General features: G+C 50.6%; 2 protein-coding genes across 10 annotated transcripts in view; both read right to left on the minus strand.

Annotated features, from left to right (window-relative positions):
• Window positions 1-10,631: 10,631 nt before the first annotated feature.
• IL11RA (interleukin 11 receptor subunit alpha) lies at window positions 10,632-111,254 on the minus strand. Of its 6 annotated transcripts, XR_014174439.1 has the most exons (15): window positions 111,139-111,254; window positions 67,169-67,272; window positions 25,594-25,693; window positions 24,976-25,036; window positions 20,106-20,272; window positions 19,434-19,548; window positions 17,953-17,985; window positions 16,596-16,762; window positions 15,347-15,510; window positions 15,041-15,182; window positions 13,445-13,540; window positions 12,687-12,789; window positions 12,321-12,403; window positions 10,873-11,215; window positions 10,632-10,842 (listed from the first exon to the last, which is right to left on the minus strand). XR_014174439.1 is itself a non-coding variant. In XM_081942081.1 (14 exons), exons 2-14 carry the CDS (start codon window positions 67,169-67,171, stop codon window positions 11,199-11,201), a joined length of 1,248 nt encoding a protein of 415 aa, XP_081798207.1. In that variant the 5' UTR covers window positions 67,172-67,272; window positions 111,139-111,254; the 3' UTR covers window positions 10,632-11,198. The 6 variants fall into 6 exon arrangements, 5 of the variants coding, with proteins under 5 accessions (XP_081798207.1, XP_081798203.1, XP_081798205.1 ...); XM_081942081.1 differs by having other exon boundaries at window positions 10,632-11,212; XM_081942077.1 differs by having other exon boundaries at window positions 10,632-11,215.
• A 29,332-nt stretch (window positions 111,255-140,586) lies between these two features.
• The window catches only part of CNTFR (ciliary neurotrophic factor receptor), a 320,677-nt gene continuing 318,870 nt past the window's right edge, over window positions 140,587-142,393 (minus strand). For 3 of the 4 annotated variants that reach the window (XM_081942084.1, XM_081942086.1, XM_081942087.1), the window contains exon 9: window positions 140,587-142,214. In XM_081942084.1, coding sequence (XP_081798210.1) covers window position 142,214 — 1 coding nt within the window. In that variant the 3' untranslated portion in view covers window positions 140,587-142,213. The remainder of the gene's footprint in view (window positions 142,215-142,393) is intronic. The other variant, XM_081942085.1, reaches the window with a different exon arrangement.

Genomic DNA, 142,393 nt, shown 5'->3' on the forward strand with positions numbered 1-142,393 from the left:
AAAAGCTTTGCCATCCCTGCCCTACGGCAACCAGGCCAGGCTGGGCCCCCTGCTTTGCTTCGCCTGAAGACGATGATGGCACCGTTTCCTTTTTAGCAGCAATCATCTCCCCTTGGCCCCAAATCCCATTAAATGTAAACCTGCTTTGAAATAGATCTACAGGTACAGTAGTCCTCGACTTACGGCCCTTTGTATAGAGGCCCTTCGAAGTTACGACGGCTGTGAAAAAACTGACTGAAGACTAGTCCTCCTACTTATTTGTTTAGCGAGAATTCAGAGTTGCAATGGCTCTGAAACCTGTCCTTGACTTAGGACAGGACCTCGCACTTATGGCTGCTGCGGCATCCCCACAATTAAATGATCAAAATTTGGGCCCAGATTTGATGCCTCTCTGGCCCCCTCCCCACCTCAGCTCTGGCCCTGCGCAGGATGGCCGAGTCCTACAGCCGTGGGGGCCTTGGAGGGGCCCAGCTGGCAGGGACCCGGGCTGTGGGTGCGAGATCCCACTTCCTGGGGGGTGCCAACCCCGGTCCCACTGCTTTTTGCTGCCCCCCCAGGTTCTCTCTGCTCCCCCCAAGTGCAATGGAGCCCCTGCTGACTGAGCTGTACAGCCTGAAGAGCCCCCAGAGCCCCCCCGCCCAGGCCATCTCCGGGAAGAGAGAGGCGGTGCCCAGGCTGCCCTGGGAGAGGAGGGGGGACAGTGTGCGGGCAGAAGGCCCCTACCAGGTCAGTGTTTCCTTGGTGGCCCTTCCCCTGTCCCTGCTTTCCCCACTCAGATCAGACGCTGAGACCAGACCTTTGTCCCCTTCCTCGGTTATCCGTCCAGCCATCTTGGCAAAGGGCAGGGAGGGGGCTGGACCCGAAGACCCCCCTTGACCAATCTGGACCCCAGCAGGACACTTTGTCTCTTGGATGTGCCGCTCTCCTTGGGCACAGCAGCCACCGGAACCGGCTAGCCAGAGTGAGAAATCGCTAGGACCCCCCAAGTGTGTGTGTGTGTGGGGGGGGGATTCAGTTTCCTCCTCTTCCCGGTTGCAGGCTGGCACCTCCACCTCTAGCACGCCCCCCCCCCCCAGCCCTTAAGCGCCCCCTGAAGAACCTGCTGCCCTCCCCGGCCAAGCAGACCAATCCGTTCATCGGCGGGGAGACCCCTTCCCAGCCGGTGGGAGCGCTTCTTCCATCCTGCCGGCAGAATCCCCCGATTTTGGGGGAGAAGCTCGGGCGGGAGGGGTGGGCGGGTTCTGCAGAAGACCCCCTGCTCGTTATCCCCTCCCTTTTCACCTCTCCAGTCCTGCGGGGGGAGGGGGAGGCCCGGTCTCACGCCCCCTCCCTGTTCCCCTTCCTCCCCCGATCTGCACCCCAGAAGCCGAGCGAGCGGCTGGAGCAGCGTCGGCGGGAGCCGCGGGGCTGCGAGAAGCCGCCGGTCGCAGGAGCGGAGCGTCCCAGGCAGGTAGAGCGGGCGGGGCGGCCGTGAGTCCGATTCCAGATTAACAGGTTGGAAGGGACCTTGGAGGTCATCTAGTCCAGCCCCCTGCCCAAGCAGACCCCCTGCCTACACCATTCTAAACAGAGGGAAGTCGGGCGGGGCGCCTCCTCCGGGCTCCGACCTCTCCTTCCTTTGATCGCAGAGCGACCGGGGCGATCGAGAGGCGCCTCCGCAGCCCCCCGAAGGGCGGGAGCAGCAGTGCCGCCTCCGGGTAAGTGGGACCACCCACCCCGGGCAGGAGCCCCCCCTCTCCCGCAAGCGGCCCTCCAAGGGGGATTTCAACGGCCCCTCCCGGGAAGAACCGCCCGAGGGCTGGGACAAGGGATGCTGCGACCCCCGACCCAATTTGGCGACGAGAAAAGGGGCAGCCTGGGGGGGGGGGCAAAGGGGTGAGACGGGGCAGACTCAGCCACGGTCCTTGCCAAGGCAGGTCTGATGGGGGCAGTGGGGGCCCCGGGAGGGGGTGGGACATGCCCCCTCCCCCAAACCGCCCAGAAATGCCTTTCCTCTTCTGCAGGAGGGGCTGGCGCACCGGGAGCCGTTGCAGCCGGGCAGCTGGACGCTGGACTTTGAATCGGAGTCAGCCCAGGAGGAGTGAGTACCACCCCTCTCCCCCAGGACCCTCTGGGTTCCCCATTTGCCGGCCAGCCCAAGCCCCCAACTCCCAGGCAGAGGTCAGGCTCTGTGTCAACCACCTGGGGTGGTTTGGGGGTTCTGGCTCTTCCCTTGCCCCCTGCCCCTCCCTTGTGTCCCTCTGCCAAGGGCCCCCTTTGTGGGAGATGTTGGTGAGGGGGGGCAAGGCTGCCTTCAGGAGATGGGGGCAGGGGGCTGCAACAGGGCAGGAGGGTCCCCCCATTTACATCAAGAGAGACTTCCCCCCAGGAGCCAGGCCAGGCTCACAGTTTGACCCAAGTCCTCGATGTACGACCACAATTGAGCCCAACATTTCTGTTGCTAAATGAGATCTTTGTGAAGGGAATTTTGCCCCATTTTACGACCTTTTTTGCCACAGTCGTTAAGTGAAGCACTGCAGTCGTTAAGTTAGCCACACGGTTGTTGAGTGAATCTGGCTTCCCCATAGACTTGGCTTGTCCGAAGGTCGCAAAAGGGGACCACGTGAGCCTGGGACACAATGCAACCGTCACAAGTCCCTGCCAGTTGCCCAGCCCCTGAATTCTGATCACGTGACCATGGGGAATGCAGCCCTGGCGCTTTTTCCAGTGCGGTTGCAATTTCAAATGGTCACTAAATGGAGTGTTGTAAGTCGAGGACTGCTTGTAATTAGAAAATCACCCCCAAACATGGAAGTGGATCTGAATAGTTTGCGATCTGGCCCTTTTAGGAGGCTCATTTTCGACTTAGGAAATGGCCACTAAGGGAGAAAAGGCCATGGCTGCATCTCAATATGGTTCCTAAGTGAACGGTTGTAGCCAAGGGCTACCTACACCCTGCAGAAACCCCTGGTTGCAGTGGCCCTCGGGCCCCCTCTGCCCAGCATGGCTGCAGCCCATGGCCGTCACCCAGCAGGCCGTCCAGCCCCCCCGCCTTGGCTCTCTCACCAAGGGGCCTCCTCCCGTCCCCCTCCCCTCTCTTCCAGGATCTACTGGGGGTGCTTCTACTTCTTCCCGTGGCTCCGGATGTGCTGGCGAGACAGAAGGGACCCCTCCTAATTGGGCAGGTGGGATCAGGGGTGGGAAACTGGGGGAGGAGGGGGGGGGCTGTTTGTCCCTGGCAGTAGCTGGCCACAGCAGGCGCAGGGACAAACGCAGCCCTGTGGCGGAGATCCTGGGAGGAGGGGCTGGGCAGTGATGGGGTGGGGGCCCCTTCTTGCTCTTGAGCAGGGGGTCCTCCTGTCTAAAGTCAGTCCAGGGTCCTTGCTTCATCTCACAGCTCAAGAGAAACCGAGCAAGGGGACTGCAAATTGTGGTTTGGCCACAGTGGGGAGGGGCTCCTGAGCTCCCCCTCTAGCACTGTGGCCCCTTGATGAATTCCTGAGCCAGCCATGCTGCAGTCCACAAGTCGTTCCCCATCCCTTCCCTATAGCCACAGGTTGCAAGGCTGGGAAGTCTGCTCGTAGAACCATGGGGTTGGAAGGGGCCATAGAGGTCATCTAGTCCAACTCCCTGCTCACCTCTAGCCCAGCCGCAGATGGCAGTTGTGATCCTGGTGGTGGAACATTCGCAGCTTGTCTACAGGCCAGCGCAACGGTGCTGCCACACGGCACAAGGAAAATTCACCGTGCATGCCAGCAAAATGATGGACTTGAGCCCGAGAAAAACCGAACTTTAAGGCTGCTGCTGCTTAAATCTGTTCCTAATTTCATGTAGTCCTGTTCATCCCGTCTCTTTACTCATCTCTCTACTCTCTATATTCCCAAGATAAAAGTTTTGCAAAAGTATAAAATGGGTGTAAGCTCTTTTTGAGTGCCAGAGAACTTTGATTGGGGAATCCTTCGTTTAATAGGAAGAGGAAGTGGTGTTAGATGCGTTCCTCTCCTTGCATTGTTTACAGGCATAACAAAGGTGGGTTATAAATAAAAATGAATTAAATAAATACCTTTCATTTATGGCAGAGGTCTCCAACTTGGCGACTTTAAGACCTGTGGACTTCAAATCCCAGAATTCCCCAGCCAGCGCATTCCCCAGCTGGTGAATTCTGGGAGTAAAGTCCACAAGTCTTAAATTCGCCAATGTTGGAGACCCCTGATTGAAGGAACAAGGCAGGAAGGAGGGATCAAACGCCCACAGCTGGACAGAGGTTTCCAAATCAAGGACCAGCCCTTGCCAAGCCCAGGAGGGCATAGGAAGGAGCCCCAATGTCACAACGGGGGGGGGGGGGGGAGGGGGAGGGGGGAGCTTTCAACTGGATGTGCTGCCCAAGGCAGAGCCTGGAGCTGTTGGTGAGTGAAGCCCATGTGCCACTCCTTGGGTGGTTTGGATTCCCAGCCCAATTGCCAGGTCTGGCTGGTTTAGCGGGCAGCCGATGGCAGGAACACTGGCCCACGGTTCAAAGGAAGAGTCAACTCCCTGCTGCCAATTTGCCACGGCCACCACGGCCAGTTCACCAAGGGGCAATTCAAACAATTTACTTAATTATTTTAAGTAATTTAAAAAATATTTTGCATTTTTGGCATTCATGTTTTTTTCCGTCCCTCCTTTTTGCATCCTTTCTCTTTCACCATTTCTTCTGTATTACTGGCATGTAACTTTTGTCCCGTGGCGTGAATGACCCTGTCACAGATCAACGGAGCCTCCCCCGTCTGACTGCAGGAGGAGTGGGAGGGACCTCTGGGTCATCTCCCCACTGTGGCTCAAGGCAGACCCCCCTGGGAGAGTCCCAGCACTTGGGCCTCTTGTCTGGGGCTGAATGGAGCAGCCTTGCCCACCCCAGGGCCCTCCGAAGCATCTCCCACCCCTGAAAGCACAGGCAGAATCATTGGGGGCAGGGCGGGAGGCCGGGAAGCATGGATCTGGGGTCCTCTCAGCTGGGTAGGCTGTTCTTTGCCAGAGTCAAGGTGTGGCTTGCGCCCTCAGCTGTTCCACTTTGCCTCCATCTGGCTTCCCCCAGTGGGTTGGGGGCGCTGAGGCTCCCTTGCTCCCACTGTGCCCCATTTCAGCTGGATGAAGCCCCTTCGCTTTGCCCCTTCAGTTGCACTTTAGGAACCCTGAGCAATTTCTCTCCTCTGCCACTAGGGGGCGTTGCACGGTCAGACCTGAAAGGAACCTTGAGCGGCCTCTCTCTTCTGCCCCTAGGGGGCGCTGCATAATTATATTTGAAGGGAGCCTTGATTCTTGACCAGGGGAAAAAGTAGCTGAAGAGTCACCAGGTTAAAGTTAGTTTTTATTTACTTCCTCCCATCAAATGCCCGTTGCTGCTGCTGATCCCGGATTTGCTCGTAAACGATCGATCGGCCCAACCGAGCAGCCTTGACCTGGTTGGCCTCTGACTGTAGAACCAGGAACAGAAAGTGCCAACCAGTTCCCTGTTTCTCCCACGCCCATTTCTCCCTGCATGCGCCCAGGGAGCCCGGCTGGGCTTAAGGCCAACTTCGCCTCATGGTTGGCATTGGGCAACTCTCATTTAAGCCCTTGTTCCCCCAGCCCCCCTCTTTCTCCCTCTCCCTCCGAGTGGATGAGGACTTGGGGACTACCAAATAAATCCCAAAGCGCCCCGAAGGATCTTCTGCCAATTCCTTTCCTGGGGGGGGGGGAACTGAATGGACAGTGGACGAGGGGCTCTTTAGGAGGCTGGCAGCTGGACAAAGCCTGCAAGAATTAGGAAGTCCAGACCATAAAACAATCAAGGACCAAACACCTGGGACCTTCATGAAGCACAACCACAACAGGTGTGTCAAAGGCCAGAGACCCCGGTTACCTGGTGCAGCTGCACCATATGGAGTTTCCCTCCCTTATGGAGGTAGCTGGCCAGTTGCCGACCAGTGGCCGGGTGAGCAAAAACCTTCCCTGGGCAGCCAAGGACGTTGCTAAGAGGCAGAATAAGGTTACTGTGTTGATAGCCAGAATATCTGCGGCCCAACAGGGCTGTTCCTCCATCTGCCTTCCAGTAGAGCAGAGGGTGGAATGGACTTCTATCTCCAGGGCCCGAAGCTGCGAAGAGCTCAAGAGTTTGAGGCTCTGGCCAGGCCACGTCCAGCTTCACTGCTGAAGGAGAGACAATGCATAGGATGCTCTTTTGGCCCTTCTGGCTTGAATGGGACTTGGGCAGACCTTAAGCAGGAAGAAAAATGGCAAGATTCAAGAGAGCTACTTTAAGCCTCCCCTTGTCGACTCCAGTGGGAGATTTGGGGTCAGGAGATCCCAGGATGGACTAATTATCAGGAACTTCTGATAATTCACGAGGTTGCTGCTGCAAAACGATGCTCAATCTGAGACAAGGGAACAGCGTCCCTGCGTAGAGGAGGGACGGCCACACAAAAGAGACGGCCAAGAGAGGAGAGTCTTAACTTATCAAACTTCAGCCTGAGAAGTTGGGAGCCTTCAGAACTATCTTGGACTTTCCTTTCCTTTCCAAGTCTGTTTTTTTCTTGTTAATTAATCACTGGAACTCTTTGCCTCCAGAAGTTGTGGAGAGTTGCGCCAACGCTGGAAAATTTTAAGGAGAGCCTGGACAGCCATTTCTCCTGCTTGAGGAAGGGATTGGACTAGAAGACCTTCAAGGTCCCTTTCACCCCTATGATTCTATTAGAACCAGTGGAACGACTTGCCCCCAGAGGTTGTGGAGATTTTCAAGAAGAGATTGGACAACCATTTGTCTCAAATTGTGTAGCATCTCCTGTTTGAGCAGGGGGTTGGACTAGAACCGACAACCGACTCAAACTCAACCCCTCCAAGACGGAGTGGCTGTGGGTACCGGCTCCCCGGTTCAGCCAATTAATTCCATCATTGGCCATCGGGGGCATCCAACTCGCCCCCGTGGAGCGGGCGCACAATATGGGCGTCCTCCTGGATGCCCGGCTGTCCATGGATGACCATGTGACAGTCGTGGCAAGGGGGGCGTTCCACCAGGTTCGCCTGGTGCGCCAATTGCGCCCCCTACTGGACCGGGACGCCTTACGCACGGTCACTCATGCGCTGGTGACGTCTCGCTTGGACTACTGTAACGCTCTCTACATGGGGCTTCCCTTGAAATGCACCCGGAGGCTACAGTTGGTCCAGAACGCAGCCGCGCGGGTAATTATGGGGAGTACTAGGTACTCCCATGTGACACCGTTCCTGCGCGAGCTGCACTGGCTTCCTGTGGTCTATCGGGTGCGTTTCAAGGTTTTGATAACGATCTTCAAAGCGCTCCATGGCTCAGGACCTAGTTACTTGCGGGATCGTATTCTGCCCCATACATCCCTGCGACCCATCTGCTTGCACAGAGAGGGACTTCTCCAGGTGCCGTCCACCAGACAGTGTCGAGGGGCGGCGCCTAGGAGTAGAGCCTTCTCTGTGGCGGGCCCAGCCCTGTGGAATGACCTCCCTCCGGATATTAGGAATACCTCTGACCTCCGCTCCTTTCGTGTAAAGCTCAAGACCCACCTATTTCAAGTAGCTGGCCTGGCTCAACTTTGATCCAACTATATTGCTCCTGACGGGTTTTTTATTTGGGGTATTTTAATTGTATTAAATTATTTAGGGGTTTTTAAACATTGTGTTTTTAAATGTTTTTTATTCATCAGCTCACCTCCTCCTTGTATATGTCTTGGTATACGTTTTTGTTATATGTATGTTTGTTTATATATTTATTTCCTATGTTTTATTGTACGCTGCCCCGAGTCCTTCGGGAGAGGGTGCGGCTAAGAAATAAATATTTATTATTTATTATTATTATTATTAGAAGACCTCTGAGGTCCCTTCCAACTCTGTTATTCTAGGTCCGTGATGGCGAATCTGTGGTGCAGAGCCATATTTGCCAGCATGGCAGCATTCAGCTCCGGCACCCATGTGTGCACTGGCCAACTGATTTTCAGCCTTCGGGGGGGGGGGGGGTCAGGGGAGGCAGTTTTCGCCCACCCCAGGCTTCAGGAGAGCCTCCGGAGCCTGGGGAGGGCAACGGGTCAACCAGAAGGCTTTCCTGAAGCCTGGGGAGGGCGGAAAACGGCCCAATGGGCGAACAGGAGAGCCTCCGGAGCCTGGGAGGGCAAAGCCCCCCCTCCCTGGGGGTACACACTCATGCGCAGGGGGTCATGTGCACACGTGCAGGTGGGTGGGCACTTGTACAGGCGTGATAGCATGTTTATACACAATTTTGGCACACCTTTAGAAAAAGTTTGGCCATCCCTGTTCCGAAGTGCAGGCCAGTTGTTGGGGGGAGGCCTCAATGGCTTGACTCCCCCACCTTCCAAACTTTCTGGGGGGTTCATGGTTCATAACACACCCAGACTAAACAACCCCCCCCCCAAAAAAAGCCCAGAATCCTGTTTGAAAGCAGATTAGATATTCCACCCTTATGAGCTGTGCAAGTCTCATGCCCAAGACCCCAGGTGCCCCCTCTGCCCAGGCAGCCCAAGAAGTGCCAATTCTGCATCACTGCCTCTGTCCCTCCCTGGGCAGGACCCCAGAACCCCCCCCCCCAGCAACCCAGGGCCTGTCATCTCCCCGAACCCCAGATCTGAATTGCAGAAAGGAGCCTTTCTGGGTGCAAGTGTCCCCCTCCACCCACATTCCCAGGTAGCCACCCGTGGGTGGGCAGGGCTGCCGTGAGCCATCCGGGAGGCCGGCCAGGGCAGCTCCTGGCAGGAGAGCCTGTTCCCGGCTATTTTTAGCCTCTCCACCCATCTGGCATTCCAGGCCTTGTAGAGCTCAGGAAATTTCCACCCGTTTTCTGGCCGTGGGATTTGCCAAAGGCTGACAGCTCTCCCGCCACACCGCTTGGCTGCCTGGCGTCTCTGGACAAGCCCAGGCCAGCCTGGCACAGCCAAACTCTCTGGAGGAGCCAGAGAAGCTTTGAGCTGCTGCCCGTGGCCCCTGCCCAGCTTGGAACTGGGAGCCCCAGAGAATTGGGAAGGCGGTGGGCTAGGCAGAACATTTTATACTAGCCGTTGGGGTCTTTGCAGTGCCCACCCACTCATGCTCTGTGGAGGGAAGGGGACAAAATGCCTCGGCCAAGTCGACACCGGCCAATTCAACAATTCCATTACCGTATTTTTTGGCGTATGAGACGCACCCCCCCCAAAAGAGGGTGGAAATGTTGGTGCGCCTTATACACCGAACGCAGCCATTTTTGGCCTCCTGAATCCCCGCATCCCACGTTTTCTAAAAACGGGGCATTTTCACCAAAACGGAGAGGCTTTTTTTGCCTTTCCCCCAGCCCTGCTGAAGCCCGCAGAGGGCTGAGGGAAGGCAAAACCTTTTTTTCTTACGTACCTCTTGGAAATCTTGGTGCGTCTTATACACCGGTATATCTTATAGTCTGAAAAATATGGTACTTAAATTTTTTTAAATTATTTCAATTTTTGTCATTCACATTTCATGCGGTCTCTCCTTTTGCACCCTTTTAAAAAATGATTCTATTCCACCATTTCTTCGATGGGAGTGTAACTCTTGTCCCGTGGCGAGTTGTCGGAGGCCGTCAAGGGAGGCCGTTCGCTCACTTCGCCCTGATGAGCGAGGCCAAGATTGGAGCTCCAAAGGTCCTCTGTCTGCGAGACGGATCTGGTCCTCCATCCTCTCAGGGCGCCTGCAGGTCCTTTATTCACACAACACCTTAAAGTGGCCACTGGAGGTTCCTGAACTTCCATAAGAGAACCATTTGACTGGGACTTGAGCAAGAGGTTGGACTAGATGACCTCCAAGGCCCCTTCCAGCCCGAGGATTCTAGCCTCTTTAGCCTGGTCTTAGTTCTCAGCCGTCCTCTCCTTTCTGGCAACCTGCCCTGGGCCTCCGACCCAACCTCTCTTGAACTCAGGGCAGCTGCCTCGCTCCACCCCCAGGATGGGAGGCTGGTGCAGGGATCCAGGAAAGAGAGGCGGATCCCGGAGGAAATCAGCCCCCCCCTTTCCCCCTCTTCCTCTCCAATCGACTCCTGCATCTTCCAAAGAGGATCCCCCCATCTTGGGGGTCTCATTCCCTCAAGGTCTGGTGGCCGGGGCCAACAGAAAAGCCCACCCAGGGGCAAGCCCACAAAGCAGCCTGCGGTGACCCCATCCAGTCTTCTGGCCATTTGGACGAGGCTGCCCACTACCCGTCTCCCCTCTCCTGCCCACCCAGGGCAGCCTCCCTCATGGTGCCTGGCTGAATGGGGTCAGGAGGTGGGTTTTCTTGTGCGGCTTTGCAAGCAGACCAACCCCCGCCCTCTGCCCCCCCCAACTCCAGAAGTCTGTCTCCGCTCTCCTTTGGGGGGGGGGGGGGAGAAGCAAGCAGGCTGCCCAGAAAGGTGCCCACTTCTTCCATGCCAAGGTCAGGACTGGAAGTCCTCTGGAGCAGCCAAGGACTGCCCTCTGCCTCTGCAGACACGCCAACCTCTCTGCCCATCTCCCTCTGGCCCTTTGGCTGGCACTCGGCTGTCACAGCCAGGGGGCACTGTAAGAGGCAGCGGTGGGGGGTCCTGAGCCCTCTGGCCAGGGAGTCCGTCTGGGCAAGGCTCCGAGCAGAACCCGAGGCATCTTCTCCGCGCAAGGAGGGTTTGCACTGCCCACCATTCATTATAAAAACCAAAATTTGAAATTTAATTCTCTGAACCACACCAAGCACAGATGTATCCGCACACATACACACACACACACACAGCCCAACAACTGGCATTCGGGGAGGCCTGGGCCGTTGCTTCTGCTCCGCTGTCCGTCTCCCCTTGTGCCAAAAGCTCTTTCGGGCTTCCTGCCAGGCTGCTCTCTCTCTCTCTCTCTCTCTCTCTCTCTCTCTCTTTCTCTCTCTCTCTCTCAGCACGGCCGTCCCGGGGAGCCCGGTGCCTCCCCCGTCTGCTGAGCTTCGGCTTCCTGGGAGAGACGGGGGTGCCAGGGGCTGCAGCCCTTCCCCCACTGGCAGCTCCCCAACGAGTCCAAACTCCGCAGCCTCTGGCAGGCAGCCTGTTTGCAGCTGCGGGTGGGACTGCCGGGCCTCTGATGCCAATTTCCGGCCAATAAGCAGCGCAGGTCCACGGTGGCTGGGGAGGGCAGGGTGCCCTGGAGAATCAACAGCAGCTGCAGTGGGTGAGGTCCATGGTCCCGTGGCTGGGGGAGGAGGCTGACCTGCCAGGCGGAGGCAGAGCTGTGCTACAAGATCTGGCCTTCTGCAGGGAGGGAGGGAGGGTTAGAGAGAGAGGGACAGAGAGAGAGAGGCTGGTCAACACAGAACGGAAACCAACATCTGTCTTAGATAACAGGGTTGGAAGGGACCTTGGAGGTCTTCTAGTCCAACCCCTTGCTCAAGCAGGAGGCAAATGGCTGTCCACTCTCTTCTTGAAAGCCTCCCGTGACAGAGCCCCCAGCAACCTCTGGAGGGAAGCTGTGCTTGTAGGTCTCCTAGGACAGGCAGCCTATCAACAACCGGACCCCCCAAATCCCCAGCCTCCTTCAGCTCAAGCAGCCCCTGGCTTCGTGCTGGGACCAAGGCCTTGACCCCTGTGGACCGGACCTCTGCCCACAAGACACCTGGATCTTTTCTCTCCAGCTGCAGGGCCCCCCCAGCCACCTCTGGCCTGAACAAAGGTCACGGGATTAAAAACAATTCAATTCTGGGGACCCCCATTGGACCCCTGGGAACCTTCCACCTCCCGGAGGCCTCCAGTGGATGGGGAGCCCCCCAAAAGAGCCCTCCCCACTGATTGGATAGCAACAGAAGGGAATCTTTGGAGTTCAGGATTGACCTGTGGGGTCCTTGGTGCTCTGTGAGCTGAACTGTTTCCTTGCCAACGTTTCACAACCCAGCAAGGTAACACCATCCACGCCAGAAGGGGGTGTGGAGCTTTCTCTTTGCTTATATATACAGTGACCTGCCCTGATTTGATTGTTCCTCCAGGATCCTCTCCTCGGCAGGGTCCCAACTGTTCCCCCTTCTTGACGGGGTCCCACCAACCGAGGGGAGGGGGAGGGGCTGAAATCAACTTTCCTTCGCTACCAGTTCAGGCAATGTGAGCGCGCCAGAGGTGGGTTGCAAATCCCGGCCCTACCGGTTCGCTTGTGCCTGCGTGTGTGCTTGTGCGCCTGCAATGCAGGACCTTTGATTCCCAATAATCGGCTGTGAAACGCAATTTAAATTAGCTGGAAAGCAGGAGGATTCTAGCTAATATAAATTGTGCCTCACAACTGATAGTCAGAAACACCGAACTGGTAGCATTTTCTTTTACTACTGGTGGCCTTTCACTCCTGGGGGGATGGGGGGGGAACTGTACTCACTGGGCAAGGCCTTCAGGTGGGTGGCAGCTGAGAGCAACTCCTGGTGCTTGTCGGCCTCTTTGCTCTGTTTCTTCGCCCGGATCCTTTCCACGGAAAGAGGGGAGAGAGGAGAAGAAAGATGGAGAAACTCTCCCAACACAGGGGCTTTCCCCAAAAACCCACCCAAGGGGCTCATTCTGAGGAAGCTTGGAGGGAAAAAGACCAATGGTCCCAGCTGGCTCTGGGGGAAGCCCCCTTGGGGCAACCATGACCTCCTCCAGGTCTTCCTCCAAGAGGCTTCTCCCCTCAGACCGAGGCTGCTTGCTGAGCCCAGAGGGCAAGCAGGCTCTCCAACCCGTCCGTCCTGTCTCCAGCTGTTCCACCTACCACACCAGGAAGGCGAAGAGCAGCAGGGCCACCAGGGCAAAGAAGGCGAAGACCCCAAGCGACACCAGCGTGGCCACCTTCTCCAGGGAGTCCCCCTGCCCTGCTGGAGACAGAAGACCTCCCTTCAGCTCCATCACCCTGCGGGCACCCCCTTACAGCTGTCGCCCTGCCCCTTACAAGTCAGGGGCAGAGGCGGTGGGGGCCCAATCCAGGCCAGGCCAGCAAGAGGGGGCTGCAGGGCCACACACACACACCCACACACACACACACACAGTGTGATGGGAATCTAAATATCTTTGCAGAGATCTTCATCCTTCAAAGCAAATATCCTGGGACTTGTTAAAATATTCATGACTGGGAGAGACACGGGAACAAGGTCAGCCAATGAATAGGCATAGCAATTAAGTCAGCCAAGGGGAGCTTAAACAATAAAACTGAAACTTTAGCAGTCTGCTGCTCTGAGAAGTAAACTAGCCGTCTGCCTGGGCTTGTCTGCTGAAATGAAGCTAACTGCTTGTGTTTGCCTGTAACTCTCCTGCCTCGAGTTTCCTTGGAAGAACCTCCTGTTGGTATTGTACATTTATTCACCTATTCTTATGTATATAAAGAAGTTAATGAATCCTGATGCATCAGTTATCTGTGTGCGCTTTCTGGATTTGAATGTATGCAACGAACTCGGACAGGACTGAAGGGTGAGCATCTCGGGCCTTGCTCTCTCTGCCAACCTCGGTTTCAACCCCCCACCCACCCCCACGTACCGACTGGCTCGTTGTCGGGGGCTGGCGAGGGCTCTTCAGCTGGCGGGTCCAGTTCAAAGGTGTCTGGAGCAGCTTCACTGGGCTCAGCGACCTGCCCTGCAAGAGGGAGAGACACAAAATTGGACCCAGTCCTCCCCACCCCCCCTGACCCACTGGCTCCGTGGAGAACAGGAAGGGGCAAACTATGGGGACTTTAGGACCTCTGGACTTCAACTCCCAGAATTCAGGAATTCTGGGAATTGAAGTTCACAGGTCCTAAATAGGATAGGATAGGATAGGACAGAATGGGAATTAGAATGGGAAATAAGACAAGATACATTCATCAGGAATAAAAAGATACAGCACTTAATGATAGACGTAGGGTACAAATAAGCAATCAGGAAACAATGAATATCAATATAAATCATAAGCAACGAATTACAGTCCTGCAGTCCTAAGTGGGAGGAGATGCGGGATAGGAACGATGAGAAAGACTAATAGCAATAGTAATGCAGCCTTAGGGAATAGTTTGACAGTGGGGAGGGAATTATTTGTTTAGCAGAGCGATGGCATTTGGGAAAAAGCTCTCCTCGTGACTAGTTGACTTGGTGTGTGGTGCCCTATAGCATCGTTTTCAGGGTAGGAGTTGAAAAAATTTACGTCCAGGATGCGAGGGGTCTGTAGATATTTTCACAGCCCTCTTTCTGACTCGTGCAGGGTAAAGGTCCTCAGTGGAAGGCAGGTTGGTAGCAATGGGTTTCTTCTGCAGTTCTGATTCTCCTCTGGAGTCTGAGTCTCTGCCTTGTTGGGTTGTGCAGAGCCCAATCCAGACAGTTGTGGAGGTGGAGATGCGCAGTTGCCCACCTCTGGTGTAGAGGCTGAGAAGGCCCAGCAATACCCACAGAGGGGGCCCAGAGCGATCACACCAGGCCCAGAATCCCCAGCCTGCATCCCTTCGTCTCCCTTGGGCTTAAACCACGGTTCTCGCAGCCTCCTTCCAGCCCCAAATGCCCCCATGCGGGAACAGCCTGTTGGCCCTGGATCCACCCGGCTGCGTCTCCCACGGACCCGTTTAACAGATGGAAAAATGAAGGGAAAGAAACGGGGGGAAAGAAACAGCCAGGGGAAGGCCTAGGCTGCGGCATTATTCCTCTCTGCAAATACAGCCAGTTCTCGACTTATAACCATTCGTTTAGTGACCGTTCAAAGTTGCAATGGCACTGAAAAAACTGACCTAGGGCCATTTTTCACACTTAATGACCATTGCTGCATGCCCCCCTGGTCACATGATCAAAATTCAGACGCTTGGCAACTGACTCACATTTACGACGGTTGCAGTGTCCCGGGGTCACATGATCCCCTTTTGCGACCGTCTGAGAAGCAAAGTGAACGAGGAAGCCAGATTCACTTAACAACCTTGTGACTAACTAGAGAACTGCAGTGATTCACTTAAGGACCATGGCAAGAAAGGAGCAAAAATTGGAGCAAAATTCACTCAACGAGTGTCTGGCTTAGCAACAGAAATTTTGGGCTGAATTGTCATCGTAAGTCAAGGTCCACCGTGTAGGTTTCTCCTCTCCCCGTTCCCTCCAGGTGGTGCCCTTTCCCTGCCCTCACCTGCAGCCGGCCAGCCCCGTGCCTCCGGGCTCCACTCGCTCCAGCTGCCGGCATCCAGGAAGTCCTTGGCGCTGACCTGCACCGTGTGCTCCAGGCCCATGACGGCGTCCGTGATCACCTCTGACACGTTGCTGGTTTCCACCTGCCGAGTCAGGAGGCGGCCCCATCAGCCCCCCTGAACTGACTGCCCCCCCTCCACCAGCGCCCCCAAATGCACCTTCCCGGAAGGGCCCAGAAGCGCCCATGTGCAAGCGGGGAGCCCCTCCCTGCCCGAGACCCCCACCCGCACTGCCCCCCCGGACTCACCATGGACCAGGAGTCGTGGAGGACCGGCCGGTAGCGCAGCCGGAAGTGGAGCTGGAAGGAGGGCTCCTGGGGCCAAGAGGAGGGGTACTTCCAGCGGACGCGCAGCCGTCGGGGGGCCAGGGGCACCGGCTCCACCCGGACATGCTCTGGAGGATCTGGCTTGGCTGGAGGGGAGGCAGAGGGGGCGGAGCTAAGACCCCAAAGGGGGAACAAGGCAGGGGCCCCCATGCCTTCCCCCATTATCTGGGCCCAAGCTCCATTTATCTGGGAAGGTTGAGGCACCGTCTCACTCTTGGGGAATTTCTACTACCTCCTCCAGTCCTATGTTTAATTTATTTATTGTATACTTATAACATGTATATTTACTGTTCAACTATTTTAATATGACTGTACACCGCCCCAAGTCTCTTTTGAGAGAGGGGCGGTCTAGAAATCCAATAAAGTTAAGTTAAGTTAAGTTGGGGGACTGGCCCACCCCCCACCCTGGCAGAGGAGGAAGGGTATCCTGGCTGGGGGTGGGTTTCTACAAGGTCCCTCTCTGCTGTGGCTCTTGTGTCCCCCCCTCCTCCCCCAGTGTGAGGTCAGCCCCGACCCCACTGACCCCCTGCAAGAGCCTGAAGACTCTGCCAGTTGCCTTGGGGCAATTTTCACTTTGGGGGGGGGGGGAAGTGGTTGAGATTAATAATAGATCCCACCTGCCCCCCCCACCCTCGCGCAGCCTACTCCCTCCCTCCCCTTTAGCTTTATTTATAGCTGATAATTTGCATTTTTATAATGTTTTCCTCTGATTATCTACATGCAGGTAATCCTCAACTTACAATAGTTCATTTAGTGACTGCTCAAAGTTACAACAACACGGACAAAAGGGAACTATGACCCTTATGACCACTGCAGCATCCCCCTGGTCACATGATCAAAATTCAGATGCTTGGCAACTGACTCATACTTATGACGGTTGCAGAGTCCCAGGGATTCACTTAACAACCATGTGACTAATTTGACAGATGCAGGGATTCACTTAAGAACCGGGGCAAGAAAGGAGGTAAACGGGGGCAAAACTCACTTAACAACTGTCTCACTTAGCAACAGAAACCTGTTGGGCCCAATTGTGGTCGTAAGTTGAGGACTAACTGTAAAGCAAAGGAAAGCTGATGGAGCTGATGTAAGCACATTGGCAGTTTCGCTTAGCAACGGCTCCACTTAATGCCCTGGTGGCTGGTCGCTAAGTGAGGACGAGGGGGGGGCTTACTGATGCTGTGAGCGATGATGTCCAGCAGGGCGAAGCTGGAGCCCAGAGGGTTCACCTCCGTCACATTCACACGGTAGGAGCTCCAGAACTGGGACTTGGCGACGGTGCAGGAGAGGGGCAGGCCGGGGTCCTGGACACAGGGACCCACCCTGCTGACCGGGGACCTGCTGGCACCAAGGCAAGAGAAAGCGTTCGTCCCCTGAGCTCTTGGCCAAGGGGAAATGGCGACGCGAACTCCCATCATCCCCAGCCGCTAGTCAACAATCTGGGAAAAAGAGGTTTACGCAAACCCATTGGCGTTACCTGGTTTGACAGTAAAGATTGTGAGGAGTTTTATATCCAAATATATTCTATTCTTTATACTGCTTCCATTCTCCCTGAAACCATCTGACAGAATCCACAAGGGTCCGAGAATCAGTTAATCAACTAAAATTAGCAACCCCCCCCCCCAAATAAGGTACCCAGACCCAATCCACATATCAAAGGATAAGATCTGCAAACACAGAGTCAATTAAATTAATTCCTTCCTCCAGGAGGAACTGCATGTTCACAAGAGTAAACCTACCTACCTACACACACACACACACACACCTCCCTCAAGGGCCACCCTAGCATAAAGACACCTCAAGCTCCTCCTACACCCCACTTCCCTGCAAACTGTTTTGCTTTCGGGAATAAACCCGCCTTCTTTCCCCCCACCTGTCCGGATCTCCCTTTTATTACCCGGTTCCAGTTGGGACCCCAAATGCTCATCCTGACAACACCTGCAGGGAAGCCCACCAGAACCCACCAGAGGATCCTCTGACCGGATCGTTCGCTCTCTTAGATCCTTGGAGAAAAAAGCACTAACTGCAGTCAAAACTAGTTGCAGGCTGGGTAAACAGCAATTCCCAGAAGAATACATAATCATGATAATACACACTAGTAGTAGTGCATAATCCTTGGACTGCTATCCCTGTTTAGTTCCCAACAGCTGTGATCAACGCAGGTTTTCCCAGATACAGAGAGAAACTGAGGGAGGGTCTCCAAGGTTTATGACAGGCAATCCTCTGATGCTGCCATCCTGTGCTGAAATTCACATTGTTTTCCTATGGGTTCTGCGGGCGTGGCAGGGGAAGGATCCTGCAAAATCCCCATTCCCTCCCCACTCTGGGGCCAGCCACAGGTGGCATTTGCCGGTTCTCCAAACTACTCAAAATTTCCGCTACCGGGCCTCCGGAACCTGTCAGAACCAGCTGGATTTCACCCCTGGCAGGGCAGCACTCTGGACGCCAAGGGGGAAATCTGGGCCAGAGGGGCACAGATGTGGGCACAGAAAAGTTGGATGGGATGTGAGCGGCTGAAGGGCAGGGCCTACCTCAACTTGTCACTTCCGGGCGGCTGTTTCGTCCTGGGAAACGAGAAAGAGGAAATGAGAAGGAGGAGAAAGAGGGGAGATCCAACTGGAAAGACCCTCCCTCACCCCCGGGGCATCCGGAGGAAACGCCAGGCCTTTTTACCAGGACCCTGACTGGGCATCCGTGCCTTTGGGCAGCCGCACCCCAGACAGAGGCAGCCAAGGGGAGCCGGCCTCATCTTGACCAGGGGGAGAAAAGGACCCCGTGGGAGGGGCAGCCTCCTCTTCCCACGTGGGCGGAAAGGCCAGCCTGGCTGTGGCTTTCCCCTTTGAGATGGCTAAGACCTCAGGCAGGGTTTCTCCCCCCTCTCCTCGCCTGAATACAAGCCTAGCAAAAGCCCCCCAGTTGTGGCCCAAATGCCTCAGGGCCTCGCTTATCGTGGCCCCTCTCCACCCAACATGTGTCTCCCCTCCATGGCTGATGGGGTGAAGACGGTGGTCCTGAGACCATCCTTCTCGGCTCCGTTCAGGACTGTCCAGCGGCAGCCACAGCTCCCCTCGCCTTCCGGACGGATGCTCAGGAGGAAGGCCGGGCTCCAGGGCCAGAGGAGAAGGTGCAGGCTGCCTCCTCCCAGGGCTGAGGAGAACAGCCTGACTATCCACTTGGGGGGCGCAATGGAGACCTTCTGAGATGTTTGGGGAAAAGCCTCCGTTTGTTCCAAGAAGAGCTCAAGGGAAGTCCTTCGGATGGTGGTGGAGCTTCATCACTGGAAGCTTTTAAGAAGAGACTGGACTGCCATCTGTCAGAAATGGGGTAGGGTCCCTCCCAACTCTGTTAATCTGTTATAAGGTCCTCAGCTAGAGAGCAGAAGGACCATAAAGGAAGAGGTGGAGGAGGGGAAAAATCTTCTTCTTCCTTCTTCCTCTTCCTCTTCCTCTTTTTCTTCTTCCTTCTTCTTCCTCCTCCTCCTCCTCCTTACTCTGTCTCTCCAGCTCCCCCTCCAACATGCGGCTGGCCCCACAGATCTAGGCTCCCCTCCCCTCCCTAGAAACCCCCCTCCCCCAAAAGAGCCTTTCACAGCCCTCCTCAGCCCCACCGGCTCCTGCACAACCCAGCACACGCTCACGGATATACAGCTAAGTCACCTAAAGGTACTTTTCCCAAAGGGCAACTTACAATTCTCTGGACTTTCAAGTGGCCTTAAGTCTCCTGGATAGTCAACTTCCAACCACTAATCAAGGAGAGAAGTAACTTAGGAGAAATTTCCTGACAGTGAGGACAATTAACAGTGGAAGAGAAGTTGCCTCCAGAGGTTGTGAATGACCCAACACTGGAAGTTTGCAAGAAGAGACTGCATAATTGGACTAGGGGTTGGACTAGAAGACCTCCAAGGTCCCTTCCAACTCGGCTATTCTATTCTAGTTATTCTAGTTATTCTGTCCAGTTGCCTTCTGGAAAAAGCACCTTTGGGCCTGGATGATGGAGAACCTCCTGGACTTACAGGTAGCTGGTGATGTATCTGGTGGGCAGGTGTGTCTCGATGCTGGGGGTCCAGAAGCAGGAGAAGTTCTCGTAGTTGGAAGCTCGGCAGGAGACGGAGGGCGGCCCAGGGAGTCCTGTGGGCAAAGGGGGGGGGGGACACACGGCAACAATTGGTCCCAGGTCAGCGCCTCTCCGGTTCTGCAGGTGACTGATTCATCACTACAGCTGCAGATAGTCCTCAACCTATGACCACATCTGAGCCTAAAATTTCTGCTGTTAAGTGAGGCAGTTGTTGAGTGAGTTTTTCCCCCCATTTTACAACTCTGCCAACGCTGTTAAGCCAATCACTGCAGTCCTTTAGCTAGTCAAGCGGTGTTGAACCTGGCTTCCCCGGGCCTTCGCTTGTCAGAAGGTCGCAAAAGGGGGACTCACAGGACGCCAGGACAGTGTGACCGTCATACATACGAGTCAGTTGCCAAGCGCCTGAATTTTGATCCGCGGGGATGCCGCAATGGTCGTAAGTGTGAAAAACGGTCACTATAGGAACTGCTGTAAGTTGAGGAGTATCTACCCCACCCACCCCCTGCCCCCACTTCACTACTCAGTGGCTTCCTTAACCCAGAGAAGCTCAGAATGCTCCCCCCCCCAAAAGACAAATATTATTCCCTCCCACCACCAGACTCAGACTTACGGCCGACCCGGAGTGCCAGGGAGCCCAGGAGAAGCCCACCGCCATCCCTGCAGCTGTAGGTGCCTTCGGAGGAGAGGTCCACGTGGCTCAGGAGCAGCCGGCCCTGCTGGACCTTGGAGTCGGGGGGCAGCCCGGAGCCCCCATTCCACTGCCATCTGGGCATGGAGCTGAGGACACAGAAGAGCTGCCATGAGACCAGGGAAGGCGACCATCGGCTGGTGGGGGGGTGGGGGTGGGCGGGCGGTGGTCTTCCAGAGAGCAAACCAGGGGCCCCTCCCACATTCTCAAAGAAGACCAAAAAAGGTCATATAACATAGGTGGGTATAGGCTTAATTTTGCATTTCTTTCTTTCTTTCTGTGTCATTTTCATGTAGCGTACACTGGAGACCCTTTGAGAGCTGTATGCAATGAAATGTCATTTTAATGGGTGCCGATTAGTGTACATTAAAAGCGACAATCAAGTGTAAGTCTAAGCTGCAAGTTCCCCCCAATGGATGCCCCTCTCCGAAAGGGGGGCCCACCAACTGCCACCAATGCTGCTCCCCCTCCCGATCCCTTCCCTGCAGCTGCCTTCAAGAGCCAAGTTTTTAACTTGATTAAAAGTTATATCAATACCTATTGGATTATACAATGGTGGAAAAGCAGGTAAAAAAAAAAACTATGTTAGCATGGAGTAGGAACTTTGGTTACAGCATAGATTTGGACAATTGGCAAGACTTATGGGAAAGTTAACCCTAGTCACCTCGTATAAGGAAAACGTATACAAGACGTTCTATAGGTGGCACATCCCACCCACAAGATTAGCTAAAATTAATAAAAACGTATTGCCAAAATGTTGGAAATGCAATGTTGCGCTAGGAACTTTCTAACGTATGTGGTGGGAGTGCCCAAAAGCTACGGCCTTTTGGCACCAGATAGGAAAGCATTTGGAAGAGATGTTAAATCAGAGGATGGAGTTGAGGCCAGAACTATTTTTATTAGAGATCACAAAAGAAAAATATGGTAAAGGTGGATTATATTTAATGCTGCATATTTTAACGGCGGCAAGATTGGTTTTTGCACAAAAATGGAAAAATAAAGGGACTCCCTCGGAACAAGAAATAATAAATATGATACTGACGTGCGCAGAAATGGACAGACTGACTCTAGAGCTCAAAGAAAAGGGCGAGACGGAATATCATGAAATCTGGGATAAATGATACCAATGGTTAGAAATGAGGGGAAAAGGTCAGGACAGAAAAGCACAGACAAGTTAAGAATTGGGAAATATGGCATTAAGAAGGTGTGACAGGTAGGAATTGGATATGTATTTATATGGTTAGTAATTATATAAAAGAAAGGATCAACGGGAAGTAATCTGACTGACTACACTTACCTATGTAATGGATATAAAATGTAATTGTTGTAAGATCTAATCACTGTATGGAAACGTTTGTGCCAGAAATGTTGCACTATGTCTAATGTTTTTTAATGTTTATCTAATAAAAACTTTTAAAAACTTTTTAAAAAAGCAAACTTCCCACCAAGTCTTCAGGAGAACTAAAGCAATTAACCAACCAAATTAATTACTTAAATTAATTAATAAATTAACTAATAAATTAACTAAATAAACCAAAGAAGAACTATGTACGAGGAGACTGGGACAGTTCCTTGCCTGAAATGGTGTAGGATCTCCTGCTTGAGCAGGGGGCTGGACTAGAAGACCTCCAAGGTCCCTTCCAGCTCTATTCCGATTCTGAACTAAAAGCAGCCTTCCCTTCACAACTGCCTGGTGGCAAGGCAGAGGGCCGTGCCAAGAAGGAGGCTTCTTTTGGGTGGTGGGGAGAGGGCGTAAAGGACAGTTAAGTTCAGGAGGAACAAGGCAGCCAAGGACTTTCCCCAGCGGGAAGGGAGGGGGCTTCGGGGGGGGGCTTCTGTGCCAATGCCCACAAAGTGGGGCTCAGGAGGGCGAAGGGACCAGCCGCTTCCCTTGTGGCTTCCTATGCGGAGAGCTGGTTTCCCACCACAGGCACGGCTGGCACGCTAGAGCGGGCATGCCCCAGGCTGGTACAGATGGGGGAATATTCCTTTATATTTGAAATATATTACCTTCAAATCTATGAAACTCAATCTAGGGTTTATTTTCCCCAAATGGTTTATATAAAACTGAAAATGTTGATGGATGCTTTAGAAAAGGCTTTTTTGAAAAACACTTTTGTAGGTCGGAGGCAGAAGATCGAAAGGGTCCTTCAAATACAAGAGAATATTTGTCGCTGAGGGTTGAATTATGCCGCTCTCTGAGCCTGGCTGTTTCTTTGGCAGACGTTTCATGGCCCCACTAGGTCACACCATCAGGACAGGTGAGTGTGGGGTTTTGTTTCCTAGTACTTCCTTGACGTTGGGTATTGTTCTTGGCTTGTTTGTCTGGAGTTAATCCTTGCTTACCTGGGTGTTGACTGATGTGTTTTGTTTCCTTCTTATCATTCTTTTGAATGATGTGTAAATGATGTTTCTCTTTATGTGTCAAATGGCGGCTGATTGGTCTGAATGCTTCTGGGAATCCTAGAACATTTTGGGGAGAACCTAGAAAACTTACAATCCTAACAAATAGGGACCACGCCCCATGTTCCCTCACACTGATGACGTTCCCTCGTCTGATAATGAAATGTCTGCCAGAAAACCACCAAACTCAGAGAGCGACAAGAGTCCTCTTCCTCTTTCTTCCCCTCTTCCTCCTCTTATTTCTCCTCCTCCTCCTTCTCTTTCTCCTCCTCTTTTCTCTTCTTCCTCTTCCTTCTCCTCCTCTTATTTCTCCTCCTCCTCCTTCTCTTTCTCCTCCTCTTTTCTCTTCTTCCTCTTCCTTCTCCTCCTCTTATTTCTCCTCCTCCTCCTTCTCTTTCTCCTCCTCTTTTCTCTTCTTCCTCTTCCTTCTCCTCCTCTTATTTCTCCTCCTCCTCCTCCTCCTCCTCCTCCTCCTCCTCCTCCTCCTCCTCCTCCTCCTCCTCCTCCTCCTCCTCCTCCTCCTTTCTCTTCCTCCTCCTCCTCCTCCTCCTCCTCCTCCTCCTCCTCCTCCTCCTCCTCCTCCTCCTCCTCCTCCTCCTCCTTTCTCTTCCTCCTCCTCCTCCTCCTCCTCCTCCTCCTCCTCCTCCTCCTCCTCCTCCTCCTCCTCCTCCTCCTCCTCCTCCTCCTCTTCCTTCTCCTCCTCTTATTTCTCCTCCTCCTCCCCCCTTCCTCCCTTCTAGCACTGATGAAGTTACCTAGTTGGGTAAAGACTAGGTTAAAAAAACCTGGTTAAAACCAAGCTCAGAGACCCAGTGGGAGCCACAGATGGGCACCAAAGGCTTCAGAAAGCCGTCAAATGAGAGAAATCTGCACGTAGGTGAATCTCCATCAGGGAACAGCTATTTTTCTGCAGGAATGCCTGCAACAGCTTCTCTGCCCACCAGGGTCACAACTCAAACCTCCGCTAAGCTGCCCAGCTGGATGGAAAAAGAGCTCAAGGAAGCAGCTGAGAAACGATGAGGATCCTGGATGCTCACCTCAGACTAAACAGGCCAGAACCCCAAGGAGCCTCTGGAAGAGACTCTTGCCCGGAAGACACAAAAACGCTGCCAACCCACATCAAGGCTGCATCTCTAAGACAAAAAGAAAAAAGAGGCTCCCTCTAAACCCCTCAATCAAAGAGGCACCTGAATCCAAACTGGTTTGTCAGCATGTCCACATTTACACCCCCTTCAAAAGTGACAATTAAAACAATCTAGGAAGGAAAGCAAAAGACCAGCACTTGTCCCTTCTGGCATCAGCACCAGACAAAGGATCAGGGGGAAAACAATCATCAAGGACTCAACAAGGAAGAAACTGCAACTGGCATCAAAACTGGCAGGGCAAGCGGCTGCATATAAAAAGGAACTCCACCCTCCCTGGCACTGAAGGCGCTCCCTAGTCTGGTAATGAAATGTCTGCCAGCCAATAGCCAAGGTCATTTCTCCTGAACGTTTGGCCTCTTAAGAATGGAGGGGCACTAAGAGGTCCACCACAACTCGCCCTGACCAGCTCACCCCAACCAACTCACTGCAGCCAAAGGGCCGAGGCCAACCTGCCACGGGAAAAGAGCAAGGCTCCTACTGAAGAAATGGCGGAATAGAGTCGTTAAAGGAGAACAAAGGAGGAACAAAATGAAATGTGAATGACAACAATTAAAACAAATTTCTAATGGTTTTAAATAATTGAATTGAGCTGTTGAATTGTCCCATTCCGTAACAGGGGTGTTGCCCCATTCCATCAAAGCCCTGGAGGCCAAAACATATGAAGAACAGCTGCAGGATTTGGGAATAGCCAGTCTAGAGGAAAGAAGGCCTGGGGGAAGACGGGGGACACACGACAGCAGCCTTCCAGCATTGGAGGGGCCACCACAAAGAAGAGGGGGGGGCAACCTAGTCTCCAAAGCACCAGAAAAGCAAGAAACAATGGATGGAAACTAATCCAGGAGAGAAGCAACCTGGAATTAAGGAGAAACTTCCTAAGAGTGAGGATAGTTAACCAGTGGAACTGCTTGCCACCAGCAGTTGTGGGTGCTCCATCACTGGAGCAGTGAGAGATGCTTAAGAAGAGACTTGACAACCACTTATCTAAAATGGCAGAGGGTTTCCTGCTTGAGCAGGGGGCTGGACTAGAAGATCTCCAAGCTCCCTTCCAGCTCATTCCATTCCATTCCATTCTATTCCATTCTATTATATTCTAGGTTTTAATAGACTCCTTGTAAACTGGGATGGACAGCAGGTACTTTCAATTGCCTTGAGGATCACCTTGGGGGGTCTTCCACCCCTCCGCTGGACAGATCCTGCACAAGACACCTGGATGGGACCAGGATCGGGCCTGCTCAGGTACCTACCTTGGACTTGCTCCGGGGCAGGTCAGGACCACATCACTCCCCAGCTCGGCATAGGTCACCCCTGGAAGAAAAGGCGGGGGACATGAGATTGGGGGCTCCAGGGATCACAAGGCTGCTGGCGAAGGTTGCAGCCCCCTCTTTGGCCTTAAGGCTGGGACCTTCTCTGTGATGGGCCCGACCCTCTGGAATGACCTTCCCCCTGATATCAGAACAACTACAGATCTCCGCTCCTTCCGCACGAAGCAAAAAACCCACCTGTTCAATTTAGCCGGCCTGGCCTAATTCCAGCTTCCCACCCCAAGCCTGTATTTTTAAATTCGATGGGTTGGTTTTAGGTCGTGTTTTAATTTTTAACAATTTGTACAGGGCTTTAGGTTTAATCTGGTTTTAAGGGTATTTATTATGTATATGGTTTTTTAATGTGGTTCCTGTACACCGCCCCGAGTCCCTTCGGGGAGAGGGGGCGGTCTAGAAATCAAATAAACTTAAACTTGAACTTGAACCTTGCAGCCCCTCTTCCCTCCCCCTTACGAAGGGGGCTGGGATGCCCCTGCCCCTCCCCCTGCCCCTCTCCACTCAGCCCTCCCCCCCAGCCCTGGCTGAATGGAGGGGCCTCACCTTCTTCTCCCCAATCTCCTGAGGTGGTGACGGAGGCAGCTGCCAGCACCATGGCAAAAAGGACCAGGCCTCTGCTCACCCAGCGGGTGGGGCTCAGCATCTAAGGGACCAAAAGGGGGGGGGGGGAGAAAAAAGAACAACATCAGGAGGGGGGTGGCTAAAATTGGAATGCTGTCAGGGTCCCTCTTCCAAACCAGGTGACCTTCCTTCCCTCTTTCTTCTCTCACCTTCCTTCCATCCTCCTTCCTTCCTCCCTCTCTTCCTCTCCTTCCTCTTTCTCTCCTTCCCCCCTCCCTCCCATCTTCTTTTCCCTTCCTTCCCATCTTCTTTCCACTTCCTCCCTCCCTCCCTCCCTCCCACCTTCCTTCCTTTTTCTCTTCCTCTTCTTCTTTCCATTTTTTCCTTCCTTCAAACTTTCTTCTCTCTCTCTCTCCTTCCTTCCATCCTCCCCCCCTCTATCTTCCTCCTTCTTTCTTCCTCTCCTCCCTCTTTCCCTCTCCTTCCTTCCTCTCTTTCTCTCTCTCTCCTTCCTTCCTTCCTTCCTTCCTTCCTTCCTTCCTTCCTTCCTTCCTTCCTTCCTTCCTTCCTTCCTTCCTTCTTCCCTTCCTGTAAAGAGATCTACCAAAACATCAGGAAGGATCTGGCTGTCCAAGGGACATGGGCCTGTCTGACCAAAACATGCCAGCTTTTCGCTGGTGAAAGTTGATGGAAAGTCAAACAGCTGCTCCCGCTGGGCAAACATTGGCACAGGAGAAATCGGTGGCAGGCAAGCAGGAATGGAAACAGAGGTACCCCTCCCCCCTCTGGGCAGGTGTCACCTTTGGGCATGTTTGGTTTCAGGAGATAAGGGGGGGAGGGGCATTTGCACTTAGGCACACAAAGCTGGGTGAGGCGGGGGGGGGGAGGGAGACACAGCAAACTGTGAGGGGCTGGGGAGATGCCACTGGCAGAGATCCAGGTCTTCCCCCAATTGCCCCATCCCCATCCTGGCCCAGCTGGAGATCAGCTGCATCCCCCTCCCCCGCTTAGTCAGACTTTGTTACCTTCCTTTGAGGATCAAAGTAGCGCACACAAGATAAAACAAAACAGACCCACACTCACAGGCCCCCTCTTCCTTTTTCTGCCCTCCCCACCCCCACCCCCATCTGGGCTCCTGAAATCTGATGCACAACCTCCCCCCCTCCCCCACACCCCTGTGGCAGATATCAGGCACCCCCTTCCAAGACCCCCAGGCATTTTTGCAGTAGGGGGGGGGCGCCACCCCCTGTGCTCCCCCCACCCCCCCTGCGCATGCGCAGCAGAGACCCTAAAATTAGCGGGCTGCTGGGAGGCACGTGCACATGGGTGGCATAGCTGAGCTGGGGCAATGGCTGGCCACATGTGCCTTAGGTTTGCCATTACGGCTTTAGGATGTCCTGCTCAAGCAGGGGGTTGGACTAGAAGACCTTCGAGGTCCCTCCCAACACTCTTATTCTGAGTCCCACCTACGTCTTTTACTTTAGCACCTGATCAGAGCCACAGCTGTGAGGGGACTCCGTCCTCCCCTCCAGAATCCCTGCTTCTGACGGAGCCCCCTTGCCTCCCCTCCCCCCCACCCGTAGCACCCTAGGACGGCTGAGTTTTATACAATAATACAATAATACAATAGTAGAGTTGGAAGGGACCTTGGAGGTCTTCTAGTCCAACCCCCTGCCTAGGCAGGAAACCCTATACTGTTTCAGACAAATAGCTATCCAACATCTTTTGCCCGGCCCCACAACCTGCTCAGGGTTCCCCCCCCCACCTTCTTCCAAGCGGCACCAAGCGGCTTCCAGGCAGCTCGGCCCCGGATGTCCTGGCATGAACTGCCGAGCCCAACAGGTGTGCCCCGTCTCAGGTGCCAATCCCGTGCCCGCTGCGCAGAGAACCAGGCACCCGGATGGCGCCACGGGGGATTGCGAGGACCGCTGCAGTAAACACATTAAAGCTTCAGCGTTCAGCAAGAGACCAACCGAAGACTTCAGAAGAGGATGGAAATGTTTCTGCCCCTTGCTGGCTCTGGACTGGGACCGAGGCTGAACTGTTCCTCCATCACAGCCCCAGGCTAAGCACTGCTCCGGTCTGCAGCAGCCCGGCCCCTCCTGAACCCCCCAACCGCAGCCCAGACCAGCCCAGGGGCCCCTCCCCACAGGCACCAAGAGGGAGACCGAATCCCCTCTAATCCCTTGGGGGTTTTGCCACTCCTCCCAAGCAGGCAGATTTTTCTGCCTGAACCGAGGAGTCTGGAATCGTTTGACATGGAAAAAACAACATGATCTCCAGCCCATAATGGATCGGCCTGTTTATTTAGACGGAGATTCCACAGGCGGCCAAAAGGGAGGGAGGGAGGGAGGGAGGGAGGGGGGCAAAAGGCGGAAAATTTGCACAGAAGGGCAGGCCGAGCTTCCTCTCGGCTGCTTTCGCTCCTTAGAAACCACGGAAAAATTGGAATGAAAAATTTGGAATGAAAATTATAAATTGACAATGGCAGTAGCCTACAAGGAAAATATGTATAAAATGTTCTATAGATGGTGTTAGATACTTGCTCTAACTTCAGTGGTTTCCACCCAGGTCCTCTGTTCCCACTGGACTTTAATCCTATTGGTCGAAGGGTCTGATAGCTCCCTATAAAAGAGCTGCTGTCAGACTCAACCTTCGCTGGATGGTCCTCACTTGTTGTACTTAATAAAGAGCGGTTGTTACCGTTAACAGCCACTGTGTGTGCATATCCATTACCCAATCTAACAGATAATAATAATAATAATAATTTGGATTTATTAGCCGCTCCCTTTCCAAGTAGGACTCGGGGCGGCGTACAATGGAGCATAAAACATAAAAGATATATAACAGCACATAAACATACATAAATACAAAACACACATACACGCATACACGGAGGAGGTAACAAATTTCATCATTTAGACAGCTAAAAATCAGCATTAAAATACCCCAAATTGTAAAAACCCAATATGCAATTAAGAATTAATATTTAAAGACAATTTAAAAAACAGTTAGGAGGAATAAGAGAAATTACGATTGAGCCAGGCCAGATAATTGAAAGAGGTGGGTCTTCAGCTGTACACGGAAGGAGCGGAGATCGGAAGTAATCCTGATGTCACGGGGGAGGTCATTCCACAGGGCTGGGCCCACCACAGAGAAGGCTCTGCTCCTGGGTGTCGCCCCCCGGCACTGTTTGGCGGACGGCACCCGGAGAAGTCCCTCTCTGTGTGAGCGAATTGGTCGTAGGGATGTGTGGGGCAGGATGCGATCCTGCATATAACTAGGCCCTGTGCCATGAAGCGCTTTAAAGATCATAATCAAAACCTTGAAACGCACTCGGTAGACCACAGGAAGCCAGTGCAGCTCGCGCAGGAGAGGTGTTACAGGGGAGTATCTAGTCCTCCCCATAATCACCCGCGCGGCCGCGTTCTGGACCAACTGTAGTCTCCGAGTGCATCTCAAGGGAAGCCCCATGTAGAGAGCATTGCAGTAGTCCAGGCGAGACGTCACTAGCGCATGGGTGACTGTGCGTAGGGCATCCCGGTCCAAAAAGGGGCGCAATTGGCGCATCAGGCGAACCTGATGGAACGCCCCCCTAGCCACGGCTGTTACATGATCATCCATGGACAACCGGGCATCCAGGAGGACGCCCAAATTGCGCACCTGTTCCATGGGGGCTAGTTGGACGCCCCCGATGGCCAGAGATGGAAGCACCTGGTTGAACCGGGAGGCCGGAAGCCACAGCCACTCCGTCTTGGCAGGGTTGAGTTTTAGTCGGTTGCCATCCATCCAGACCCGTACGGCCTCCAGACACCGGGACATCATTTCGACGGCCTCATTGGGGTGGTTCGGGGTGGAAATGTATAGCTGAGTATCATCAGCATACAGATGATATCCCACCCCAAAACCACGGATGATCTCGCCCAGCGGTTTCATATATGTGTTGAACAGGAGAGGCGAGAGCACCGATCCCTGTGGCACTCCACATGTGAGTGGCCTCCGGGTCGAGCTCTGCTCCCCTGCCAACACACGATGGCATCTCCCACCAGCGAGACTGGCTAAAATGCACCCAAACTTATCACCGGACTGTTGGAAATGTAGGCAAAAATCAAGGAACATATACCACAGGTGGTGGTTATGCCCAAAGGCTAAACATTATTGGAATAGAATAAGAAAATGGCTCGAAGAAATGACTAAACAGCAAATAGATATGAAGCTGGAATTACTTCTATTGGGAATACCTACAAGGAAATATGACCAAAAACCCACAATATTTAATTATACATATCATCACGGCAGCGAGAATAACATATGAAGAAAATTGGAAGAAGAAGAATGTGCCAACCGAGGGGAAAGTTATAATGAAAGTGGACAAATTTACAAAAGAAATAAAAGAAAAGGAGGAAACAGAATATGATATGGTGTGGAACGAGTGGTACAAATGGCCAGAGGACAGGTGTAAAGCTTAAGGAAAGACAAAATGAAGAAGACACGGGAGTTAGAAATGAGCAATGGATAGGTGGAGATGAACAAGCCTGTATAAATGGAATGAAGGATTGTTAATTAAGGCATGTATATATAATAGTTATCATATGTATACACAAAGAGAAGCTGAAATAAGGGGGGAGAAATACATTTACAGTGGATGTATACCGTGGTGGAAATGTTGTACCGCAGGAAATTGCAAAAAACAGATTTTTTTTTGGTCTTTTAAAAAAACCTGTTTAATAAAAATATTTAAAAACAAAAAAGAAAGCTCAGAAAAATAGGTGAAATCCACCCGTTCTCTTCCCGCCATGCAGCCACAGAACAAACCAAGATTGGGCTGAGCCAAGCAGACTCTTGGTATAGAGAAATATCTAAGGTCTCCTGCTTGAGCAGGGGGTTGGACTAGAAGACCTCCAACATCCCTTCCAGAATACGCTGGTATTCTGTTAATTTACTCAGTGGAACAGTTTACTACCAGAAGTTGTGGGTGTGCCATCCCTGGAAGGTTTTAAGAAGAGACTGGGCAGCCACTTGTCTGAAATGGAATAGGGTTTCCTGCTTGAGCAGGGGGTTGGACTAGAAGACCTCCAAGGTCCCTTTTATATTGATAAGAGACCTATCAAGGAGAGAAGCAACCTAGAACTAAGAAGAAACTTGTGAAACCCACGTTGCTAACTTAATAACTGCAGTGATTGACTTAAGAAGCCAATGGAGCAAAACTCGCTTAACAAATGTTTTGCTTAGCCGCCAAAATGTTGGGCACAATTAAGCCAAGATGAGCTTAAATAATGAGTAAGATTGTATATTTTAATGTTGGCACAAAATATTTGTACGCAGGCGACACACTGGTTAATGGAAAATGGACTGTTTATATAAAAATAAAATAAATTTTTTTTAAAAAAAAGAAAGTATGCTCGTGTAGTATCTTAAGAATTTGAATATAGGGCAATCCTGGGATTCTAACCATTCATTTAGCAACTGATTCAAAGTTACCACAGCACTGAAAAAAGAGATTTATTTGTAGTCCTCTCACTTACGACCTTCACTACATCCTCACATGATGAAAATTCGGGCACTCGGCCACTAACATGATGTCAGCCTCTGCTTCGCTTGCTTGCTATCGGCTGCCATAGAAATGGGGAGGGTGGGGGCACAATATTGCTTAAGGGAATTATATGGAACCGGAGGAGTTATGGAGAAGGGAGTTTTGCTCCCACCGTCTTCTGCGCATGCTGGTGGCTGATGTTTGGACTGGGTCAAAAATCGTCTCGCATACCAACCTGATGAGGCCTTTTGAAGATGCACCCCACATGACACCTTAGGGAGTTGCAGATTGAACACGGGGCTGGGGTAATTGGAGGCAGGGGTACGTGTTCCTGCCTTTTTGGCTCAGATCTTGCTTTCCTTTTTGCCGATTTCAATTCATATTGAAATTCATATCCAGTAAAAGCACTTTATTCAAATGGAGTTGAGGTTTTTCTTTCTTGGATATTGAAGGAGGCAGGCCTGACACATGGATTTACAACGGTTGCAGAATCCCGGTTATTCTTCCCAAGTCAATGGGGGGAGCTGGATTCACTTAACGGCTGACCGATTCACTCAACGACCACATGATTCACTTAACAAACACAGTGATTTGCTTAACGGCTCTGGGCACAGCTTACTTAACAACGGTCTTGCTTAACAGCAAGAAATTCTGATCTCAGTTATGGTCGTAAGTCGAGGACCACTTGTATCTGAATCAGTTCCCCGAACGGTGCCTTGTTCACACTTGGAAGACATCGAAAAGGACTTTGGGGGCCAAATCCAACAACGAAGCAACCGCCCTACGGAGAGCCAAGTGTGGTTTGGCTCCCAAGAGCTTTTCTGGCGTCCAGGACACCATCAATCACAGAACAGAGCTGCCCAGTTGCTTTCTCCGGGATTTGGCAGCTCAGAAGTGGCTTTTCATCTATTTGGCAGCTGCGGGGCTATGGAACTCAGCGCCACATGACACAGCTGGGCCAAGTCCAATTGTCTGGCTGGATTCCCCGAGGAACCGGGGAATCTGACTGCATCAGGCAAGAACGTGTTTCCAGATAAACCTAAATTATTACTTAAATCAGTGTTTTTCAACCTTGGTCCCTTTAAGAACTGTGTACTTCAACTCCCAGAATTCCCCAGCCAGTATGTGCTGGCTGGGGAATTCTGGGAGTTGAAGTCCACAGCTCTTAAAGGGACCAAGGTTGAAAAACACTGACTTAATGGATTAACAGCGGAGTGAATCCCAAACCAGTTGCAGCAAAGACGGCTGAATTTTACAGCCATAATTCCTCAACTCCTCTCAGAAGCCAAACTTGCAAAGCTCACTCAAGATTCTCCAGAAACGATGAAGAGAGCACAAAGGACCTATCTGTTCACCAAATGCTTCAATCTCTCTTAAAGGGACAGGATGAATTGAAAAAACAACTGACAGACCTAAACGATCAGCTCAGAGAAACACAACAACAAACCACACAAAATAAACAGAGAATAGATGTACTGGAGGAGGGCGAGGTTGGGATGAGGGAGGAGGTTAAGACAATCCAGAGGAGCAATACAGAATTTGAAAACCATATGATAAAGATGGAATGTGAAAGGATGTCTTTTTTCCTTAGATTTCAAAACTTGCCAGAAATTGAGAATGAAGATCTTAAGGAGATTATGACTACAATTCTAGCTGAATACATTAAAAGAGATAAACAGCAGCTCTGGTGGGATATCGACCTGATTTACAGGATCAACTCAGCATACGCTAGAACACACAATGTTCCAAGGGAAGTCCATGTTAAATTCCTTAGAAAGACCACAAGAGATGAGGTTCTAGGAGCTCAAAGGGTGGGACCATTAAAATATAAAGATAAAGAAATAACCATTCTTAAACAGATTCCAAAGAAAGTAAGAGATAAGGGGAAGAAATATTCCTCTTTAGCAAAAAAAGTATATAATAAAGGGGTCTGGTTCAGGTGGTTATTGCCAGAAGGTATGCTGATTTTCTGGGAGGGCAGCAGAATTAGAATTAACACAGTTGTGGAGGCGGAGGCTTTCACTAAAAAATATAATGTTCTCCTAGATGAAATAGGGGATGGTACACAAGAGATGAAGGAGGGAGGGGCTGAGGCTCTGCCAGTAGACGGGGGGAGGGGGGGGGAGGATGCAACATCCAGAAGACTCAGGTCACAAAAGTGATTTGAAACGTTATTGCAATTGTTGTTATAATGTACCTTTATGGAAGTAATACAAAAAAAATGATTGAAATATATTGATGACTTAGTGTTAAACCCAAAACTGCTAATATCTATTCAAATGTTGATGTTTTTCTATTTTTCTCTGTAAAAGTTGTGAGATTTGGGGGGACTGCTTTCCCCCGCACGATGTAGCTGTCAAAAAATTTTATACCCTTTTTAACCCTTTTCCTCGAAAAAATTTGTAAAAACCAATAAAACTTGTTAATAAAAAAAAAAAAAGATTCTCCAGAAACGACCGGTTTGGAGCAGAAAAAATGGGGTGGCTAGAGAAAATCTGACCCACGCAGCACTTCCAGGGAGTCTGGAAGCTTCCTAGAAATCCATCTGCAGCGGCCGTCCAAGGAATTTCTGGAGCTCCTTATAAAGACCAGGCGCCGGGCTCTTCCTAGCCAGAGCAGTTCCCAGCAGGGGCTGTTGGGTGGACCCTGCCAAAGGTTTTCACAAAAGCCATGCTGGTCTCGTGGTGAAGGCACCAGGCTAGAAAGCGGGAGACGGTGAGTTCTAGTCTATCCTTAGACCTGAAAGCCAGCTGGGTAACTTTGAGCCAACCACCAGGAGACAGTGAGTTCTAGTCCCGCCTTAGGCATGAAAGCTAGCTGGGTGACCTTGGGCCAATAACCAGGAGAAGGGGAGTTCTAGTCTCGCTTTAGGTATGAAAGCTGGCTAAATGACTTTGAGCCAATCACCAGGAGACGGGGAGTTCTAGTCCCGCCTTAGCCATGAAAGTTGGCTGGGTGACCTTGGGCCAGTCCTTCTCTCTCTCAGCCCAACCGACCTCAGAGGGTTCTTGTAGTGGGGAAAATAGGAGGAGGAGGAAGGGGCATTATATATGTTTGCCAACTTGAATTTTGTAAAAATAAAAGGCGGCACACAAAGAAACAAACAATGAAAATCGTCCCGTTGAGACCCCAGGAGTGTGAGCCCCAAAGGATGGGCCAGAGTCTGGGGAGGGGAGGGGGGGGCTGGGGGAGACACTCCCAAAGGGCGAAATTGCCTCTGTGGCTAGAGGAAGCCAAAGTGACTGGTTGTCCCATAGGCTCCAGGGATTCAGCCAGAGAGGCTCCCTATATGTGGGAGGCCCAGCTGGGGCGACCAGCAGCGAAAGCGGCTCTTCCTTCCATAGAATACAGCCAGTCCTTGACTTATGACCGTTCACTTAGTGACGGTTTGGACTTATGAGAATGAAAAAGGGGGCTTAGAAACAGGCTTGTGCTTTTGCAGCATCTCCACAGTCACGTGACCAAAATTTGGGCCTTTGGCAAGCAACACTTCCGGTCACTGCAGCCATCCCAGGATCACATAAGATTAGAAATCAAGTTAAATTCCCTTAACAACCGCCTTGCTTAGCAACGGGAATGCTGCCCTCTGCTGTGGCCGTTGTTAGGGTGTAACCAACAAGTTGGGTAGACAATATATTGCACAAGGCATGTTATGTATCTTTAAGAGAGGAGCTCTGCTAATTAGTAGATTACAGCATTTAAATTGCAGCTGATGTTGTTGATCTCTCTCTCTCTCTCTCTTGATTGATGTATGATAACTGCTGTCTAACTGTTACTACTGTTGCTACTACTTACTGTGTGTAAGTTATTTGCTACTTGTATCCAAGTTATCTTGGTAGTATTGGACTGTTTTTTCTGTGTATGACTTTTTGGCTGTGTTTATGGATTTTGCTATATTCTTCAAAAAGTAAAGTTTATTTTGTTACTTTACTATCCATTATTCAGTGTGGTTGCTTTATCTATCGCACGCTGCGTATACTTTACAGGGTTGCTCTGTTATAACCTCGACCTGGGGTTCATTGCTAGTGCTTAATCGCACCAGTACCTAACAGCCGTAAGTCAAGGACCGAATATTCTGTGGCAGGATTGGGGGAGGCTCTGAAGGTACATTCTCCACACGGGGGCTCTATACTGGGCCCAGGCGTGCTTTGTCCATCTGCCCAGAGAAAGTGGGACAGAATTATGAAAATATTCATTTTTAATTCTGTGGTCTCCATTTTCTGAGTTGGTATTTTGGCTGGGCAACAAAAAGCAAGAAGGAAAAGTACAAGCCAAAGGCTCAACTCGCTGGAGCAAAAAAAGGAAAAATTGCCAGATTTGAGGGTTTTTCTCCCCCGCCAGGGAGGGCCCCATGGGGGAAGAGAAAATAATCCCTGAATTTCAATCCAGCATCTCGGAGTGCTAGACCCAGAAGCCTCCCCCTCCCCCCTCTCCATCCTTCGTGTCTTTTGGGACTGAGATCCATTTGCTTTTTCAGGGTTTTCCCCCCCTGGGATTCCTTGTTTGTCTGGAAGGGCCCCTCCCCCCCGCCCCATCCAATCCCAGCCCACTCACTTCCCGAGTGGATTTTCAAAGGCCAAGGGGACCGAATGACAGAAGGACCGAGTTGGAGGTCTTGGCTCGAGCAGGAGACCCTTCAGCATTTCAGACAAATGGCTGCCCAATTATCATTTTTAAAAACTGTCCAGTGATGGAGCACACAGAAAAAATAACCTCCACTGGTTAACTGACCTCACTGTCAGGAAGTTTCTCCTTAGTTCCAAGTTGCTTCTCTCCTTGATTAGTTTCCATCTGTTGCTTCTCCTGCCTTCAGGTGCTTTTGGAGAATAGCTTGACCCCCTCTTCTTTGTGGCAGCCCCTCCAATATTGGAAGACTGCTATCCTGTCACCCTCAGTCCTTCTCTTCGTTAAACTAGACACACTCAGTTCATGCAGCCGTTCCTCATGGTGTAAATTGGAACTAGTAAAGGTTTACTGCTATTGCAACTTCACGGAGTCTCCGTGTCTCTAACGCCGGTTGTCCCTTGTTGAAAAGGAGTTCAGTATGGCAATCTGGACAATGGGAAGGTCAGTGAGTGACCATCAGCTGAGCCTGGGAGTCTGCGTGACACACTCATGGCTGGGGAGCTGCAGGGAGAAACTGGGGGACTGTGTATGGGGAGGGGCATGTGCCTCCCCTTCCCCTCTGATGCCTGGCACAGTTGGACGAGAAAGTGGGAAGTCCCAGTGGGTCCCCCCTTCCTCCCTCCTTAACGGTGCCAAATTTGTCTCTTTCCAGCCTGAGTCTCATCCAGACCCATGCAGAAATAGGGGGCTATAAATCTTTGGACACCCCCCCCTCCTTGCTGTGCCCATTCAGAGTGATGAAAAGCCCATCCATCTCTACGGTCTGCCCCATAAAAGTGAAGCCACATTAAAGAGCCAGCAGCCTCTGTTAGCTCTGAAAGGAAAGCTTTGGGGTTCTTTCAATGGGCCTTTGCATCTCTGGGCTCGCTTGAAAGCCTAAAAAAGTGGCTGGATGGCCGCCAAGAGGGGCTGCGGGAACCTCGTTGGGGGGCAGGTGGGGGAGAGGATGTTGGGAGACTGCAGGGCCTGGGGAGAATGGCTGCAGAGTTGGGGGGATTTGCACTTCAGCTGCTGGAGAGGGAGGGAGGGGAGGGGGCTGCTTCCCGTAAAACAGCATCTCCATCAAGTGCATCCCAAGACATGGAGGGTCTCCCATTTATTTATGACTTCTTATTATTCACAGATCGTCCCCGACTTATAACCCCTCGCTTAGCAACTGTTCAAAGTTTCCATGTCACTGAAAACAGCAGCTTGCAACCAGTCCTTGCCCTTAACTGCTAAATAGAATAGAAATGAAACGAAATGAATAGAATAGAACATAGAATTGAATAGAAATAGTGGAAAGTAGAATAGAAATGAAATGAACAGAACAGAACAGAATTCTTTATTGGACACACAAGGAATCTGTCTTTGGTGCAGATGCTCTCAGTATACGTAAGAATAAAGACTCCGTGTATTGATGAGAGTTGTGAGGGTCCCAGGGTCACATGATCCCCTTTTGCATCCTTCCCAGCTGGCCTCTGACAAGCAAAGTCAACGGGGGAAGCTAGATTCGCTTAACAACCATATGATCCATTTAACAATGACAGCGATTTAGCAGGAAAGGCCCTGCAGTTGGAGTCAATTGAACAACCGTCTCGCTTAGGAACAAGAATTCTGGTCTCAATTGTGGTCGTATGTCCAGGACTGTCTGTACTAAGAAAACTCCCTCTGGGTGATTTGGGGACGGACGGATTTGATACGGGGACTCGGTGGTCTTCATCTCATTTTTGCAAGTGGAGATTTTACTCTGGATTTTAATTTCTATTTTTAATTCGGATGCTGTAAAGGGATTTTTATTTTTTTAAAAAAATCTGGGTGTTGCAAAGAGCTGCCGGCTGATTTTACTAGGCGTGAAGATCAACAGTGAGCGGAGGAAATGAGCCCCAGACGTGGCCTCCAACTATGACACAAACCCTTGGAGGTTAGCAGAAGGAGAGAGACAGAAAGGAAAATAAACGTCTGCAAGAAGCAAACTCTGGTTTCAACCTGCCTTGCTCTCCCGGGCTTTAGCGCATCCTTTCCCTTTTTCACCACTCTCTGTCCCAGGGCTCTCACACACCTCTGGAGGGGCCACAATTGCTGGCCTCCTTCTGACCAGCCCCCCTTTCCCTGGCCTGGCCGTGTCTGGATGCAAAACCCTTTAAGGCAGGATCAAGCAGGACCCTGGGATGAAGCTGCCCCAAATTAAGGAAGAGGTGCAGACCCCCACCCTTTAAAAAGCCCCCCCCAGGGGGAGGGGCTTGGGTGAAATCTTGAGCTTGTAACACCGATAGCCCAAGGGGCAATTAATGCTGAAAAAGAGTTTGCACTTTTTTCCTTTTAATTTCAAGCAGCTTTTTAAATAGCAGAATATTCATATTTGTAATCATGTTATAGAAATATTACTGCTTTGAAATCTGCATGGGGATAATAAAGGGCATCCTGTTTTACAACTCTGCAAAAGAGAGAGAAAGAGAGAGAAAGAGAGAGAAAGAGAGGGAGGGAGGGAGGGAGGAAGAGGGAGGGAGGGAGGGAGGAGGAGGAAGGAAAGAAGCTGTTACAGCCACCATGCAGAACCAAACCCTCATCTGGCTTTGGAAACAGAGGTTTTATCCGTGCAGGAAGCATGAACTCTTGTGCAATTGGGTTTTTTAAATCATTTGTCACCCTGATTAACTTTGAGGGCCCTGAGGAGAGATTCACAGCAGACAGGACGGCCCGAGGGAGGGGAAGACTCTCAAGACGCGGTTTAAAGCACCCCATCAAAGAGGGGAGGGGCTCACAGGGACTGGATCTCTCTATCTACAAAGTGCCAGATCCTCAGGTCTGGTTGAGTTCACTTTACAGTCATGGCACCTCCTACAACGACATTAAATGCAATCTTCAGTGCACAACGGCAGTTCAGGTTGTGGTGGTGAAGGAATCCTGCGTAGTCCTTAAGTAGAGCATCGGGGGGGGGGCGGTTTCCTCATGGACTTATGGACTTATGGGAAGCTGGCTGTGAAGATCAGAAGTGGGGGGTGATGTGACTATGGGAAGCTGTGGCCATTGGAACTGTGTGCCCCAGTCGTGATCCTGTGACTGTGGGGAACCTGCGACAGCCACAACTTCAAGGACCGGCCATAAGTCTTCTTGTGGAGCACCACTATAACTTCGAATGGTTGCTGAACAAGAAGTCACTAAGCGAGGACTCCCTGTATAGTCCAAAGCCCTTCCCTGCCTTTCATGGTTGACAAAGCCCAACAATACCCTTGACAACAACAATCAGACCAACCTCTTGGGGGGCTCCGTAGTGCCCTGGGGTCTCTGGCCTGCTGACAAAACCACCTCCTGCGCGGGGCTGGGGTCTCCAAATAAAGGACACAGGACCTCAAGGCTGGCTCAGGAAGACCCTTGCACCTGTGCTGTCCCACTCACACACACACAACTGTGGCTTTTTGGGTTTATTAATATTCCCCAGCAATTCCCTTCATCCAAGCCCCAGAACTGCCCCAATTAAGCCCAGCCAAAAGCAGACCAATGCTAGTCCACAGAGCAACGGCCAATGAGTCCACAAGGCACGTTTCCCCAGTGAGATACCCCCCCCACCCCACCCCCCTGGCAACATTAAATCCACAACACCAGAGGATACCACGAGGCAAGGAAAGTCCAGAATGTTTAGAATAGAGCTGGAAGGGACCTTGGAGGTCTTCTAGTCCAGCAGGAGAAACGATGCTATTTCGGATAAGTGACCGCCCAGTCTCCTCTTGAAAACCTCCAGTGATGGAGCTCCCGTGATTTCTGGTGGCAAGCTGTTCCACTGGTTAATAGTTAGGAGGTTTCTCCTTAATTCCAGGTTGCTTCTCTCCTTGATTAGTTTCCATCCGTTGCTTCTTCTCCTGCCTTCTGGGGCTTTGGAGAAGAGGTGGACCTCCCCCCCCCTTCTCTCTGGCAGCCCCTCAAATGTTGGAACCCGGCCATCGTGTCCTTCTTTTCCTAAAGCCAAAGCCAAACCCTGCAGCCGATCTTCCTAGGCTTTTGATCGTCTTAGTTGTCCTTCTCTGCACTTTTCCCAAAATCTCAACCTCCTTTTTTTGTAATGTGGTGACCAAAACTGGATGAAGGATTCCAGGTGTGGCCTTACTAAGGATTTATAAAGCGGTTCTAACACTTCCCATGATTTTGCTCCTACACCTCTGTTTATACAACCCAGGATCGTAGTAGCTTAACAAGGTTAATGAACAGGGTTAGCCTTAACTTGGCTTGTTTGTTCTCTGCCCCTTTCAGCTTTTTTTTGGGGGGGGGGGGAGGTCTTGCCCGTGAGCTTTGCACCAGGAGATCCAAGCCCGGCCATGAATGAATCGGCAGTCCCTTTTTATGAATGGCCCAAATAATTAATTGCAGCTTATGAATGACCTCCGGAAGCTCTTCCCTTCCCTGTGCAGAGGGCAGCAGTACAACTTTGCCAGCAGAGGAAATAAAGGCAGCGGCCGGAGAGAGATCAGGCCTGAGGATCTGGCCATTAAAAAGAAAAAAAAGATCCAGGGAAATCTTTTTCTTGGGCAGCATCCAACACCCCCTCCTCTCCCCTCCCTCCCTCCCTCCGTGTGTGTGTGTGTGTACGTGTGTGTGTGTGTGTGTCTTTCAATGGAGGGCTGACTGGGTGGGGGGGGAAGGAACCTTTTTTTTTAATTATTCCCTTTGCACAGAATAATTGACAGTGAGATTTTTTGCTCCCTCTCTTCCTGGGCACTGCCTGGGCTGTTTCTCTCTGTGGCCGATTAGATTCTGCTTTCTGTGTTTAATTTTTTTTATTTTAAGTTACCCTTAAGTAGTAAGATGGGCGGCCAACAAATTTTACAAATAAATAGCACAAATAAATTGGGCCAAGATATAACAGTTGAGTAACATACTGGTGTGAAAAACAAGTAACATGTGTTCAATAATAGAAAATATGCAAAAGGGAAAAAAAAACCCTGGGAAGGAAGCATGAGGACTAGAACCATGGCGTGCCAAGAAGGAAACCAAGAAAGCTTCCTTTCCAGCCCTCCAACTCTATTTTGGGCAGGGGAGCATCAACCTTCCTCGGAGAAACCCGGAATCCTCCAAAGACTGAAAACATCCAGGGTGCTCAGCATCACCCCCCCCCCCAGGAATTTTGGTTTTTTTTTGGGGGGGGGTGAATGACACTTCCATGGTTCTGAAAAGAGGAAGATTATTGTGCTCTGGAAACCCCACCCTCCCACTCTTTCTTACCGAAGCAGCCCCTGAGTTTGAGACAAAGCCCACCCTCCTTTTGATTTCGCTGGTGACTCAATTCCAGCAACCAAGGACGCCTCTTAAGAACTCGGCTTGGCCCAAATTCTGAGTCTCAGCCACAAGGAGCATTCCTGAGATTCTTCTCTGGGGGTTTTTTTTTGGGTGGGTGGGGGGGGGGATAAACCACAATGAAACCCTGAGTGAGTTGGACAGCCATATAAGTTTTCAGAACAGAACAGAGTAACAGAATACCAGAGTTGGAAGGGACCTTGGAGGTCATCCAGTCCAACCCTCTGCTCTGCCATTTCAGACACTCAGTTTGCTATGGAAACAGTAAATCTGAAAGTTCTGCAAAATCCACACAGAATGCAGGGATTAAAAATTGAAGAAACAATATGGGCTAGCTCCTTGCAAGGCTTGGAAATCTACGTTTGGTACAAGATTATACATATTGACTTCTGATGCAGAGAGAACAGAAAATGGAGTGGCTGTTGAGTTGAGGATTCCATAAGAAATATGAAGGCTCTTTAATTCACGTCTTGTTCAGCTCCATGTCATTCTTGACTTACAACTTTTCATTTAGTGACCGTTCGAAGTTATAACTAAAAAAAGTGACTTATGACCGTTTTTCACACTTACGACCATTCCAGCATCTCCAGGGTCACATGATCAAAATTCAGACACTTGGCAACTGGTTCCTATTTATGACTTGATCCCCTTTTGCGACTTGGAGTCCTCCAAGTCAAGAGGGAAGCAGGATTCGCTTAACAACTGTGTTCCTAACTTCAGCTGATGTGATTCACTTAGCAACTGCGGCAGGAAAGGCCATAAAATGGGGCAAAACTTACTTAACAATTGTGGGATGGAATGGAATAGAAAATAGAATAGAATAGAGCTGGAAGGGACCTTGGAGGTCTTCTAGTCCATCCCCCTGCTCAAGCAAGAGATCCTATACTATTTCAGATCAGTGGCTGTCCAGTCTCTTCTTAAAAACCTCACTTAACAACAAAAATATTGGGCTCCATTTTGGTCACAGGTCAAGGACTTCCCAGATAAGCCTTGGTTTCAAATGACTGCCTTTATCCCTCCAATCTTGGCAAGGGCATGGAATAACAAAGGAATTTTATGTCAAGTTAGTTCAACTTCAATTTTTGGGAAATACTTTGGCGCCAACCAGCCAAAGGCCGATTTTAATAATTCTGCAAAATTCTCATCCCCACCTTTTAAACAATGGATCCAGGATAGGAGGGTCAAGTTTATTTTTGAAACATTTCCGTGTTCTAAAAATAAAGGGGTGACCCATTTCTTTCGAGGGTTAAGGATAAGCTCAAGGACCGGATTATTATTATTATTATTTTTTACTATTGCATATAGATATTTCCTTTTCCTTTTGATTTATGTCAATCATTGTCACAGATGTCCTTTCTTTCACTTTATACTGGGAGTCCTTGATTTATGACCACAAATGAGCCCAAAATTTCTGTTGCTAAGAGAGACAGTGAAGTTTGTCCCGTTATACGACCTTCCTTGCCACAGTTAAGTGAATCACTCCAGCGAGTAAGTTAGTGACAGGGTTGTTAAAATCTGGCTTCCCCGTTGACTCCGCTTGTCGGGAGATCGCAAAAGCGGGTCACATGACCCCGGGGACACTGTGACGGTCATAGATATGAATCAATTGCCAAGCGCCTGAATTTTGATCACATGACTGCGGGGACACAGCAACTGTTGTAAGTGTGAAAAACGTTCATAAGTCACTATTTTTTCAGTGCTATTGTAACTCTGAATGGTCACTGAATGGACTGTTATAAGTCAAGGACTCCCTCTATAATCCTTGCCACTTTGGAAAGATATTGTATTTCACTACTAAATACACACCCAGACAAACACACATTGAGATTTTTCCTTTGATGGGCTTTCTCAACAGAGCTCCATCACTGGAGGCTTTCAAGAACAGACTGGACAGCCATTTGTCTGCAGTGGGATTAGGGGAGGGGTCCCCAAACCTGGCACCTTTAAGACTTGTAATAATAATAATAATAATAATAATAATAATAATAATAATAATAATAATAAAATTTATTTCTTAGCCGCACCCTCTCCCGAAGGACTCGGGGCGGCGTACAATAAAACACATAAAAACAATATAGACAATACACACACAAAATAAACGAATACGTGTACATGGAGGAGGTGGGAAGATGAATAAAGACAGTTAAAACACAATTTAAAATCCCCTAATAAAATTCCAAAAGTCACAAAATTAAAAAACCCGTCAGGAGCAGTGTGAACAAACTATGGTTGAGCCAGGCCAGCTACTTGGAATAGGTGGGTCTTGAGCTTTATCCGGAAAGCGCGGAGGTCAGAGGTAGTCCTAATATCCGGGGGAAGGTCATTCCACAGGGCTGGGCCCGCAACAGAGAAGGCTCTACTCCTAGACGCCGCCCCCCGACATTGTCTGGTGGACGGCACCTGGAGGAGTCCCTCTCTGTGCGAGCGAATTGGTCGCAGGGATGTATGGGGCAGAATACGATCCCGCAAGTAGCTAGATCCTGAGCCATGGAGCGCTTTAAAGATCGTAATCAAGACCTTGAAACGCACCCGATAGACCACAGGGAGCCAGTGCAGCTCGCGCAGGAGAGGTGTCACATGGGAGTACCTTGTACTCCCCATAATTACCCGCGCGGCCGCGTTCTGGACCAACTGTAGTCTACGAGTGCATTTCAAGGGAAGCCCCATGTAGAGAGTGTTACAGTAGTCCAGGCGAGATGTCACCAGCGCATGAGTGACTGTGCGCAAGGCATCCCGGTCCAATAGGGGGCGCAATTGGCGCACCAGGCGAACCTGGTGGAACGCCCCCCTTGCCACGGCCGTCACATGGTCATCCATGGACAGCCGAGCATCCAGGAGGATGCCCAAATTGCGCGCCCGCTCCACCGGGGCAAGTTGTACGCCCCCGATGGCCAGAGATGGAATTAACTGGTTGAACCGGGGGGCCGGAACCCACAGCCACTCCGTCTTGGAGGGGTTGAGCTTGAGTCGGTTGTCATCCATCCAGACCCGTACGGCTTCCACACACCGGGACATCACTTCGACGGCCTCGTTGGGGTGGTTCGGGGTGGAGATGTACAGCTGAGTATCATCAGCGTACAGATGGTATCCCACCCCGAAACCACGGATGATCTCACCCAGCGGCTTCATATATGTGTTGAACAGGAGCGGCGAGAGGACCGACCCCTGTGGCACCCCACAGGTAAGGGGGCTCAGAGTCGACCTCTGCTCCCCTGTCAACACACGTTGCGTCCGGCCGGAAAGGTAGGAGCCGAACCACCGTAAAATGGTGCCCCCGACCCCCAACCCCTCCAGTCGGCGCAACAAGATACCATGGTCGATGGTATCAAAAGCCGCCGAGAGGTCTAATAGGACCAGGATAGAGGAACAACCCCTATCTCTGGCCCTCCAGAGATCATCCACCAACGCGACCAAGGCCGTCTCCGTGCTGTGCCCAGGGCGGAAGCCGGACTTCAAATCCCCGAATTCTGGGAGTTAAAGTCCACAAGTCTTTTTTAATATATAAAGTTTTTTATTAGATAAACATTAAAAACATGCAATGTTGCACTAGGAACCTTCTACCATATGTGGTGGGAGTGCCCGAAAGCTAGGGCTTTTGGGCACCAGATAGGAAAGCATTTGGAAGAGACGTTAAATCAGAGGATGGAGTTGAGGCCAGAACTATTTTTATTACAGATCACAAAAGAAAAATATAGCAACGGTGGATTATATTTAATGCTGCATATTTTAACGGCAGCAAGATTGGTTTTTGCACCAAAATGGAAAAATAAGGAGACTCCCTCGGAACAAGAAATAATAAATATGATACTGACGTGCGCAGAAGTGGACAGGTTGACTCTAAAGCTCAAAGACAAGGGAGAGACGGAATATCACGAAATCTGGGATAAATGATACCAATGGTTAGAAATGAGGGGAAAGGGTTGGGACAGAAATGCACAAACAAGTTAAGAATTGGAAAATATGGTATTAAGAAGGTGTGACGGGTAGGAATCATATATGTATTTGTATGCATAGTAATCAGATAAAAGAAGGGATTAATGGACTGGTAATCTGACTGACTACACCTACCTATGTAATGGATATAAAATGTAATTGTTGTAAGATCCCAAAACTATATGGAAATGTTTGTGCCTGAAATGTTGCACAAGTCTTAAAGTTGCCATGACTTCTGGGATAGGGTATCCTGCTTGAACAGGGGGTTGGACTAGAAGACCTCTAGGGTCCTTCCAGCTCTATTATTCTACATTCTAACAGCATAACAACTTTAATACAATACAATAGCAGAGTTGGAAGGGACCTTGGAGGTTTTCTAGTCCAACCCCCTGCCTAGGCAGGAAACCCTATTCTGTTTCAGACAAATGACTATCCAACATCTTCTTAAAGACTTACAGCTGGCTCCTATTTAAATGGTTGTCCACTAGGACTCCAAGATCCCTTTCACAGTTACTACTACTGAGCAAGGTACCACCTATACTGTACCTGTGCATTTAGTTTTTCTTGCCTAAATGTAGAACCTTACTCTTTTCACCATTGAATTTCATTTTATTAGATAGTACCCAATGTTCAAATTTGTCAAGATCCTTCTGTATCTTTAGCCTATCTTCTGGAGTGTTGGCTATTCCTGCCAGCTTGGTGTCATCTGCAAATTTGATGAGTTCCCCATTTATTCCCTCATTTGTCTTTCTCAGCCTCAGCAACTTTAAGAAGGACGGACTTCAACTCCCAGAATTCCCCAGCCAGCATGCTGGGAGTTGTAGTTTACATCTAAATAATCTTGGCTGGGGAATTCTGGGAGTTGAAGTCCGCCCTTCTTAATGTCGCTGAGACCGAGCCTTGACCACCCAGGATGGATTAAATGACATTGATAAAGCCTGGCGTTTCCTGGAAAAATCTGACCAGAAAATCATTGTATGAATGGGAAGTGCCAAGCGGAAGAGTGGAGGGAGGGGGGAATAGATTTAAGATTCCCCCCTCCCCAAAAGCCCAAGTGAAAAGCTGTTCCTGCTGCCTCTTTTCCCACAGCTGCCAACTTGAGCTGGACAGAAGCTGCCACTCACCCCCGTGGCTCCATAAATGTCACTCCGCCAAGCACCACAAAGCGTCTGCCTCCCCCACCCCCCCCCGCCAGTTCCCATGGTGGTTTTATAGGCCTTTTAATTGCCAAGCCTTGTCATTGGGCAGCAGCCCCCAAGGCCTGGTCAAGCTTTACACAGAAGGGGAAAGGGCGGTCAACCCTTCCGCCACACAACCTGCCAGAGAGAGAGAGGGAGAGAGAGAGTGGGCAGGCAGCTGGGGGTTAGCAAGGGGTGGTCCTTATGCCACAGGAGGCTCCAGGGATGGCATGGAGCCCCGCAATAGCTATCTGCCACAAGGGGGCTGCCACAAAGAAGAAGGTGGGGAGGGGTCAATCTATTCTCCAAAGCACAAGAAGGCAGGAGAAGAAGCAATGGACTGAAACTAATCAAGGGAGAGAAGCAACTTAGAACTAAGACATTTCCTGACCGGGAGGACAATTAACCAGAGGAACAGAAGTTGCCTTCAGAAGTGGTGGGAGCTCCATCCCTGGAGGCTTTTAAGAAGAGACTGAACAGCTATTTGTCTGGAGATGAATAAGGCTCCTGCTTGAGCAAGGGGCTGGACTAGAAGACCTCCAAAGTCCCTTCCAACCCTGTTATTCTGTCCTGTTATTCTTTCTATGATCTAATGTATCCATTGCCATCATTCCCAAAGAAAGTCTGGAATGGGACTATAGATATCCTGCCATGTTCGGGGGTTGGACTAGAAGACCCTTTTTGGGAGAGGGGGTGGTTTAGAAATCCAAGAAATAAATAAATAAATAAAGACCTCTAAGGTCCCTTTCAACCCTATGATTCTATGTTCTAAGCCTTAGAGGTTTTTTCCCCATTATGTTCTTTTTGGAGAACACCCTTTTCCTTTGCGGGCAGCTGAGTGGTAAGTCCGGTCTACTAGCCAGGACTTTTTCCATTCCTAAAAAGCTCGGCGAGTGTGTGTGGGTGTGGAAGGAGGGGGGGGAACCGAGCTGTAGGCCACTTGCCTAGACAGTGAACAAGCAGGACACCACAACAGAAGACACAAAGAGCACGCAACACATGCGGCCAGAATTTCACAACCGCTCTCTAGCGCTTTCCATTTCCTCAACTGGTGAGAGGCAGGGGGCTGACCAGTGGGGAGGGAGGGAGACCGGCTGAGTGACACCTTTGTGGCCAAGAAACATGTGCCTACACACACTTCCCTTCCAGGGGCAGAAAGTTCCATGGGGAAGCAGAATAACGAAACAACTATATAACAACACAATAACAACAGAATAACAGAGCTGGAAGGGGCCTTGGAGGTCTTCTAGTCCAGCCCCTGCTCAAGCAGGAAATTCTATACCATTTCAGACAAAGGGTTTTCTTCTTAAAAGCCACCAGTGTGGGCACACCCCCAACTTCTGGAGAGAAGCCATTCCATCGATTGCCTTAACTGTCAGGAAAATCCCTCCTTACTTCTCAGTTGCTTCTCTCCTTGATTAGTTTCCCCCGTTGTTTCTTGTCCTGCCTTCAGGTGCTTTGGAGGACAGGTAGGCTCCCTCTTCTTTGGGGCAGCCCCTCAAACACTGGAAGATGCTATCATGTCCCCCCCATCCACCTTCTCCAGCAACAGGGGCTCCTGGCGTCATGGGGGCTTTCCTCCTTCAGTTGAAAGCTGGGGAGGGGAGGGGGCGAGGTTTAGTTTGGAGATGAAGTCCTGTTAAGAAGGCCATTCCGCCATTCCTGTCCACATAAGTCAACCAACGTGCAATTAAGTTTGTTCTTCACTGCCGCATATTTCTCAACGTGCTCTGAGAACATGAAGGGGGGGGGGGGGGTTGGGAATCGTGGAAGGACCGTCAGTGCAGACCCATAAAAATGACGAGGTGCTTGGAGGTGAAAGCCCACAAACAGCAATTAAAGGAACTGGCCACGTTGAGTTTCCACTGAGAAGACTAAAGGGGGGAGACACACCAAGGGTTGCCACGGGGAAGAGGATGCAGATGGATTCCCCAGAGGTCTTGAAGGCAGGAGGACACGGACCAGAGAGATGGGGGACTTTTCACAGGAGATCCAGACTCAGAGGGAGGAAATTCTTGACCGCCAGGCTTTGTGGAACAGCTGCCCCCGGGAGTCCAGAGGGCTCCATCATTGAAAGTTTTTGTCAGGGGTTCTTCAAATCAGAGGGCTTCTTAATCCTTTTGGAGCTTGGTGGCTTTCTTGCAGACAATTCCATGACCCAACTAGGCTGCTAGCACTGAGGATGTTACCTAGTTGGGTCATGAAACGTCTGCAAGAAAACCACCAAGCTCAGAGAGCACCAAGGACCCCACAGTCCTCCTCCTCCTCCCTTCTAGCACTGATGATGTTACCTAGTTGGGTCATGAAACATCTGCAAGAAAACCACCAAGCTCAGAGAGCACCAAGGACCCCACAGTCCTCCTCCTCCTCCCTTCTAGCACTGATGATATTACCTAGTTGGGTCATGAAACGTCTGCAAGAAAACCACCAAGCTCAGAGAGCACCAAGGACCCCACAGTCCTCCTCCTCCTCCCTTCTAGCACTGATGATGTTACCTAGTTGGGTCATGAAACGTCTGCAAGAAAACCACCAAGCTCAGAGAGCACCAAGGACCCCACAGTCCTCCTCCTCCTCCCTTCTAGCACTGATGATGTTACCTAGTTGGGTCATGAAACGTCTGCAAGAAAACCACCAAGCTCAGAGAGCACCAAGGACCCCACAGTCCTCCTCCTCCTCCCTTCTAGCACTGATGATGTTACCTAGTTGGGTCATGAAACGTCTGCAAGAAAACCACCAAGCTCAGAGAGCACCAAGGACCCCACAGTCCTCCTCCTCCTCCCTTCTAGCACTGATGATGTTACCTAGTTGGGTCATGAAACGTCTGCAAGAAAAGAACCAGTCTGAGAGAGCACCAAGCACTCTGCAATCCTCCTCCTGTCCACAATCCTCTCTCCCTCCTAGTACTGATGAGATTACTTAGTTGGGTCATGAAATGTTCAGAGAGAAGCTCACCAAGCTTAGAGAGAACCAAGCCCCCCCCCCCCCTCCATCCAACCCTGAGCGACAAAGATTCTCTTCTGTCGATATCCAAATCAGCAACACAACAACCCAGGTATTCAAGCCACACACACACACACACACAGACACATGGTAGTACTCACAGTTCACTACTACTTTCTTCTCTACTGCTACTGCATCTTCTACTACTACTGTAATAATACTGCAAAAATTCAGAAGTAGAAACTGAACTATTGGAAAAATAGAAAATGAATAAACAAATGAGTACAGGTAGTCCTTGACATATGACTACAATTGAGCCCAGGATTTCTGTTGCTAAGTGAGACAGATAAGTGAGTTTTGCCCTATTTTACAACCTTTTTGCCACAGTTGTTAAATGAATCACACCAATTGTTCAGTTGGTAACCTGGTTGTTAAGTGAGTCTGGCTTCCCCATTGACGTGGCCTCGGGATGCTGCAACTGTCATAAGTACCTGCCAGTTGCCAAGCTTCTGAATTTTGATCTCGTAACCATAGGGAATGGTCGTAAGTGTGAAAAATAGCCATAAGTCATGTTTTTCCGTGCTGTTGTAACTTTGAGCTATCACTAAATGAAGCTGAGGGCTCCCTGCGTGAACAGGCTCAGAGCACAAAAGGCTTCAGTTCCTGCCTCCAGAACCCCCAAATACTTTCGGGGTATGCCCAGGTACACCTATTTTCTGATTTTAAAAAGAAGCAGCCCCAGAAAACCCCACCTTCGGCTGAATCCTCACCTGGGCTAAATCTGCCCATTCAACAAAGAGGTTAGTTTTTTTGGCCACTCCTGGAAAAATGAACAAGAGTCCCAGAAGCATCACAGGGGGACCAGCTGCCTGCTCTCCCTTCCCCCAGGAGGCACCGCAAAGGCCATTCTTTACAGCTGGGACCCAGGAAACATTTGCATCTGTGCAGGTCCGCCTGATTGACAGCTAAGAAAATCTAAACTGGCCATTTTTCAAAGCACTGTAGCTACTCGAAGAGGGAGAAGCAGCAAGTCAACAAGAAGAAAGGAAAAAGGAGGGAGAAAAAGGGGAGTTAACAGGAAGAAAGGAAGGAGGGAGGAATAAAGAGTTTTAACAGGAGGTTCCAAAGGGGCTTTTTAAAGAGGCCACTGGACTTTCAAGAGTTGCCTCTTGAAAAAGGGCCTTTGGGACAACAGTGACCTGGATGACTCAGGATCTCCCTAGATGAAATTAACCGGAAGAAAGGAAGGAGGAGGAAGAAAAAAGAACAGGAAAAAGAAGAAAGGAAGGAGGAGGAAGAAAAAAGAACAGGAAAAAGAAGAAAAGAAGAAGGAGGAAGAAAAAAAAGAAAATGAACAGGAGGAAGGAGGAAGAAAAAAGAAAAGGAGGAATAAAAAAGAACAGGAAAAGAAAGGAAGGAAGGAGGAAGAAGAAAAGGAAGAAAGGAAAGAGGAAGAAAAAAGAAAAGGAAGGAGGATGAAGGGGGAAAAAAAGAAAAGGAACAGGACCACACTGCTTCCCAGGGATAGGCAAAGAAAACCAGCCCCCCCCCTCCCCCTTCTTCTCCCCATCCATAAGTCCTCTCTGTTTTCTGCAGGTCACAGAACAATCCAGCAATATCCTCCCTGCTCCCTCACTTCAGTCTTCTCACAGCATTTCCAAACACTTGGTTGCAAAATACACAGAAAGGAAAAAAACAACCTGAGAGGATTTAAGGAGACTTTAATGACTAACAAAGAAGGCAGCCAAGAAAAACTCTTGCTAAATTATCAGTGCGTCCTCAGCCCGTCACTGGCAGGAGACGCTGGAACAGACTCCCCGAATCTGCTCTCGGGAGAGCCAAGCGGGCTCGAGACGGATCACTCAGGCCCCGAATGGAAGGCCAAGCGGGGATTCGTTCTGAGGGCTGTTGGCTACTCTGACAAACACAACACAGCAACTCCTAGGCAACCCTCTGCAATTCCTCTACCCAGGAAACTGCAGGGACGGCCGCGCAGGGCCAAAGGCAAAGGGAGAAGGTTAGATTCTTGGACAGCAAGAAAGTGGATGGGACCAGAAGGCCGGATCAAATGTTTTCTCTGCTGATTCTCCCATTTCGGTTCCCTCTCACCTGCTTTTCTCCCAGGAAGGATTCTTTCCTCTTATTTCCTCCACAACAACAACCCTGCAAAGTGGGTTGGGCTGTGTGATCTACGACAACAGCCCAAAAAAGCCAACACAATCCTAGGCTGCCTCAACAGAGGGAGAGAATCAAGATCACGTGAAGTGTTAATATACCACTTTATAATGCCTTGGTGAGGCCACACTTGGAATACGGCATTCAGTTTTGGTCGCCACGATGTAAAAAAGATGTGGAGACTCTAGAAAGAGTGCAGAGAAGAGCAACAAAGAGGATTAGGGGACTGGAGACTAAAACATATGAAGAACGGTTGCAGGAACTGGGCATGTCTAGTTTAAAGAAAAGAAGGACTAGGGGAGACATAATAATACCAGTGTTCCAATATTTGAGGGGATGCCACAAAGAAAAGAGGGGCACAACCTATTCTCCAAGGCACCTGAGGGTAGAACAAGAAGCAATGGGTGGAAACTAATCAAGGAGAGAAGCAACCTGGCACTAAGGAGGAATTTCCTGACATTAAGAACAATTAACGAGTAGAACAGCTTTCCTTCAGAAGTTGTGGGTGCTTCACAACCGGAGGCTTTCAAGAAGAGACTGGACAGCCACTTGTCTGAAATGGTATAAGTGCTCAAGAAGGGGGTTGGACTAGATGACCACCAAGATCCCTGCTGACTCTGTTAGCCTATGCTCTAAATGAGAGTGAGGGATGGGTCTAGTCACCTGGCCGGCATTTATGGCTAAAGTGGGGCTAGCTTGTTTTTAGGATGCATGTCACTGGTTGAGATGGGTGGCTACAGTCAATCAAACAAATAAATAAAATTGACGTATCCCTTAGTTCATCCCCAGAAACCAAGCGCAGCTGAAGGGAGTCTTCATATTTCACTCCAAAGGCCCCACGTGATTCTGGGTTGATTTGCTTAAAAGAAACCCATAAGGCTAGCAAAACATGGGCTCCTTTCCTACCACCATGTCGGACGGGGTGGGGAACTATGGCCTTTTATGACCTCTGGACTTCAATACCCAGAATTCGTGGCATGGCTGGCTCCGGAATTCTGGGAGTTGGAGTTCACAGGTCATGAAAGGGCTGTAGTTCCCCATCTCTGATGTAGGAGGGCAGCCCAGTTACTCTACGTAGGAAAAAGACCAGAGGCAGCCCCTTCTCCAACTAACAAACTTTGAATCAAACGTACAGTAGTTGGTTGGAAAAGGGGCTACAAGGGGCTACTTCCCTCTGACCTTTTCTTCCCATGGCTGGAAATGGCCACACATATGCTACTCTCTCCATTGGTTATGTTCAGAGTAACCTGCTTCCAATTCGGTGGTGGGATTCAGACGGTTCGCACCTATTCAGCAGAACCGGTTGTGAACTTTCTAAGCAGTTGGGAGAACGGGTGGTTGGAAGAAATCTCCTTTTGTTTTGTTTTTCCCACTTCACAGGGCTAATCCTGTAAGGAAGGCAGGAAGGCAGGAAGGAAACATTCTGGTGTTGTTTCTAGCCGAATCTTTATTGTCCTCCTTACAGAAACTGCCTCTCCGGTTAACCCTTATGACATTGTCACAGCTAAGGCCAAGCGCCCATCGACATGAGTGACATTGAGTTGGCCACACCCACCCAGTCACATGACCACTCAGCCACGCCCACCCAGCTGGTCATTAGGGCAGAGAACCGGTTGTCAAATTATTGGAATAATTTGAGAGAGGATAAGGAGAGAGGAAGGGAAAGAAGAAAAGGGAAGGGTGACAGAGGGAAGAAAGGAGGGAGGGAGGGAAGGGGAGGAAAAAGGGAGAAGAAAGTGATGGATAAGGTACAAATATGGTGTATGGAGAGCAGAAGAGCCAATAATTGTGTTTTGGGAGTTGATGGTAAGATGAATTGATGTAAACATTTAATAATACAATATGATGTTGGCTATGTAATGGTATACATGTGATTTATATGTTATGAAAATGAAAAAATAAAAAACTTTGTAACAAAAAAATAATAATTTGAATCCTACCCCTGTTCCAATTTCAAGGTTTACAGGTCCTGCAGCCCAAAGGACTAAGCCAGATCTGGAGACGGACACAAGACTTCATCAACTCAAGACGGAAGGATGCAAGATAAATTATCCCAAAACTATCTCTGTGGTGCAAGAAAACTTATTTCCTAAACTGTCATCTGGGGCTGGACTAGAAGACCTCCAAGGTCCCTTCCATCTCTGTTATTGTTTTTTTGTTCTGTTCTCTTGAATTGTTCCTTTTCACATAAACATGCAGGGGTTAAGATGATGTATGCCCATTGCCACCTGCCCTCTGGCACGCATTGGCATGTGCCACACTCTGCAAGGGCACCAGGACACGAGACAGGTGGGCGTAGGGCCGCCAGCCGAAGAAGGGAGGGCCACCAACACAAACCACTACTTTCTTCCTACCTGGCTGGTCTTGTTAACAATTTTGTTTTCCTGAGCCACAAAAATCTACAGCTGGATTTCAAGGAGGCGGCGAAGAGATCAAAGCAAAGATGCACTTTCTCGATTTTAAGAATCTCTGCAGTGAATAAGTTTCATAAATAATAATTCTTCCAAGTGGGGGGGGGGGAAATGTTCCACTTGAAAACCCTCCCCACTGTGCAGCCTGGCAATTTTTCAAGCTGCGGATACATTTAGTTGAGAGTCTTTGATCTGGTGATTGGTAAGGGGCTTGAGTGACGGCACGATGGTGGCAGGACTGCTCTTTGGAGACCCCTGCTCTAAGGCAGTGTTTCTTAAACAGGGTGGATAAAAAATAAATTTAAAAAATCAGATGTTTAAAAATTTAAATCGGATTTTTTAAACGTAAATTGGATTTTTTTTTTAATTTTTATCAAATTTATTTTAATAAAATGCTCTTGGAGTAAAAATCTATCTAGAGGTAGTTTTCTGTTTATGATACATTCATAATTTAGTTTATTCAGCATGAAATGGAGCTTAAGATGTACAGCATGGATGGCTGTCTATTCTGCAACATTGGGACTCTCGGTGAGTCAACAGCAGGTCGGAGGAAGAGACGCTGCGGGGCAGAGATGACAGCTGCTCTTTAAAAATTGTGATTTAAATCAAGTTGATTTAAACCAAGCCTTTTTGCTAGTGATTTAAATCGTGATTTACAGAATGACAGAAGGACAGAGTAGGAAGGGACCTTGGAGAGCTTCTAGTCCAACCCCCCAAATCGTGATTTAAATCAACTTGATTTAAATCAAATCCACCCTGTTCTTAAAGCATGTTCCCAGAAGCCCCCAGGGTTCCCGAGACCCTCTCAGGGGCCCCACAAAATCAAAAGTATTTGCCAGATATTAATTTTAAAAAAAAACCAATGTCACTTTTCTCACTGTGTTTTAATGCAGTGGTTCTCGGTCTTTTTCTTCACCACGGACCCCCTATGAATCCCTTTCGGGGCCACAGACCATGGCCACGGACCCCCCCCATTAACAACATTTAAATCACAACATTTTTTTCAAGCCTTTGCAAACCTTGGAGAAGCATCAGCTCCCCTCCCCCACCCCCAGGGCTCTGCGGATTACAGGCTGAGCACAGCTGTTTTAATGCATTCAAAATATAGTGTTTGTTCATGAATAATATTTATTTCTTCCTATCTAATGGGTTTCATATTCTTGTTTTTACGTGATTCAATGAATACATCTTCCACCAATGCATCCATTTTGATTTTCAATAGGGTAAACATGGACGACTACATAGCCCATGCAAATAAAAACTCTGTTTGGGGCCCTTCATAATTTTTAAAAGTGGGGGGAGGGGCTGGGAGGAAAAAGTTGAATAGACCCTCCTTTAGACCAACCATTTGGCTTTGCTGAGTGTTTTTCCCCCCTTCCCAACATTTTTCCCACTGCAAAAAAATGTTCCCCTACAGCGGGGGGAAAAAATCAGGAGTCTGGAAGCTCTTTTTTTAAAAAAACTGAAAGGTATAACGTTTCATGAACTGTAGCTGGTGCCTTTCAATAAAATTTCCTTGCCAAAAAAGATGCTTCCAGATTCATAGAAGATTCCAGGGGGGGAAAGTTCTTGCAAGGCTGCCTCAGCCCATCCTCAAAGCTCTTTTTCCAAGCATTTTCCTCCCCTTTCATACAATGGAAATTCAAACTGGGGGGGGGGGGGGAGCCCTGCATAGATAAGCTCCCTGCAGTTCTTTTCCATGTCATCAGAAACTTTCTACATAGGAAAATATTTCCCAGATCCCTCAAAGTGCTGCCAGAGGATGCCAGGAGAAGGGGAAGGGAAGCAGGAATGGGAACGAGGAGGAGGGGAGGGAAAGAGGGAGGAAGGAAGGAAGGAAAGAGGGAAGGAAGGAAGGAGGGATGGGGAGGAAGGGAAAGAGACGGGAAAGCAAAGGGGAGGGAGGGAGGGAGGAAAGAGGGAGAAGGAAGGAAGGGGGGAAGGAGATGGGAAAGCAAAGGAAAGGGAGGGAGGGAAGGAAGGAAGGGGAAGTGAATGAAGGAGAAAGGGAGGGCAGAGGAGGAAAAGGAAGGAATGAAAAGAAAAGGAAGGAGAGAGTGAGGGAAGGAAGGAGGTGGGAGGGAAAAGAAAGGAAGGGAGGGAGGGAAGGAAAGAGGAAGGAAGGATGGGAGAGGGAGGGAAGGAGAAGGGGAAGCAAAGGGGAAGGAGGAAGGGAGGGAAGGAAGGAAGGAAGATTGTCTAACCACCTCCCCCCACTGCTTAAAGCAAAGGAGTCCGAGGGAAGGGGAGGTTCAGCGGCTCCCCCAGCCAGCCCTTCGTCCCAAGCGGGAGCCCCGACGGGAGGAGCCGGAGCATGAACGGAAAAGAAGCGAGGCGGCTCCTCCGCGAAGCCTCGGACAGCGAAGGGAAGGCGGGCCGCCCCGTCCGCGAGACCCAGCGAAGCCGCCCCTCCTCGGCCCCTTTCGCCCCGCTTCCCCCGAGGGGCTCCGCTGCCCAAGAGCGGACCGAGGATGGCAGCCGCCTTGCCCGAGAGCCCCGTAGAAGCCCGCAGCCCCCTCCCAGGGGAGACCCTCTGCCGGCCGCCCTGAGCCCGGGGAGCCTGGGGGTTGCGGCCCCCGCGCACCTGCAGGGAGGGCGCCGCCTTGGCCAAGGAGCCCCGAGGCTGTCGGGGGGGGCGCGCCTTCCTCCACCCTCCGCCCCCGAGGCTCTCCGGCAGGGAGGCTTCAAGAGCTGCCCCCCCCCCGGAGGCTGCAACTGTCGGCGCTCCGAGACCCCGTCGGGGCTGCTCCCTGCCTCGCCCGCCCATCCCCGGGACCCCCAGCGCCTCCGCCCGCCGGTACCTTCAGCTGCGGCTGCTCCGGCTCCGGCCGCCCAGGCTCTCCATGGCCCTCCGGGCACGGCGGCTCTTCCGCGGGCGGCCCAGACCCGCCACCCTCCGCTCCGGGACGCCCGGAAGGCAGCGCAGGGTCGGGGGCTCCGCGGCCCGTGCGGCTGTGGCTCGGTCGGCGCGAAAGCAGCCCCGGCGGGGAAGCGGACTCGCTCGCGCTCGCGCTCTCCCTCTCGGCCGTCCCGGCGCCGCCAAGTGCCGCCGCCGCTGCCTCCCTCCCAGGCTCCCCCTCCGGGGGTGGCGGGGAGGAGCCAGGGGGCGTCTCTGCGGGCGGGGGAGGAGGGAGGACGTGCACCCAGCGACCCCCCCCTCGCCCCCAGCGCAACTTCGCCAGCCTCCGAGTCCCGGGCGCTCAGAGCGAGTCCCAAGGCCGATTCCTCCCCTGCTGGGGAGGGGCCACGCTTTGCAGCCAGGCGCTTCTCCCCCCCCCTCCCCAGCCAGGCAAAGCCCCCCCCCATCTCTCTCTCTCCCCCCTCTCTATCTACCCACCTACCTCTATCTGTCTCTCTGTCTATCTATATATCTCTACTCTGTCTCTCTATCTCTCTACCTACTTACCTACCCACCTATTTCTCTCTCTCTCTCTCTTTCTCTAATCATCCACCTCTAATCTCTCTATCTGTCCCCTTCTCTTCTAGAGGGACTTTGAGCGCCATACAAATAAAACGTTAAAAACATAAAAAACTGAGCATAAACATGTAAATGTATTGTTTTTGGTGGCTACAGCTACATTCCATGCAGGGGGCAGGCTGCCATCCACCAGGTGTGGTGAAAAAAATCAAGACAGGCCAGCTGCAGTGACCCGCTTAAGAACCCAGGCAGCCTTTTGACAGGATTAAAGAAGGGTCCCAATCCAGAGCGTTAGGATTGCCAGTTAAAATCTACTGCGTGACCCAAAGCGCAGGGCAAGGCCCCTGTGTCTCTGGGAAGTAGTAAAATACTCCCACCCAGGGCGAGGACTGCAAATCCTGAATTTAAGTTCTGCATTTGGGGCCTTTGGCGCAATGAAGCCAGACAGAAAAACAGCCCAGGGGCCGGGCTGGTTGCCAGAAGCCACCTGAGGAATGCTGGCACAATAGCTGTGCAAAGAAATCTCTACTCCTTCCTGCATCTCCTTCAAGTACTAAGCATCCTAAGTTCCACTCCTTTCTTTAGGCTCTCTACTACGCCCCTCCATGCAGCAGAAGGGGGGGGGGCAGACGCCTCACTTCCAAAGGACATTCAACTGCCAGGTGCAGAAATGGGGGGGGGAGGGGAGGCTCCATGCAGGAGGGGGAAAGTGAATTCTGCAGCAAGCATGCATGGGCAGCCCCGGCCCAGCCTTATGGGTACCTGGATTGGTTTCTGAAGGGCTGCAGATGCAAAACTAGCCAGCAGGCAGGCTGCAGAAGGGTTTGTTTTTAATGCTTATGTATACTTCATATTTCTTAACAGCCACCCGTCTCCTTCTGATTCCCAGGAAAGCTAGAAAGGTCATTGTTGAATTTGAGAAGTTTGGGGAAACGATATGGAGGACAAAGGTGGAAATATAGGGACTGTTTCCAGGTTTTCAGAGATTAGCAAAAGAACAGAGCTGGAAGGGACCTTGGAGGTCTTCTAGTCCAGCCCACAAGCAGGAGACCTTATTCCATTCCAGACAAATAGCTGTCCAATCTCTCTTTAAAAGCCTCCAGGGATGCAGCACCCACAACCTATGGTGGCAAGCTGTTCCACTGATTAACGGTCCTCCCTGTTAGGAAATTCCTCCTGAGTTCCAGGTTCCTTCTCTCCTTGACTAGTTTCCATCCGTTATTTTCTTGCTCTTTGTGAAATGCAATCCAGCAGCTAACTGGTGTATGTATGATTTGCATCTGGACTGTGTAGCATTTAAAGGGCTTCATTACCCGCTGGTTACCTTCACACAGGACCCTTCCCCAGGTCAGAGAAAACCCTCTCCGGTCCATTCACACAACCACCAGGGGGGGTGGGGAGGTTCGTAGGGGTTCATTTTCCTGTCCTTATTTAGTGTAAGGTGCCATCCCTCCCTCTTCGGCTGGGCCATGACTCAGGGGGATGTGTGGATCCGGAAAACAGGACGACAGGCCTGTAACCGAGTTAAATCTGCTTTCCTGGGGCCGCAATTGGATTACTTTAATCTTTACAAGGAGGCGTGCAAAGGTCAACGTCCTTAATCTTCCAGGAGCTGCTCAGATCCGTCCTGCAGACACGGAAGGCAATAAACTCAGTCCAGGCTTCAAAGTCAACCCTGCCCACCCATCCTCTGCCCCTGAAAGGGTCCGATGGCTGCGTGAAAAACACACATGCACCCCCCCCAACCCCCCTGAGCTCGTGTGGGGCTGTTAAAGGGCAGAACCGGGATCAGAATTTCTATTGTTAAGCAGCTGAGTTGTTGAGTGAGTCATGCTGTGGTCTTATGACCTTGTTTGTCACGATTGTTAAACGAATCACAGGATTGTTGAATGAGTTGGTGGCCAAGCGTTTGAATGTTCTTCATGGTGGTGGTTATGGGGATGCTGCAATTGGGGGGAGGGGGTGTATTTCCACATCTATTTGGGATGCTCCAAGCAGGAGACCCTCCCTTTGGGCAGAAGGCAAGAGTTTGGGGGGGGGGGGTCTCTCCTGAGATACTCCTTAAATAGGGTAGGGTTTGGACCTCCAAGCTCTTGACAATTCCAGGAAGTGACAAGAGTCCCATTGAAAACATGAGAATAGCATAGCATAGAAATAGAAAAGAACAGGGTAGACAATATAATGAGAAATTAGAATAGAATTAGAATTAGAATAGAAAAGTAGAAAATAGAAAAAAGAATAGAATGGAATAGAGTACAAATAGAATAGAATACATTAGAATACATTAGAATAGCATATGGAGTAGAAATAGAATAGAATATAAAATATAGAGTAGAAAAAGAATAGAACAGAACAGAACAAAGAATGAATACAATAGAATAAGGAATAGAATAACAGAGTTGGAAGGGACCTTGGAGGTCTTCTAGTCCAACCCCCTGCTTTCCTCTCCTTATAGAGTCCAAACTGCTGCTCAGGGGCATCCTGGCAGAACAGAGAGACCCAGCTGGGCCTTGGACCCCAGGATCCCTCTTGGCCCCTGCCTCCTTTTTTCCACGCCTTCCTGCATTCCAGGAGTGCAAAAGAGCCTGGGCCGCGTGCAGAGAGCTGGCTCTGCAGACAAAAGGCCCATTTGGTCTCCTTGGCACTCCAAGGGAACGTTGGCAGGAAAACCAGCCTGAAAAGGTGGGGCGATGGAGCAGGTTCGGGGATCGCCTGGCCCATTTCACCTCTTCACTCCCCAAAGGGAGGAAGCCAAACCCGGGAGGGGAGGGGAGCCACCCCCACAGCAACTCCCGTCAGAAGGAAGATTCCAGCAGGAAGAGGGGGGCTGCATAGGGGTAAGTGCAGTGGTGGGATTAAATTTGTTTTACTAGCGGTTCTGTGGGCGTGGCTTGGTGAGTGTGGTGGACGTGGTACGGTGGGTGTGGCAGGGGAAGGATACTGCAAGGTCCGCATTTCCTCTCGATCAGCTGGGACTCGGGAGGCAAAGAATAGATGGGGGGCGAGGCCAGCCAGAGGTGGTATTTGCCGGTTCTCCAAACTACTCAACATTTCAGCTACTGGTTCTCCAGAACTAATCCAGGGAGAGAAGCAACTTAGAACTAAGACATTTCCTGACAGGGAGGACAATTAGCCAGAGGAACAGAAGTTGCCTTCAAAAGTGGTGGGAGCTCCATCGCTGGAGGCTTTTAAGAAGAGATTGAACAGGTATTTGTCTGGAGCTGAATAAGGTCTCCTGCTTGAGAAGGGGGCTGGACTAGAAGACCTCCAAGGTCCCTTCCAACCCTGTTATTCTGTTAGAGGTTCCCAATCTTGACAACTTTAAAACACTTCATGGCTGGGTGGGGAATTCTGGGAGTTGAAATCCAGTTGCCTTAAAGTTGCCAAGGTTGGATATCCCTGCTGGTAACGAAGCAGAGAAGGAGAGATTCCAGCAATGAAGAGGCAGAATCTCTCATGAGTTTTCCAACTAAATGAAAACATGTGCAAGAATTGTTTTGTTTCTAACTTGGCAAAAATAGAGCCAGACCTCCTTGGGAACCCCCTTGTGAGACCCCTGGGGTTTAAATGTTTCCCAGTTTGTTAATTGAAGGGGGGGGCAGTCCCGTGTCTCACAGGGACCCTGAGTTGGCACCCCCAACCTGTCTTCCCTCTCTCCCCAAATTAGTCACCCTGTGCCCCTGATGAAGGAAGGTGCAGCTCCCCAAAATGGCGGCTTGGGCATAAAATTTTGGACTTTGAAAAGGGGCTACCAGATTTTGGCTAATTTTTTCCCCAAAGAGCCTTTGACCCTCCCTGGCCACCTTCTGGATCTATGCAAGTCAGTCATAACCCAGGACGTGTGCAGAATCCTAACACATAATTAGCCCTAACTGGCCGTATCTCATTACTTCAGGTAGGCCTCAACTTATGACTGCAATTGGGACACTGTTGCATCCAGTTTTGGTACCAAACTATAAAAAAGAGGTGGAGACTCTGGAAAAAGTGCAGAGAAGAGCAACCAGGATGACGAGGGGACTGGAGGCTAAAACAGATGAAGAACGGTTGCAGGATGGTGGCTAGTCTCATGAAGAGAAGGACCAGGGGGGACATGACAGCAGTCTTCCAATATCTGAGGGGCTGCCACAGAGAGGAGGAAGGGGGTCAAGCTATTCTCCAAAGCACCTTTGAAGGCCAGACAAGGAACAATGGAGGGAAACTGAACAAGGAGAGATTCAGCCTGGAAATAAGGAGGAATTCTCTGACAGGGAGAACAATCAATTTGTTCTCAAGTTGCCTTCAGAAGTTGTGGGAGCTTCATCACTGGAGGCTTTCAAGAAGAGACTGGAAAGAGACTCCTGCTGGGGGGGGGGGTTGGACTAGATGACCTACAAGGTCCCTTCCAACTCTGTTAATCTATTAAGAACTTCTGTTATTAAGTGAATCATGTCCAATTTTGCAACAGTTTCTGCTGTGGTTGTTATGTGAATCAGCCCCATTGAGCAAATCACGTCTTCGTAATTTAGGGAACCTGGCTTCTCTCCTTGACTTCGCTATTCGGAAGCCGGCTGGGAAGTTCACGAATAGGGACCGCGTGACCCGGGGCCCTGCAGTGGGTGCAAATACACACCAATTGCTGAGCAAATTTTGATTATAGGACCATATGAACGTTGCAACAATTGTGAGTGTGAGGAGTGGTTGTAAATCTCTTTTTTTTCAGTGTTATTGTTACTTTGAATGGTCACTAAAAGAATTGTCATAAGTCGGGACCACCTATATGGGGGCGAGAGAGACCCAACCTCCCCATCTCCCAGCTGGCTGCATTGCAGCTTCGTCAGTTTGGCCAGTGCAGGTTTAACACATTATTGTTGTTGTTATTTTACATCAAACATTTATATGGCTGCCCAACTTCAGTGAAACTTTGGTGCCTCACAATCCCCAAATTAATGCACGAGAGAGGCAGTCCTCAATTTATAACCATTCATTTAGTGACCACTGAAAGTTACAATGCCGATGGAAAAAGTGACTTATGACCGTTATTCGCACATATGACCCCCCAGGTCACATGATCAAAATTCGGAGGCTTGGCAACTGATTCATGTTTATGACGGACAGTGTTCCGGAGTTACGTGATCCCCTTTTGCGACCTTCTGACAAGCAAAGTCAATGGGGAAGTTGGGTTCACTTAACAACCATGTTCCTAATTTAACAACGGCAGTGATTTACTTAACAACTGTAGCAAGAAAGGTTGTATGATGGGGCAAAACTCACTTTACTACAGTCTTGCTTACTAACATAATTTTTTTGCTCAGTGTAAGTCAAGGTCTGCCTGCATAGCAACAATGAGATAAAATCATGAGCTCATCCCGGGCTACCCCAGGCCATCATTCCGCAAATCTGGGGAGGGTCCCAACCCCACCTCCGCACCTGCATTATGGGAGTTTAGCTTGCAAATGTGGCCTCTGAGAAAGAAAGAGAGAGAGAGAGGAAGCAGGGAAAATAACAACTGAAACAGACTGAAACAGGAGTCCTGGGAGGACAAGAGCCAACCCCCCCCCCCGAATGTGCATCTCTCCCCTCCTTTTCTGTGCTGCCCCTCTTTGCAAGCTCCTCTGTGCTGCCCCACCCCCCAGCATCTGGCTGCAGCACCAAACAGCCTTCGCCAGGGTACAGCTGGCAGCTGGCAGGACCCCTTCCCCTGTCAGCAGAAACAGCGCCAAAGAGCCAGCCTCCCAGCCCACCGCCCCAAATGCAAGGGGCCATCTTTGGGGCTGGGCTGGCAGGCAGAAGCGTAAGACCAGACTCCCTCAGGTGCCTTTCCCTTGGCAGGGGCTCGCGCTCTCCCTCTCCCCGCCTCAATTAGAGCTGCTTAAGAAAACACGGGTTCCAGAGCCAATGGAAGGAAACCATCTTCACTGGACCGAAGGGTCTCCATGTTTGTTTAATCAAACCCAGATGCTGAAGGTGCCGTGCCAGAGGAGGAGGATGCAAAGCATTGGGGGCAGAGGGGAGAATCAAAGGGAAGCCTGTCTCAGGCAGGCCTGGGTTGGGAGGGGGGCTGGCTGGCTCCTGAAGTGGGTGGATGGTGGGGGGGTGGCAGGAAAAGCGAGGGGCTTGGAGAGGGGAAACACTGGGGGCCAAAGGATTCAGACTTTGGAAACCTGAAACTGGGCCAGGGTCTCCTGCGAGAGGAGGCAGCGTCTCGGGGGGGAGGCAGGATCTTTGTGTTCCCTGCTTCTCCCCACAGCAGCCTTCGGGGTGAGGTGGCACATGGAAACATTTAGCAAAGAATCGCTAACTGTACAGGCCAGCACCATTTCTGCAGAGTAAAACGTTGCACAGAGGGTCTTTCTGCACGTGTGAATGCACTCAGAGCCTGAAAACAGAGAGATGCAGAACCTGCAAACGGGGAGCATGGCAGGTGCAGAAATCTGGATCTCTATTATCTATTTCTGGCAGAAATCAGAGCTTCCCATATTTTCCATAGCTTTAAAGGCCCTCTTATTCATGCTAGTGGAATTTTTCCCCCTACTCTCCCTTGCAGGACTCTTCCAACTCACCAATATTCTTAGCTCTCTTTGCAGGCACCCATCATGGAGATGTTTCCCCGTGTTTTCACATCTATTAAGGACTGTATAGCCTCTTCCAACAGCCATTTAAAACCCTTATTTTCGATAAATACTCCATGGTTGATTTGGAGGTCTATTTTGGATTTTCTCTTGCTGAACTGTCTCATCTCAGCATCAATTATTTTCGCTACTGGGAAACCTTATTTTCTAGGAAGGGTTGCCATTTATTTCACTCCATTCTTCCTTTCCTTCTGCCAGTACCTCCTGTGCTGTCACACAGTCTTGGGGTACAAGGCAGGCACCCCTCATACTGTTGTGGCCCACCAGAGGAGTTGGCAGCAGATTCGGACAGTGAGGAGGTTGGAGAGGGACATGAGCCAGTCCTGGAGTCTGGAGAGGGCTCTGAGGAGGGCTCTGTGTCGGAGGCAGAGAGGGGGCCAGGCCGTCTGACAGTTATCAGCTGCCTTCAGAGTCGGAGATCAGTGTGTTGCAGGAGAACAACTGGAGCCTGTTCCCAGTGTGCGCATGTGCAGATCTGCCAAAGGGAAGAGCTAAACAACAGGGGACGACTTGGGAGTAATGCCATAGGTGGACGGTGAATGGCCCCTCCCAGAGGAAATAAAAGTGAAGCAAAAGGGGAGTGGAGTTTGCAGGAGACCATTACCGTATTTTTCAGAGTAGAAGACGCACCCTTTTTCCTCAAAAAAGAGACTGAAAATCTGGGTGCGTCTTATACATCGAATATAGCAATGTTTTGCCCCCCGAAGCCCCCACTTCACCTAAATGGCCGTGCATACCCTTATGGAGGCTTTCAGAGAGCACCTGGGGGCTGGGGAGGGCAGATATGAGCAAAAAACAGACCATGCCCCCCCCCGCCCCCAGCAGCACTCTATAAACCTCCATAAGGCTATGCATGCAATTTTTTTCACAAAAAATGTTTTTGCTCTTTTTTGCCCCCTCCCCCGCCCAGGAGCACTCTGCAAGCCCCCCCCCCACTATTCATGCCTTTTATTTGAAAAAAAACGGGCCTGTTTTTGGGAGGTTTGCAGAGTGCAAAAACTTTATATTTTGGGGGAAAGCTCTTTAACTGATTGATGAGAATTAGATTGATCAAGTGCTGTGCCAGCAGAAACAAAGTCTTAGGTGCTGCAGATTGTCAGCGATTTCCTTCTCCAGCACATGGATAAATACACCTGGAAACATCTACCTACCTACCTACTCTCTCTCTCTCCCTACCTATCTACTGTATTTCTCTATCTCCCTCTATCTCCCTACCTACCTACCTACTGCTCTCTCTCTCCCTACCTACTTACTGTATTTCTCTCTCTCTATCCCTCTACCTACCTACCTACCTACCTACCTACCCTCTCTCTCCCTATCTACCTATTGTATTTCTCTCTCTCTCTCTCTCCCTTTATCTACCTACCTACCTACAGTATTTCTTTCTCTCTCTCTCTCTCTCTACCTCTATCTACCTACCTACCGCTTTCTCTCTCCCTCCCTCCCTACCTACTGTATTGCTCTATCTCTCCATCCTTCTAATTACATACTACCTACCTTCTCTCTCTCTCTCCCTACCTACCTACTGTATTTCCCTCTCTCTCTATCCCTCTATCTACCTACCTACCTACCTACTCTCTCCCTATCTACCTGTATTTCTCTCTCTCTCTCTCTCTCTCTCTCTCTCTCTCTCTCTCTCTCTCTCTCTCTCTCCATCTACCTACCTACCTACCTACTCTCTCTATCTCCCTACCTACCTACTGTGTTTCTCTCTCTCTCTCTCTCTCCCTCTATCTACCTACCTACTTTTTTAAAATTTGCCTCTTCAAAACCTTCGTGCGTCTTATACTCCGAAAAATACGGTAGTTCATTCCTGCATTCTTGCCAAGTATTGCGCATATCAGCCTGGTAATTGTGAGCTACCTTGAAAGACTTTGCTGGAGAGGAATTCACTGCCAATTAAATAAAAGGGGTTTCTCGGGAGGAGGACTGGGCTTCGTTGCTGCTGGGGAAGCCTCGGTCACAACACACACTTAACGCAAAGCCTCCCGTTATCATATTGATTCTTTGCTTCTGGGTTCAATTCAAGCCATTGATGGTGACCTATATAACCCTTAACGGGGTTATTTGAGGGCCTTTTTCTACCCATCCTCTCAGAGGGGCATGTTATGGGTGCAGGAAGAGGCCGCTTTCTGCCATGGCCCATGTACCCTCTTCCCCTTGGGCCCATCATCTCCTCTTACGTCAGACTGGCCCCAAAGCATCAGACCTGGGGACCCTAAAAAACGAGCACATGGTCCCTAAGCTGTCGGTTGGCATCGGCCGTCTTTTACATTTCTGGTTAATCGGCTTCAATTATTTCAACTTTTAAATTGCTTTTACTCCTACGGTTTCTTTTTTATTTTTTGGAATTCATGAGAAGCACCCAGAGTTTCACAGAAGAGACGGAGGGTTTTATAAATTTGCAGGAAATGAATAAATATTCATGTTTTCTTCTTTTGAAACGACAATGAGCATCAGCACAGAAATGACAAGCGCACATTCAATTTGGCAGAAAGATGCTCTGATCTGCCACCGTGAGAAGCTCCTGCGTGTCACCTTCTGTTCATTAGGGATTCTTTGAAACGGCCACCGGTCCAGCAGAAGGGAGGGTGGCCCAAAGAGCAACAAAGTCCATGTTGTGAAGCTCATCTATGGCAAAAGCCAATTGCCTGAAGTATCCAAGGCAGCAGTCTTCAAATGGGTAACTTTCTGGACTTCAGTTCCCAGAATCCCTCAGGCAACTAGAGCAGAGGCCTCCAAAATTTAAACATTGTGGACTTCAACTCCCAGAATCCCTCAGCCAGCCAACTGAGGAATTCCGGGAGTTGAAGTCCACAAAGCTTAAAGTTGCCACGTTTGGGGTCCCCTGGTCTAAGCAAGCGTAACATGAGATGTGACCTAATACCTGGGTTTATTCAATATGACTCAGTGGTGGGTTCCAGCCGGTACAGCCTGGTATGGCTGTACCAGTAGTAGTGGGGAGACACGGCCACCGAACCGGTACGGTGGCTCGTTTGGCCCACCCACGTTCCTTACCTGTTTTTAAGGCAACTGGGCCAATTGCACACACCTCTGACAAGCAGCTGGGTGTCTCAAGGGCGGTGGAGTGGGCATGCGTGCGCAGCACACATCAGGGGCACGCAAAGCACACGTCCGGCCCATGCACGAAGGGACCACGAGCAGCGTACCGGGAGCAAAGGCAAGAGCAACCCACCACTGATACGACTGTATGACCCACCACCAAGTAGCAAAATGAAACCTTCTTATTAAGTCGGTTCATGTCATGCGATCAATCATTTGGACCAACGGGGCCTCTTGGGACAGTGATGTCTCTGCCGAGGTTCAGAGCAAGCCGTCTTCCAGGAGAACTTCAGTGTGAAAAGGGAGCTCAGACCAAGCCAACTTTCTGGCCTTCTCTGGAGAAGACCCGGGTTCCACCCGGCTTAGACTCAACCATCTTAGAACCAGATTCAAGGGTGACTCACCATCACGAGATCCCTTCTTCCTACATTTTCATCAGGACGGCTGGAACGGTGACCCTCTGCCAGGAACCGTCCTGCTGGGTGGGACAGTCGCAGAACCAAAGGATCTGGAGAGGAACAAGGAGCAAATGAAGGGGAATCTACCGGTCCCAGGATAATGTTACAGGATCCAATCTGGGTGGGTTGTTGGGGTCAGAGGTTTATTATTTCAAGCTTTCAGACTCGTATCGGAGCCCATCCACAGGGAACTCCCCCCCCCTCTCCAGAATATCTGCCCTGGCTCTTCTATGTGTTGCATTTGGAAGGGGAGGGGAGGGGAGAGGTGATGAGTGGCATCTTGGAGGTCTTCTACTCCCACTCCCCGCTCAAGCAGGAGACCCTATACCAGTGATGGCTAACTTTTTTGTCCTCCCGTGCCGAAATCGTCCACGCACCCACCATGCAATGTGCCCTGCCCCCTGGGCATGCATGTAACACACACACCCCGCACGCATATGTGCATGACCCCCCCCCCCCGAAAGGCCTACTCAGCCTCCTGCACCATCCCAGGGCCTTTCCAGGCTCTGGAGGCTTTTCTTGAGCCTCTGGGAGGGTGAAGACAGCCTACCCTGGGCTCCGGAGGCCTTCCAGAGGCCGAAAACAGGCCCGTTTCCAGGCTTCCAGAACTTCAGGGAGGCTCATTTTTCACCCTCTCCGCACTCCATAGGTTTTCGTCCCTGAAGCCTCCTGGCACCAAAAATGGAGCAGGGGGGGAGGGGTGCACCCCCTGTGCTTCCCCCGTCCCCCACACATGTGCATTCATCTCCTGGCAGAGATCCGAAAATCAGCGGGCTGGCTGAAGGCATGCAGGCATGTGTGGTGGAGGTGACCTGGGTGAAAGCTTGCATGCCCTGAGAGAGGGGTCCATGTACCACCCGTAGAACATGTGGCATAGATTCCCCATCACGGCCCTCTACCATTTCAGACAAATGACTGTCCAAGCTCTTCTTAAAGCCTCCTGTTAGATAATACTAGCTTCAGTTACAGTGGTTTCCACCAAGGTCCTCTGTTCCGGCGGGAACAGAGGTTTAATCCTATTGCTCGAAGGGTCTGACAGCTCCCTATAAAAGGGCTGCTGTCAGTCTCAACCTTCGCTGGATGGTTCTCACTTCTTGTACTTAAAAAAGAGCTGTTGTTAACGTTCAGCCTGCGTGTGACTACCCATGACCCAATCTAACACCTCCAGTGTTGGATCACTCACAATCTACCAGAATGACAGAATAACAGAGTTGGAAGAGACCTTGGAGGTCATCTAGTCCCACCCCTTACTCAAGCAGGAGACCCCATACCATTTCAGACAAAACGGTTGTCCCATTTCTTCTAAAAAGCCTCCATAATTGCTGGAGGGAAGTCATTCCACTGATTCATTGTTCTCACTGTCAGGAAATTCCTCCCCAATTCTAGGTGGCTTCTCTCCTTGGTTAGTTTCCTTCCCTTGTTTCTTATCCTGTTTTGGAGAATCGGTTGACTCCCCTCTTCTTGATGGTTCCTGGTTGTGTGTGGTTTTGAGCGGCTAATTAGGAGGGCCAGCTATTAAGTTGTTAATTCTTCTTCTCTTGTAACCGTATAAACCACATTAACCATATAAATGCAATGTGTAGAAGAGCCCGGGGGCACATACTCTGGAGAGAGAGGGGGGGGAGGATGGGCTCCAACAGGAAGCTTGGAAAAACGAACCTTTGGTCCTGTTGATCAACTCAGATTGGATCCTCCAGAAAGAAATTCCCACACGTTAACTTCTGTCCGCATGATCACACCCGCCTCTGCCCGTAAACCCTTGGCAATGTGGGCATGTTAAGCTGGGAACACGGACTGGGAAGGGTGCCTCCAGCCCCCAGGAACCCCCTGGGTGCCCCTGGCCTTCCCCTAGCCAGATGTGAGCCTCCTCCTTTCCCTCCCTCCTTATTCACAACCCCCCCCCTCTTTACATTGTCCTCTAGCAGGCTTCCCAGCCCTTGACCAGCAAGCAGTTGGGCAGAGGAGCCCGTCTGAGTTCCAGGAAGGGTTTGCAGCCTCTCCGGTGGTTGGCCTTGGGCAGAGAGACAAGGTGGCACCTCTGCTTCTCCATCAGCACAGTTCCATTTCTCCAAGGGCACCAATCCCGTCAGGCAGGGGCCTCCAATGCTAGCATCTTTAAGACTTGTGGACTTCAACTCCCAGAATTTCCCAGCCAGCGTGAATTCTGGGAATTGGAGTGCTGGCTGGGCGATTCTGGGACTTGGTGTCCACGAGTCTTAAAGTTGCCAGGTTTGGAGACCCCTGCCACATGGGCCCTCCTGCTCCTCTCCATAAACCTCAATCCTTTCTATCACTGATGACGTTACCTAGCAGGGTCATGAAACATCTGCAAGAAAACAGCCAAGCTCAGAGAGCACCAAGGGCCCCACAGTCCATCCTTCCTCCTCCTCCTCCTCCTCCTCCTCCTCCTCCTCCTCCTCCTCCTCCTCCTCCTCCTCCTCCTCCTCCTCCTCCTCCTAATGCTTGCTTAGGCAGGAGAGCAAAGGGAAAAAACAAAGAAAACACCTTGACGTCCGATTCCTTTTGGTGCAGTAGAATAAGATAAGAGCATCAAACCTCAACTTTCTATTGTTTTATATAATAATATAAAGTAGCCATTTTTGTACCAACAAACCTACCTAATCGACCAAACCCAAGATCCCAGCTTCATGGCTTGCTGGGCCTCAAACCTCGCCTGCTGCTGGACAGGGGAAGGCAGAGACCCAAAGGATTCCTCATCCTTGGCAGCTTTAAGGAGGGTGGACCAACTCCCAGGATTCCCCAGGCAGCAGGCTGGCTGGGGGATTCTGGGAGTTGAAGTCCACACATCTTAAAGGGGACCAAGGTCAGGAAACTCTGCCCTACAGCCAAACACCACCCAGAAGCGTCTTTCTTTGATTTCTTAGCTGAAAATGTTGATCGTCCACCCGGAGGATCTTGTGGAGGGTTGTTCCCCTTGCTAATCACAACGACTCTATGGATTACTTTATTTTAAATTTTGTAAATGTCAGTCAGCCAATGGAGCTGGGCAGCTTACAAATTTAAACAAACAAACAAACAAACAAACAAACAATACATGCATTTGGGGGGGGGGAAATGCCAAGAGTTAGTGGAAAATCCATTCTAGGGTGGAAATATTGACAAACTCTGGCAGACCTTCTGATTTTTTATTTTATTTATTTACAGGGTTTCCAGCCTGCCCAGTTATCCAATTCTGAGTAGTGCACATTTCCCCAAAATCAAAACGCGGGTGAAACAGATAGAAAAGAAAATAAACGAAATCAAGGCAGTATTGCTCATTGCAAAATCAAACGAAAATGAAAACTTCTGATCTTACAATGCAGCCCTAGAAAATCTAAACACTGGAAACCAAAGGAAAGTGGGCTCTTCCCTGCCTGAAGGCTCCATGACACAGCCGGGCCTCTAACAAGCTTTCTGGAAACCAGGGTCAGGACGGTGTGTGTTTGTGTGTTGTTGTTATTGTTGTGTGTAACTTCATTCTTTTTTGTTTTTCTAGCCAAGAAAACAAATCCCCCAGTGTCTCTCCTATTGTGTCTCGCCCCCCAACCCTGTCCCTCAAACCCCCTGCCCCCCCCAATGTCTCCCCAGGAGCAGTGCCTGCCCCCGCAAAAGGTTTGCCCATTGGACACCCTCCCCCCCTCTGGCTGTGGGTTCTAATCCTGGAGAAAGAGACCCAAGAATTCCTATCTCACTGACAGGTTCAAACACCTCTGCCAGGATCCTGCTTGCTTTTTTTCAAATCTCCCCCAAATCTGTCCAAGGCTGGTGCTGCAGGGGCTTCTGGCCCCTTCCCCATGAAGAAGGAGGGGGGGGTTCTGGGTAGAGGACTTGCTCCCCCATCTTCTCGAGGGGAGGGATGTGGGGCCAGCACAGGCTTTGCAAAGTGGGTCCCCCTGGCCTCCCCTGCCCTGCTGCTCCCCACAACGGAGGCTTGGCTGGCTGCTCTCTTCAATCCCCCTTGAACCCGCCACCCCAGGCAAAGGCCCCTGCAGAAGCAGCGCCACCTTCATTGCTCCTAGCTGGCTTCTGTGTGCACAGGAGGGTTCAAGAGGCTGCCATCCACAAAGGGAGAGGGGGAAAGCAGGCAGCTGAACTTCCCTGACAGTCAGGACAATTAGCCAGTGGAACAGCTTGCCACTAGAAGTTGTGGGTTTTCAAGAAGAGACTAGACAGTCACTGGTCTGGAATGGTGGAGGGTCTCCCGCTTGAGCAGTGGGCTGGACTAGAAGACCTCTGAGGTCCCTTCCAATTCTGTTATTCTGAAGATGGACAAATCCAGCCTCCAACCCCTGCCTGAGTGGGACCCCTGCTTGGCACAACAAACAGTCAATCAAAAAAGAGCTAGGAGGGACCTTGGAGGTCTTCTAGTCCAACCCCTGCTCAGGCAGGAGACCCTACACCATTTCAGACATATGCTCAATCTCTTCTTAAAAACCTCCAGTGGTGGACCATCCACAACTTCCGGTGGCAATCAGTTCCACTGGTTAATTGTCCTCACAGTTAGAAAGTTTCACCTTGGTTCCAGGTTGCTTCTCTCCCTGGTTAGTTTCCATCTGTTGCTTCCTCCCCTGCCTTCAGTGCCTTGGAGAATAGCTTGACTCCCTCTTCTTTGTGGCAGCCCCTGAGATATTGGAACACTGCTATCTTTATTTATTTATTTATTTATTATTCATATTTATAGACCGCCCCCTCTCCCGGAAGGGACTCGGGGCGGTGTACAGTCACTAAAATACGTTATAAAATACATACAAAACAGTTAAATAATTAAATACGTAGGTGGAGGAGGTTGCAAGACTGTACATAGAATAATAAATATTAAATATAGTATATAGTATATTAAAAACTTTTTAAAACCCCAAACCCAATTAAAATGAATAAATCCCCGGGAGGTAAAACTAAGAAAGTGCCAGGCCAGCTGATTGAAATAGGTGAGTCTTTAACTTTTGCCGGAAGGAACGGAGGTCGGTGGTAGTTCGAATGTCAGGGGGGAGGTCATTCCAGAGGGTTGGGCCCATCACAGAGAAGGATCTACTCCTAGGTGTCGCCCGCTGGCATTGACTAGCAGACGGCACCAGGAGGAGCCCCTCTCTGTGTGAGCGGATAGGTCGCAGGGACGTGTGTGGTAGGATGCGATCCTGCAGGTAACTAGGTCCACTGCCATGGAGCGCTTTAAAGATGGTGATCAATACCTTGAAACGCACCCGAAAGGCCACAGGTAGCCAGTGCAGCTCGCGCAGGAGAGGTGTTACGTGGGAGTAACGTGTACTTCCCATAATAACCCGCGCGGCTGCGTTCTGAACTAGCTGCAGTCTCCGGATGCGTCCCAAGGGAAGCCCCATGTAGAGAGCATTGCAGTAGTCCAGGCGAGACGTCACCAGCGCATGAGTGACCGTGCGCAGGGCACTCCGGTCCAGTAGGGGGCGCAATTGGCGCACCAGGCGAACCTGGTGGAACGCCCCCCTTGCCACGGCTGCTACATGGTCCTCCATTGACAGCCGGGCATCAAGGAGGACGCCCAAATTGCGCGCCCGCTCCACAGGGGACAATTGTTCGCCCCCTATGGCCAGCGATGGAGTCAGCTGGCTGAACCGAGGCGCCGGTAACCACAGCCACTCGGTCTTGGAGGGGTTGAGTTTAAGTCTGTTGTCCCCCATCCAGACCCCGACGGCTTCCAAACACCGGGACATCACTTCGACAGCCTCGTTGGGGTGGTTTGGGGTTGAAATATACAGCTGAGTATCATCAGCGTAAAGATGGTACTCAACCCCAAAACCACGGATGATCTCACCCAGCGGCTTCACATATGCGTTGAACAGGAGAGGCGAGAGGACCGACCCCTGTGGCACCCCACAAGTGAGTGGCCTCAGGGACGATCTCTGCCCCCCTGTCAACACACATTGCTTCCGGTCGGAGAGGTAGGAGCCGAACCACCGCAAAACGGTGCCTCCGACTCCCATCCCCTCCAACCGGCGCAATAGGATACCATGGTCGATGGTATCAAAAGCCGCCGAGAGGTCTAATAGGACCAGGATAGAGGAGCAACCCCTATCTCTGGCCCTCCAGAGATCATCGACCAACGCGACCAAGGCTGTCTCAGTGCTGTGCCCGGGTCGGAAGCCGGACTGGCGTGGGTCTAGATAGTCGGATTCGTCTAGGTGTCGCGGGAGCTGCTGCGCCACCACATTCTCGACAACCTTCGCCAGAAAGGGGAGGTTGGAGACTGGACGATAGTTAGCTAGCTCCATTGGGTCGAGCGCGGGCCTCTTGAGCAAGGGTCTCACCACCGCCTCTTTCAAGGCGGTTGGTAAGTATCCCTCACTCAGTGAGGCGCTCACCAGGCCCAGGAGCCAGCCTCGTGTCACCTCCCAGGCTGCCAGTACCAGCCAGGAGGGGCACGGGTCCGTTAAACAAGTGGTGGGTCGCAGCCGTCCACGCAGCCTGTCCAAATCCTCGGGGGCAACAGAGTCAAACTCCTCCCAGAATGGTCCCTCAAGACTCGCTGTTGGCGGCTCGTCTGGTCCACTGACGGAGGTCCACCCGCTCCGGATCTGATCGATTTTGTCCTGAAGATATTCCCCAAACTCCTCTGCTCTACCCTGTAAGGGTGTCTCCCGCGCCCCCTGCGATAAGAGGGAGCGAGTCACCCTAAACAGGGCGGCAGGGCGGTTATCCGCGGACGCAATAAGAGCAGCACAATGTCTACGTTTGGCCGCTCTTATTGCCACAAGGTAAGTCCGCAAATAGGCTCTTACCTGTGTTCGGTCAGATTCGGAGCGCGAGGATCTCCACCTGCTCTCTAGACGTCTCCTGTGGCGCTTCATCCCCCTGAGCTCCTCAGTGAACCAAGGAGCCCAGGTGGGTCGATGCCGCAGGAGAGGTCGCAACGGCGCAACCCGGTCCAAGGCCCCAGTCGTCGCCCTATTCCAGGCAGTCACTAGGTCCTCGGAACGGGAGCGGGACAAGGCTACAGGTATTGGCCCAAGCTCCGTCAGGAATCTATCAGATTCCATCAGGTGCCTGGGGCGGTACCAGTTTATAGACTCTGGTTCCGCCTCCTCGCGGTGGGGGATAGCGCCAGGGAAGTCCAGCCGGAGGGATGAGTGGTCTGACCATGACAGGGGCGTGATAACTAAATCCCCTATTCCCAGATCACTCGTCCACTGTTCAGATACAAAAATGAGGTCCAGTGTGTGGCCCCCTTCGTGAGTGGGGCCCTGCACTAATTGGGTCAGGTCCATGGCCGTCATGGAAGCCATGAACTCCCGAGCCACCTCGGAAGCCGCTCCCGTTGACGGCAAGTTGAAGTCCCCCATGACCAGGAGTCTGGGAGTCTCAACTGCCGTCGCTGAGATTAGCTCGAGGAGCTCGGGCAGGGCTGCTGATGCATAGCGAGGAGCCAAGTATACAATCAGCAAGCCCCACTGCCTCCCTGGGCCCCAACTCACACCAAGGGACTCACACCCGGGTATCTGAGGAACAGTGAACTCCCTCGGCTCTAAACATTCCCGCATAACCACCGCCACCCCACCACCCTTACCCAGGGCCCGAGGCTGATGGAATGCTCGAAAACCCGGTGGGCACATTTCCACGAGGGGTAAACCACCCTCGTGGCCCAACCAGGTCTCCGTTATCCCTGCAAGGTCTAGCTCCCCTTCTGAGATCAACTCATTAATGAGGGGGGCCTTGTTGATGACAGACCTTGCGTTGCAAAGCATCAGCCGCAGGCCCTGGCTCTGTAGCACCTGTCCACCTAGGCTGCAGGGGTTGGTACAAGCGACCGGGCGTAACCAGCAGCCACGGTCTCCCAACCGACCTATCATGTCTCCCCTGGTCCTTCTTGTCTCTAGAGTAGCCAAACCCAAATCCTGCAACTGTTCATCCTATGTTTGAGTCTCCAGGCCTTTGATCGTCTTAGTTGCTCTTCTCTGCACTTTGTCCAAACTCTCAATATCTTTTTGTAACGTGGGGACCAAAACTGGATGCAGGACTCCAGGTGTGGCCTTAATGAGGCTTTAGGAAGCAGGGTCTCTACAAGAGTCTTATAAAAAGACCTTCTGGACCCTGGCAGAGAAACTCACTCACACACTCACACACACACACACACACACACACACACTGCTCAGAATGCCCTGCATCGTTTGGGGAAAGGACTTTGTGGCTCTGAATTCACTTGGGGGCCTCTGAGAAGGTCACCAGGTTCTTCCCTGGAAGAAAACAAGAGGCTTCCATAGAACCAGAGTGGCATGTAATCTTTGCTTCCTGAGGCCCCTTGAGGAAGGGGAAATCCTCAAGAGTTCCCAAGAAGGGCTGGGGAGGCTGGGAACGGCAGGGGCGGGTGTGTGTGTGTGTGTGTGTGTGTGTGTGTGTGTGTGTGTGTGAGTGTGTGTGTAGATTTTGCAGAAGAGGAAGGAAACCATTTGGGGACAGGCCCGGCCTCTCCCTTCCGCAACAGGGAAGAAAGTCAGCCTGGAGGACGGGAGCCAGCATCTCCTGGCCACCTTGTGCCCCTCAATGGTGTGGGGAAAGGGAGGGGGGCTGTCCCCTTTTTCCTGGGGGGGGGGGCAAGAGCTGTGCAGGGCTGCCCTCTGTTCGTCCTGGGTGAGGCTCCCAAGGGCGGGCAGAGGGTCTGTCTGAATGCAGCTGTGCATTCAGGAGGTTTTTAAGAAGTGATTGGACAGCCGTTTGTCCAGAATGGTTAAGGGGTCTCCTATTTGAGGAAGGGGTTAGACTAGAAGACATATCCCTTCCAACTCTTGTTATTCTATTATTAAATCAGTGGAACATTTTGCCTTCCGAAGTTGTGAATGATCCAACACTGGAGGTTTTTAAGAAGAGACCAGACAGCCATTTGTCCAGAATGGTGTAGGATCTCTTGCTCAAACAGGGGGTTGGACTAGAAGACCTCCAAGGTCCCTTCCAATAACTCCGTTATTCTGCTATTAAATCAGAGGAGCAGACGTTGCCTTCAGAAGTTGTGGGTGCTTCATCCCTGGAGGTTTCCAAGATTGGGCAGCCGTTTGTCTGGAATGGTAGAGGACAGTGATGGGTAACCTTTATATTGTTGTGTGCCCGTGTCCTGCTTGAGCAGGGGGTTGGATTAGAAGACCCCCCTTTTTTTGGCAGCAGCCAAAAAGGCTAATATATGATCCTTGCTTGTATAAACAGAGGGATAGAATCAAGATCACGTGAAGAGTTAATACCGCTTTATAAGGCCGTGATAAGGCCACACTTGGAATATTGCATTCAGTTTTGGTCGCCACGACATAGAAAAGATGTGGAGACTCTAGAAAGAGGGCAGAGAAGAGCAACAAAGATGATTAGGGGACTGGAGACTGAAACATATGAAGGACTAGGGGAGACAGGATAACAGTGTTCCAATATCTCAGGGGTTGCCACAAAGAAGAGGGAGTCAAACTATTCTCCAAAGCACCTGAGTGTAGAACAAGAAGCAATGGGTGGAAACTAATCAAGGAGAGAAGCAACTTAGAACTGAGGAGAAACTTCCTGACAGTTAGAACAATTAATCATTGGAACAGAAGTTGCCTCCAGAAGTTGTGAATGCCCCAACATTGGAAGTCTTTAAGAAGATGTTGGATGACCATTTGTCTGAAATGGTAGAGGGTCTCCTGCCTGAACAGGGGGCTGGACTAGAAGACCTCCAAGGTCCCTTCCAACTCTGTTCTGATGATGAAGCCTCTAAGGTCCTTTCAAACTCCTTCATTCTGTACTCAGATTGGGCCTCCCAGAATAGCCTTCATCAACCAATGGAACCATGGGGGGCAGTTGTCCATTTGAGGTCACTCCGATGTCACTTCCCACACCCCGTTTCTAATGGGAAGACAACCCCCCCTTGTCTTGCAGAGCCTGGCTGGTGAGAGGCTCACGGACACAGAGGGGCAGCCAAGGGGGCATCGTAGAGCCCCAGGGCTGTTTTCCTTTGGAGCAAGGGAAAAGCAGGAACAAAATGCTGGAAATCAAACTCATGGGGATGTGGGGGTGATCTTCTGAGTCCCCCCCCCGTCCTGACCCTGGGTTCCACCACACCAAGCGTGTCCCATCAGGGCTGAAATGTGTCTGGCTGATGCCCCATGTTCGCTGCAGCTCTTCCACCCCCCATCCGAGTCCACTCATCTTAAGGCATGCTGGCCCCGGGGGGATTGTGAGAGTTAATCCACCGATCTTCAGGTTGCCAAGTTTGATAAACATTGCTCTTAAGTGTGCAGCAGTGGTAGAAGTTCAACTGTAGCACCGTTCTCTCCCTGCAAATCCCAGGGGGGCCCACCTGCTCTTTATGCTCCCAGCGTCCATCCACAGGGAGGAAAGATCCCCCAGGACCCCTCCTTCAGCACGGCAAAAGGGCCTTCCAACCTTTGGGGGGGGGGATCTTCACTTGGGCTGGTTTAATGCTTGGCCTCCCCAGGCAGTGCCTCCACTGACACCTTCATCTGGCCCTCTCTAATCACAGCCCTTTTACAAGCTGCGAGGAGTGGAACTGCTGAGTGGAGAAGTGCATGTGTTTGCGTGTGTGTGTGTGTGTGTGTGTGTGTGTGTGTGAACGCCCACGCATGTGTGATGGTATCCAAGTCTGCCAAGATTCAGGCTGGATTAAAGTTTGAAAAGTTTGGCTGCGGCATCTCCCCGTTTGATGGACCGTTTTGCCCTCCTGTGGAAGAAGAAGGCGTATAAATTGAAAGTTTGCCTTCTGCAGCAGCTGCCAAAAAAGCCAACGCAGTTCTAGGCTACATAAACAGAGGAACAGAATCAAGACCACATGAAATGTTAATGCCACTTTATAAGCCCTTGGTAAGGCCACATCTGGAATATTGCATCCAGATGGGATTCTAGAAAGAGTGCAGAGAAGAGCAACAAAGAGGATGAGGGGACTGGAGGCTGAAACATATGAAGAACGGTTGCAGGAACTGGGGATGTCTAGTTTAATGAAAAGAAGGACTAGGGGAGACATGATAGCATTATTCCAATATCTCAGAGGTTGCCACAAAGAAGAGGGAGTCAAACTATTCTCCAAAGCACCTGAGGGTAGAACAAGAAGCAACGGGTGGAAACTAATCAAGGAGAGAAGCAACCTTGAAATAAGAAGAAAGTTCCTGACAGTTAAAACAATTAATCAGTGGAACAGAAGCTGCCTCCAGATGTTGTGCATGCTTCATCACTGGAGGTTTGCAAGAAGAGACTGGACATCCACTTGTCTGAAAGGGTGTGTAGGGCTTCCTGCCTGAGCAGGGGGTTGGACTGGAGGACCTCCAAGGTCCCTTCCAGCTCTATTCTGATTATTATTCTGAGGATGATAATCCACTCAGCCTGATGGACCGTTTTGCCCTCCTGTGGAAGAATGTGCATAGACTGAAAGTTTGCCCGGAAATTTCTTTTCCTGAACATTGGAGAAGCCAATGTGCTGTTCGCTGCAAATTCTCCATCCGTCCCTTCTAGGCGCTTCCCAGTATTAAGCACAGGAGCATTTTCCGGGGGGCCCTCCTGCTCTGCCGTTCTTCGCTGCAGCTTGGCAAACAATCAGTCAAGATAAATTACGACTCTGCAAGAAGTAAACATTCGCAAGGCGGATAACTTGGGAAGGAAACTTCAGGCACCAGACAGAAACTCCACATGGAATGCCTGAGGAGGGAAGCTGCAAAAAAAGGCCACCCGGCCACGTTCAGCCGGGAAAGGGAAGCTGTGCATGTGTGAGAGAGTGAGTGTGTAGGGGGGGGGGGGTCAGTCTGCAGGGAAATCAAGGCCTAAACGTTGCAAGAATGGCTCCCCAAAACTTTCTTTGGGATAATCCATGTTGCTGGAAACTCAAAAGGGTAGGACCTCCTGACCACCAGAGATGACCTCCAAGAACATTTGGTCCACAAGGTTACTGGGGCAGTGTGTGTGTGTGTGTGTGTGTGTGTGTGTGTGTGCAGAAAGACAAGGAAGCTCTTGTGCATCTGACACAAAAGAGTGAGCTGATTCATCTGCACTGCATTATTGCTTGACGGAAAATCAATGGAGTTAGTAACAGGGGCTCTTTTGTCCTTGTTACCCACCACCAGCCATCCAGGCCACGGAACAGGTTGCGCTGCTTGAGCAGAACTGTAGCAAAAGGCCCCTGGAAAATCCCCCTCCCCACCTGTCACCATTTGAGCCCCCCCCCCCGCTCCTCTGCCTTCCCCTCCCTGGACAACCCAGCAGTCGCAACCCATCAGGTGCCCAGATGAGCCAATCCAGGCTGCCCGAAACACATGTGGGGCTGGGGAAGATGGGCTTCAGGCAACAGCTGTCCTGGCCTCTGCAGGAAGGGGGGAGGGCATTGGTTGGCCATTGGGAGGACTGGAGGGTCCCTGGCTGCTCTGCCCCAGGGACCCCCTTACATTAATGGGACCCTGCAAGAAGCCAGGCCTCACTGCTTTGTCACTGCTCCAGGAATAGAATAGAATAGAAATAGAATTCTTTATTGTCCAAGTGTGATTGGACACACAAGGAATTGGTCTTTGGTGGAGATGCTCTCAGTGTACATAAAAGGACCCTTCCCTGTCCATCCCTCCATCATCTACTACCCATCATCCACCATCCATCAATCATCCACCATCCATCCATCCATCCATCCATCCATCCATCCATCCATCCATCCATCCATCCATCCATCCCTTCTTCTGCTTTGAGGAAGGTGGAAGAAGGACCATAACTTCTGTCCTTGCCGCATAAGCTGGGTGCCTGTGGCAGACAAGAGACGGAGGCCTTCTCTAGCTTGGCACTGTGCCCAAGCCCCCCCCCCCTCTCCCCTCCCCAGAATTTGGAGGAAATCTGTCAAGAATTAGATCCGGAACTGCCTTTTTCTTCCTGATGTTTCAGAACAGAAGGTTCAAAAGACAGAAGAAATAGCAGGAAAGCACCAGGGCTACCCACTGGAAAAGACCCCCCCCCCAAGGTCTGTCCCAGAGAAGCCCCTCTCCTCCCCACAGAGGGCACAGCTCCCCTCCCCCCATCTTGGCCCCTGGAACCAGCCCCCAGCCCCCCTCCCTGGCTATGGGAGAAGGCCAAGCAGCTGCCTCAGGCAGAAAGGGCCAGCTGAGGGTGGGGGTGGGGGTGGCAACAGCTGCAGCCCCTCCCCCCCCAATCAGCCTGGGGGTCCAACCACAAGCAGCCTTTTTCTGGGCAGGAAGGACGGAATCTTTCCCTGCTTCCCTGTCTGGTCAGGTTCCCTTCCGGGGAAGCTTCTGCCCTTCGTGAGCAATTTATTAAGGGCCTAAAATAAGAGAACGGGAGGAGTGGGGGAGGGAACCAAGCCACTGAGATGCTGTGCACGCACGCACACACACGCACACACACACACACGCACGCACGCACACGCACACGCACACACATGCACGCAATGAGGAGCTTGCAAATCTCCGTACAGGTAGCCCTCAACCTATCTGCACAATTGAGCCCAAATTTATGTCACTAAGCAAGACATTTGCGAAGTGAGCTTGGTCCCCGTTTATCGACTTTTCTTGCCAGATTCCTTAAGTGAATCCCTGCAGTTCTTAAATTAGTAACACGGTTCTTAAGTGAATCCAGCTTCCCCCCCTTGACTTTGCTGGTCAGAAGGTTGCAAAAGGGGATCACGTGACCCCTGGGACACTGCAAACCGTCACAAATGTGAGTCAGTTGCCAAGCATCCAAATGTAAATCACGAGACCCTGGGGATGCCGTGTGAACAGCGTGGAAAACGGTCATAAGTCACTTTTTTCAGTGCGTTTGCCACTTCAGTCACTAAATGAACTGTTGTAAGTCTGATGCATAAATAGAGGGATAGAATCAAGATCACGTGAAGGGTTGATACCACTTTATAATGCCTTGGTGAGGCCACACTTGGAATATGGCATTCAGTTTTGGTCGCCACGATGTAGAAAAGATGTGGAGACTCTAGAAAGAATGCAGAGAAGAGCAACAAAGATGATCAGGGGACTGGAGACTAAAACATATGAAGAACGGTTGCAGGAACTGGGAATGTCTAGTTTAATGAAAAGAAGGACTAGGGGAGACATGATAGCATTGTTCCAATATCTCAGGGGTTGCCACCAAGAAGAGGGAGTCAAACTATCTTCCAAAGCCCCCGAAGGCCAGACAAGGAATAATGGATGGAAATGGATCCGAGAGATTCAACCTGGAAATAAGGAGGACTTTTCTGACAGTGAGAACAATCAATTGATGAAACAGAAGTTGCCTTCAGAGGTTGTGGGAGCTTCAACACCGGAGGCGTTCAAAAAGAGACTGGACTGCCATCGGTCAGAAATAGTGTAGGGTCTGCTGCTTGGGCGGGGATGGGGGGTTGGGGGTTGGACTAGATGACCGCCAGGGTCCCTTCCAATTCTGTTAATCTGTTATCTGAGGACTACCTATAAGTGGCAGGCAGGGCAGGGAAGTAGGGAGGAGAAAGGAAAAGCGAGTTGAGGCCCAAACGAGAATCACCAACGTGTAAATCTGCACAAATCTCCAAAGTGCTAATCTGCTAAGTGTGAAAATTGGCAGCAGCACCCAGTGGCACAAAGCCAGGAGGTGGGGGGGGGCTTTCTCGGGGGCTCAACCTACTCCGCATAGTTATGGCTGTATTGCCTGGCTCCAGATGACCCCTCCCTCCTTCCTTCCCTCTTTCTCTCCCCCCCCCGCAAAGGGTCTTGACTTCACCCAACTGCAGAACAAGGACCCTCTTTGTGCCCAAACCAGCCAGAAGAGCTACCCGCTGCCAAGGGTGTTGGAACCGCTCACCAACTGGGATGCCAAGAGAACAGGGCTTGCCAAGGCAATCACAGCCCTGGCTGGGGATGATGGGACCTGATCTGGCACTTCCAGGAACTCTGGTGCTTTCCCAGTATTCGCTGTGCTTCTGGGGTCCCTCCGCTGCCCCCCAGCCCCTTCCTTCTCCATGGCTCTGGGTCCGATAGACTGAAGGTCCCCCAGCCCAGGCCCCTCCCTGCCCCCTCCCTGTTTTCTGCTGTTTGCCCCCCTCCCTGCCCCCTCCCTAGCTTTTGGGGCAGGGGCATCTGCAGAAAAGGGAAAACGGTGCAATCAAAAGTCTGCCAGCTTTGCCTTACGGGCATCCCTGGGTAAATACCAGCCTCCCCTGACCCAGCCTAGGCAGAGCCCCATGTTTACCCTGGCTGCAAAGGGACCTTAAAATCAAAGTGGGGTTCTGTGCAGAGAAGGGGGCGCAGGGGGGTGGGGGGAGGGGTTCCCTACATAGAGCAGGAGCAGGACTCCCCCTCCCCGAAATTCTCCAGACTCCAAAGGAGCCTCAGAAGGCGGAAGGGAGTCGGCGGCCTCCAGCAATGATTCCTTCTGCCATGATCATCGGCGCCTGTGGTTGTGTGTCTGTGCGGATTTCTACTCCAAAGCCCACCAATTCTGCAATCGGAACAAAGATAGGAATATCGGTTCCACTCGCTCCCCTCACCCTGCCCAAATTATTTCCAGACGCAGCATCTGGGTTTTGCAAAGGTTTGCCAGATGCAGAAGTTGGAAGGGGGAAAACTATCTGAAGCATGTGGGGTCTGGGGGGGGGGCGGTTATGGGGAGGGGGGAGGGAGTGGATATAATTTGTGGCAGGCCGATTCAAAGCTTGGGGCTGCAGAGGGGAACAGCAATCTTTGCCCAAAGAGGCCGATTGGAAAGGGACTGAGGACTTTCCTCTAATATCCTTCATGTTCTGCAGCTGCTCTTGAGGTGCCCTTAGAGAGGCACTTTAGGGATGATGGGCAGCATAACAATAACAACAACAATAACAACAACAAAAACAGCGACACCCATGGTCATCGGGGCACTTGGCACCATGGCCAAGGATTTTACAAGATACATCCACAAATTGCAGCTTCCTGCCATAACACCAGCGGAAGTGCAAAAAACTGCGCTACTCGGAACATCTTATATTTTAAGAAGGTCCTTGGTTGATCTGTAGGACGCTGGCAGCAAACCATATCCACCATTAACACCAGTCACTGGTATTTGTGATGCATTTTTCAATGTTCAGTTAGCTGAGTTTCATGTTTAATGAATAAAGTATAACAACAACAACAACAAAAGGAGCAAGAACAAGCCTTGCAGACGGATTCCATGAAAGCAAAAATTCAATGTTTCAGTAACAACAGCAAATGTTGCTTATGTGTGCAAGGAGAAAGATGCAACAGTGGAGCCCCTTATCAGTGGCTGCAGCAACATCTGACAGGGATCCCCGCAGCATCTCCACCTTTTCCAAAGCTCAAGAGGTCCCTGCATTCATCTCACCAAAAGCCACTACACAGAGAAGAGAGACCTAGTGCCTTCTCTCCCCCACCTCCAAAAGCAGCCCTTGTTCCTTGAGGCTTGTTCTCTGTTTATTTATGAAACTTATTTATGACAACAAAGCCGTGTTTTTCAAACTGGGCAACTAGAAGATGTGGGGCCTTCCAGCCCCAGATTTCCCCAACCGTCTTGTGGCGAGTGGAAGTCCGTGCATCTTTTCAGTCCCCAAATTTGAAAATCCCTCCTCTGGAACTTGGCTCCCGTCCTTGTGCACCCTTTGGGGGGGGGGGAGAGCAAATGCTCTGCCATTCGTAGGAGAGCATCCAGGGCACAGCCTGTGGCCTCCCCTCCTGCCTGCTTGCAGGGAGAGAAAGGAGGATGGGGACAGGCGAGGAAAGGAGGAGGCAATCTGGACTTCTGCTGTCTTTGGCCGGAGGCCTCCCTGCCCAACTGCACAGAGAGGAAGAAGGATTGCAAGGAGCAATCGGGGCTTTTGCTCTCTTTGGCCGGATGCCTCTCTACCCACAACAGGCCACGGGGAGTGACTCAGACCAACCTGCATTTTTTTTTAAAAGGAGAGAGAGAGAAAGCAGACTGGACTCTTCCCCTCAGACACATGTCCAGTATGTTCCAGCCTCTGCACGGTCTCTGGAAACCCTGAGGGGCTCCAGGGGCCTCTGAGGCAGAGCCGATCCAAGCTTGAGGCGGGGGCTTCTTGGGAGCAGCCCCAAAGAGGTCCACCTCTGGCCGAAGAGGCTTCTCTGGGCTGGCAGCAGCCAGAGTGTGTTGACCAGGGCTGATGGGCCCTGTAGCTCCAGCTGGAGGTGCCAGGGGAGCCGCTGCTTCTGCGCCTTAGTTGTTCAATGGGCTTCTGGATGCCCCACCAGGCCGCCTGAGAACTTTGACTGAGGATGCTGAATCTTGGGACGTTCTCTCGGTTGGCTCTTCTGGGAGAGAGGCTGGATGACTCCCCCAAAGTCAAGGAAGGAGAGGCTCTGGTTCATGGAGGCCACGTTTCAGTCAAGGTCCTTTGGAGGTCATCCAGCCCCACCCTGGCGCAGGAAATGCCCTCTGTAGGGTTTCCTGGTTTCTGCTTAGCAAACTGTACTCCTCTCCAGCCCACTCCACTTTTCCCTTAACTCCACTTCACTTTATTCCACTTTTCCCTTCACTCCACTCTTTCAAAGTAGTGGATCCAGAATTTAAGGGGGAAAACATCTGTTGAGCCCCCATCAACTGGCTACCACTGGCATCTTCTGACTCCGCTGCCTCCCACCTGGAGCTGTGCCAAAGGCTCTTCCCCCTCAAGGAGAAGGGGCTTCCACAAAGAAGAGGAGCGAAGCTATTCTCCAAAGCACCTGAGTGTAGAACAAGAAGCAATGGGTGGAAACTAATCAAGGAGAGAAGCAACTTAGAACTGAGGAGAAATTTCCTGACAGTGAGAACAATTAATCAGTGGAACAGAAGTTGCCTCCAGAAGTTGTGAATGCCCCAACACTGGAAGACTTTAAGAAGATGTTGGATAACCATTTGTCTGAAGTGGTGTAGGGTTTCCTGCCTAAGCAGGGGGTTGGACTAGAAGACCTCCCCGGGGCTACTATCCTGGGCCCCAGCCCCTGCACTGAATCAGCCACAGCCCCTCCGGATGCAATTCCAAGGCTGGAACCTTTGGGTCAAAATGCAGAAAGACTCCCAGTTCTGCTCAGTTCAAACAACGCACCTAACCAGGTTAGCCAAACCTCAGAAACTCCCATTGGCCCAAATGATTCTTTCAAATTATTCTGAATATTTTTAGGTGGCTTTTTTTCCACATTGCGCTAATTCAAACACAGGTAGTCCTCGACTTACGACAGTTCATTTAACAAGTGTTTGAAGTTACAACGGCCCTGAAAAAAGCCGCTTACGACCGTTTTTTCACACTTACGACTGTTGCAGCAACAATGGCCCAAAAGGTCCTAAAATGAGGCGAAACCCCCTTAGCAGCTGTCTCTCTTAGCCATGGAGATTGTGGGCTCAAAATTGCTATTTCCCCAGACAGGTTGAATCCAGAGAAAGAGGCTTAGCAGGTGATTTAGGAGCAAATCCCAGGGAATCAGTAGTGGAGCCTTCGGCCCGTCTTCCCAAAGACGAATCTGCCCCCAGCAAACCTCCTTTTTAGGAAGGCCCTGGCAGTCCTGGGCGTCCCTGCCTTATTCAACGCGCTGTTTTAGCTCTCTGGGATTTCAAAAACAATATATCGTACACGGCAGCGTTCGGCTATTTCTGCTGTCCAAGAGGGCATGTTGTTTTGCATGTTTCCAGCAGGGATTTAAGCTGAACTCATCCCTGTAAAATGCCTCCAATCCTTAGAAGGCAACATAGCGTGTGAAACGGGTGAAGGAGAGGAGCTGCATTCACACACCCAAGCTCTCCTGCTGTTAACCCATTCGGACATCGGCAAGGGGCAGTCAGGCGAACCAAGATGGAAACTAGGAAATCGCAGCTCCCGGCCTGGTTTTGGTGTGTGTGGCACACAAAGGATGTTTTATATGCATTTTATCAGTGCCACACATAAAGATCAGCTGCTGTTTCAATTATACCATCTGGGCATTCTAAACAAAATGCACAGGTACAGAAGAGATGGTACCTTGCTCAGTAGTAGTAACTGTGAAAGGGATCTTGGAGTCCTAGTGGACAACCATTTAAATAGGAGCCAGCCGTGGGCAGCAGCTGCCAGAAGAGCCAACACAGTTCTAGGCTGCATCAACAAAGGAATAGAATCAAGATCCCGTGAAGGGTTAATACCACTTTATAATCCCTTGGTAAGGCCACACTTGGAATACGGCATTCAGTTTTGGTCACCACGATGTAGAAAAGATGCTGAGACTCTAGAAAGAGTGCAGAGAAGAGCAAGAAAGAGGATTAGGGGACTGGAGGCTAAAACATATGAAGAACGGTTGCAGGAACTGGTTATGTTTAGCTTTAGAGAAAGAAGGACCAGGGGAGACATGATAGCATTATTCCAATATCTCAGGGGTTGCCACCAAGAAGAGGGAGTCAAACTATCTTCCAAAGCCCCCGAAGGCCAGACAAGGAATAATGGATGGAAATGGATCCAAGGAGAGATTCAACCTGGAAATAAGGAGGACTTTTCTGACAGTGAGAACAATCAATTGATGAAACAGAAGTTGCCTTCAGAGGTTGTGGGAGCTTCAACACTGGAGGCTTTCAAGAAGAGACTGGACAGCCCCAGGAACAGGGTCTCCTGGTTGAGCAGGGGGTTGGACTAGAAGACCTCCAAGGTCCCTTCCGACTCTGTTATTCTGTTCTATTCGAATACCACCCTGCAGAAATCTTGGTTAAGCTCAAGTACCAAGAGTGATGATAGGTGAGAGCTACTTCTGAGTAGAAGTCATTCTTCATTTACAACCATCCATTGAGTGACGGTTCCAAGTTACAACGGCACTGAAGAAGCGCCTTGTGACCATTTTTCACACTTACAACCATTGCAGCATCCCCATGGGTCACGTGATCAAAATTCAGATGATTGGCAACTGTCTCATATTTATGACGGGTGCAGCGTCCCAGGGTCACGCGATCCCCTTTTGCGACCTTCTGACCAGCAAAGCCAACAGGGAAGCCAGATCCACTTAGCAACCGAGTTACTCACTTGAGAAGTGCAGTGATTCCCTTAAGAACTATGGGGAGAAAAAGTCATAAAACGGGGCAAAACTCACTTAACAAAAGTCTCCCTCACAACTGAAACGTTGGGCTCAACCATGGACGTAAGAGGAGGGCTGCCTGCCGTTTCTGTATTGTTGCTCCCCTCCCGGGAGAACCTTCCGAGACCGAATCCTCCGTGGGCAGAGCTGCTGGGAGGGATCCTGCCTTGTCTACCAGATCCTCCAAGTTCTGCTGCCGCTTTGCATTCTGGGAAGCAGCCCTTCCCTCCTGGGACACCGGATTACATCCCCCCCCAAAACCTCTGACTTACCCTTCGTTTGTTTGTTTGGTGTTCTTTATTATTACTATTATTATTTCTGCAATGTTGCTTAATACACGGAACCACCAAGTTACCCAGCAGGTTTATATAACAAGCAAACACCCCCCCCCCACTGCCCCCACCGCCCTCCCATTAACCAACGCTAAAAGTGACCGATTTAGGCATATGGTGGGAATCAGGGATGGGGTCAGCTTTTGCTCCTAGGAAGCTTCCCTGAAGCCTGCTAGGCCAAAAATGGGGTGTGGGGTGCTGAAAAAGAAAGAAAGACGGGAAGAAAGAGAGAGAGAGAAACAGAGAGAAAGAGAGAAAGAAAAAGAAAGAAAGAAAGGGAGGGAGGGAGGGAGGGAGGAAAAAGAGGAAGGAAGGACTAGAAACCTGGCACTAGACGCAGCTTCAGAGGATAATCCAGGGCTGGAAGGGACCTGGAGGTCATCTAGTCCAACCCTGCTCCAGCAGGACATTGTGACTTTCTGTCTTTTGATCTCCCAGTCACATGACCCCCACCAAGCCATGCGCCACGCCCACAGAACTGGTAGTAAAAAAAAAAATTAGATTTCACCGGTTGGAATGCATCGTGCCGGGTCTCTGCCTCCTCTCAGGGAAGGGGGGAGAGAAGGAAAGGGACCCTGGGGAAAATGGGAGAAGGATGCGAGGCGCATGCTTCCCTTATGCGCTGACGCTGCACACTGGCCTGCCTGTGCAGAATAGACTGAGCCATAAATCTACCAAGAGGGTTGGATGCTCAGCTGTTGCAATCTAATCAAGGTTACCCCCCCTCCCCCCGGAGGAAAATGGGAAAGTATTAAAATGCAAGTAGATAAGTTAAAAAATGATACAAGTGGAATTATGATTAGAAGCAAAATGCAACAGAGAAAATTATGTGTATGAAAATATAAAGTTGGGATTGCTGAAAAGATCCCATCAGAGGAAGTAAATAAGCAAGGGCAACATTGGGAAGAGGGAGGAGGGAAAGGAAGAAAGGGGGAAAGCAGAGGGAGTAAGGGAGGGGAGGTAAGCGTAGGAGGGAGGGTAAACAGGAGGAGAAGAGAGGAGGAAGGGGGAAAGAGGGGAAGAAGAAAGGAGGAAGGAGGAGGAGGAGGAGGGAAAGGAAGAAAGGGTAAAAGCAGAGGATGTAAGGGAGGGGAATTAAGAGTAGGAGAAAGGGGAAGGAGGAGGAGAAGAGAGGAGGAGGGAGGGAAGAAAAGGGAAGAAGAAAGGAGGAAGGAGAGGAGGAAAGAAGAAGGCAGAGAAAGGAGGTAGAGAAGAGAGAAGGAGGAAGGTTGTTGCAAAATAAGATGGAGCCATGGGGTGGCAAGAAAGTGACCCAAACTGTATTCTATATATTTGTAAGAAAATAACAATAATGACTAATGATGAATAGATAAATGCTAATAGTAATTATAGGACTGTATATTTCTGAATGAATTTGAAAGAGAAAAAAAAACACGTTTTAATAAAATAACAGTTTCCCCCCCAAGGAGGAAGCCTGGCTTGATTCAAAATCCAGCAGCTTCCAAGGCTCAGCCAGCCAGCTGAAGGTCAAGCGGCTGCCCAGCCTCCTCTTGAAAACCTCCAGTGATGAAGCACCCACAACCTCCGGAGGAAAGTCGTCCCAATGGTGGCCATTAGTTGCACTGGTAAATTGTCCTCACTGTCAGGAAATCCCTCCTTAGTTCTCGGTTGCTTCTCTCCTGGATTAGTCTCCATCCATTGCTTCTTGTCCTGCCTTTTGGGGCTTTGGAGAATAGGTGGACAAGAAGCAATGGAGGGAAAATAATCAAGGAGAGAAGCAACCTCGGAATACGGAAACATTTCCTGATAGCGAGAACAATTAACCAGTGAAAACATTCGCCACCAGAAGTTGTGGGTGGCTCCAACACTGGAGGATTTTAAGAAGAGACTGGACAGCCATTTGTCTCAAATGATATGGGGTCTCCTGCCTGAGCAGAGGGTTGGACTAGAAGACCTCCAAGGTCCCTTCAGGCTCTATTCTGATTGATTGACATTTTCCTAACCCAGTGCCCCCATTCAGCCTGGTTCTTTGCCCACCCAGAAAGGCTTCCCAAAAAGGAGTCTGGCTTTGCAATCTTGAACAGAAACACTTCACACGCCAAGCAAAAATCTCCCTGCTGAAGGGCTGGCACCCCCTCCCTCGCAGGGCCCCCCTTCCCCTCGCAATGAGCTTCTCTGTAACCTGAGCAGCCAAGCCCTGCCTCCTGGCTCTGTGCCCACCCTTGCCAAGGCGGCAGGAGGATGCCTTGCCATCCAATGCAAGCGAGCAAAGCAAAGCCAACCCGCCCCTCCCCCAATCTTGGTTTGCACAGGGACCCCTGCCGAAACACAAAGTGAGGATTTATCTCCTTGGCCAAAGCTCTGCCAGCATCTCCAGCCGCTGCCAGCACAGCGGGCCCAGGGCCTCGGCTGCAGCTGCCCATCCTGCTTGCTCCCTTCCAACGACGGGCATAAAAGAGGAGGAGAAGTTCCTTCGCTGCCCATCATGCTTGCAAATGTTTCCTGGGTTAGCTCAGCATTACTGGGGAGTCTCCCAGGGCGACAAAAAGGTGCAAGGCAGCCGGGAGGGCACGCTTCTCGCACTGGCTACAGCGATGGGTGCTCGCCCTCCCGTGATTTTGTTTAAAACCTTTATTGAAAACTTGGAACATTACAATACAATTATATCTTTAAAAATAGTTTTGTATAAATTACTATCCTTTTTGACAGTACCAACATAACCATTTGTTATTCAAATACATTTTTTATACATTCCTAATTATTCCTATATTTATACATCTATGTTTCTAAGCAGTGCATTTCACGTTCCTGTTATTCCTCCATTGATACCAGTTTTCCCAAAACTGTACAATAGTCTGAGTCTTCCTTGTCCCTCAACTCCAAGGTGAGTTTTTCCATCTCTGGGCAATCAAGAATCTTTTGGATTATCAGTCAGTCTGTCGGCATGCTATCACTTTTCCAGCATTGGGCTATTCTCGCTGCTGTAATTACGTGCAAAATTAAATATTTCCTCCAGTGATTTTCAATGCCCAGGAAATCCAGTTCACAAGCACCAAGAAGATGCCCCTGTAACCGTCTGGTTTGGCCCAGGAACCCCACAGGACAGACACCGACTTCAACGGATAGGGCCCAACTGGCCTGCCTTCCACTCGGCACCTGTAACATGCATGAAGCAGAAGGGGGGGGCTGCAAAAATATCTGGAGACCCCTCCCATCCTGGACATCAACTGGGTCAACTCCCCCCCTCGGGATGCAGCTACAGGGCATTGCACACCCCAAAAAATTAGGCACAAATCCCTCAAGCCTTCACACTGCTTGCAACTAATTCCCACAGCTCTGTCTTACACCTAAGGCTATTTACCCATTTAGTAGGGCTGTATAGCTATTTATCCTTCTCATCGCATCTTTCCTACTACCTTCTCCTATTGGTATCTATGATTTATCTTAGTTGTTGTGTCTGATGATTAATGATTGTAACTATGATCTATGACCGATCACTTTGTTGTTTCAAGTACATTGACAGCTTCTGTCTTGGAGACAAATTCCTTGTTTGTTCAATCACACTCGGCCTATAAAGAATTCTACTCTACTCTGCTCTGCTCCACTCTTCTTCTATTCCTCATTCTCTTCTCTCTCCTCTCTTCCTTTCCATTCTATTCTTTCTAATTCTGTTGTTCTGTTCTGTTCTTTTCTTTTCTATCCTATCCTATCTTCTGCATTCTATTCTATTCTATTCTATTCTATTCTATGCTATCCCATCCCATCCCATCTCATCCTATTGTATTCTGCATTCTGTTCCATTCCATTCCATTCCATTCTAAAAATGGTCATAAGCACTGGGGGCTGGAACAAGGCAGCTTCTGAATCCAGAGCTTGTACACCGTTCTGCCTAGACCTTCCTGCACTCACCGTTGGAGAGTGAGGGCATCAGAGGCAACTTTGTGGGCCCATCAACCAACCTGTGGACAATTGGTAATGGAGTCTTTGCAGTAGAATTGGGAGGATGCTCCTCTTTTTCTTGCTGGCAGATGCATCCCAGGGCTGAGCAATGGGGAAAGCCTGCAAGGGTTTATTTATTTCTATCCTGCCTTTATTACTTTTCCAAATAACGGAAGGCGAGAAACATACTTCCTCCTATTTCCCCTGCCTTTCATGCCTAAGGCGGGGCTAGAACTCCCTGTCTCTCTGTCATTGGCTCAAAGCCACCCAGTCAGATTTCAAGATTAAGGCAGGACTAGAACTCACCGTCTCCTGGTGATCAGCCGAAAATCACCCAGCTGCCTTTCATGCCTAAGGCGGGACTAGAACTCCCTGTCTCTCCGTCATTGGCCCAAAGCCACCCAGTCAGATTTCAAGATTAAGGCAGGACTAGAACTCACCGTCTCCTGGTGATCAGCCCGAAATCACCCAGCTGCCTTTCATGCCTAAGGCGGGGCTAGTACTTCCTGTCTCTCCGTCATTGGCCCAAAGCCACCCAGTCAGTTTTCAAGATTAAGGCAGAGCTAGAACTCCCAGCCTCGCACCTTCTACCCTGGTACCTTAACCAGTAGACCAAACTGCCTCTCATAACTGAAGGTGGGGAACATATCCAACACACCTTCCCCCTCTTATCCCCCCCCCCACAACAACAACCCCCATGGGCTGAGAGAGAGTTACTGGCCTAATGTCACCCAGCTGGCTTTAATGCCCAAGGAGGGACTAGAACTCACCATCTCCTGGCGATCAGAACAACGTCACCCAGCTGCCTTTCGTGCCTAGAGTGGGACTAGAACTCACTGTCTCCTGGTGATCAGAACAACGTCACCCAGCCGTCTTTCCTGCCTAAGGTGGGACTAGAACTCCCGGTCTCCTGGTGAATGGTCCAAAGTCACCCAGCCGTCTTTCCTGCCTAAGGTGGGACTAGAACACCCGGTCTCCCACTTTCCAGCTTTAACCACTAGATCAAATCACCGAAAATCCAGGCCTTGAGCCATCAGGAGTGATCCAGGCAGCCCTGGGCCAGCGCAGGAGGGCCCCGGGGCTCCATCCAGCGAGGAGGAAGCAGAGCGTAAGGAAGGATTAGTCACTTGCGCCTTTGAGGTTCCGCCTAGGAGTCGGTGGAAGAGCAAAGGACAAATATTTTCCTAATCCAGGGCAAAGATCTGGCTGAGCACAAAGCCTTCCTCAAGGTTTCCGCCTTGGAGGGGGGGGGGGTCTGTGTTTGCTCTCCCAAGGCAGCCGGGCTTAGCCGGATTATGCAGGAAGCCTGGCAAATGGGGAGGGGGAGGCAGTGGGGAGACCCCCCCCAGGACAGGCTGGTCCCAGGGTGGGAGGCAGCCCTCTGCAGCCCAGAAGAGGCCTGTGGACCCCCAAGGCTTACACTGACGCAACTGTGTGTGTGTGTGTGTGTGCGAAGGCTCTGCAGCCCCCGTCAACCGGGATTTGCCGCCTTTGGAGAGGAAGCGGCTGAGGCTCCAGTCACACAACCTGCCCTCCGGAGGGCGCTGTTGGAACCTTGCAATCCGGTTAGTGTAAGTACCCCCAGGGAGGCCTGCCGGAACTTCCAACAGTCTCCAGTCATAAGCCGAGGACTATTTGTGGGAAAGACATTGGAAGAGCTACAAAGCCATCTTCCTGACAGACAGATGGGAGCACTGGATCTTGACGGAGAACTTTGTTTTTCTTCTCTTCGGAGTTATTTGTTAGGTTTCTTTCCTTTTAATGCTGGAATGCTGGAGTTGTTTGCTCTGAGTGGGTGGCAAATAAATTCCGTCCGTCCATCCGTCCATCCATCCAAAATTAAAATGCTAGCGATGCTCCCACTCGAGGCTTCTCATTCCTTGCTCCCCTCCAGTGTCCCACTCACAAACACCTAAGCTTCCCAGCCCGCCCCTTTCTGCCCCATCTGCTCCCCCCCCAGGGCTAAATACTCAAGGTTGACCCCCAGCATCGTTTCCCCCCCCCTCACCGAGACAGGGTCCTGGGTGGAAGCCTCCTCCTCCCCCACCAACTCAGTGTGAGAGGACAGAGAAGCAGAGTGCCGGTGGGGGGGGAGAAGGGGGGGCATCCAGGCTGCCGCTTGGCATCTGCGCATTTCCTACAGAAGCTGCTCCTCCGATATCTTCCCTGTAAAACTTTTACGAGGAGCTCTGATGCGCGGAGAAGGAAGAGAATGAAAAAGTCTGCTTCCTTGTGGATAACCAGGCCGCCTGGCTCTTTTCTTTTCTCTTTCTTTCTTTCTTCCTTCCTTCCTTCCTTCCTTCCTTCCTTCCTTCCTTCCTTCCTTCCTCCCTCTCCCCCTTTCTTCTTCTTCCTTCCTTCTTTATTTCTGCTCCCCTCCCTCCCTTCATCTTTCTTTCTTCTTTCTCTTTTTCTCTCTTTCATTTCTTTCTTTCTTTTTTTCTCCCTCCCCCCTCCCTTCCCTTTGTTATTTCCTTCCTCACCTCTCCTCTTTCCCTCCCTCCCTCCCTCCCTCCCTCCCTCCCTTCCTCCCTGAAGGCTGGAGGTGGTCTCAAGGGCCACAGGGGCCCCTCCCCACCCTCATTCCCTGTGGGGACCTTCCACAGACCCTCCACTTCTACAGGAAGCAAAGCAGGCAGGAACCGCACTCGCCATTTCTCCCAGCCCTCTGCAGCAGCTCCCTTATGCAAAGAAGAGAGCGATTTACTGCCCTGGTAAATCAGAAGGTTTTTCAACACACTCAACAGACCAGGCGCTTTTTAACAGGCGCGGAGAGTCCAGTCCCTGCCAGGGAAGCCTGGAAAAGCCAAGCGGAGACAGACACTGAAAGGGTCCAGAGCTGCAGAAAAGGGGAGGGGGAGAGGAGAGTCTATCTAATTGAAGGATCTGCAAATATTTGCCAGGCGTGACCGACCCCTGGCATTCTTCTGCGAAGGAACGGGGGCTTTTGCATCAACAGCACCACTCACGGGGGATAAAAACTGACAGGAGAGGATCCATGCAAGAAAAACGAGGGACCCCTGCAGAGGGAGAAGGCAGCACCAGGCACGTCCGGGAGAAAGCTCTTAATCCGAGAGATTAACCCACAGCACTTTTCCAACCTCTCTGGGCAGCCCGGGCAGCCTTGCCTGGGTGCCAACCGGGCCAGGAGCCGCCGGCAGGGCACTTGGGGAGGGGCGCATGGCAGGGTAGCCGCTGCAGAAAGGGCACTGCAGATAAAACGGTCTCTGCCCCCCCCTCTTATCTGAGATCAACCTCTGGAATTTCCATTGCACCATTTCCCTACAATGTCTTTGTGCTCCCCACAGACGGCTCCTCTGGTCCTTTGCAGCTGAGTAAACAACACAGAACAACAGAGTTGGAAGGGACCTTGGAGGTCTTCTAGTCCTACCCCCTGCTTGAGCAAGAGATCCCGTGTCATTCCAGAGAACTGGCTGTCCAATCTCTTCTTAAGAGACCTCCAGTGATGGAGCTCCCAAAACCTCTGGTGGCATGCTGTTCCACTGGCTAATTGTTCTCACTATCAGGAAACTTCTCCTTAGTTCTGGATTGCTTCTCTCCTTGATGAGTTTCCATCCGTTGTTTCTTGTCCTGCCTTCTGGTGCTTTTCAGATTAGGTGGACCATGGACCCCCCTCCTCTTGGTGGCAGCCGCCCCAAATATTGGAAGTCTGCGATCATGTCCCCCCCTAGTCCTTTTCTTCATTAGACAAGGCATATTCAATTCCTTGCAGCCATTCTACATATGTTTTATCCTCCACCCCCTTAATCCTCTTTGTTGCTCTTCTTTTTACTCTTTCCAGAATCTCAACATCTTTTTTACATCATAACAACCAAAACTGAATGCAGCATTCCAAGCGTCATCCTAATTAGGCATTATATGGTGATATTAACACTTCATATGATCTTGGGAATTCCTCCTTAGTTCTAAGTCGCTTCTCTCCTGGATGAGTTTCCACCCACTGCTTCTTGTCCTGCCTTCGGGGGCTTTGGAGAATAGCTGGACCCCCTCTTCCTCTCTGTGGCAGCCCCTCAAATATTGGAAAGCTGCTCTCCCGTCTCCCTCAGTCCTTCTTCTCCTTTTTAAACTAGCCATGCCCGGTTCCTGCAAATGTTCTTCCTATGTTTTATCCTCCTGTCCTCTAATCATTTTGTTGCTCTTCTCTGCACGTTTCCCAAAGTCTCAACATCTTTTTATAATGTGGTACCAAAGCTGGGTGCAATATTCCAGGTGAGATCCTACAGGGTTGTTGTTGTTTCAGGGATAAGGAGGCAGTGTAAAGGAGGCAGTGTAAAGCGTTTTAAGCAGCGTTTTAAGAGGCAGCCTCTTATTAAAGCATTTTGACAAAAAGTCTCAAATCCTGCTACAGTTACCTCTCGGCATCACCCTGACCCGTGCAGGGGTGTTAATGTCCTTCGGAAGTTGGCCACAAAGAGGCCCTGCGTCACATCCCCACATCAAACAAGGACATAAGCCATGGCAGGTCTAATCTGGAGCCCTGTCTGATGGCGGTGCAGATAAGGGCCAAGCGGAAGGCCGGGGAAACGAGGCTTAGGAGGCAGGGGTGATGCCGATTGCTTATCCACGCAGTGCGGTCACAAAGCAGGCGCTGTCGGGAATGCAGAAATCCTTGTGCTGGCACCGCAATCCATAAAACAACCCAAACTACCCGTAAATTCACAAAACAAGCAAGACTCCCCCTTTCCAATAATCCACAGCTTCCCCCGGCCTCATTCAACACGCAGCAGAGGGTTGGATTTTGGAAAACCTGTCAAGGTGAGAAAGAGGGGCTCTGCCCAGGGAATGGTAGAGGAGAGAAGGCGTAGCCTGCAGCTGCATAAACGGGTGGAGAAAGGGCTGAGAAGGGGCCCTCCGTGACCTCTCAGGCTCTAAAGCAGAGAGTGGGAGATTTGTGCTTTCAGACTTGCAAAACCAGCCAGGAAAAACCACTGAATGAGCTTATTACAATTAACAGAGGGACACAATCAAGATCAAGGCAAGTCCTAATACCACTCTATAAAGCCCTAGTAAGGCCACACCTAGAGTAAGGCATCCAGTTTTGGTCACCACACTATAAAACAGATGTGGAGACTCTGGAAAGAGTGCAGAGAAGAGCAACCAGGAGGATGAGGGGGCTGGAGGCTAAAACATACGAAGAACGGTCGCAGGAACCGGGCATGGCTGGTCTAGGGAAGAGAAGGACCAGGGGAGACAGGATAGGAGTCTTCCAATATTTGAGGGGCTGCCACAGAGGGGAAGGGGTCAAGCTATTCTCCAAAGCCCCTGAAGGCCAGACAAGGAAGAATGGATGGAAACAGATCCAAAGAGTGAGGCAACCTGGAATTAAGGAGAAATTTTCTGACAGTGAGAACAATCAATCCGTTTTCATGTTGCCTTCAGAGGTTGTGGGAGCTTCATCACTGAAGGCTTTCAAGAAGAGACTGAACTGCCATTTGAGAGAGCAAACCCCATTGCCCCAGCACTGATTACATTACCTAGTTGGGTTATGCAACATCTGCAAGTAAACAACGGAGCTCAGAGAGCACCAAGGATGCCATAGTTGTCCTCCTCTTCCTCCTCCCTTCTAACGCTGATGATGTTACCTAATTAGTTCATAAAACGTCCGCAAGAAGACCACCAAGCTCAGAGAGCACCAAGGACCCCACAGTCCTCCCCCTGCAATTACTGACCCAGAGCCCAATACAGGTGACTCAGAAAAGGCCCCTTATCACCACCCAAGCCCCCCCCCCCAATCTGGAGCAGCTCCCCATGCCTGTGGTCAGCCGCACTCCAGTCCTCTTAGGAGAAAACCTGCCCGTGCAGGAATGCAGCCTGTTGGAACTGCATAGTAAACAGTCTCAGCTTTCCTGACAGTGAGTGGCTTCTTCCCAGCCTTTGTTTGACATCTGGATCGTGCCCTAACCACAGAACCTCTGCAATCAAGGCTGCGTGGCTGGGCCTGAGATAATGACAGGGTCTGGTCCTGCACACGCTCTGTTCAAAACATACGAAGAAGCCTTACAGGAACTGGGCATGTCTCACCTAAGGAAGAGAAGGACCGGGGAGGGACAGGAGAGCAGCCTTCCCATATTTGAGGGGCTGCCACAAAGAAGAGGGGGTCAAACTATCCTCCAAAGCGCCAGAAGGAAGCCTCCCCTCCCCAGAATATCATATTCTTCGTTCTAAATATTAAAAAGAGGCAGAGTAGAATATTTCCCCGGAAGGAGAAGAGGAGGGACTTCTTCTTAAAGGCAGAAAGCATCCCCAGCCCTCCTGCTATAGGGAAACAGCCTCCAGCAGAAGCAGGGAGGGGCCGCACCCGGGATGGCGGACCTAGGGCATGCAAGCTGGAAGTGGCATACCGAGCCATCTCTCTGGGGACGCCAACCATCGCCCGTTCCCCTCTGGGTTGCAGCGCACTGGTCTTCGCACGCACGGGAGCCCTGGAAACCAGAGGAGAAGCTGCCGGTGCGCAGGCTCTTCCAGTTTCCAGCACACGCATGCGCACCAGCCAGCTGGTCTTTGCTTGCGCATACGTGCCAGGAACCGGAAGACCAAGTGACCGGTGGGAATGCGTGTGCCAGAAAGTGAAAGAGCAGCCGCCCGGCATGCACATGCGCACCAGGCAGCTGCTCTTCCTGTTTCCGGCACGGGCGCACACTCTTGTTTCGGCACTCAGTGCTGAAAAGGTTCCCCAACACTGGGCGAGACTTTAGGAAGGAAGATTTCGCATCCCTTCAGAAAGACTGGGCCCTTCTATTCAGAAGTAAAGGGCAGCCAGAAACCCCCAATAAGCACCCAAGGGGCAAGGAGCCAAAGCTGACAAGATTAGCCCCGACCAACACCTAGGATTCGCATTTCCCTTTTTGTCAGTAGAGCCAGCCATGACCCCTACATGACCCCGTAGGAATCTGGCAACAGCCATTGAAATATTAAAGGATATATTCTTGCAGAGAAACAGGCATCCCCAATCACAAAGCCCCTCAGCCACATCTAGATTTGAAACCTGAACTGTTCTTGTTGGGTCTCTTCCCAGAAAAATATAGTAAAGAAAATGTACATTTGATTATCCGTGTAATAACTGCAGCTAGAATTATATTTGCACAAAATTGGAAAGGTGAAGAGATCCCCACAGATGAAAATGTGATTAAGACAATATTAGAATTTGCAGAAATGGATTAACTTCAACTGTTATGACACAAAAAATTGTACCCAGATGACACACTGTTTAATGAATGATGAAATGTTTGTATTAAAAGAAAATAAAAAAAAATTACACATACACACACAGACAAAAAGGAATCTGGCAACAGCCATGAAAAGATGAAAGAACGTATCCTTGCACAGGAAGAGGCATCTCAATGACAAAGCCCCAAGGAACGCATAAAAGCCCACCTACTCTCAGCCCCATTTTGTCAGCCACTCCAGAAACACGTTGCTGCCCCTGAAGTCTGTGGCTACCAAATAAACGGAGGCCTTCTTTCCTCCAGCTGCCTCCATTTTATTTCCAGCCTCTTTCTCCTGGCTTGGAACTGGAACCGATTTTTCTTCCCACACACCAAAAAGCAGAACAAGAAACAATGGATGGAAACTAATCAAGGAGAGAAGCAACCTAGGACTGAGGAGGAATTTCCTGATGGTGAGAACAATGAATCAGTGGAACAGTTTGCCACCAGAAGGTGTGGGGGACTAGACAGCCATTTGTTTGAAATGGAATAGGGTCTCCTGCTTCAGCAGGGGGTTGGACTAGAAGACCTCCGAGGTCCCTTCAATCTGTTGTTCTGTGTTCTTCCCTTTTCCTTTGCAGTCTGTTTTAATATACAGTAAAGAACCTGTGTGGATCCATCAAGGGGACTCCCCATAAATCTCCATGCCCCCCAGAACACAGATAGAGGGGACAGCCCTGGGGAGGGGGAAGGAGAACTGGAGGGGGGGGTGTCATTTGGGAAGATTGTCACTTGGCTTCCTCCTGCTCAGCTGGGAGAACTCGAGCTGCACAGGATGGACTTTGTAATACTTGAAGCATGGTTTTTGTAGTGCTGTTGCGCTGGCTAACTAACATGAGATTTCTTGTATTTTAGATTTGCCTTTTTCAAATGTTTTGCTAACGATTTCCCAAAACCCTCAAGAAAAGCGTCTCTTTCAGAAAACCCGGAGTGGCAGGAGAGCATTCAACACAGTTTAGATAAAAGTTTCGTTTTCAGCTCTCCTCAAACCTCCAGGAGAAAAGGGACCCTTCAAGCCCAACCGTGGGAAGCCCCGAGAATGTCTGATGTTTTTCCTTTGCCAACGTCTCTTTTGCTTTTACGCAGAAGGAGACGCTTCGCTCACATGTTATTAGAGAGGCTTTGACTCTTGCGATGCCACTGCAGAGAGGATGGTTTCTAAGCCCACTTTTGCTTTGAAGTCCTTTCTTGTGCAAACTGTAAAAGCAAAAGCTTCTCTCCATTTCTCCAGGTTCCCCTTTTTCACAAGGAGACCCCCAACTTCATCCAAGTGCTCTCATCCGTTGCTTTTAAATGCTCTTCCAACTCAGGAGGCTTATTGGAAAAGTTAAGCTGAGGCAGAACGGAGGGTCAGATTTGGCCATCGCGCTTCAGAAGGTGGAAAATGCTGGGAACTGGAATGGGTCCTGTTGTCCACCTCCACCTCTCCAGAGGACGGCATCCCAGACTGAGGGGCCCTGGGTGGTCTCTGAGCTCGGTTCCTCTTCTTGCATTTCATTTCCCAAAGTAGGTAGCATCACCAGTGCTGCCATGAAGTTACGCAATTTTGGTAATGAAACATCTGCAAGAAAACAACCGAGCTCAGAGAGCACCAAGGACTCCGTGGCCTCCTCTTCCTCCCCCCCTCTCTGCAAACCCCATTCTCTCCTAGCACTGATGATGTTCCCTAGTTCGTGTCATGAAACGTGTGCAAGAAAGCCAGCAAGCTCAGAGAGCACAAAGGACCCCACAGTCCTCCTCCTCCTCTCCCTTCTAGCACTGATGGTGTGACCTAGTTGGGTCATGAAACGTCTGCAAGAAAGCTACCAAGCTCAGAGAGCACCAAGGAGCCCTCATGTCAACCCTGAGCTACAAATATTCTTTATTCTTTAAAATTCTCTATTGATCGCAGACCAAGGACAGCTGGGCCTTCACTTTCCTGGATGTGTGCAATTGGAGCCCCCCCCCACTCCTCCCCCTCGGGCCCGTTCTGGGTCAGCGGGTGCTGGCATTGGGAAGCCTTTCCTAGCATCCATCCGTCGTCCGCCTGCCCATCACTCCCAGGCACGGTTCCACGCCTGCTCTCTCTGGGACAGTGCCGGAAAGGACTTGGCCCCCTTCAAGCCTTTTGCCCAGGGATCAAGTTTCCCCTCAGCTGCCTTCCCTGCAGGCTAAATATATCCATTGGCCTCTTTAAAAACCTTCCCAGCATCTTCAGGGTGGGATCTAGCAGTACAGGTGGGCCTCGACTTCCGACCACAATTGAGCCCAACATTTCTATTTCCAAGCAATACGGTTGCTGAGTGAGTTTTGCCTCATTTTACGACTTTTCTTGCCGCAGTTGTTAAGTTTTATCCTCCTCTTATCCATCTATTTATATATATATATATATATTGTCCATTTAGTAATCTTAATTGTTTTAATTTTGTTCTTTGACATGGACTGTACACCGCCCCGAATCCCTTTCGGGAGAGGGGGCGGTCTATAAGCGCTAATAAATTCAAAATTCAAATTCAAGTGAATCCCCTGCAGTTGTTAAGTTAGTTACATGGTTGCTAAGTGAATCTGGCTTCCCCCTTGACTTTGCTTGGCAGAAGGTCGCAAAAGGGAGACACTGCAGCTGTCATAAACATGAATCAGTTGCCAAGGGTCTGAATTTTCATCATGCGTCCTTGGGGGGGGGGCTGCTGCTGTGGTCTCCACACCTGGGCTCTTGCGTGGTGTAGAAGCCGACAAGTCCCCAGACACAAGGAGTGATACAAGGAGTTGTACTTTTATTTTGGAACCAAGATAGAAGGACCCCGGTTTGAAAAGCTAACCAAGGGCCAAGATTAGGATCTTACAGCCGTTTTTATAGTCAAGGGATGGTCGCCTTCAACCGTTTGCCTTCCCCTAATAATCCATGCATAACAGATAATATTGATTGGTTATTTGGATTTCAGCCCCCCCCCCCAACCCTTACGCTTGTTACGTTCAATAGCTCAATGTCACATCACCTGTTTTTCACCCCAGATCACAGTTATGTTGCAAATGTGCCAGCTATGTGGGTTTGGGGGTTGTAACTTTGAACGGTCACTAAATGAACAGTTATAACTCGAGGACTATAGGTAGATGCAACAGACAAAGTGAGGCCTGAATAACGCAGAGGTCGCTTCCCCTTTCCAGAAAACAATGCAACAGCTGCAGCCTAAAGTGGCGTTTTCCTTTTTGCAGCCCTTTTCTCCTGCTCCGTTGGCCAGCAACTCCTGCCTTCGGGCAGAAGGAGGCGATGACCTTGAGAAGGGGAGGAACAGCTGCTAGGAAAACATCTGCTTGCCTCAGAACGTGAGGAGACGGCCTCTCTCGAGCCTCTAAATTATTGGGAGATGTCAGATTATCAAGATTCCATTAAAGGTAGTCCTTGATTTACAACAGTCAAAGTTACAACGGCACTGAAAAAGGTGGCTTGTATGACCGTTTTGCACACTTGTGACTGTTGCAGCATCCCAGGGTCACAGAATTCCCTTTTGCAGCCTTCTGACAAAGTCAACGGGGAAGCCAGATTCACTTAACGACCATGTTATTAACGTAACAACTGCAGCTCCCCGGTTCAGCCAATTAATTCCATCATTGGCCATTGGGGGCATTCAACTTGCCCCCGTGGAGCGGGCGCGCAATTTGGGCGTCCTCCTGGATGCCCGGCTGTCCATGGATGACCATGTGACAGCCGTGGCAAGGGGGTAGTTCCACCAGGTTCGCCTGGTGCGCCAATTGCGCCCCCTACTGGACCGGGACGCCTTACGCACAGTCACTCATGCGCTGGTGACGTCTCGCTTGGACTACTGTAACGCTCTCTACATGGGGCTTCCCTTGAAATGCACCCGGAGGCTACAGTTGGTCCAGAACGCAGCCGCGCGGGTAATTATGGGGAGTACTAGGTACTCCCATGTGACACCGTTCCTGCGCGAGCTGCACTGGCTTCCTGTGGTCTATCGGGTGCGTTTCAAGGTTTTGATAACAATCTTTAAAGCGCTCCATGGCTCAGGACCTAGTTACTTGCGGGATCGTATTCTGCCCCATACATCCCTGCGACCAATCCGCTCGCACAGAGAGGGCCTCCTCCAGGTGCCGTCCACCAGACAGTGTCGAGGGGCGGCGCCTAGGAGTAGAGCCTTCTCTGTGGCGGGCCCAGCCCTGTGGAATGACCTCCCTCCGGATATTAGGAATACCTCTGACCTCCGCTCCTTTCGTATTAAGCTTAAGACCCACCTATTCCAAGTAGCTGGCCTGGCTCAACTTTGATCTAACCATATCGCTCCTGACGGGTTTTTATTTGGGTATTTTAATTATATTTAATTATCTAGGGGTTTTTAAATACTGTATTCTAATTGTTTTTTATTCATCAGCCGACCTCCTCCTTGTGCATGTCTCGGTATATGTCTCTGTTATATGTTTGTTTTGTCCACATATTTATTTCATGTTTCATTGTACGCCGCCCCGAGTCCTTCGGGAGAGGGTGCGGCTAAGAAATAAATATTTATTATTATTATTATTATTAGTGATCCACTTAACAACTTAACAGTGTCAAGAAAGGTTGCAAAATGGGGCCAAATTCACTTAACAACTCTGTCACTTAGCAAGAGAGTTGTTAAATTTTTGGTTCAATATGTTTGTAAGTCAAGTATTACCTGTAATTGCTACATCCTGCAACAATACGTCCACTTGTTTTTTTATGCAACCTGTTTCAAAGAGCTGATAAATTATAAGGGCTTTTTCTCAAGAGCAAAACTAAGCTGGGTATACGAAGCCAATATTGCAGTGGGTTTGCAAGACGCAGATTGGAATGCAAACAATTGCCATTTGCAAAATGCAAACATTTCATCATTTTTTCCAACAGAGATTGCTTCGAGTTTACTTTCTGACTTTTGAAATCTTTGCGAACATCCCCTGAATTTTAAAATACGAAATTCACCCTCGTCACTGCTGCCTCTAAAATCATTCATCAAAACCTTGAAGACAGAAGATCTGGTCTCTGCAGCAGACTTAAGGAGAAGCCCCTCTTCAGCACACAAGGAGAACAATCTGCAGCCCCCAGCCCCCTTCACTGGTCCTGCCCTCCAGACCCCCATTCAACCCCCTTGTTAAACAGCACGAGGGGCACGGGGGGGGAGGGCAGCATTAGCCTTGAAGAAAAGATTGCACCTGGATAAACGGGAGGTGCAGCCGAGGCCATAAATGCTCCCTGCTCTCTTGCGTGAAATTTCACAGACATCTCAGCAGTTTTTAAATCTGAGAATGCCTTATTTTATGCAGAAAGGTCCCAGCCTGCAGAAAGCTAGTGGTGGAGAAAGTCTTACTGGTTTTGGATTTTGCAGGCTTCCCCAGTGCATCAGAGGGGAAGACTTCCACTGGAGAGTAAACTTGAAAACAACAAAGAATTTGTCATATTGTTTGCTTAAAAGAAATGGTCTTTTTTAAAAAAAAACAAAGGCAAACTATCTTAGGGGACAGGAGGACAGGCAGTCCTCAACTTATGACCACAACTGTGCCCAAAATTTATGTCATTGAGAAATTTGTTAAGTGGGTTTTGCCCCATTTTACGGCTTTGCTTGCCACGTTCGTTAAGTGAATCACTGCAGCTGTTAGTCACACGGTTGTTAAGTGAATCTGGTTCCTGCATGGACTTGGCTTGTCGGAAGTTCACAAAAGGGGATTGTGTGACCCCAGGACACTGCGACCGTCATAAATGTGAGTCAGCCGTGAAGCATCCGAATGTAAATTATGTGACCACGGGGATGCTGCAATGGTCCCTTTGGGGAGAGGGAGTGGTTTATAAATCTAAATAAAGTTAAAGTTAAAGGTCGTAAGTCTGAAAAACGGTCATAAATCAATTTTTTCAGTGCCATTATAACTTGGAATGGTCCCTAACTGAAGTGTTGTAAGTCAAGGACTTACATTGTTTGATAGGTAAATAAATAAATGAATTTATTGCAAAGAAAGGGTGGCATTTCAGAATAGGTGACATACAAAAGCCATTTCTTTGGACTTATTAGCACCAATATAGATAGTCCTCTCCTTACGACCCACAAGTGAGCCCAAAAATTTCTGTTGCTGAGCAAGACCGTTGTTAAGTGACTTTTATCCTAACTTACGACCTTTCTTGCCGCAGTTGTTAAGTGAATCCCCGCGTGGTTAAGTCAGCAACACAGTTGTTAAGTGAACCTGGCTTCCCCATTGACTTTCCTTCTCAGGAAACCGGCAAAGGAATCACGTGATCCCAGGTGGTTGCAACCGTCATAAATAGAAGTTGGTTGCTGAGCGTCCGAATTTTGCTCATGTGACCACAGGGAGGCTGCATGGAAAACGGCCAGGAGTCAACGGTCAGCCTGGAGGTCTCCGAATGGCCTCGGTCAGGCCAGCTTCATGTGGCTTGGAAGGCTGACTTCCAACGTTTTTCAGTGCTGTTGTAACTTCCAACGATTATCAAATGAAAAGTTGTTAAGTCGAGGACGGACTTTGTATTTTTATGGCCTCCCCTTAAGAAAGCACATTAAATGGGCACTATTTGATTTGGCTTAAATGGCTGCCTTGGCACACTGCAGGCGCAACATGGAGGAGCTCTTTAGGTCTTCTTCACACAACCTGGTGTGGCTGCTGCCTCCTGTGGAGCCATGGGGGGGGGGGGGGGGAGAAGAAACGCTAGAAGAGATTGGACAGCCATTTAACAGAATAACAGAGTTGGAAGGGACCTGGTAGGTCATCTAGTCCAACCCTCCACCCAAGCAGGAGGCCCTACCCCATTTCTGACCGATGGCAGTCCAGTCTCTTCTTGAAAGCTTCCAGGGATGAAGCTTCCACAACTTCTGAAGGCAACTTTTCTTCCGTGGGTTGATGGTTCTCCCGGTCAGGAAATTCCTCCTTATTTCCAGGTTGAATCTCCCCTTGGTCAGTTTTCATCCATTGTTCCTTGTCTGGCCTTCGGGTGTTTGGGACTCCTTTCTCTCTGGGCCAGCCCCTCCAATATATTTGTTTGAAAGGTCTCCTGCTTGAGCAGAGAGTTGGACTAGAAGACCTCTGGGGTCCCTTCCAACTCTGTTATTCTGTTAACCAGGGGAGTAGTTGTGGGTGCGCTTATCACTGGAGGTTTTTAAGAAGAGACTTTACTTACTTTATTTCAAACTTTTATACCGCCCCCTCTCCCAAAAGGGACTCGACCCCCACTTGTCTGAAATAGAATAGGATCTCATGCTGAAGAAGGGGGGTTGGGCTAGATGACCACCAAGATCCCTTCCAACCCTGTTAGCCTATGTTCCAGATGAGAGTGAGGCACCAGAGTCACCCAGGTGGAATTTATGCCCAAATTTAGACTTGTTAACTTGTTTTTAATGATGTGCATCAACTGATTGAGTTAAGCGGCTACGAAAACCAGTCAGGCTGGACTAGAAGACCTCCAAGGTCCCTTCCCACTCTGTACCTCTGTATTCTGCAAGTGTTTGCCATGCCATTGGCAGCTGTGCCAGGCTAAGGATGCCAAAGGGACATTCTGCAACCTGTCCCGTCTCCCCAGCCATTGCAATGCCCTTCTCCCCACATGCCTGCACCCACAGCCCCCAAGAGGCCTCCCCTTGATGCATCCCCCCCCCCCGCCTTCCAGGAGGGTCCCCCTACAGGCGTCCGTCCGTCCCCGTCCCCCCGGCCAGAGAATGATTCTCCAGCCGGCCTCGTCCCCTCGCTTGAAGGACACTCCTGCAGAGGACAGCCAGCCGACAGATGGGCCGTAAATCACGGGGGTGAGGTAGGTGGAGGGGGGGGGCTTCCGATAAGGCCGTGGGCCACCACAGGGGCCGCTCCCAAAAGGACTCAGGTTCCGCAGTGGGGGAGGGGGAGGTGGTGTTGATGCAAGCTGAGTCACCTCTCTTGCTGCTTCATTCACGCCTTGATTCATTCATGCTTCAACCAGGAGTCCCAAACGGCCCCTCCCTCCCCCAGCTGCTCTTTGGTGGGGGTGGGGGATGGTTCATGCAACCCCTCCTCCCAGATTTTCTCCTGGCTAGGAAAGGCAGCCCCCCCAGCCTTCTAAGAAAGGGGGCTCTGCTGCCCAAGGGACCCCACCTCTCTCCACTGGCCAGTCTCTGCCCAGACTTGGCTGGCCCCCTCCCCATGATTCTGGCAGTTGCCCCAAAACTCACTACACAGCCCCCTTCTCTCCTGCCCTGCAGCCCCCCCTCTCCTAAGGGCCCCCAGGCTCCATGTCTGCACCCCCAAAGAGGAAGGCGAGCCTGACTGCCAAATTTACTATACAGGATAAAAGACTCAGGGTGAATTGAATTGAAGTAACAGAACAACAGAGTTGGAAGGGATCCCGAAGGTCTTCTAGTCCAACCCCCTGCTCAAGCAGGAGACCTGAATGGAATACTTTATTTGGCAACTAGACGCACAAAGAATTTGTCTCAGGTGCAGAGCAACAGAATAAAAATAATCATTGTCGTAATAATATGGGCACAGCGATTGAAGGGCCCCAGGGAATGGCCCCTGAGCCCCTCAGGGTATAAGTGACTGACTACAACTCCCATCATCCCTGCAGGGCCACCTCTGAAAAGGCGGATTTGCAGGAGGCCTTCAATGCTCTAATCTCCACATGTGCACATTGCAAACTTTAAACCAGCCGGAATTTGCTGGCCAGACTCCAGCCAGAGGCCCAAACTCCATGCCCTCTTCTGCGAAACCCCCCCCCCCCCCATATACTGAATGGCATCCCGGGGGGGGAGGGAGGGGGCTGAAGGCTGGTGTGGGGCGAGAGAAACAGCTGGCGAAGAGAGCAAGGTGTGACAGCACAGAGGTTGGCCTGCCAGAGCACCTTGAATGATTTAAGGCTTCCTGAATATTCGGGAAACAGCCGCCTGCGCAGGTGTCGCTCCCTTTCTCTCCGCTTGAGCCCCCCAAAGGGTCCACCTCTCTTCTACAAAGCAACAACAAGCCTTTATTTTAGGCATCAAATTTATTGGCCGCCAAGCTCATCGCGTGGCAAGTCTGGGCAGCGTACTTTAACTCTAAATCGATAAAAGTACCGCAAATAAATAAAAATGCAATGGCTAAAACCGGGGTCTCCAACCGTAGCAACTTTAAGACCGGTGGACTTCAACTCCCAGAATTCCTCAGCCAGCTGTTGTTACTAATTTAACAACGGCAATGGTTCCCTTAACAACGGTGGCAAGAAAAGTCATAAAACGGGGAAAGGCTCACTTAAGAAATTTCTCATTTAACAACATACATGTTGGGCTCAATTGTGGTCGTAACTCGAGGGCTACCTGCAGAAATCTCTCAGCTACATTCTTCCTACCTGCTCTGAAGGCTTCCTGGATTCCTGCCAGGATTTGCAGCAAGAATAACCACCCACCTGTGTTCGCTGATGTTACAGAGGTGTGTTTACACTCGAGGTCCCAGAGTTAAGGGTTCTGGTGACGCAGAAGAGCGAGGGACACCGAAATCCCCCCCCCCGTTTGCATCCCTTTAAGGACCACACCTGGCTCTTGCAACAGGACATAGGCAGTCCTCGGCTTACGGCCACAGTTGAAGCCAAAAGGTCTGTTGTTAAGTGAGACAGTTGTGAGTTTTGCCCCATGTTCTTGCCCTTCTTGCCGTAGTTGCTAAGTGAATCTCTGCAGGTGTTGTTAGCGACACCGTTGTTAAGTGAATCTGGTTTCCCCGTGGATTTTGCCTGTTAGGTTGCAAAAGGGGAACACGTAACCCGGGATCACTGCAGCTGTCGTAAATGTGAGTCAGTTGTCATGCATCCAAAGGTAAATCCCGTGACCATAGGGATGCTGCAGTGGTTGTAAGTGTGAAAAATGGTCATAAGTCACTACACTTTAATACTTATGGACTTCAATTCCCAGAATCCCCAGCTGCCTTTGAGTTGAAGTCCACTAGTCTTCAAGTGACCCCTGCTCAAGAGAGCACTCTTGAACTCAGCACGGGGCATTCCTGACTGGTCATAGTGCCCCCCCCCCACACACACACATTAAAGACACTACGGGGCAGAAGGAGGCCCAAATCCCCAGGCCCCCAAGTGCGCATGGCATCAACGGCTGCCCAAGGTCCCAGGGACAGGACTGGCTGGGCGCCAGACAAGCTGGCAAGGCCTTTGCCTTGGGCACTTCGTGAATCACAGGATTCTTGGCGAAATCCCTGCCAGGCGGGCATCCTCGAGGCACACCCACCTCAGGGGTGAAAGAACACCTTGTGCAGAATGTGGGCACCAGCAGCTCTTCTCTGCCCAAGGCTGAACAAGCCTTTCCTTGACCTGCAACTGAAACCATCCTTCGTGGGGCGTCTGCAGCCCACTCAAAAGATCTCCACCACACACGTCACAACAAGCGCATGAAATTGTACCCAGCAAAGAGAGAAACTGGCAGCAACCAATTCACGAACCCACCCAGGGATCCAACTCACAGACGGGCCGAATCTTCCTGCTTTGCAGAAGGCCGGCAGCAGCCACCAGGGGACAGATCCGGTCTCGGGACAGCTGTTCCGACAGGCGCATTTCCCAGGGGTTGCCAGGCGACACCCTTGACTTACAACTCTCCACTTAGTGACCTTTCAGAATCACAGAGTTGGAAGGGAACTTGTGGGTCATTTAGTCCAACCCCCTGCTCAAGCAGGAGATCCTACACCCATGATGGCAAACCTATGGCAGGCAGAGCCCTCTCCGTGGGCATCACGGCATCGCCAGCTGCTCCTCTGGTTTCTGGCGCGCACATGTGCACTAGCAAGCTTGTCCTCGCGCACGCCAGAGCACCAGGAACCCGAAGACAAGCTAACCGGCAGAGGCATGCGCCCCTGGCCAGTTGGGCTTCTGGCACTCTGGTGCCCGTGCGCATTCTGGTTTGGGCTCTCGGGTCCCAAAAGATTCACCATCACTGCCCTGCACCATTTCTGACCCGAGGGCATCGCTGTCTCTTCCTGAAAGCTTCTGAAGGCAACTTCTGTCCCGTTGGTCCATTTCAAAATTTAAAAAACCCTGAAAAAAGTGATTTATGACCAATTTTCACCCTTACGACTGCTGCAATATCCCCTGGGGCACGTGGTCTCCTTTTGCAACCTTCTGACAAGTCCAGGGGGAAGCCAGATTCACTTAACAACTGGGTTACTAACTGAACAGAAATGCATTGATTCATGTAAGTGTCAAAAAAGGTTGTTAAAATGGGGCAAAGTTCTCTTCACAATTGTCTCATTTATCAACGGAATTTTGAGCCAAACGGCAGCCGAGGATACCTGTAATCGGCTGGGCGTGGAGCCTGGTCGCCCTGCCAGATCTCTTTGGGGGGTGGCAGCAAACATCAGAGAGAAGTGCCCCCCTCCCAATCTGCCTGCCCCAGGCTCAGATTTAGGCCAGGGACTTTGCAACTTCCTTTAGCAAAAGGTAAGCAATTTGTCCCTGAAGTCAATCATTCCGTGAGATATTACAGAATAACGGAAGGGACCTTGGAGGTCTTCTAGTCCCACCCACTGCTCAAGCAGGAGACCTACCATTCTGGACAAATTGCTGTGCATATAAGTGTGTGTGAGTGTCTTTGTGTCCAACAGAACAGGGATCACCAACCTTTCAGACCTCCGGGACCACTAAATTCATAATTTTAAATCCTGCGGGCCTCAAATGTGGATTAAAAAAAAAAGATAAATAGTATTTAGTGCAATATAAAAAATGCAAATAATTTTTCTGCGGACCACCAGTTTGTGACTGCTGCTAGAGACGGCCCGTGTGCGGTGCAAGCAGAGGACCCCATAAGCACATCCAGACCACCCCAACAGCCGGAGGTATGCCGACGGTGCCCTGCAGAGCGAGAACTTCCTCCCTGCCACACCTGGATCGGCAACCTGGCACCGTCCCACCCAGAGCCAGAGCGGCAGCTGGCACACCCGGAAGAGCCGCTCCTTAACCCAGCCTGCCACCCACCACCAGCCTTCCTTGCGCTGCGCCCCCCGCCCCCCATCTCCCCTTCTCCTCGCGGACCCCTCCCCACCTTCAGCCCACCCACCCACCCACCCCAGCGCCCATCGGCGCAAGGCTTCGCGCAAGACCCTCCGGGCTCTCTCAGGCGAGGTTGGCGGGGACCCGAAGGCCACGCGACCCTTCCCCAAGGCCCCCTGCAGTCCTCAGAGCAGCGGCTTCCCCGGGCCTGACCCCCCCCCCCCAATAGCCTTGCCCCCCCACCCCACCCCTCCCGGGCAGCCCCTCCCGCTGGAGCCAAGCCGGGCGGGGGGGGGGGGCTGCAGGAGACCCCGAGCGGAGCCGCGGCTGTCCCGGCTTGGACGAGCCCCGGCCGGAGATGCCCGCCGCCAACTTCCCGCAACGCCCTTTCCCGGGTCGGGGGAGGTGCGAGGCCCCCGAGGGCCGCTCCAGCCCCGCCGCCTCTCCCGGCTGCTCTGGCCCGGGTCTTTCGCCCGCCTGCCGCCCCGCCAGCCCCCAGCCCGGCCGGACAGCTCCCTCCCAGGCTCCGCGGCTGCTGCGGGCCGCCGGGCGAAAGTTGCTGCCTTACCTCCGGGCGAGGCGGGCGAGGCGGTCCGGGCGGCGCAGGAGCCGAGGCGGCGGTTTGGGGGGAAGAGGCTGCCCGGCGCTGCTCTGGCCGAGGACAGGCGCGCCCCCGCCCGGCCGATCGGACAGCCGGTTCGGGCCCCGCCGGGGGAAAGGCTCGCCCGGCTGCCGGCACGGAGCGCCTGCTTTGCCCCGCCGGAGAGACTCCGCGGGAAAGCGAAAGGGGCAGCCGGGACCCCCGAAGCGGATCCCGCCGGAGGAGAAGCGCCCCCTCCCTCCCCCTCTCTCTTGGCAGCCCTCTTCGGGGGGGGGTCTGCCCTCCCCGACCCCTCCCCCACCCCCTCCCTGGTCTGGCGGCGGCGAAGTGTACTAAAGGAGCGTCTAACTCTCGGCCTCCCCAGGCGCAGAGATGGGAAAGCAGCGCAAGGGAGGCGGCAGAAGCAGCACAGGAAACCCCCCCCCCCGAAAGTTTCTTCAAACATGAAATGAGTTTTCAAGAAGAAGATGAACATTTTGCAAGCGTTTTGAGCAGCCTCCCCCCACAGCTCCAACCCCCCCCCCCTTCCGCAGCTGAAGGATGCAATGCAAGCATGCATGGTTTCTTCCTCCTCCTCCTCGCCTTTGCCCATCCACTGCAGGATGAAGGCCTCTTTTGCCCGTCTCCAGCAAACACTAAGCTGGCAGGAATAGCGGACACCCTAGAAGACAGGCTGAAGATCCAGATGGACCTTGGCAGACTTGAACCCAGGGCCCTCTCCAACAAAGTGAAATTCAGGGCAGAGGGAAGTAAAGGCAAGAAAAACCCAAAGGACAGATATAGACTGGGTGAAACCAGTTCCTTAATGGCAATGACTGTGAGGGGATCTTGGAGTCCTAGTGGACAATCAATTAAATATGAACCAACAGCAGAAGCCAAAAAGCCACTGGAATCCTACATTGCATTAACCAAAGGGATACAATCAAGATCAAGGGAGGTACTAATACCATTCTTAGTAAGGCCACACCTAGAGTAAGGCATCCAGTTTTGGTCACCACACTACAAAAAAAGGTTGAGACTCTAGAAAGAGTGCAGAGAAGAGCAACCAAGAGGATGAGGGGACTGGAGGCTCAAACATAGGAAAAATGGTTGCAAGAACTGGGCCTGGCTAGTCTAGAGAAGAGAAGGACTGAGGCAGACAGGAGAGCATCTTCCAATATTTGAGGGGCTACCACAGAGAGGAGGGGGTCAAGCTATTCTCCAAGGCACCGGAAGGCCAGAGAAGGAAGAATGGATGGAAACTGATCAAGGAGAGATTCAATCTAGAAATAAGGAGGGATTTTCCGACAGGGAGAGCAATCAACCCATGGAACTGAAGTTGCCTTCGGAAGTTGTGGGAGCTTCATCCCTGGAGGCTTTCAAGAAGAGACTGGACTGCCATCTGTCAGGAATGGTGGAGGGTCTCCTGCTTGGGAGGGGGATTGGACTAGATCAGTGATGGTGAACCTATGGCACACATGCCACAGGTGGCACGCGGAGCCATTTGTCAGGGCACGCGCGCATTGTTATGGCTACATCTCATCTAACTCCCTCCCATTTTCCCACCATAGAAAAGGCATAGCAGAATAATAGAAAGTGTGGCAGGCCAAAGATCCAAAGGAAAAGAGGGCTGCAGGCCTGACACTCTGCCTCTCTCAGGGATCCTAACTTTGCAAGGGCCTCTCAGGGTCTGAACTGCACCGTTTGATCCATGCATGTCTCCCTTGTATATATTTGTTATTGTTAGTTGCGAAGTCATGTCTGACACATTGCAGCTCCCTGGACAACGTTCCTCCAGGCTTTCCTGTCCTCTACCATAATCCTCTGGAGTCCATTGAAGCTCAGGCCGACTGCTTCGGTGACTCCATCCAGCCACCTCCTTCTCTGCCGTCCCCTTCTTCTTCTTTTGCCCTCCGTCGTTCCCAGCCTCAGGCTCTTCTCCAGGGAGTCCTTCCTTCTCATTGTATAGATTGGCAGGCAAATATTATGGGTAAGTCACATTTAGCAGGCAGCCTCTCAGAGGCCTTCAGACGGCCTCGGTGCCATTCTTTGGCCCTAGCGGTCAAGTAACCTGCCTTCCCTGCGGTTTCCAGGTAGGGACTACAGGTGACCTATGATCACAATTGAGCCCAACATTTCTGTTGCTAAGTGAGACAGTTGTTAAGTGAGTTTCGCCCCAGTTTATGACCTTTCTTGAAGTTCCTGCAGTTGTTAAGTGAATAATTTATTTTATATTCATTCATTTTATTACATGTTTTATGCTCCCAAACAAAGTGGCACTGGATGATCGCAGATTTTTAAAATTTGTTCAGCAAATTTGTGGTCATTAAGCTGATAAGCACCATTACAACTTGCAACGGTCACTAAATAAATATTAAGTTAGTCACAGGGTTGTAAAGTGAATCCGGCTTCTCCATTGACTTTGCTTGTCAGAAGGTCGCAAAAAGGGATCACGTCACCTGGGATACAGAATTTACATAATTACATGCCAGTTGCCAAGCATCTGAATTTGGATCACCTGAGCATGGAAATGATGCAGTGGTCGTAAGTGTGAAAAACAGCACTTTTTTCAGTGTTGTTGCATGCTGGCTGGGGAATTCTGGGAGTTGAAGTCCACAAGTCTTCAAGTGACCCCTGCTCAAGAGAGCATTCTTTTCTCTCTTTTTGAGTATATTTTTATTATTTTTACATTTAAAACAATGCAGTACCGCAAAGTCGAAGTGACCATACATTCCCATTATAGACAACTAGTCTCAACCATTAACAGTTAGCCAACTTAATACATTGTCTGTCCTTCTGTCCAATCACAATATATACAGTTTGTTCCAGTCTTGTCACCTTGTCTTATACCAATCATAAAATCTGTTCCAGACCTCAAAATATTCTGATTCCCCTTTATTTTTAAGTTCCAAAGTGAGCCTATCTGCTTCCGCACAGTCCAACACTATTCTGATTAGATCTAGCTCTGATGGCTTATTTTCTTTTTTCCAATAGTGCGCAAAAGTTATGTGTGCTGCAGTTAGTATATGTATAATTAGATAAAGTGTATCTTTCTTAAACCTCTCCGGTATTATGCCTAGGAGAAAAGTTTCTGGTTTAAACAAAATTTGGTCTCCCACCATTTGTTCCAACCATGATTGAATCATTTTCCAATATCTTTTGGCCTCATTGCACGTCCACCACATATGATACAAAGTGCCTGATGTTTTTTTTACACTTCCAACAATTTGGGGCCAGATTTTTAAACATTTTGGAGAGCCATGATGAGGGGAGATATCATCTGTAGAACATCTTATAAAGATTTTCTTTATACGCCGTAGCCATTGTTAGTTTCCGATTAAGTATCCAAAGTTTTTCCCACTTAGCCAATTCCACATTATAACCAAAATGTTTCGCCCAGGCGACCATAGATTCTTTGACATGTTCTTCCTCTAGCTTATGTTCCAATAAAAATCTATGCAACACTTTGATCAACTTGTTTTCTGTCTCTATCAAAAGTTTATCTAACACTATGTAATCTTTAGCAATACCTTCCTTCTTCCTATCCTGTGCAAACTTTGATTGTATCTGTAAGTAGGACCACCATTCTACTTGCACCCCTTGTGATGCCAATTTTAATCTAGTTTTAATCTCCCCGTCTGTTCAATAACTCTTTATATGTTATAATATTTTCCATATTAATTAAATTTGGGTGTATATATGCTTCCATCGTAGTTAGCCAAATGGGTGTTTTGGGTTAGTGGTCGTGATTAATTTTGTTCGATAGTAATAACAGGGACTGATGTAGTGTCTAATGAAATATTTGTGTGCAGATCCTTTTTCATATCAAAAGAAGGCATGCCATCCTGCTTGGAGGTCGTGACCTTCCAATTTGAGTAATCTTTTATTTCTCAACATTATCCATTCTCTTAACCATGTTAGAGTGGCCGCAGTATAATAAAGTTCGCAATCTGATACGCCAAATCCTCCTTTTTCCTTAGTGTCTTGCATAGCCTTGAGTTTTATTCTTGGTTTTCTTCCCTGCCAAATAAATTTCGAAACCAATTGATTCAAATCATTTAAAAAACCATTTTCTAAGTTAATTGGGATATTCTGAAATAGAAAAAGACATTTTGGTAGGACATTCATTTTTATGACTGCCTACCCATCAGGGACAATTGTAGGTTTTTCCATCTTTCTACATCTTTCTTAGTTTTGTTGATCAATTAGTATAGTTGTCTTCTTTGATGGACACACACCTCGCAGATAAATGTATACCTAGATATTTCACTTTTTTAACAATTTGGATACCCAATTTCTTCGTTAACTCCTCTTTCAATCTGGATGTCATATTTTTAACCAGCATTTTAGTCTTTGTCATATTTAAACCCACTACTTTCCCATACTCTTGTCAATTCCTCAATAAGTTTCATACCAGACTTTATAGGATCCTCTAACACAAAAACTAGATCGTCCGCAAAAGCCTGTAACTTAAATTGTTCCTTTTTAATTTCTAGTCCTTTTATCTGTTCCTCTTTATGTACATTCCTGGCTAAAACTTCTAAGGTTAATATAAACAGCAGTGGGGATAGGAGAAAACCTTGTCGTGTACCTTTCTGAATTGCTATTCTTTGCGTTAATTCACCATTAATTATTACTTTGGCTTTTCGATTTGTTCTATATATTGCTCTAATTTTGTTTATAAAATTATCCCCAAATTCCATGTGTTCCAATTGTTGATGCAAAAATTCCCTGTTCACATTGTCGAATGCCTTTTGGGCATCGGGAAAAAATAGTGCAACCTGTTTTTCATTATATTCGAGAATGTCCAGCATAATTCTCATATTGTTTTTAATTTGTCTTCTGGGGAGGAATCCATTTTGATCTGTGTGGATAAACGATGTGAGGAATTTTTTCAACCGTTCTGCTATTATCAGAGCAAAAATCTTGTAATCTGCATTTAGCAGTGAGATTGGTCTGTAGTTTTGTATAAACATCTGATCTGAGTCCCCCTTAGGTATTAATACAATGTTAGCCTCCATCCATGATAGCGCTGTCTTCACCTCTTTCAACATAGCATTATAAAATTCCAACAGCGTTGCAACAAGCATATGCTGGAATTCTTTATATATTTCCGCTGGCAGTCCATCCGGCCCTGCAGCTTTATTAGTCTTTTGTCTTTGTATGGCCTCAATTATCTCTGATGTTTTAATTTCTTCATTGAGCATATCTTTTATTTCCTCTGGTATCTTTGGCAGATCTGACTTTTCCAGATATTGTAGTGTTCCTTCCTTTGGTATAGACTCGGTTTTCTCTGTATAATTGTTCATAGAACTCTTGGGAAATCCTTTTCTTTTCCTCTAGTTGATAGCAGATCTTGCCTCTTTCATCTTGCAGTTTATTGATCCAGATCTCTTGCTTCTGCTTCCTCAGCCTATAGGATAGCCACCGCCCGGGTTTATTTGCATTTTCAAAGAAATTTTGTTTTGCTTTTTTTATAGACTGCCAATTTTGCTTTTTCAAATATAGCCAATTCATGTTTAATCAGTTCCATACTTCCCTTTATACTTCCATTTTGTGGTTTCTTTTGAAGTTCATTCTCTAAATTTCTATACCTTTTGTTATGGTGAAAGACCGAAATCTGGTGAATGTCGACATTCACCGGTGAAAGACCGAATATTTCATTACATTGTTTTACATTCGGACCTTCACTGGTGAATGTCGACATTCACATAGTCGCTTGGTGTATGTTCGAAAATACCCTTATCCTCTCGACACCCTTACCCTAATCCCCTTACCCTAATACCTCGGCTCCTCGCTTCCTTTTAAGCGTATTCTATTCGCGGAGTTTTGTTTTTTTAAACCTGCGATCCTTAAGAAGACGCTTAAAAGGAAGCGAGGAGCCGAGGTATTAGGGTAAGGGGATTAGGGTAAGGGTGTCGAGAGGATAAGGGTATTTTCGAACATACACCAAGCGACTATGTGAATGTCGACATTCACCGGTGAAGGTCCGAATGTAAAACAATGTAATGAAATATTCGGTCTTTCACCGGTGAATGTCGACATTCACCAGATTTCGGTCTTTCACCGTAACACCTTTCTTTCAACTCTCTTATTTTTTGATTCTCAATTTTTTTTCTTCCTAGCTGTGGCCGATATTGTGACCCCTCTTATAAATGCCTTAGTTGTATCCCATAGGTTTTGTATGGATGTGTCTCCTGGCCAGTTTTCTTGGAAGAAAAATCTCAGTTCCTGATTAACTCTTTTAATATATTCCTGATCTTTTAGGATTGTTCCATTGAATAACCAACGATAGTTGCCCTTTTATTTTTTCCATGTAATCCTCGACTGATTATGGTCAGCCCATAAATTGTCATGCATCCAAAGGTAAATCCCGTGACCATAGGGATGCTGCAGTGGTTGTAAGTGAGAAAAATGGTCATAAGTCACTACACTTTAATACTTGTGGACTTCAACTCTCAAAATCCCCAGCAATGGTTCCCTTAACAACGGTGGCAAGAAAAGTCATAAAACGGGGAAAGGCTCACTTAAGAAATTTCTCATTTAACGACATACATGTTGGGCTCAATTGTGGTCGTAACTCGAGGGCTACCTGCAGAAATCTCTCAGCTACATTCTTCCTACCTGCTCTGAAGGCTTCCTGGATTCTGGCCAGGATTTGCAGCAAGAATAACCACCCACCTCTGTTCGCTGATGTTACAGAGGTGTGTTTACACTCGAGGTCCCAGAGTTCAGGGTTCTGGTGACGCAGAAGAGCGAGGGACACCAAAATCCCCCCACCCCGTTTGCATCCCTTTAAGGACCACATCTGGCTCTTGCAACACGACATAGGCAGTCCTCGGCTTATGGCCACAGTTGAAGCCAAAAGGTCTGTTGTTAAGTGAGACAGTTGTGAGTTTTGCCCCATGTTCTTGCCCTTCTTGCCACGGTTGCTAAGTGAATCTCTGCGGGTGTTAAGTTAGCGACACTGTTGTTAAGTGAATCTGGTTTCCCCATGGATTTTGCCTGTTAGGTCGCAAAAGGGGAACACGTAACCCGGGATCACTGCAGCTGTCGTAAATGTGAGTCAGTTGTCATGCATCCAAAGGTAAACTTGAACAGTGATTAAATGAAAGGTTGCAAAATGAAGGCCAGCTGAATTGCGATTCCCAAGTTTTTTGACCTGGTTCAAAAGGGAGGAAGGCCCACCCGGACCCTTCCAGATTCATTTCCTTCTTGAGACCTGTAGGAAGTTAGGACCCAGCTCTCTCCTAGAAAAAATGAAATATCCTGGGAAATATTGAAAAGGCAGAATATTATATTTCCCTGGATCAGAAATGGATAAACATGTTTTTAGGCAGGAAACAGACTCACTCTTAATAGCCCCCACCTTTGTCAATGGGACATTAGGGGCCCTGAGCTAGTTTACATAACAAAGATAGGATTAGCCTTCTACAGAAACTCACCACATGGCCTCTGGGAACTCAAGCAAACTTGGACTCAAAACACAGCCTAGAGAGTTGCCCCTGCATGGCCCCATGGGAGCCTGACAACCAATCAGAATACATTTCTTACACAGGAGCAGGAAACGAGAGGTGGGGCCGAACAGAGAGTATAAAAAGCTCAGGAATTCTCTTTTCCTCTCCTTTCTTCTTCTCCCAACATCTGGAAGCAACTGATCCCCCTTTTCCGTTCAGGAGCTCAAGCCATGTGGTCCTGTCCACCACGAAACCATCTTTCCAAGCAGCCTCCGTGTCCCCCGTGTCTTTTTCCCCACTTGGAGCTGAGCCCAGAAGGACCTTTCTTCCAACAGACGGGACGCAGCTCCTGGGGAAGGACTGGCCTCTTGAACCCTGCAAAACCCTGGGCGAACGGGGCAAATGAATTGTCTTTACAGGAAACGAACCGGCTGACTTTTCATACCTGATCTCTCCTCCTAAATCTTGTCCGCCGTCCAAAGTTCATGTTCCTGATGCCCCCGGCCACCTGCGGACTTTGCAGAGACCCTCGCTGTAAAAGGACATCCCCCTTTTTTCTACCCCTTTCCCCTTGTCCTGCATTGCGGAGGGAGGAGGGGAGCTTGTGAGATGTGCAGGGGTGGCTGATGAAGGTCTAAAAAGGGGAGGGGGCTAGCCCACCCTCCCCCTGGTCTGCCATTCAGGCAGCAGGGTTGTTTGGGGAGGGGCTGCTAGTCCTGCCTCGGACCCCAGTCCAATTGGTGTCAGGCCTGCAGTCCTCTTTTCTTCTGGATCGTTGGTCTGCCACTCTTTCTATTATTCTACTTTGCATTTTCTATGGTGGGAAAATGGGAGGGGGGCATTGTACAGAGTTAGATGATATGCAGCCATAACAACATTCTTTCTAGAAAGCCAAGGTCATCCTTTGTCTCTGCACCTCTGGACCTGACCGGAACTGGATGGGTGGAAGATACCAACATGGCAATGCGAGATTAGACCATGGGATGGACTGGTGGGTGTGGGGGCAAGATCTTGAACCTTCAACTGGGTGGGGAAAACCGGGAAGCTTTCAGATTCGGGTTTTCCCAGATGTGCCAACGTGGCTCTCTTAATAAATCAGAACTTTGAGGAATCCTTTGCCTCGGACTCTGATTTACTTTTGGATGCTATCTGGAATCCTGACAATTGGGGAATTTGGGGGCGGCCCCCCACTCTCAGCCCTGGGTCGAAGAAGACCGGGACAAAACACTTCAGAAAACACTTTCAAGAACATGGCAGAGACGTATCCAAGCATTCTCTCTTTGTTCCTGACAAAGAAAGCCAAAATCCTATTTGCTTTTCTAGCAAAAAGGCCTATTCTGTAAAAAAAAATCCCCTTTTTTCCTTGTTCTTTGTCCTGGCATCAAATTCCAAGTCCGGGGGGGGGGGGGAAGGTGTGTGTCCCAGAGGGGACCAACCCCCCCCCCTGTGTCCTCCCTCCTCTTCGACAGCCCCTCCCCCTCGTGCCCTTCAGCGTCCCAGATCATCCGATGTCCGGGTCCTGCAAAGCGAAACCTCTGCATTGCCGCTTGTTGCTTTAATTTCTATTTAAAGGCCCATAAACCGGAGGATAAAATGTGTTGCTATTTTTCTTGCTGCATTGATCTCGGGCAGAGCAGTATATCCAGCCCGGCTGCCTCTTGTAAAATTGTCAGCCGGAGGAGCAGGAAGAGGCTCCCGACAACTGGAAGAAGCAGAGAGAGAGGAGAAAAGGGGAGGGGGAGAGGGGGAGGGGGCCTAGGGGGGGAGCAAAGACACCCGAGAAGGTTTCTGGGTGAGAAATACACGTGTCACTTTCAGGCTGGGCAGGTGAGACAGGAGTGGTGCCAATGGCCTTTCCGTCCTCCTTCCAATATCAGGGGGCTGCCCCGGAGAAGAGGGGGGGGTCAACCTATTCTCCAAAGCCCCTGAAGGCAGGAGAAGGAGCAATGGATGGAAACTATTCAAGGACCAACCTAGAACCAAGGAGGAATTTCCTGATAGTCAGAAGAATTAACCCGTGGGAAGGCTTCCCTCCAGGAGTTGGGGGTGCTCCATCATTGGGGGTCTTCCAGGAGAGATTGGACAGTCACTGCTCTGGAATGGTATAGGGCCGTGATGGCGAACCTATGCCACGCCTGCCCTCTCTGCTGGCACACGCCCCGTCGCCCCAGGTGTGATCTCCGTGGGGCGTTTCTTTCGTGAGCTGCTGTTTCCCTGCAATCGATGAAACAGAAGTTCACGGAAGGAAAAGATCTCACCTCTTGCCCCACTGCCGGTGTTGGGATCTCACCGGTCAGCTGGTCTTTGGATGCACTCGCACGCACCTTTCCGTTTGGGCATGCGCACACACAGTTTGGGCTCTCGGTGGATAAAAGGTTCGCCATCACTGGTATAGGCCATCACGTTGGCACATTGTCAACTTTTAGTGACGACATGGATAGACCTTCTCTGGATCAACCTGTCCCCAACCTGGATCTTCAGGTCTTCTGAACATGCCCTCCTCAGCACTGTAACTGAGCCCCTCCCTGTGGCTGGTGGTGGCCCTCTCCTCCCCTCTCCTCCCTCCTTCCTCAGCCCCAGAGCCTCCTCCAGAGAGCCTCTGGGTCTCCTCGTCAGATGTCCAAAGTAGGATAATCTGACCCTGGCCGTTTCGGCCTTGTTAGATATTAGCATAAACCGCTGTAAGTCTCCACTCAGGTCCGCCACTAGGGCGGGAACAAGGGGTCGTTCTGATTGGTCGGGAGGCGTACCAGATCCCTATAAAAGGGAAGCTACTCGACCCCATAGCAAGCTGGATCACTACTACTACTAAATAAAGAGCTGTTGTTGTCACTATCGTCTGGAGTCTGTCTCTCGTTGCCCGAATCCAACACTGGCGACGAAGGTGGGATCGAGAGGCAGATAGGACGAAGAAGCTACCTCCAGAAGCTACGAATCCGATCCAGCCCCGGAATTCGGCGGAACTTCCGGCAGCCATCTCAGCGCGGCAAATTCAAACGCAGACACAGTGGCGTAGCGTGGGTTATCAGATCTAAGTTGGCCCCAAAAGTAGCAGCTCTGCAATCGCCTTAAAGGCGCAGGAGGTCCGTCGGGGGGGAGAGAGGGGGGAAGGCCAAGAGCGGCCACGAAGGACCGACAAGGGGCAAATGTCTGGCGTAGGGAGGCGCTGGCGGTGTCTTTAAGGCGCTGTCCCCGCCCCGTTTTCAGACTGCTGGACACCCCGCCTTCCTCCTGCCGAACCGGCGGCGGAGGAGCGGGCAGTACCATGAGAGCTACGAGCCGCAGGTGTAGGCAGGCGAGTGCGAGCGCGCCCCTCTCAGATGTTGCGCCCGGTGCGGCCGGCCCCCCCTGCACCCCCCACGCTACGCCACTGCGCAGACAAGATGTCGATGCATGCTCCACCAACTCCGTACGACCCAATCGCCGAGCATTGGGAATCCTATATGCTGAGATTCGAATGCTTCCTCGAGGCAAACGATCTCACGGGGGTACCGGACTCCCGGAAAAAGAATATGTTCCTGAGCTACTGCGGTCGAGAGGTCTTCAAGACGGCCAGGGATCTCTCTGAGCCAACCCCCATCCAGGCGGTAACATGGACGGCGCTACAGCAGACGCTGCAAACGCATTACGCGCCAAAACCTTCCCGCCACGTTCGCTGCCAGGAATTCAACACGAGGAACCAGAAGGCGGGAGAATCCATAAACCAGTACGTTGCAGCACTTCGAAAAGCAGCAACGCATTGCGAGTTCAGGGACCTGGACAAGCAAATCCTGGCGCGCCTCATTTGCGGGTTAAAAGACATTTCGTTACAAAAACGATTGTTGGCCAAATCCAACCTAAACCTGCAAATTGCGCTAGACGAGGCGAGAGCTTCCGAATCGGCGGACAGATCGTCCGAAACAATACAACGCGGGTACAGTGCAATCCAGACTGGAGCCAGGCAATCCAGAGTGCACTATGAGGCCGTCGATCAAGAGACCAAGGGCAGCGAATACGAAGACAGTCATCGCATGCGGAGCAGTCACACGAGACCGGCGGGAAAATCCGAATTCCGTTTGCCACCCTGCGCGAGCTGCGGAGGGAACCACCCCCGGTCTACCTGCCGTTTCAGAAACGTTGTTTGCTCGCATTGCGACAAACTTGGGCACATCGCACGAGTGTGCCGGAGCGAAGTCCCTGCCACCCAACGGCAGCCTCCTATGTACCGCCGACAGAAGCCCAACCCAGGGGCTTGGCGAAAAAACAAAGGGCGCCCAGAGAGAGAACCAAGGGAGTCAGCCGAGAGAGAGTATTCCCAAAGAGCTGAAAGGGCGTATTCACAGAGAACTGAGAGAGAGTATTCCCAGGAAACTGAGAGAGAGTATCCCCAGAGAGAACCCATGAGAACCTATCTCACAACGATAGGTCAGGTCCGCACAAAGCGGCCTAAAAAGCTGAAACTCACTGTCCTCCTGGAGGACTCCCCTTGCGAGCTGGAAGTTGACACAGGATCATCCCTGACGATCATTCCGTGGTCAACCATGAAAAAGGCAATTCCGAGCCTTAAGAAGCGCCAACTGCGAACACCAGACATCCTGCAACGAGACTACCAGGGGAACAGGGTCCCCATCGTGGGTTAAGGCACGTTTCGGGTCCAGTTCAAAGACATTATAGCCCAGCTGCCTGTGACCGTCGCCACCGCACCATTGCAGAGCCTCCTGGGACTGGATTGGTTTGAAGCCCTGGGGCTAGAAGTCACCGGAATCAACACCATGGAGAACAGCAGCGCTGAGCAGATTTTTAAGGAGTTCGAGGATGTGTTCAGCCCCGGCCGTGGTAAGTATGTGGGAAAGCCAATATCATTCAATCTAGATCCAAAGGTGGCGCCAATCCGACTCAAACCTAGAAGAGTGCCTTTTGCACTCCGTCCCAAGATTGACAAAGAAATCGATAAGCTCGTAGAGCAAGTGATCCTTGAACCGGTGGATCACGCGCGCTGGGAAACCCCCATCGTGACCCCAGTTAAACCAGATGGGTCAGTCCGCGTCTGCACGGACTATAAATGCACAATTAATGTCGCCCTACAATAGAGCGCGTATCCTGTGCCCGTAGTCCAACACCTATTGCACTCGTTGGGGCCAGGAAAAATATTTGCAAAGTTAGACATGGCACAAGCGTATCAGCAGCTGCCTGTGGATAGCGCCACGGCGGAGGCCCAAACTATAGTGACGCACAGGGGTGCTTTTAAATGCAACCGGTTACAATTCGGCGTAAGCATCGCTCCAGGTCTGTTCCAAAGCGTCATGGAACGGCTTTTGCAGGGCATACCAGGAGTCGTTCCATATTTTGACGACATCTTGGTGTCAGCTGCAAATGAGGAGCAACTGTTAAAACGTGTTAGAACTGTTTTGGCCAGAATCAGAGAAAAGGGTCTCCGCCTAAAAAAGGAAAAATGCCAAATTAACGTGCCAAGCATTGAATTCCTGGGGTATAGAATCGATGGACTGGGTATACACCCAACATCGAAGAAAATTAAGGCAATCCAGGACGCCCCCACACCACGAAATCAGACCGAGTTGCAGGCATTCCTCGGACTTCTTAACTTCTACAGCGTTTTTCTAAGACAGAAAGCTACCGTCGCTGAGCCGCTACACCGACTCCTAGCCAAGAACGCGAAATGGACCTGGGGACGTTCCGAGGCGGCCGCCTTCACCACAGTCAAGCGTCTACTTACGACCGACTCGCTACTCATCCAATACAGCCAAACTCTACCACTGGTATTGACCTGCGATGCATCACCTTTCGGCGTTGGCGCAGTACTCAGCCACAGAATGCCAAACGGAAACGAAGCACCCATAGCGTTCTACTCAAGGACTTTATCATCTGCTGAACGAAACTACAGCCAAATGGACAGGGAAGCGTTAGCCGCTGTGGCTGGAGTCAAACGTTTCCACGAGTATCTCTACGGCCGCGATTTCGAACTCATCACAGACCACAAACCATTGCTGGGTCTTTTGGCGGGAAACCGCCCTACACCGGTCTCACTCTCCCCGCGCATGACCAGGTGGACTGTTTTCCTGGCTGCGTATTCCTACAAGTTGATACATCGACCGGGTTCCACATTAGGGCACGCAGACGCACTCAGCCGTTGCCCACTACCAGAACTGTTAACAGACCCCACTCCCGAAATACCGGTTCTCTTGATTGACTGTTTGGACTCAGGACCAGTTTCTTCTGGGGACGTTGCTAGGTTTTCTGCTAAGGACAATGTAATCAGACAGGTACAAACTTGGGTATGGAGGGGGTGGCCCAAAGGGAATGTGGGACCCGAATTCAAACTGTTTTGGTCTAAGCGCGACGAACTGTCGGTTTTACAAGGTTGTTTATTGTGGGGGGATCGAGTTGTTGTACCATATGCACTGCGGAGAAATGTATTAGAGGCTTTACATGTTGGGCATCCAGGGATCGTAAGGATGAAAGCGTTAGCTAGGAGTTACGTTTGGTGGCCTAACATGGACAAGGAGATAGAGGAATGGGTAGCCACTTGTGATCCGTGCCAAGAGTCCAGACCAGCCCCCCCTGAAGCGCCCGTCATGGAATGGGACAAACCAAAAGCACCCTGGTCGCGAATACACGTTGATTTCGCAGGGCCAGTCCAAGGGCAAACGTTTCTAATAGTTGTGGATGCATACTCCAAATGGTTGGAAGTAGTCCTAATGACTTCAATCACGGCAGAGGCAGTCATTAAGGTACTACGGCAACTTTTCGCCACTCACGGCCTGCCCGACCTCCTGGTCTCTGACAACTGGCCCCAATTCACGGCCATGCAATTCGAAACATACTTAGCGAGGCAGGGAATTCGGCATGCCCTCGTCGCGCCATTCCATCCGGCATCGAACGGACAGGCGGAGAGAATGGTGCGATCTGCAAAAGAGGCCCTCGCTAGGATGGGTCCAGGTGATTGGCAAACACGAATCGACCATTACTTATTAATCCAACATATTACCCCTAGTGCCACGACCGGAAGGAGCCCCGCCGAACTCCTCATGGGTCGCCGATTACGGTCTCACCTGGACCGGCTTCACCCAAACTACTCTGCCACATCGCCCCCAGACTCCACAAGCAAAATTCGGAACTTTAGCATAGGGGATTCAGTATATGCCCACAACTATGCAGGGGGGACGCTGTGGATTCCGGCAAAGGTAATTGGTATCACGGGTCCTCGATCATACTTATTGGAACTAGAGGACAGTAGAAACTGGAAGAGGCACATTGACCAACTCCGTGGTCGCGTAACGCACTCCAACCTACAATCAGCAAACGAAGACTTCATTCCGTCAGAATATCAGCCAATGCAACAACCCGAATATCCGAGCACAGAGGACTACAGCACCACGGAGCCTGGGGTGGAACCTGAGATCAACGATAGAGCGGAACAGCCTCCGAGCGAGGGGAACCTACCATCCCCTGCCAGCGAAACGGAACAGGAGGAACACGCCGATCTCACGCCCGTTCCTACTCAACCCGAAATCCGACGGTCCACCCGAGTGAGGCAGAAACCGGCATACTTACAGGACTTTGTCACAAACCAGAACGCTCCATCTAAGAGGGGAGGGGTGTTAGATATTAGCATATACTGCTGTAAGTCTCCACTCAGGTCCACCACTAGGGCGGGAACAAGGGGGTGTTCTGATTGGACGGGAGGTGTACCCGATCCCTATAAAAGGGGAGCTACTCGACCCCATAGCAAGCTGGATCACTACTACTACTAAATAAAGAGCTGTTGTTGTCACTATCGTCTGGAGTCTGTTCTCTCGTTACCCGAATCTAACAGGCCTGAAGTGAGAATTCAGGAGTTGATTCGTTCAACGATCCCTTTATTTTGATTTAGAAAATGTATAATGCCTCCAACTCGCACAGGGCAACTCAAGCCGACCGGGTGCTTAGATCTGGCCTGTGGGGCCACCCTGGGAACAGCAAAGGACTGGCCCACGGTGCTTCTGCCAGCAAAAACCAAGACGGCTCCTCAGATCGCCTGGCCCCCAGCCAGGAAGGGCTTTCAGCCTCTTGAAGGCAAATGGGCAGCCAATGCAGTCTGCATCACTGTGCCGCAGACATCCGGGTGTGAGTCCCTCGTCGTGAGATGGGGCCCAGGGAGGCAGTTGGGCCTGCTGATAGTATACCTGGCTCCTCGCTATACTTCAGCGGCCCTGCCCGAACTCCTTGAGCTGATCTCATCGGTGGCGGTTGAGACCCCCAAACTTTTAGTGATGGGGGATTTTAATCTGCCGTCGATGGGAGAAGCGTCTGAGGGGGTTCGGGAGTTCATGGCTTCCATGACAGCCATGGACCTGACCCAGTTAATTCAGGGCCCTACTCACGAGGGAGGCCACACCCTGGACCTTGTTTTTGTCTCTGGCCAGTGGACGAGTGATCTGGGAATAGGGGATCTAGACACTATTCCCCTGTCATGGTCGGATCACTCACTTCTCCGGCTGGACTTCCCTGGTGCCACCCCCCGCCGCGAGGAGGCGGAACTGGAAGGTATTAGATGGTTCCGCCCCAAGCGCCTGATGGAACCGGATAGGTTCCAGACGGAACTTGGGCCACCTACTGTGGACCTGACCCGCCCCCGAGTGGAGGACCTGGTAGACGCATGGAATAGTGCGACTACCGGGGCCCTAGACCGGGTGGCGCCTTTGCGGCCTCTCTTGCGGCGACGAACCACCCTGGCACCTTGGTTTACCGAGGAGCTAAGGGTGATGAAACGCCACAAGAGACGCCTAGAGAGTCGTTGGAGATCCTCCCGCTCCGAATTTGACCGAGCACAGGTACGAGCATATTTGAAGACGTACCTTGTGGCATTAAGAGCGGCCAAACGTCAACATTGTGCCGCTCTTATTGCGTCTGCAGATAACCGCCCTGCTGCCCTGTTTCGGGTGACCCGTTCCCTCTTGTTTGAGAGACCACGGGAAGCCCCATTACAGGGCAGAGCAGAGGAGTTTGGGAATTATCTACAGGATAAAGTCGCTCAAATCCGGATGGGATGGACCCCTTTCAGTGATTCAGTAGAGACGCCCGTTGCGAGTCTTGAGGGACCGCTTTGGGAGGAGTTCGACTCGGTTACCATCGAGGATTTGGACAGGTTGCGTGGACGTCTGCGACCTACCACATGTTTATTGGACCCGTGTCCCTCCTGGCTTGTACTGGCATCCTGGGAGGTTACGCGCGACTGGCTCCTGGGCCTGGTGAACGCCTCGCTGGGTGAGGGTTCTCTACCGGCCGCCTTGAAAGAGGCGGTGGTGAGGCCCCTGCTCAAGAAGCCTTCCCTGGACCCAACGGACCTAGTCAATTATCGTCCAGTCTCCAACCTTCCTTTTTTAGCGAAGGTTGTAGAGAGTGTGGTAGCACAGCAGTTCCCACGTCACCTGGAGGAAAATGATTATCTAGACCCGCGCCAGTCCGGCTTCCGACCCGGGCACAGCACAGAGACGGCCTTGGTCGCATTGGTTGATGATCTCTGGAGGGCCAGAGATAGGGGTTGTTCCTCTATCCTGGTCCTATTAGATCTCTCGGCGGCGTTCGATACCATCGACCATGGTATCCTGTTGCACCGGCTAGAGGGGCTGGGAGTCAGGGGCACCGTCTTACGGTGGTTTGGCTCCTACCTCTCTGATCGGACGCAACGTGTGTTGACAGGGGAGCAGAGTTCGACCCGGAGGCCACTCACATGTGGAGTGCCACAGGGATCGGTACTCTCGCCTCTCCTGTTCAACACATATATGAAACCGCTGGGCGAGATCATCCGTGGTTTTGGGGTGGGATATCATCTGTATGCTGATGATACTCAGCTATACATTTCCACCCCGAACCACCCCAATGAGGCCGTCGAAATGATGTCCCGGTGTCTGGAGGCCGTACGGGTCTGGATGGATGGCAACCGACTAAAACTCAACCCTTCCAAGACGGAGTGGCTGTGGCTTCCGGCCTCCCGGTTCAACCAGGTGTTTCCATCTCTGGCCATCGGGGGCGTCCAACTAGCCCCCATGGAACAGGTGCGCAATTTGGGCGTCCTCCTGGATGCCCGGCTGTCCATGGATAACCATGTAACAGCCGTGGCAAGGGGGGCGTTCCATCAGGTCCGCCTGATGCGCCAATTGCGCCCCTTATTGGACCGGGATGCCCTACGCACAGTCACCCATGCGCTAGTGACGTCTCGCCTGGATTACTGCAATGCTCTCTACATGGGGCTTCCCTTGAGATGCACTCGGAGACTACAGTTGGTCCAGAACGCGGCCGCGCGGGTGATTATGGGGAGGACTAGGTACTCCCCTGTAACACCTCTCCTGCGCGAGCTGCACTGGCTTCCTGTGGTCTACCGAGTGCGTTTCAAGGTTTTGATTATGATCTTTAAAGCGCTTCATGGCACAGGGCCTAGTTATATGCAGGATCGCATCCTGCCCCACACATCCCTACGACCAATTCGCTCACACAGAGAGGGACTTCTCCGGGTGCCGTCCGCCAAACAGTGCCGGGGGGCGACACCCAGGAGCAGAGCCTTCTCTGTGGTGGGCCCAGCCCTGTGGAATGACCTCCCCCGTGACATCAGGATTACTTCCGATCTCCGCTCCTTCCGTGTACAGCTGAAGACCCACCTCTTTCAATTATCTGGCCTGGCTCAATCGTAATTATTCTTATTCCTCCTAACTGTTTTTAAATTGTATTTTAAACGTTAAATCTTAATTTTATATCGGGTTTTTACAATTGGGGTATTTTAATGCGGGTCTTTTAACTGTCTATATGATGTAAATTGTTTACCTCCTCCGAGTCCGTGTTTGTGTATCTGTATGTATGTTCTGTATGTACGCCTATGTGTTTTATATATTTTCTGTGTTTTATATGCCCCATTGTACGCCGCCCCGAGTCCTACTTGGAAAGGGAGCGGCTAATAAATTCAAACTTATTATTATTACTTATGTTTTTTTTTCTTGGTGCTCTTTGGTATCCCCAGGAGTCTCCTCCAACAGCGAGTACAAGCGCATCAGTCCTATCTCGCTTCTTCTAGGCTTCAGTTACAGAAGGATCGTGACAGGCTTGAACATTGGGTGCTATCCAACAAAATGGAATTCAATGGTAGAAAAGAGTAAGGTTCTACATTTAGGCAAGGAAAACGAAATGCACAGGTACAGAATGGGTGGTACCTTGCTCAACAGTAGTAACTGTGAAAGGGATCTTGGAGTCCTAGTGGGGAACCATTTAAATAGGAGCCAGCCGTGTGCAGCAGCTGCCAAAAAAGCCAACACAGTTCTAGGCTGCATCAACAAAGGAATAGAATCAAGATCACGTGAAGGGTTAATACCACTTTATAATGCCTTGGTAAGGCCACACTTGGGATATTTGCATTCGGTTTTGGTCACCACAATGTAAAAAGGATGCGGAGACTCTAGAAAGAGTGCAGAGAAGAGCAACAAAGAGGATTAGGGGACTGGAGACTAAAACATATGAAGAACGGTTGCAGGAACTGGGTGTGTCTAGCCTGATTGCCTGGTGCTCGAGGGCAGCTCTTGCTGGGCCCTTCCACGCTGGAGGAGCTGCTTTGTCTTTGCTCTTTATGTCCTGAGCAATAAACCGCGGGAACCTCCGTCTGAAGGTGTCCCATCCCCTTTGCCCCTCCCCCCATTCTCTCAGGTTTAGGTGATTCCATTTGATGATCAGGCATCAATTTGCGACAATTTCATTTCACCTTTTACAGCAGGGGTGTCCAAACTTGGGAACTTTAAGACTTGTGGACTTCAACTCCCAGAATTCCCCAGCCTGGGAGTTGAAGTCCACAAGTCTTAAAGTTCCAAAGTTTGGACACCCCTGTTTTACTATGTTGGGTTTTCTCACATTCCTGCTCCTTTCATGCCCATAAATCTGCCTTTAGAGAAGAGAATAATAGAATTGAAAGGGACCTTAGAGGTCTTCTAGTCCTCCCCCTGCTCTGGCAGGAGACCCTCGGCCATTTCAGCCAAGTGGCTGCCCAGTCCCTTCTTCAAAACCTCCAGGGATGGAGAAGAAAGTTTTCCAAGGATCTTTCCCCCCTGCTTCAACACCAGCAGGTAGATGTCCTGAAGACTTTCGTCCAGCCACATCATAAAGACCCTCCAAATGCTGAAGGTTCTCTGGGTCTTTTCTACAAGCAGCTCTCGACTTACGACCGGTTGCTTAGTGCTGTTAGAAGTTCTGACAGAGGCTCCTGGGGGAACTTCTGATCCACTTTTGAAGTTCTGATGGTTCCCCCTGTACAGGCATGTGACAACACTTCTGGCACTTGGCAACTGAGTTGCACCCACAGCCATTTGCCGTGTCCGGCGGGCCTTGGTGCATTTTATGCGCTGTAGTATTCACCCGAGTCCCTTTTTGGGAGAGGGGCGGTCTAAAAATCTAAGAAATAAGAAATAAAAACCCCTTTGGCAAAGCAGCAACCATAGGAAACCAGTTGGTTCACTTAATGACTGTGTCATTTGCTTAATGGCTGTTGCAAAAAGTTTGCAAAATCACAAGTTACGACCACGAAGGGTAGGCTCCCTCACGGTTGTAACCAGTGGTGGGATTCAAATTTCTTTACTACCGCTTCTGTGGGCATGGCTTGGTGGGCATGGCAGGGGAAGGATACTGCAAAAGCCCCATTCCCTCCCGATCAGCTGGGACTCAGGAGGCAGAGAATGGATGGGGCCAGGCAGAGGTGGGATTTGCCGGTTCTCCAAACTACTCAAAATGTCTGTTACCAATTCTCCAGAACTGGTCAGAACTTGCTGAATGCCCCCTCTGGACTAGAAGACCTCCAAGGTCCCTTCCAACTCTGTTGTTCTGTTATTATGCTGTTAATTCTGCCTTTGCTTACATCCTGTGCTGCAAAATAATTTTCTGGGAACTGCCAGACTTGGAAAGTGAGACTTGATCTTCCTGGAGAGGAAGGAGATGTGGCCAAGTGAGCCCCCCCTCCCCTCCCCCCAATGCCCTCTCTGGCCTCAGGAGCAGAAAAGGGAGATTTGGGGAAGCTGCTTCAGGCCCCAAGAAGCTATTTCAAGCTGGTGACCGCTTTGTTTCCAGTCCATTTCCTACCATTTGATGACATGTGGAACGTCCGGATCAGAGCATGAGTTATGGGGTGATACCATAAATGGGAGGAAGGCCGACTCTCTCTCTCTCTCTCTTTCTCTCTTCTTCTCATCTCTGTCCCTTTATTATCATCACTATTACCTCTCTTTCTCAGTCTCTTTCTCTCTCATCTCTCTCTCACTTCTCTTTGTCCCTCATCCCCCCCTCTCTCTATTTTAGTCCACCTCTCTACTATTTCTCTTTCCTCCACTCTTTTCTCTTAATCATCTCCCTCTCTCTCTCTCTATTATCATTATTTTCTCTTTCACTGTCACTTCATCTCTTTCTCTCTCATCTCTCTTTCCCTCATTGCGTCTCTCTATTATATATCATCTCTCTACCATCTTTCTTTTTCTTTTGTCTCTCATTCCTCTCTTTCTCTATCATCTTCCTACCATTTCTCCCTCTTTCTTGCAATCATCTCTCTCTGTTATCATCATTATCTCTTTCTCTGCCTCTCTCCCACTCTCTCTCTCGTCTACCATCTCTCTACCCTCTCCCTCTTTCTTTTTCTTTCCCCTCTCATCTCTCTTTCTCTCATCATCACAATCTCTCTCTCTCTCTATTATCATTATCTCTCTCTGTCTTTTCATCTCCTTCTCTCTCAGCTCTCTCTCTCTCTAGCGAACCTTTGACAAGCAAAGTCAATGGGGGAGCCTGACTCATAACAACAACCGTGGCAAGAAAGGTTGTAAAATGGGGCTTAATAACTGCCAGGCTTAGCCAAAGAAGTCTTGGGTTCCAAGGACTGCCTAGGACACTTAGCTTGTGCTGCCCCCTTCTGCCCAGTCCCCAAATGACAGCAGTGTCGTATTTTTCCTGCTGTTACCGTAAGTAATATATTCAAAAGGGCTTTTTATTATTATTATTGATGGACTGTATCCTCTGTTCCGTGAAATAAAAAAACAAACAAACTAGGACTGTGATCCGCTGTCATCACTTCATATTTGAAAGTGTTGTTTATCTTGTGTTTTTATTGTTTAACAGTTTCCTAATGTCTTATTGATCTTCTTGTAAATTGCCTTTAAGGCTTGTTGTTTAAAGATCGGAGTAAAAACGTGGATAATAAGGCTGTAAAGTTATAAAAGAGCCATAATAACATCTTACCCCTTCCTAGGATGACAGAAGATAAATGACCTTTCTCTTTTTCGAAATGCAGCCATCCATTCGTGCTGCAAAGCCTAATTGGCGCCTCTGACCCGGCTGAGACCCGATCAGTGGGATTTTCTCCCTCTTTATTGCTCTGGGGGTGAAGGCTTCTCCCTGGAGGTTTTCAAGAAGAGGTTGGACAAGAATGGTGTGGGGTCCCCTGCTTGAGGAGAGGGTTGGACTGGAAGACCTCCGAGGTCCCTTCCAACTTGGTTATTCTGCTAATTAATCAGTGGAACAACTTGCCACCAGAAGTTGTGGGTGCTTGTTCACTGGAGGTTTTTAAGAAGAGATTGGACATTTGTCTGGAATGGTAGAGGATCTCCTGCATGAGGCGGGGGTTGGGCTAGAAGACCTCCAAGGTCCCTTAAAGATAAAGGTAAATGTTCCCCTTGCACCTATGTGCAAAAAAAGGCCCCTCCACATCTGGGCCTGGAAGTCTGCTGCCACCTTCTGACAGCCCCTGGAAGGACAGCCACTTGGACTGCAGCCCTTTAGGTTCCAGCAGAAGAGTCGAGGACAGATCTGGTTTGGGCACTGACTATAAAACATTCAGGATTATCTCTTCGCACCTCCATCGGCTGGTGTGAAACAAGTTGACTTTAAATGTAAAGCACCCAAAAACTCCTGTTCCCCTTTGCAATATTCCCTGAAGCCCCTGAGGGCAGGAGAAGAAGCAATGGGTGGAAACTAATCAAGGAGAGAAGCAACTTAGAACTGAGGAGAAATTTCCTGACAGACAAAACAATTAACCAGTGGAACAGAATTTGCCTCCAGAAGTTGTGAATGCGCCAACACTGGAAGTCTTTAAGAAGATGCAGGAGAGCCATTTGTCTAGAACGGTATAGGGTTTCCTGCCTAGGCAGAGGGTTGGACTAGAAGACCTCCAAGGTCCCTTCCAACTCTATTTATTTATTTATTTATTTATTTATTTATTTATTTATTTATTTATTTATTTATTTATTTATTTATTTATTTATTTATATTTGGTGCTTCTAGACCGCCCCCTCTCCCAGAAGGGACTCGGGGCGGTGTACAGTCCATAGAGAATATCACAAAATACAATAAAAAAGTGAAATATGTACAGTTTGGAGGAGGTTAAAATGCAATTAAAAGAACTGTACAAAGCTAATATAAATATAAGTTTTAAATCCCTAAAACAGACACAACAAATTAAAAAACCCCAAAGATAGCCAGATAATAATACATTTGCCAGGAGGGACAGATTGTAATTATGCCAGGCCTGCTAATCGGAACAGGTGAGTCTTCAATTTTTGCCGGAAGGAGCGGAGGTCAGAAGTGGTTCTAATGTCGGGGGGGAGGTCATTCCAGAGGGTTGGGCCCATCACAGAGAAGGCCCTACTCCTTGGTGTCGCCCGTTGGCATTGCCTAGTGGACGGCATCTGGAGAAGGCCCTCTCTGTGAGAGCGAATTGGCCGCAGGGATGTATGTGGGAGGATGCGATCCCGCAAGTAACTAGGTCCCGTGCCATGGAGTGCTTTAAAGGTGGTAATCAGCACCTTGAAACGCAACCGAAAAACTACAGGTAGCCAGTGCAGCTCGCGCAGGAGAGGTGTTACGTGGGAGTACCTCGTACTCCCCATCACAGCCCGCGCGGCTGTGTTCTGAACTAACTGCAGTCTCCGGGCGCGTCCCAAGGGCAGCCCCATGTAGAGAGCGTTGCAGTAATCCAGGCGGGACGTCACCAGCGCATGAGTGACCGTGCGTAGGGCATCCCGGTCCAGTAGGGGGCGCAATTGGCGCACCAGGCGAACCTGGTGGAACGCCCCCCTCGCCACGGCTGCCACATGGTCATCCATTGACAGCCGGGCATCAAGGAGGACGCCCAAATTGCGCGCCCGTTCCACAGGGGGCAATTGTTCGCCCCCTATGGCCAGCGATGGAATCAGCTGGCTGAACCGAGGTGCCGGTAGCCACAGCCACTCGGTCTTGGAGGGGTTGAGTTTAAGTCTGTTGTCCCCCATCCAGACCCCGACGGCTTCCAAGCACCGGGACATCACTTCGACAGCCTCGTTGGGGTGGTTTGGGGTTGAAATATACAGCTGAGTATCATCAGCGTAGAAGTGACACTCAACCCCAAAACCACGGATGATCTCACCCAGCGGCTTCACATATGTGTTGAACAGGAGAGGCGAGAGGACCGACCCCTGTGGCACCCCACAAGTGAGTGGCCTCAGGGTCGACCTCTGTCCCCCTGTCAACATACATTGCCTCCGGTCGGAGAGGTAGGAGCCGAACCACCGCAAAACGGTACCTCCGACTCCCATCCCCTCCAACCGGCGCAATAGGATACCATGGTCGATGGTATCAAAAGCCGCCGAGAGGTCTAATAGGACCAGGATAGAGGAACAACCTCTATCTCTGGCCCTCCAGAGATCATCAACCAACGCGACCAAGGCTGTCTCCGTGCTGTGCCCGGGTCGGAAGCCGGACTGGCGTGGGTCTAGATACTCGGATTTGTCAAGGTGTCGTGGAAACTGCTGCGCCACCACATTCTCGACAACCTTCGCTAGAAACTCTGCTATTCTGTTGTGCCTTTCTCTTCCCCCCAACCTCCTCTCCTCCTGATGTTCCTTGGAGGGGGAGGACCTGAGGATCATCTACTCTGCTCCCATTAGCAGTGCCAGTCCTGGGCCTCCAAGAAAAATGTGTGTGTGTGTCTGTGTGTTTGTGTGTTGCACAATGCAGAAGAGAGAGACGGCCACTGGAGTGAGTCCTAACACAGGCCTTCTGAAAAGTTGACAAAAACAGCTGTTGCTGGCTCACTGCCATTGTCTGTGTGTGTGTGTGGGGGGGGAGGGGGGTCCCGGCTCCCCCTGCATCTGGCCAGGACTTTTGCCCACAGAGGATTTTCTTTGCCAACTGATGTCCAGCCACTCCCTCTTGGGCACAAATAAGTGGGTTTTCCTTATTTCCCAAATCCACAAACATGGAATTTTGCGTAAAGGCACAGCTGGTGTTTTCCTGAAAACAGCCACTTTCGCAGCTGCCCAACAAGGGGGTCTCTGGGGGCCTCGCCCGGCTTCAGCACAGCGTCAATAAAACTCCCACCCAGCAGCCAGCTGGGATTTTGGCCGCTTCTCCCTGGCAGAATCCACTCCAGCCTCCCTTTCCACGGAGAGCCTCCCCCACACCCATCCCCAGAGGTTAGGAGAGCCTGCGATCACCACGGAGGCCCACATTTCTCTTCAGGCTAAGTGGGTTTTGCCTCATTTTACGACCTTTCTTGGTTGTGAAGTGACTCCCCACAGTTGTTAAGTGAGTTGCACGGTCGTTAAGTGAATCTGGCTTCTGCATGGACTTGGCTTGTCAGAAAGGGGGCCGTCATAAATACGAACCAGTTGCCAAGCAGCCAAATGTAAATTGTGTGACTACAGGGATGCGGCAATGGTCGTGTGAAAACTTTTCACTTTTTTCAGGGCTGTTATAATGAAGCATTGTAAGCTGAGGACTACCTGCATTGCTTCTTTCCAAGGGAGGGGTCCTGCCCAGAGAAGCCCTGCTTTTCACGGGGGGGGGGGTCGTCCATTTTAACCCTGGCCCCCCATGGGCTGGAGGAGGTCTCTCAGGGGGGCCACCTTGGAAAAGGCTGAGCTATGGAATGATGGAGCCCCCTCTGAAGACCCCCCGGTTGTCCGCATGGACCGAATGCTTGCTCATCCCCACCGCTAGCCTCCAAACCAGAGGGGGCAGGGACAAGTCCCCCCCCCCAATCCTTGGCACATGCTATTGGTGGGCAAGTGAGAGACTCCCAAGTTAGCTGTTGGCTTCCAAGGTTGGGGTGAGGATTGGCCAAGAGGCAAAGGTGGCCTTCTCATATGGGGAAGCATCTGACCTCCTGGGTCCACCACAGCTGGCCTTGAAATGGCCTCAAACACTTGTCCACTTTCTGCATTCGCCTCCTCTTAGCACAGACTGATGGTCTCTAGAGTGGAAACGGTAACATGGCACCTGCTGGTGGTCCTTCTAACCCAGGGGTGTCCAAACTTCGTAAACTTGTGGCTTTCATCTCCTGAACTGCTCAGCCAGCCATGCTGTTGAAGTCCACAAGTCTTATAGTTGCCCAGTTTGGAGACCTCTGGATTTGATCATCAGCCACCCAAAGCAGAGAGTTAGGGCTTCTTCAAGTAACCTCTGGCCTCTTCCTCTCTTCTTCTACATCTTCAACATCTAGTCCTCCCTCTGAAACCAGAATCTCCTCTCAACTCATCTCTCTTCTCCATTTCACTCCCTCCAAAGTTCCTAGAAAAGACTTTTGGGTCCATGCTTGGCAGTGGCCACTTCTGGGACCACGGATTGATCTCCTGTCCCAGCTACCACGGCAAAGGGAAGGCCTGACTTGGTAGCCTCCAAGTGGTCCTTGCAGCTGGTGGTTCTGCCTTGAGCTGGGACTCCACGTCTTGCTCAGGGAACCTGCTAGGATCAGTTCCTGGCCAAGGAGAGGCCCCCTGCCTGAAGCCCCCCCCCCCTTCCAAGTTAAAGTTCAGCTTCTTCTCTCAGGTCTTGGATGGCTGTTGGCATCTCCACTCCTTTGGAAGCAACTTCTCCAGGCTTGGAGGCAGCTGCTTTGTCTTTGAAAGCCTTTCTGCTTAGCCCAGTGTTTTTTCAACCTCGGCCACTGTAAGATGCATGGACTTCAACTCCCAGAATTCCCCAGCCAGTTCTTCTGGGGAATTCTGGGAGTTGAAGTCCATGCATCGTAAAGTGCCTGATTTTGAGAAATGCTGATCTAGGGTCTCCTGGAGAAAACCTGCACAGCTTAGAAGAGCTCCAAGAGGTAAACTGAGGCCACCAGAATAATTCCATCTTCCTTGCTTTGACCCAAAGTTTCTTCTCAGCAAATGCAGGACAAATTGTTCACAAATTCAGCTGCAAAATGCTCAGAGTGCACCCCTTTTTCTTCATGTTTTGTAGACACGTACCTTTTTTGGCAAGATGTTTTTTCCTCCAGTGGAAAAGAGTTGCACAGGCCCCCTTCGTGCGCACAGCGGGCTCTTCCGTCTCTTCTGGGGCTTCAAAGTGGATACAGAGAAGTCCTCAACTGACAATGGAGCCCAACATTTCTATGGCTACGTGAGACGGTCCTTAAGTGAGTTTTGCCCCATTTTACAAGCTTTCTTGTTCAGTAAGTTTCAGGTTGTTAAGTGAATCTGGATCCCCCCTTGACTTGGCTTGCCAGAAGGTTGCAAAAGGGGCTCATGTGACCCCGGGGTGCTACGACCGTCACAAATGTGAGTCAGTTGCCACGCGAGTCAATTTTGATCACGCGACCACAGGAAATGCTGCAAGGGTTGTGTGAAAAACGCTCAAAATCACTTTTTCCAATGTCAGTGAAACTCTGAACTGCTACTAAGCGAACCATCGTAAGTCGAGGACTACCCGTATTATATGTATAAACCATTTAAAGCATCATCCATCCATCCCTTTCGAGACCCGCTTGGGGGAGCGAGGGCAGCCCCTGCCATCTGGCCTGCGTTCGAATTCCAGGAGCGTTGGGTGTGAGCTGGGCAGCAGGTAGGGCACAGCTGCCACCAGCCGGGTTGGTCTCTGCAAGGACCCGCCGTGCGTCTCTTGCGCCCTCAATCGCTTGGGCTTCTGGGACACGGATTTACAATTAGCGCATCATTAATTCCCAGATGTTTTCAGGGCGAAGGAAACATTAATAAAGGATGGAGCCATTAACGGGGCACTTAAAGGCAGCCCGTGTGACGCCTCAACATCCTTGGAGAAAACCCTCGGTCACGAGGGAGGAGGAGAATGAGCAGAAACCGGGGGCTTCTGGGGAGGGGGAGATAAGATTGGTCCCTCCCTTTGATTCAGATCCATGCTACCCCCACTCCCTCCTAGCCAAGTGACGGCTGACCTTTTTGTTGTTGGGGGTCAAAATGCGTGTGTGATAGCGCACTGGCACCCATAATGCAAAGTGCGCCCCCACATGCTCATGCATGAACACACACATACATATACACACACACGCTCCCCTCCAAGCCCTGCTCGCCTCTAAGCTTGGCTTGGTATTTCCTCCGGGGGGGGGGGGAGGAGGCCATTTCTACTCTCCCCAGGCTCTGGAGGCTTTTCTGAAGGCTGGGGAGAGGGGGGGGGGGCGAAAACGCCCTTTCTTAGCCCTCCGGAAGGGCAAAAACCAGCTGGCCTTCATGCGCAGGCAGATATGGCTCCGCCTAGCACCCGTGGCATAGGTTTGCCATCACGGTCCTAGCCCCAGGCAATTCTTTAATGCAGTATCCCCATGAAAATGTCTGGGTCTCATTCTCACATGAAGATCGTGGCAGCTTTGAATCACCTTTTGGGGTGCTGAAGAGAGAAACCAGGACGATGAGGGGACTGGGGGCTCAAACATCCCATGAACAGTTGCAGGAACTGGGCCTGGCTGGTCTAGTGTAGAGAAGGACCAGGGGAGGCAGGAGATCAGTGCTCCACTATGTCAGGGGTTGCCACAAAGAAGAGCGGGTCAAGCTATTCTCCCAAACACCCGAAGGCCAGAGAAGGAAGGATGGATGGAAATGGATCCAAGGAGAGATTCAACCTGGAAGTAAGGAGGAATTTCCTGACAGGGAGAACAATCAACCCATGGAGCAGAAGTTGCCTTCGGAAGTTGTGGGAGCTTCATCCCTGGAGGACTTCAAGAAGAGACTGGATTGCCATCTGTCAGAAATGGTGTAGGGTCCCCTGCTTGGTTGGGGGTTGGACTAGATGACCTACAGAGTCCCTTCCAACTCTGTTAATCTGTTAAAACATATTTTCCTGTCTGCAAAGTGGGTGAAATCCACCAAACCTTGTCCCCCCTCCCCCCCCCTGCGTTGGGGAAGGTTGAGGACTGTGTGGCCTGGGAAGAGGAGCAGCGGAGGCAGGTGAGGGATAATTGGGGATGGGGGCCGAGGGGTCCAGACCAGGGGCTTTCCCCCACAATAGCCAAGGACAGAAGGAAGGGAGCTGAGAGGGTCATCAGCTCAGTTGTGGGAAAGGCCCAAAGAATTGACCTGAGAATCTTCCTTGGCTGGCTGGGGAATTCTGGGGATATTCCTCCCTCTGCAAGGGGCCAAGACTGTGAAACTTTGACTTAAACTAACAAGATCTTCAGAAATATCTCTTCTACACCACTCCCTGCTGGCACTGATGATGTTCCCTAATTGGGTCATGAAATGTCTGCAGCAAGCAAGCTTCCCATGACAAAACCAAGCCATCCCTCTCTTCCTCCTCCTCCTCCTCCTCCTCCTCCTCCTCCTCCTCCTCCTCCTCCTCCTCCTCCTCCTCCTCCTCCTCCTCCTCCTCCTCCTCCTCTCTATCCCATCCTCCTCCTCCCTCCTGCCTGCCAAGCTCCCTCCCTCCCGGCACTGTTAATGTTACCTGGTTGGGTAATAAAATGTCTGCAAGAAAACAACCAAGCTCAGAGGGCACCAAGCCCAACCCTGAGCCACAAACATTCTCTTTGGTCGAAATAGCCTGCAGCTGCCAAACGTAACATCCAGAATCCAGAAGCAGCAGGAGACGGAAACTGAGAATCTCAACCTGCAAGCGGTTTTCTCCATATCAAGTTCAGGTTCAATTCTCGAATGCCAGGTTAAGAAACAGGCCTGGAGGCCCCCTTGTCCTTCATCCCTCTAAGGTGCAGAGACCCCTTGCAAGACTGCGTCCCCCGTCAGCAAGGGGGGGGGGTGTTTTTGGTCACATAAACATAAGTGCAATTGCACAAAATTGGAAAATGGGAAAAATCCCTTCAGAGGGAGAGGAAATTAAGAAAATATTAGATTGTGCAGAAATGAATAGATTAACACTGGCAATAAAAGGGAAGGAAGAATCGGAGTATTATAATACACCTGGGAGATTCTATCACTGGATAGAAAATGAATATAGACAAAAAGAGATATAAAGTTAAAGAAATTGGGAGGGAAAGCAGGTTTACAGGGAAGAAGCTGAATTGAAATGTAATTGAAATGGAAAGGTAAATGGAAAGATAAAAATGTATTAAAAATGATAGTAAATGTTAAATATGATGACACAAAAATTGTAAGATGACACACTGATTAATGATGCAAGATTTGTCAAATAAAAAGATTATTTAAAAAAAAACATAAGTGCAATAAAATCTCCACTCTGTGGCTCTAGGGGAGCTTAAGCAGGAAAAATAAATCCTACGTTGTTTTCCAAAATATTGGAGACCTGCGTTTTACGCCTGGAAAACTGATGGCATCTTGATCACATTGCCGCTGTCGCCATCTTGACCTTTTTGATTAACCCGGCTGACACGGCCGCCCCCAACATCCTTGTGCCCAAATCCTATCCTTTGTGGACAATTCTCTCCCCCCCCCCACAGCCCCTCTCCCCACAGACCGCTAAGGTGGAGATGGAAAGCAGCCGAGACAGGGAGCCTCCCCCAAAGTTGTAATGAAATGGTCACATTTAATGAGTGTCTTCTCTGCTGGGCTCCCCTCCCCTTCCGGTGTGTGTTTGTGTGTGTGTTTGTGTGCACGTTGAGTCTTAAAATTTTTATGTACATCTATAAAAAGTTCAAAGACAGGGAACGTTCGAGGGGTAGGTGGGTGTAGGGGGGCTTAACGGTCTTAAATGCTGCACCCCAACAAAGGAGAGAGGCGAGATGGGAAGTGGGCCTGGGGCAGGAGAGAAGGGGAGCGTTACAAAACAGGGGTTGGGGGGAGTAGGATGAACTGGCGGGGGATCGGTGGGGCGTCTCGGCTTAGTTACAGACCCCCCCCAGTGTGGATCCCACCCTCCAACCCCCCACCCACCCCTGGTAATAAGAGCAGTAGAGAAACCCCAGTGATTCTTGTATAAACTGAACGGGCTCCGTTACAAAGAGGGGGAGACGTCGGGGTTGGTCCAGGAACAGCCCCCATCTTTCGGTGACGATGGTGTCAGTGCAGGCAGAAAAAGACCCCCCTCTCCACCATGGAAGTCTTGGGGTCCCCAGAGAGGGTCTGGGGGGGCCCTACCCACAACTTCCTTGTTTGGCTCGGCCGAGGCTCATCCTCTCACAGTTCAGAAGAGGGGAGGTCTCCCAGCTCCGTGTGGCCCCCGGTCTGAGCTGCCCCATCCACACGCTGGAGGGTCCTGCTTGGCGGCCGAAGGAAGCATCTTTGGCTTGGTGGCTTAGCTGTATGATCCGAACCCAAGGCCCGGGGGGGTCCTCCCTGGCGCGCTGCGGAGGGCGGCTTCCTCGTGTCCCACCGGCCATCGTCTGGTGCGAAGAGGTCCTTGGCTCCGTCCGGGGCAGGTTGTGGTGGGTGGGCGAGAGCGGAGGGGGGGATCCGGGGATGCCTGGCTCTCCAAGGACTCGTCCTTCAAGGAAGCGAAGAAGCCATGGGGAGAAGCAGAGACAACCATCAGACGGGGGGTCAAAACAGAGGGAAGGACCAGGCGGTCGGGCGGATGAGGGTGGGGGCTTCACAAGAGACCCCAAGGCCGGAAGGAGGAAGAGAGGAGGAAAGGATGCCTCCTTTGCCTCTCGGGCAACCTCG

Source organism: Natrix helvetica (assembly GCF_964273705.1).
Source record: "Natrix helvetica genome assembly, chromosome: 2".
Taxonomy (NCBI): domain Eukaryota; kingdom Metazoa; phylum Chordata; class Lepidosauria; order Squamata; family Natricidae; genus Natrix; species Natrix helvetica.

Bases quoted from the DNA above. Each gene is read 5' to 3' on its own strand.
- IL11RA (XM_081942077.1), bottom strand. The intron at 16,763-17,952 runs GTAGGCCCTGCC...CCTTGGTGCCAG, and splicing joins CCCGGAAGTGACAAGTTGAG to CAGGTCCCCGGTCAGCAGGG. The intron at 12,404-12,686 runs GTAGGTGGAACA...TTCCGTGGAAAG, and splicing joins CTCTTCGCCTTCCTGGTGTG to GATCCGGGCGAAGAAACAGA.